This window comes from Oryctolagus cuniculus, chromosome 9, assembly GCF_051225735.1.
Source record: "Oryctolagus cuniculus isolate XC-2025 breed Fujian yellow rabbit chromosome 9, ASM5122573v1, whole genome shotgun sequence".
NCBI lineage: Eukaryota > Metazoa > Chordata > Mammalia > Lagomorpha > Leporidae > Oryctolagus > Oryctolagus cuniculus.
The window spans coordinates 48,384,024-48,528,202 of NC_142875.1; the positions used below are offsets into that span (position 1 = coordinate 48,384,024).

At 35.8% G+C, this 144,179-nt stretch overlaps 1 long non-coding RNA gene across 1 annotated transcript; it reads right to left on the reverse strand.

The window, feature by feature from the left end:
* Positions 1–44,729: 44,729 nt before the first annotated feature.
* Positions 44,730–105,292, reverse strand: LOC149124558 (uncharacterized). Its single transcript, XR_016212850.1, has 5 exons — positions 105,190–105,292; positions 102,925–103,023; positions 87,842–87,920; positions 80,350–80,452; positions 44,730–50,327 (listed from the first exon to the last, which is right to left on the reverse strand). It is a non-coding gene; the product is annotated as an uncharacterized LOC149124558 (long non-coding RNA).
* Positions 105,293–144,179: the final 38,887 nt, after the last annotated feature.

Here is a 144,179-nt window from a genome sequence, read left to right on the forward strand (position 1 = left end):
TTGCGATGCTTGGGAAATACAAAAGATTTGAGAAATTTGCAATTATAACATAGAAAACATACCATCAGCAGAGTTAGTGTAAGTGGAAAATATCATGGAACAGAAAGGTTAATCATAAAAGACACGTTCTCTTCAGCACATTTCACTCCACCTTTTGACAAATCTGTATCCAAAAAGCACTAAAGAGGAAATAATTGTATGTGTGAATGAAGGAAATTTAAGAGTTGGGTGAAATGTTTCAGCAAGTACCTAAGTCATTTTAAGGTTTACAATGAAGGTGATAGAGCTGTGAAGTTGGATGTAAGCCTGTACAGTGTGAAATTTAACCATTTTTTTTCTCATTGTAAATGCATTTTAATCACTCTTGTAGTTTCATCTGAACATAAAACAAACAAAACCTAATTTTATGTTCCCCATATCTATTTTAAATCCCTATGTAGGTGACAGAGACCAACAAACTGTCTAAATAATCCTCTACTGTTAACTTTCTATAATACGCCAAATCAGTTTAATTACAGTTTCTATAAATAATCTATGCAAAATACTCCCCTGAACAGAATGCACTTTTCCTTCTGTGTGTGGCACATTTTAATACTTAAAAGCATTAGAACAGATGTTAGGTGCCTGCTAAACTTGTTTTCAGTTTTCTTTTATTTATATGTTAATGAGAATTTAATTACTTCATGAATACTTAAACAACCTGAGGGTGCCTGATATCATTAGCTTGAACATGACAAGCACCTCAAGTGACCACATGGGAAGACAAAAATTGCTTTTAGTTTACTTGAAGACAGAAAGATGAATTCATTTCACCCCCTGCTATGTTTTACCTGACACACTAAACTGGAAAAGCACAGACTCAATCTTGCTTCAGCACGACTGAAAGAATTTCAGCAAAGCACTCAGGAACATAAATTCTTCCTATTTGGTTTTGCTTCGATGTCTTTTAATAACTATTCTAGCTGTACTCTGCTTTAAAATCTTATTTCACTTGAAAATGTTCTGCTAAAGTAAGTCACTCTATTTTATATAACATTTCTATGGCAATCTTAGCAGAACTGTGAACAATTTAAGTGTTATTTATGGCATCAAGAAATTTCTCCATTTAAGCTCAATCGAAAGGTTTTATTTCGGGGCCAGTGCTGTGGCCCAGTGGGTTAAAGCCCTGGCCTGTAGCGCCAGCATCCCATGTGGGCCTCGGTTTGTGTCCTGGCTGCTACATTTCTGATCTGGCTCTCTACTATGGCCTGGGGAAGCAGTAGAAGATGGTCCAAGTTCAGGCCTCTGAATGTGTGTGGGAGATCTGGTTGAAGCTCTTGGCTCCTGACTTCAGATTGGTTCAGCTCTGGCTGTTGTGGTCATTTGGTGACTGAACCAGTGGATGGAGGATTCTCTCTCTCTCTCTCTCTCTGTTTATGTCTCTCTGTAACTCTTTCAAATAAATAAAATAAATCTTTAAAAAATGTTTTATTTGGTGCAACTATAGGAAAGTATGAAATGCTATAACATTCATACTTTTTTTAAGGATTCATTTTATTTATTTGAAATACAAAGTTACAAAGAGAGGTAGAGATATAGACATAGACATCTGCTGCTTAACTCTCCAAATGATCGTAATGGCCAGAGCTGAGCTGATCCCAAACCAGGAGCCAGGAAGCTTTTCAGGGTCTACTAAGTGTGTGCAGGGGCCCAAGAACTTAAGCTATCCTCTACTCCTTTCCCAGGACACAACAAGGAGGTGGATCATAAATGGAGCAGCCGGGACTTGTACCGGTACCCATATGGGATGCTGGCACTGCAGGTCGGGACTTTAACCCACTGTACCACAGTGTTGGCTCCCTTTTGCACACTTTTAAACATTATTTTTTTACTCCAATGGTGGCAAGATAAATATTATTATACTAATATAATTTATGACAAAATTATATATTTAAATAAAGAAGAAATTATTATATAAAGTTATCATATATTCATTTTAAAATCTATAAATAGACATTAGATATTTTCTCTGGAAGTTGAATAGTAATCAGCACAAAAATATCCATTTTATCAGCTACATAACATCCGAAATACATGGGGAATCATGATGGGGTATAAAGAGAATGCAGAAGAAGAACATGTAGTATTCAAATAGGAAGAAACATGGAAGAATTTATCAATTAAGAATGGTTTCTAAAACTATATTGAAATCATTGCTTGCTGCAGTTGACCCAATGCCACTTGTAGATTTCAATAACTACCAGAATTCATGATTTTGGACTATTTTTGTAGATTTGAAGATATGTTCATAAAATCTTATTTAGGATATCTTTTATTTCCATTTTTTATGAAAGAAATCGTAACTTGTAGAAAAACACAATTACTTTTAGAATGACATTTTCAAAATATTTTTCAGAGTAGGTTTCATTTACACAAATGCACACAAACATACTTATAAGACTTTAAATGTAAACTTCAATTTTAAATACAAAATTAACAACAGAGAGAATTGCAAGTTGCACTGAGAGCTGGAATTTATCAGAGTATTTCATAGATTGTTATCAAATTTAAATATCAATAATCTGCAAAACAATTTAAAAAACTTAGGTGTAGAGTATGAGGAGGTAGGTTAAATCCTGGGCCTTTTAACCTGGAGCTGTCATTATGTATCTGCACACGAGTTGAGTTTCAAATTTCATTTACCTGAAGGTACTGCGACATACAACTGCAGCTGATACAAACAGTGCCATTCTCAGCATGTGCTCTATCTAGGTAACTTTGGGTTTCACTGATTTTAACTGGTCAAAAATCCTTCTTGGAATTAACGTGCCAAAAACAACTTAGAAGGAGTAGCTAAGAACAATTTATTTTGTGTTATTTATCTTAAGTGTGGAAAGGTAAAGACATTTATACTTCATTGTTCTATATCTATTCCATCTATTTATTTATATTATACCTCACAATGAAATAACATCATATATAAATGTGTGGTGTTCCAAAAGTTTATGAAAAATGCATATTATAAAAATACGCTTATTTCAAAAGTTTTGTACCCAAATAAATATATTTTCATTGAAATTTTGATGTTCTCTCACATATATTCAAGTACATATGACTTGAAATTTACAAAATGTAAACATAGAAATACCTCAGTGAACAAAAGTCAAGAACAGCACTGTTAGCATCTTCTAAATCTGTTCAAAACTGTTAATTTTTATCCTTTTTTTTCTTTTAAAATGGATTTTTTTATTTAAAAATAGATAACCTTGTATCATATATCGCCAAAGCAATATTTGCATGGGGCACTTGTTAAAAACAACAAAGAGGAATTTATTTAAAACAAACTATTTCAACAATGTAAATACTATTGTGAGAGTGAGAATAGCTTAAATTAACTGAAACAAGAGGAGAAAGAGATTTTTTTAGAATATTTATTTATTTATTTGAAAAGTACAATGTCTGAACGGAGAGAGGGAGAGACAAAATGATCTCCCAGGGCCAGGTTCACTTCGCAAAAGGACACAACGTCTAGGTCTGGACCAGGCCAAAGCCAGCGGTCTGGAATTCCATCCTGGCCTGCCATGTGGATGCCATCTTCCACTGCTTTTCAACTGTTTAAGCAGGAAACTGGACTGTGAGCTGAGTAGATGAAACTGGAACTCATATTTTGATAGGGGCTGCCAGTGTTGCAAGCAGCTGCTTCCCCCACTGCCCCAGGATGTCTGTCCCAGGTAGAAGAGTTTTAGCCACTGTGTTGGATCTGTGGAAAAGACTGGAAGGCATTATGGGAAACTTGGAGTATGTGGTTACTTCATTAGGTTTGTTAACCTGTGTTTATTCAGTTTAGGTTCCCATTCTCTTATAGAGACTCCTAGATAAGAGACTATGTTTACATTTCAAAGGGATGGCTTTCATACCCTTGAAAAAGAGATGCTTAGGCTGTAGAAGATTTTCTGCCTCAAACAGGAAAGGTAAGAATTTACAAAAGTGAGTTTCCTAAGAAATGAAAATAGAGGCCTATTAATCAGGAAGAAGAATGTCTAAGATTTAGCAAGTTGAATTCTGTTTTGTTCAATCTCGATTAATCATTGAATATCACCAGATAAAATGTTGATTAAAATTATCTAGCAAGAAATAGAGAAATGGAAGCTTCTCAATTTGATGAAATCCCATTTGTGAATTTGGCTTTGATTGCTTGTGTCTCTGGGGACTTTTCCAAGAGCGCTTTGCCTATGCCAATGTCTTGCAGGGTTTTCCCAATGTTCTATAATAAATTGTTGCTATCAGGTTATAGATTTAGGTCTTTAGTCCATTTTGAGTAGATTTTTGTGTAAGGTATAAGGTAGGGGTCCTGCTTCAAACTTCTGCATGTGGAAATCCAGTTTTCCCAGCACCATTTGTTGAAGAGATTGTCCTTGTCCCAGGGATTGGTTTTAGTTCCTTTGTCAAGTATGAGTTGGTCGTTGATGGTTGGATTGATTTCTGGATTTCTATTCTATTCCGTTGGTCTACCCATCTGTATTTGTACCAGTACCAGGCTGTTTTGATTATAACTGCCCTGTAGTATGTCTTAAAATCTGGTATTGTGATGCCTCTAGCTTTGTTTTTGGTGTATAAGATTGCTTTAGCTATTCGGGTTATTCTGTGTTTTCTTGTGAATTTCAGCATCATTTTTTATATATCTGAGAAATGAAAAGAAGCAACACTTTATAAGCAAATTCCTTTCATTTCATGGAAATTTGTTTGAAGATATTGTACAAATTTAGAAGCTCTGATACAATGAAAATCAATCAACCCTCTGTTTCCATGATTCTCCATCTATGGATTCAAATAATTGCATATTGATAATATTTTTTAAAAACTTAGCTTTTTAGTTTAGGGTTTAGTTTTTTTTAGTTTAGTATCTGTACTAAACATGTAAAAATTTTGTATCTAAACAGGATAAACAACAACTTTGTAAACAGAATTTACACTACATGATATATATTATCTAGGAAGCTAGCCCTTACTAAATACACAACTTTTAGGACAGAGGTCTTGGTCTTTGATTTCGAGTCTCCAGAAGTAAGAAATAAATGTTCTTAAACCACTTAGGACATGGAATTTCTGTTAGGTTTCTCAGACTAAGAAAGAGATATTTACTTACCTATACATTATTATGTTATTTTATATTTTTATGACTTCTTCATTTATTAATTGATTTAGAGACAATGGATGTCATGAATTCCATAGATAGAATTCCAAGAATACAAGTTTGTAATGATTTGGGGAAAAGTAGAAACACATTTAATTATTAGTAATAAAGTAAATGTGAAATAGTCTATAGGTTTAAAGGGTGAGGCAGATGAAGTAAATTATATTTCACTTATCTGCTAAATATTACCTATATGTAAAAACCCTTAGATCTTGGACAATATTTAAAGGTAATAGAATTTTTGATTACTCATATTTTAAGGCACAATACTATTGCATTAAAGCAAATGATCTTGTTGTGACTACATGATAATGACTTTGATGAGATCAAATACTGAAATATTCATTAGCTGAGAATTTTTGTTCTGTCATAAATTTTTTTTTTGACAGGCAGAGTGGACAGTGATAGAGAGAGACAGAGAGAAAGGTCTTCCTTTTGCCGTTGGTTCACCCTCCAATGGCTGCTGCAGCCGGTGCACTGCAGCCAGCGCACCGCGCTGATCCAATGGCAGGAGCCAGGTACTTTTCCTGGTCTCCCATGGGGTGCAGGGCCCAAGGACTTGGGCCATCCTCCACTGCACTCCCGGGCCACAAAGAGGGCTGGCCTGGAAGAGGGGCAACCGGGACAGAACCCGGCAACCCGACTGGGACTAGAACCCGGTGTGCCGGTGCCACGAGGCGGAGGATTAGCCTAGTGAGCTGCGGCACCGGCCTCTGTCATAAATTTTGTTTTCATGTTATTTTTGTGGATTTTCCAAATTTGCTAGTACAGTTATCAGCATGTGTGTGCATTTTTGTACATATATATTTTAATTGTAATTAAAAGCATATGACATTTAAAAATTGGTAGGCTTTTCGTTGTTTCAAAATAGTTTAGACATGTATTAAATTTGTGTATAAGCATAAGTACAGAAAATAATAAATTGTATCTTACCTTAATTTAGTACCTGAACTTAAGCTATGAATTTACCACACAAATTTTTCTAATTTTAATTTGTTTCAAATTAATTTTTAGGAACAGAAGAAAAATGTTGATTTGCAGAGATTGTCAAACATAATAAGAAACTTTCTTATTTGTTATTTTTTTCAAACAAAACAGTGTCAGTAACTCATTTGAATAGTAATTTTATGTTGTAAGAAATAATACACTATGAAAAACAGTGATTTGATCAGCCCTTGTCCTGACTGTTGATGAACAACTTAATACTTTATCCCTTTTTACTATTTTTTGTTCTACTTAACCTATTGGCTGAACACTTTAATCAGCACACAATTATTCTTAAGTGTTTAAATTTAACTAAAAAGTGATCACTGTTAAATATAAGAGTGGGAATAAGAGAGGGAGGAGATGTACAATTTGGACATGCTCAAGTTGTCTTGCCCCAAATGGTAGAGTTAGAAACATGCCAGGGGATTCCAATTCAATCCCATTAAGGTGGCATGTACCAATGCCATCTCACTAGTCAAAAGTGATCAGTTTCAGTTCACAATTGATCATAATGATAGGATTAAGAGTCAAAGGGATCACATAGACAAGACTAGTGTCTGCTATTACTAACTGATAGAATTAAAAAGGAGAGAATGATCCAACATGCGAAGGGGGATACAGCAGACTCATAGAATGGCAGATGTTCTAAACAGCACTCTGGCCTCAGAATCAGCCCTTAAGGCATTCGGATCTGGCTGAAGAGCCCATGAGATTATTTTAGGCATGGATGGAAAGCCAAGACACTCTGGCAAAAAAAAAAAAAAAAAAAAAAAAAAAAAAACCACAAAACCTAAATGAAAGATCTCTGTGAGTGACATCCCAGTAGAAAGAACGGGGCCATCAACGAAGGAGGTACCTTTCTCTGAAGGGAGGAGAGAACTTCCACTTTGACTATGACTCTGTCAGAATAAGATAGAAGTTGGTGAACTTGAAAGGCTTCCACAGCCTTGGCAACTCATGACTAGAGCCTAGGGAGATTACTGATGCCATAAACAAGAGTGTCAAATTTTTAATTCAACAACAGGAGTCACTGTACACTTACTCCCCATGTAGGATCTCTGTCCTTAATGTTTTGTCCAATGTGAATTAATGCTATAACTAGTACTCAAACAGTATTTTACACTTTGTGTTTCTGTGTGGGTGCAAACTGATGAAATATTTACTTAATATATACTAAATCGATCTTCTGTATATAAAGATAATTGAAGATAAAAAAAGAAATACTCAATAATAGACACATAGACCAATGGAACAAAATAGAATCCCCAGAAATCAATCTATACAACCAACTGATCTTTGACATAGGAGCTAAAATAGACCCTGGAGAAAGGACAGTCTCTTCAGCAAATGGGTCTGGGAAAATTGTATCTCTATACACAGAAGTATGAAACAAGATACCTACCTTACACCTTACACAAATATTAATTCAAAATGGATCAAGGGACTAAATCTACAATCTGATACCATAAAATTACTAGAGGAGAACATTGAAGAAACTCTGTAAGACGTTGGCATAGGCAAATATTTCTTGGAAAAGATCCCAGAAGCACAAGCAGTCAAAGACAAAATAGGCAAATGGGATTATACCAACTTGAGAAGCTTCTGCACCACAAAAGAAATATCCCACTAAATGAAGAGGCATCTGAGAGAATGAGAGAAAATATTTACAAACTATGCAACTGATAAGGCATTAATATCCAGAATCTATAAAGAGCTCAAGGAACTCAGCAACAACAAAACAAACAGTCCAGTTAAGAAATGGGCAATTGACTTGAACTGGAATTTTTCAAATGAAGAAATTCAAATGACCAATACACATGAAAAAATGCTCAGGATCATTAACCATCAGGAAAATGCAAATCAAAACCACAATGAAGTATCACCTCACCCCAGTTAAAATGATTCTCCTACAGAAATCAAAAAATAATAAATGCTGGTGAAGATGTGGGGAAAAAGGTATACTGATACACTGTTGCTGGGGTTGTTAAATGGTACAACCATTGTGGAATATGGTATGGAGTTTCTTCAGAAATCTGTAAATAGATCTACCATATGACCTAGCCATCCCACTTCTAGGAGTTACCCAAGGGAAATGAAATCAGTGCATGAAAGAGTTATCTATTTCCCTGTGTTTATTCCAGCTCAATTCACAATAGCTATATGGAATCAATCCAGATATTCATCAACCAATTACTGAACAAAGAAAACGTGGTATATATACACTATGGAATTTTACTCAGCTGCAAAAAAAGAATGAAATCCTCTTTCACAACAAAATGGGTACTTAGTGAAATTAGGCAGTCCCCAAAAGACAAATACCATGTTTTCCCTGATCTGTTATAACTAATAGAGTACAAAAAATATAATGTGTATGAACAAAATTGGCATTGTGAGAACTGATTATTCATTATAGCCCTTGTCTCTATGGTTTAATTTAACTATTTCATTTACTTAGTAATCAGCATATGTTTTACAACTTTTCCCAATGTCTTATTTCACCAGAAAATATTGTGGTTTTGTCATAATTTGCAAAATACTAAACATATTATGTATGCTTAATAATTTTATAGACTTCCTATTGGTTCTTCTGACTGATTCCCATGTTCAGTAGATCATCAGTTTCTCATCTTGTTATATTGCTCCACCTTATGGCCAGTATAACCAAATTATCAATTCAAAATGCAAATTATGCATACCTTTACTCTTTCAAATCCCACAAAGATAGCAAATCAGATAACAAGTAACTCACTACATTGCTAAAATTTAAAAGTTTTCTTTTTAATTTTGATTATTGGGTTCCTATGTTCACAGTAATCACTTGGAGATAATGCTAGTATGCATTCATCTTTTTTAGTAGCTAATGAATGTGCAACATAGGGTATAAAAACAGTTTAGATGTCTTATTCTGGATTCCAAATTAAGTGAGGCCATGCTAATATGTGGTTTCTGTATTCTGCCAAAATTCATCAAGCTTATTGAGTTCTCAGATTTTCAATATGTCGTCTCATCATATTTTGCTAAATAACTAACATAATCAGAATTGTTAACTTCTTGTATATTGTTCCCAATTATCTATTTTTTACTCAAAATACAACAAATTTTGGAAAATAATTTTTAATTTTAGTTATTCTGTGAATAAAGAACAAAGAATGTTATTTATAGTAAGAGGTGTATTAAGAAAAACTATTTCATGCAATTATAGAGACTGCCAAGTCCATAATCTGCAGTGTGGGCTACCTCATTTGAGATCCAAGATTGCTGGTAGGAAAGTAAGTCTAAAAGGTGATAGACTCCAGAAAAGCCAAAGGTGTCAATGAAATCTGAAGGCAGTTTTTGGGAGAATTCCCTTATGTTTGAGGATGATGGAATTTCTGTGGTATCCAGACCTTCAGCTGATTGGAGGAAGCCCATCTATATTAGGAGAGGCAAGCTGCTTACTTATAGTTCTCCATTTAAATTCTAATCTCATCCAAAAACACTATCCAAGTTGATACATAGAATGAATCATAACGTTCATTTATAGATTGATACACTCAGACAGCATTACTGTATATCTTTTACTATACATACTATCTTTGGTGCTGGAAATTTTCTATGTGAATACTGTTAATCATCTACATTCCTCTTACAACTTCCTCACTTGAAAATATATGAAAAAGATTTCTCTAATTTTAGAAATTACTTTTTAAGTCCAGATCTGTGAAGCATCAGAGATTTTACCTTACAGACTAAAACTTATCCAAGTATCAGGATATTTGCACCAATAATGTGAGCTGTAGGTCTCACAGTATGAAAGAGACAAACAAAAATCCCAAGTGACATCTGTGAATACCACGTGTTGCATTAAAGTCAAATTCTAAACAGAGGAATCGTCAATGTGTTATAATGGAAAGTTAACAAACTTGCCCTTTGTTTTGGAAGCAGATTGTCTTATTGATTGTGGACAATAAGTATACCTGCTCTTTGATATGGAGGGAACCACTATTTTCACATGCTTCAACAAATCTGGCCTTTTGCTGGCTAGAGGATATATTACCTATTTTTTAAGTTTTGTGCCCTTTATTTGATCAACTTTAAAAAAAAATCAGTTCTGTTTTCCATTCCAACATGTAAGTGGTTTAGATGTTATCAATCTAGTTATTATAAGAAAATTGATTTTACAAATAAAATCAATGATTCATTTTTAGATTCATCAGAGAATAGATGTTATAGGGCAAACCTATACTTTGAATACTGAAGTAGAACCACAGCTTACCAGAAACAGGAGTCCTTCAAGCCAGAAACTTGTATGAAAATTTAAGCCTAATTGATGAAATTCTGGAGGCTGACTATAGAATAGTTTTAGATATAAAAACTTCTGGAAGCTCAATCTTAAGGGACCTTTTCTTGTCTTATCTCCAGGAATCTTAATAGGTTTTCACAGAGAATATCAGAGAAAAATCTTTTCATGTAGCCACAGGAGTAGAAGAAATTAAATATTTTGGGATACACTGAGAGTCTCTTCTTATCTAACTACTTCAAAGGGAAAGTACTTTACCTAACTGAAATATAGGAAGGGAAATATCCAAGTCCAGCCTGCTCTAGCTTTCATGTCTCACACAAACAGGAAAAATAAAAGCTAAGAAATATTTGTGAACACATCCAAATTGTAATTTCTGTTGAAAGACTGACTCATAATCGCACAATTACATGATGCTTCTACATCATCACTTTATACCTATAGAAGATTGCGATTGATAGAATTCCAGTGTTCAGACTCTATTTAAGGAAGAGTTTCTAGGGAAAGTATACACATATACAACAGCAAAAGAGAAAAACATAAGGTTTTTATGGAAAATACAAGCTGTGGCCACCTACAAGTACATCAAATGAAAAACACAGTGAAACTCCCATCCAAATAAATATAAATTTTCTATTAAAATCCAATTCAGCTCAACTTCTATTCCCTAATATGTCACATATTCTTTCAACAAAAACAAGATTACAAATCATGCTTATAGGTAAGTGGAAAAAACAGTCAAAAAAGAAAATACCAGAAACAGAATTAGATGCAGTTGACAGTGATTTGGAGTTTAACGGGTCAACAATTTATAGTAATCATGAAGAATATACTAAGACTTCAAGTGGAAAAGGTGTACAGCCTGAAAAAAAAGAGATGGATAAAATAAGTAGAGAGATTGAAAATGTAATAATGAATAAAAACACAATGTTAGCAATCAAAAACATTACGGAAGGAATGAGAAAAGATTTGTTTTTATTTATTTGCGAGAAAGATTTTCCATCTTGTGGTTCAGTTGCCAGATTCTCACAAAGTTGGAGCACAGCCAAAACCGGGAGCTAGGAATTCAATCTGGATCTCCCACTTAGTTGACAGGGATTCAAATTCAAAGAATTTAAGCCATCACCTGCTGCTTCCAAATAAGTGTATGAAGAAGATAGAATCAGAAGTGAAGCTGGGATTGGAACCCAGGTACTTCTATGGAATATGGGCATCCAAAGTTGCTTCTTAACCACAATGCCAAACAACCACCCAACTGAGGGGTGATTTTGATGGATTTGCTGCTATTTTAAGCCCATTCAAGTAATGTATAAATGGCTTTGGAAAAAAATGAAACAGCTATCTAACAATTGTGGGAAATTTTCAAAAGATATCAAACATGAGAAGAAAGAGTAGAAGTGCTATTCTGAGTAATAATAACTGAACATTTTCCCAAATTAGTAGCAAAAAATAAACAACATAGCCAAAAATTTAGATACTTTACTAAGAGAAATAAATATGAAAAAAGTCCATATCTAAGTATGTCATATTTAAACTTCAGAAAACCAAAGTATAAAATCTAGAAAAAAAAAAAACAGATTAAGGAAAACACTTTACTATAGCAGAATAAGAAAATGAATTACATTAAACTTTTCATCAGAAATCATGAAAGGAATAAAGAGAAGACTAATTTTTTATTTTTTATATTTTTATTATTATTTTTTTGACAGACAGAGTGGACAGTGAGAGAGAGAGACAGAGAGAAAGGTCTTCCTTTGCCGTTGGTTCACCCTCCAATGGCCGCCGCGGCCGGCACACCGCACTGATCCAACGGCAGGAGCCAGGTACTTATCCTGGTCTCCCACGGGGTGCAGGGCCCAAGCACTTGGGCCATCCTCCACTGCACTCCCTGGCCACAGCAGAGAGCTGGCCTGGAAGAGGGGCAACCGGGACAGAATCCGGCGCCCCGACCGGGACTAGAACCCAGTGTGCCGGCGCCGCAAGGCGAAGGATTAGCCTAGTGAGCCGCGGCACTGGCCCAAGAAGACTAATTTTATCTCAATATGTTAAAAAAAAAACTACACAAATACAATGTATATAATAATGTGAAGAAAAACATTGTTGGAATATTCATATCCAATTTAGGAACTTATTATATAAACTTCAGTAATCAAGACATTATGTATTTGGTGAAAGAATAAGTATACAGGAATAGAATAGAGAGCCCAGAAATAGATCCATATAAATATAGTCAATTTATCTTTGACAAGGAATCAATTTTAATACAATGGAGAAAGGATCATCTTTTCAAAAAAATTCAGAATAATTGAATAGTCAGATGCAAAAAATAATCTGATACAACTATGCTTTAATCAAATTTCATTGAAAATTGATCACGTACCTAAATTCAAAATATAAATCTATATGCATTCTAGAATGTAAAAAAGGAGAAAATATATGTCAAGTTGAATTTAGCATTAAATTTTTAGAAACAGCACTGAAAGAACAATTCAGGTGGCCAGCGCCACGACTCACTAGGCTAATCCTCCACCTGCAGTGCCGGCATCCCAGGTTCTAGTTCCAGTTGGAGCGCCGGATTCTGTCCCGGTTGCTCCTCTTCCAGTCCAGCTCTCTGCTGTGGCCAGGAAGTGCAGTGGAGGATGGCCCAGGTGCTTGGGCCCTGCATCCCATGGGAGACCAGGAGGAAGCACCTGGCTCCTGGCTTCGGATTGATGCTGCGCGCCAGCCATGGCAGCCATCTGGGGTGTGAACCAATGGAAGGAAGACCTTTCTCTCTGTCTCTCTCTCTCACTGTCTAACTCTGACTGTCAAAAAAAAAAAAAAAAAAGAACAATTCATTAAAGAAAAAATAGATAAAATGTAGTTCATTGAAATTAAAAACTGCTATTCAGTCACACAGCTAAGAACATGGAAAGACAAAAAATATTTGTAAAATACTAGAGGTATGATCAGTGACTTGATCAGCACTTGTCCTGACGGTTGATGTACAATGTAATACTTTATCCATTTTAGTATTTTTTTTTTTTGTTCTAGTACCATTGGTTGAACTCTGTTATTAACACACAATTATTCTTAGGTGTTTAAATTTTAACTGAAAAGTGATCCCTGTTAGGAATTTGGAAAACATTATGCTGAGTGAAATAAGCCAATCCCAAAGGGACAAATACCACTTGTTCTCCCTGATAGGTGACAACTAACTGAGCACCAAAAAGGAAACTTGTTAAAGTGAAATGAACACTATGAGAAACGGTGACTTGATCAGCCCTCAACCTGACTGTTGATGAGCAACTTGATATGTTATCCCTCACAGCTCCTCCATTGCTGATCCAGCTTCCTGACAATGTGCAACTTGAAATGCAGCAGAATGCTCAAGTACATAGCACCTTGCCCACATGTAGGAGACCTGAATTTCATTTCAGGCTTCTGGTTTGGCCTGGCCCAGCTCTAGCTTTTATAACCTTTTGGCGACTGAAGCAGAGTATTGAACAATACGCTCTGTCTCTTACTGATTTTCCCTCTGTCAAACAGAATGAAAAATAATTAATTTTTACTATTAACTAAAATAATGTAGAATAATAAGTTATTATTCCTTATGGTTATGCAAAGTGGTACAAATACTTTGAAAGGCATTATTGAAGTTTCTTATACAGTTGAACATAATCTTACCAAACAAACCATCAACCTCTCACCTTGGAATTTATACAAATGTTGGTGTCAATAGTAAAAAAATCTGCGCACAAGTGTTTTAATCATGATTACGCAAAACTGGATGTAACCAAGAATTGTTTTAAAAGCAAGGCTAAACAAATATTTCTATTCAATAGAAGATTACTCAGCAGTAAAAATATAGGAACTATTAAGCCATGAAAAGCATTGCAGAGCTTAAAATATATATTTCTTAGTGAAATGAGTCAGTCTGAAAAGGCTGCGTGATTCTACTTATATGACATTCAGGAAAGGGGAAAACTATAGATATTGGAAGAGATTAGTGGCTGCAATGTATTAGGAGGGAATTGATGAGTAAGTGGAGCAAAGGGATATTTAAAACACTGAAATTATTTTCCATGATTCTGTGACAGAGTACACATGATACTAGGAGTCAAAAATCAGAATTACACAGCATAAATTGTGAACCCCAATATGAACAATGAAAATCAATTAATGATAATATTCCAAGATTCACCCATCTATTTAAACAAGATAACACACTAATGTAAAATGTCGGCCAGCGCCACGGCTCAGTAGGCTAATCCTCTGCCTTGCAGCGCCAGCACACCGGGTTCTAGTCCTGGTCGGGGCACTGGATTCTGTCCTGGTTGCCCCTCTTCCAGGCCAGCTCTCTGCTGTGGCCCGGGAGTACATTGGAGGATGGCCCAAGTGCTTGGGCCCTGCATCCCATGGGAGACCAGGATAAGTACCTGGCTCCTGCCTTTGGATAGGCGCGGTGCACCGGCCACAGCGCGCCGGCCGCGGCAGCCATTGGAGGGTGAACCAACGGCAAAGGAAGACCTTTCTCTCTGTCTCTCTCTCTCACTGTCCACTCTGCCTGTCAAAAAAAAAAAAAAATGTCAACCATTGGTAATTGAGATTGAGAGGAAACGAAAGTATGTGGGAAATATGTCTATCTGCTTAATTTTCCATAAATCATAAAGTACCATAAATATAAACCTGTTATCATTTAAAGCCCTACAAGTAAAGCAGCATAAATAGCCTTAAAAACATGCTACTTAGACAAGGGCATTTTAAGTCTCTTTCCAGATGCGCAACAATATGAGAAACTTTCAGAGAATTATATTCCAGAATTTGGGATGACAAGGGGAATCCAAAACTTGTATATCCCAGATGTGCATTAAGTGAAATAAGCAATTATTTTCCAAATTAGCTACAACTGAGCTTCAATAAAAGATCCATGTAAATGCTAATCATGAGAGAAAAGTTTGGTGCATGAAATGCATGTGCTTCAAATAAATCTTTAATCTATTCACAAAGGCTTCAAATTTCACACTTCAAGTTATATATTGTTGATGGAGCTCTGTTTCACAAGGACAAATCAGCACAAGGTCTTCTTGAGTAGGAACAAGGTCTCTTTGAGTAGGAATAATATTTATTCATGGGAGAAGGTTTCCCAGTGCTTCTGAGTTTCATTCATTTTGCCACATTCTAAAGTGAGTGAAAATGGTTGTTCTAGGACCTCTTAATACAATTTAGTTAAGTCATAATAATATAAAATATGCATTGAACAACATTAGACATAGGTAACTAGTATTAAAATTGACGGCATGTATTGAATATGTGCACGGAATGTGGACCACATTACAAAAGATCCTCTAACTTGCATTGATTTTATTTTTATTTCTATTTTTTCATAAGATGTGGTTACTTAGACCCCTACAACCTTAGTTATAGGAACACAGCTCTTCCTGTTTTTCATTCACTTGTCTTGAAAACACCTCTCCATGCTCAAAATTCTGGGAGTACAGCTAGGTATACTGGAAAAAAAAAAAGAAAAAAAAAAACAAACCTCATTCAGATTTGTCCCATTAGATTCAATGAGGCACAATTCTCCACCCCCACCCCCTTCTATCCTATCATTATCTCATTCTCTTTATTTATTTTTTTTTTTGGAATTGTTAGAGAAGAAAAAAAAAATCTTTTCTGTAGAAATGTCAATAAAATTCTTAAGTTTGGCTAATAAAAACCCTAGGTACAGAATAATATGTTATACTAAATTTTCCAGCATTACACAGATATCAACAGTGTACTAGGAGAAGATCAGAGCTTAGAAATCTTAATGTGTCAGTGAAAACCTATATGATTTTATTGAAGATGTTTTAGTTGCACCTGGAAAAATCATTTGTCAGACACTCAAGACATGGGGAGCTCTTCAGCTATAGAGATCATGGTGTTCATCTATATGGAGTGGGAAAAAAAAGCATGAAGAACTGTAAGTTCTTCTGGAAGAATAGATTTCATGAGACAGATTTGTCAACAGGGAGCAATGAAGGAGTGAAGCACAGAAAGAGAAAATTGTCTTCCAAGTCATGCTAAAGGGCTTTTTTTTTTTTTTTTTTTTTTTTTTTGACAGGCAGAGTGGACAGTGACAGATAGAAACAGAGAGGAGAATGGTCTTCCTTTTCCGTTGGTTCACCCCTCAATGGCCTCTGCGGCCGGCGCACTGCGCTGATCCAAAGCCAGGAGTCAGGTGCTTCTCCTGGTCTGCCATGCAGGTGCAGGGCCCAAGCACTTGGGCCATCGTCTGCTGCGCTCCCAGGCCATAGCAGAGAGCTGGATAGGAAGAGGAGTGACCGGCACAGAATCTGGTGCCCCGACCGGGACTAGAACCCGGTGCGCTGGTGCTGCAGGCGGAGGATTAGCATATTGAGGGCTTTCAAGCAAAATGACAAGTTAAGATAAAGATATTACCAGCTTATTTTATAAAAATGAGCAAACTTTGAGAATAAGCTTAAAACATACAAATCCAGCTGTTGGAATCATTCTGGTATTAGGTGATGGTTCCCTGAACTCAGAGTTTAGAATTGAAACAAGAGAGAGACTGACCTTCAAATACATGTTGAGAGTGTTTCTCAAAATTGATGGACTTTAGAATTAACGGTGAGATTTTTTTTGTGTGTGTGTGTATTCTTAAACTAGTAGAAACTTACTTTCAGATGATCAAACTATATATTTTAAAACTTTATTTAAATGTTGCACATACCAAATTGTGTGCTTGCCACTCCCACTTCTCATCTAGAGAAAACAAAATGAATATTCAGTTTATCACAAAACAAACACAGCTTGAGTTGACACACATTTTGAGAAATACAATAAACCCCTGTGCACATCGTTCTAGGAACTCTATTTCCTGACAACCATCTTCCCTCCCTTCTTCACATTTATGGTCCTTACATCATTCCTGAGTCACACTCTGAATAAAATAATTTTACTTAAAACGATTTATCCACTTTATAGCATTTTGTGTTGACTTCTTTTGCTTAATGTCATTTTGTAAAGGTCTTCTGTGTTATGGTGTATATTTGTAACAAATTTTATTACAGTATCCTTTATGATTATAGATGTACATATTTTAAACACAATTTTAAAAAGTGGAATCTGAACACAAGTAACAAGTATAATATCACAACAAAGAGTATACTTATTCCAATAATGTGGAATTGATTTTTTAAAATGAATTTAAAATGAGTCAACAAAGGTTATCATATTTATGACCATTTCAAGTAATCGAAAACAATATAGAAATTTCCTGATTATTAACTTATTAATTATTATTAATTTATTCATTCATATTTTTACTTTAAAATATTTTATTTATTTGAAAGGCACAGTGACAGAGAGAGAGAGCCATTTGGCTCAACTCTCCAAAAGGCTGCCATTGGGTTAGGCCAAAATTAGAAGCCTGAAACACCATATGTGTCTCCGACACGGGTGGTAGAGATAAAGTACTCAGATCATTTTTGTTACCTTCCCAAAGATGTTGGCAGGGAGCTTGATAGGAAATGGAGCAACTGGAACTTGAATTGGGGCTTCAGCATAGGATGGCTTAACTTGATATGATAAAATGCAGTCCTTTGCTATTTTATTTTTGAATTCTAGAATTTACAAGTCATTCCCGCCATGATTTCTTTTTTTCTATTGAAACTCTTAATTTTTCTTTAATCGTTTGGTCATTGATCAAAAAATTACTCTGAAATTTCTAATTGTTTCATTTGATACATTACTTTTCTTATGATCGCCTTTAATTGCTTTTTCTTTGTTCTCTGATATTTTTCACTCACATTTTTTGCTTCCTCATATGTGTGATCATTTTTGGTTGTGTGCCAGATATTTTATTTGTGAAATTATATATAGGTATACTTTTTAAAAAAATAATGTTTTTTCTTTCTAAAGGGAAAAATTCTCACTTCTTTTGGCACACAACTTTAAAATAAATCAAGAGTTTCCTAAACATGATGGAATATTGCTATTTGAATGCCAACCTCTATAAAATGATTGCAGAAAAAGGTCTCTAAATGTGTGTGTGTGTATGTGTGTGTGATGATGCAATATCTGAAAAAGTTGATGTGGTTTGGAATATACTGTGCTCTGACTAGTCAACACTGAGACATATATTTGAACCTGAACACAAAATACATACAACCAATCTTTTACTATTATGCAGGTGAATCATCTTAAGGAAAATCATGGGACATCAGGAAAGAATTTATGTGTAATAGGTGTGAATACAAAAGATGTTGACTAACAGGTGTAACTTTCCTTATGTATTTCTATATCTAATAGACTCCTTATCTGGTTTTTGACTTTTTATCCAGCCAATTTCTTTGTCATTTTCCCACTTGAATCTCATGCTTTTCCTTAGTGTAAAACTTATCATTTGGCTCATAAATTATGATATTCCAAATCAGTTTGCTTGTATATCTTCTCTCTCCTCTATCAAATAATCTTTCATTTTGTCCATCTGAAAATACCATATTTGTTCTTCTACCATCTCCAAAATGAGCTTTCTCATGATTCCATTCATTACATAAGAAAGCTTAGGGATATATTCCTACATTCTCATATTACATAACATCATATGTAGTTTACTTGCTTGCCTCTCTTCCTACTACATTTCATCTTTTTGACTGTAACTTGTCATATACTTTTCTTCCAAATTTATGATGAGTGTCAAGCACATTGTTGATTCTAGATAAATGTTTATTGAATAAATAAATGTTGAATGTCCTGAACTGCAGGAATGTGGAACATTTGACTTAAGTGGTGTCAAAACACAAGCTGAAAATATATTTTAAAATTATATTTTTCTATAAAACAATTCCTTGGAGCATAAAATTTGAAGGAAGAAGAAAATTGTCAATATAGGAGCTAGTAGCATATTTTGCAACTCATTCAGGTGAGAAGGTAGGAAAATCTTATTCTGAGAAATGGCAAAGTAAAAAGGAATAAGGAAACTGATATGAGGATGTAAGATTATTTGGTTCCAGAGAAACAGAGTGAGACATTGAGAACATAACTCCTGATTTATTGTGAGAAATGGATGTTTTGCTCCCATTGGACTGTGTAAGATACTTCGGTAAGTAATAGCACATCTCATTTTTGGTCAGATATATTGAATGAAATTATATTATCTGAAACCAAAAGAACATTAACTTACACTGCATTTGGCATGCCCACTCTTTCTAATTAGGAATACTTATTTATTCTTATATTTCATTCATATTCTACTCCAGACATCACCTAAGAGCAAAATAAATTTTAAACAGAAATTTGTACTTGAAGAAATATTGTGATGACTATCATCTACTCATTTAAATGTATCTTAGGAGTAAATAACAGCATTCTTTCTAATAGTAGAAGTAGCTAACTCAATGTCTTAATGACAAGAAATTGAATTACTGCTAGCCTTGAATACAGACTCTGTTTTTCCAGTAAATATCCAGCAAGCTATTTTCTGGATAATTTTGTCATTCAATTCCATTCTAGTGTTCAATTCCAGTGTTCAATTCCATTGCAGTGTTCTAGGATATGGTGTCCAAGTCAGTTGGAACAAAACAACATTATAGAATACTATTACACTGTGCAATTGATTTGCTTGGTCAGACTTTATAGATCAGAAGACTTAAATATAGTATCAAAGATTGTATACTACTAACAAGTGTCATAATTGATTATTATGCCTTTTAAATATGCAGTAAGTCTGTGGAAATAATATGGATTAATAACTAATTCATTACTTACCTTCAAACATCCATGTGTTCTTTATTTACTTTGTCATACAAGCAATATTTCCATTTTTTCTAGCAATAAGCATTTTAGAAAGTAGCAACTTCAGTGATTTTGCAATATCAACATACACACATATATTTGAGAAAGAAGATCTAAATGTTTTGCTCAAAGCTGCCCTTATATTAAATACAAATTTTATGCAAATGCTCAGCTTCATGTTTTCCCTAAGAGATTATTTTATGTAAGTTTTTAATATTCAATATGGGTACATTATGATTATCTATTTAGGTTTTTTTTTTTGTTAGTGGGTTTGCCCTTTGCATTTGATTCATAAGGAGTGCTTTATAAGAATGAGTGTTTTATTGAGTCTCATGAAAAAAACCTTTAGAGATAATGCCTTATTGTTTTTGAAGCAACCTAGACGGTTTATACTTAAACAGTCTGGAGTTTGAAAATAAGTAATCTCTTCTAGTGTTTGAAAATATATAATCTAAACCATATAACTAGAAAAATATTTGCCACTTTAAATGTTTACATATTGAATTCTTTCAAATTTCAAATTCTATTTTTCATTTGAGTACAAGTTTAATTTGTAGGATAGTGAGTGAAGGAACTAAATCAACTAATTGATGATCAAAAATGAAATGAGTTAATTTCATAAGGAATGAAATAGCTGATCAGTTTATTAGAGTACATTCTTAGGCTTAAGGAAGCCCTTGTTATATCAAATAATACTCTCCAATGCACTTGCCATTTAATGAACAAGCTTCTTTGTCTCAGTTTATTTATTTATTATGTGAAAGGCAGAGATAGAGGTAAACACACACACACACAGAGAGAGAGAGCACTAGAGAGAGAGATCCCCAAATCATTGGTTCATTCCCCCAAATGCCTTCAACAGCTGAGCCTGGGCCAGAATGAAGCTAGAGGCTAGGAACTCCATCCTGGTCCTCCACATGGGTGAGAGAGATCCAAGTATTTACATCCTTAGTCTGCTGCTTCTAAGGATGCACATTGGCAGGAAATGGGATCTAAAGCAGAGGCAGAATTCCATCCCAGGAATTCTGATTAGCAGGACAGCCATGAACAGAAGCTTGACCCACTGCAGCACAATGCCTGCTCCCAAACTTAAGTGTTCCAGAGGCTGAGCTTTATTTTTCCTATGAAATGAAAATGTCTATTTTACTCTCAAGAAAAAAATTGAACTAATCTTAAAACCACTGCATGCCACAGGCAAACTTAACTTAAAGGAAAAATACAATAATGGATTTTCAGAAGAGTAGCAATGATTTGCCCATTTTGTAATAGATGAATGAGAAAGTTACATTAGCTGTTTCACAGATTTGAAACATACCTGACTATACACACCTGCCAGTTGCTACATTAAACATTTAATAACAGTAGGATACAACTTTCCCTCACAAGTGATAAAATGAAAATATTGCAGCATTTTCTTTTTCTGTAGTTGTCTATGATTTTTGTCTTACTTACAAAGAAATTTGCTAATTTTTATTTTTCAAAATATATGAAAACAGAAAATAATTTTACCACCCTTTCTAAGCTATATCTTCTCAAATAAAAACACTATAGCTGTTTATAGTTTGTGTATGTAATTTTTATGTTAATTTTGTTTGAGGTCTTAAAGCCAACACATTTTGATGATTTGTAATGGAAAAATTTAGTAGAGTGATTTTTCTTCTTAAAAAATGCACATTTTCATTTCTGAGGAAATGTCTAGAATGTTAGAGTATTGACTAAAAAAAAAGTCAACCATGGATTTGAGCCAAATTCTAATTATCCCTTTTGCACCCAATTAAATAAATGCAATGCAAAATTTTTACAATTGAATGTTAATAATAACTCTGCTTTTTTGGGTTCAATTCATATGTATCTCACACTCTGACACATTGTTCATTGCCCTGAAAAGAAATCAGAAAAGAGACAGCAAGTCAAATAAAAAGGGGCCAAGGAATTACTTCTCTGGCAAGAAAATGTGTTTGGAAAAGATACCTCAGCCACCTCAAATTTCTTTTCATTATATAATGGCGCTGCCATAGAAGGCCAGAATACCAAAAATATAGTGCAGAGTTCTACTAAATATTTTGTGGTCAAACATACTTAAATACCAAATGCTCTTATCATAGTTTTAAATACTTTTAAAGGTTTATTTTATTTATTTGAAAGGAAGAGTTACAGAGAGGCAGAGAGTGAGAAAGAGAGAGTGTGAGAGAGATCTTTCATCCACTGGTTCACTTCCTAATTGGCTGCAACAGCCAGAGCAGTGCCAATCCAAAGCCAGGAGCCAGGAGCTTCCTCCGGGTTTCCTATATCAGTCCAGGGGCCCAAGGGCTTGGATCATCTTCTTCTGCTTTCCCAGGCCATTGCTGAGAGCTGGATGGGAAGTAGAGCAGCTGGGTCTGAAACCGTAGCCCATATGGGATGCAGGCACCACAGGCAGTGGCTTTACCCGCTATGCCACAGTGCTGGCCCAAAAAATAATTTTAATTTTCATAAATTTATGATAACTTTCTCACAAAAAGTGCAATCATAGATGATTTTCTCATCACATCCATATATAAAATCAAGATTATTCAGAATAATCTATTGAGAATATATTATTATCTTTTTCCTAAACTAGTCGAATACAGTTAGCAATTCTTATTGTCATTTCAAAGAATTGTGAATCAAGATTTAATATTCACCCAAGAATCTGATAGAATAATTTCTGGGATTAAGAAGTACAATAGTACTGTGAATTTTTTTTTCAGTTTTTAGTTTTTAAGCATTTTATTTAGTGAGAGAAATATATAGGAGAGTGAGGGATTTAAGGGAGAAGGAAAAGTCTGGAAATTAAGTTGGGGTCCATACCAACCAGAGTGCAGGCCAAGAGCCACGTGCAGCAAGCGTTTGGTTATGAGCATCGGCAAGCAGCTTAGCACAGCAGTGAAACGCAGGCAGAGAGGGCAGGCAGCCTGTGTGTATCATTAACAAGTATATTCTTTCCCCCTTCCCCAACAAAACTTTTTGCTGCTTTTAAAAACAGAGCTTTTTTTAATATTATTGAAATTACTTTGCATTATTGATAATTGACAGATTAGATTTTCTTTTTTTCTTTACTAGCAAACATATATTATAACCCTAAATGCTCTCCTATAGAGTCATATAATCTCTTTGAGTGTATGACAAATTCATCACACAGTCAACAGATTCTACCCTGTGACCTAATTCTTATTGGTGTAATTTGTCGGTAGGGAAAGAGGGAAACAGCAACAAACATTATTTCGTAGACTATCTAAGGCTGCTTTAATTCTGCAAACAGCAAATGTTGGCAGTTGTAAGAAATACCACTGGGCCTGAATTTTTAAAAAAAGAAAATCAGAAATATAACTGCTTTCCCAGTTATATTATCAGGAAGCTGGAGCAGAAGTGGAGCAACCAGGATGTGAACCAACAACATATAGGATGCTGGCATCATAGGCATCGGCTTGACTTGCTATGGAAATTCTAGTTTCAGGCAAATATTTCTAAATTTCTGAAATGTAGAACTTTTTGACAGTGGCATTTACTGCCTAGCCAATTATAAGAAAATAGTTTTATTTATTTATTTACTTACTAATTTACTTACTTATTTAAAAGACAGAGTTACAAAGAGAGAGAGAAGAAAGACACAGAGATCTTCCTTCCACTGGTTCACTTCCAAAATGGCTGCAACAGCCAGGACTGCAACAAACTGAAACCAGGCACTTCGTCTGGGTCTCCCACATTGGTGCAGGTTCCCAAGCACTTAAACCATCTTCCACTGCTTTCCCAGTTGCATTATCCGGGAGCTGGAGCAGAAGTGGAGCAGCCAGGATGTGAACCAACACCATATAGGATGCTGGCATCATAGGCAGCAGCTTGACTCGCTATGGACAATTCTAGTTTCAGGCAAATATTTCTAAATTTCTGAAATGTAAAACTTTTGAAAGTGGCATGGTGTGTCTGAAAATCCCAGCACCAATTCTCTGTAATTCTCTGAAACATATTAAAGTATATAGACAGTTTGAAATCATTGAAATTAAGAATACACCATTAGTTTTTGTTCTTACCATTAATAAAAATTATGTCTAAACAGAAAAGTTACAACTTCTCAGAGGCTTTTTAAAATCATCTGATCTTTCTTAAAGCCTTAGGCACATCTGTGACATGCATTAAATGTTTCGTGATAATATATCATATATAAATACAGCTGCTATTGTTGATATGGAGGTGGTGATTTCAACCTAAACTGTTTGGAGGATGTATTTTTTTTTTTTTTTGACAGGCAGAGTGGACAGTGAGAGGGAGAGACAGAGAGAAAGGTCTTCCTTTTGCCATTGGTTCACCCTCCAATGGCCGCTGCAGCCAGTGCGCTGCAGCCGGCGCACTGCGCTGATCCAATGGCAGGAGCCAGGTACTTTTCCTGGTCTCCCATGGGGTGCAGGGCCCAAGGACTTGGGCCATCCTCCGCTGCACTCCCTAGCCACAGCAGAGAGCTGGCCTGGAAGAGGGGCAACCGGGACAGAATCCGGTGCCCCGACCGGGACTAGAACCCGGTGTGCCGGCGCCGCAAGGCCGAGGATTAGCCTAGTGAGCCGCGACGCTGGCTGGAGGATGTATTTCTGATATATAACTCTTACCTGGCAACACAGAACATCCAAACAGCTAACTAATTGTGGTCTACTCACATGTCCCTTAGGCTTCTCAAATTTCCTAAGTGACTATTTCCCTATTGATGGTTCTTCTTATCCACACCCTAGTTTTGTGAGTTGTACCACCATCTTCAATATTGTTTAGACTATGTTATTGTTTGCCATTTTCAATTTTCACCCACCATACTCTTTATAAAAAAATTGTTATAAAAGCATACTGTCAATCATAGATTCCTAAAATTACTTCAGTATTGTCATGTAATCTACCCTTGATGTGACCCTGTGACCCGTAGGAAAGACTTCACCATTTCATATGTGGGGTCAGCAAAGCATTTTAAATGATCCTCTTGTCTCTTGTTTTGTCTCTTCAGTTCCTCTTTTAACTATCACAAAATTTGATCTTTTAAAAAAGAAAATGTTGGTGTCACAGTTCTATGTAAATTATTCCACTGAGTTCCTCTTTCCTTCAAGGTAAAATCCAATTCTCATAATACAAGGTATAATATCTTTGAGTCTCTTGTTCTGCATCTTTCTCCAGCTACATTTCTTTACACTTCTTTATTTACAGACTTAAGCTCATTTTATGCAAACTGAGCTATATAATCATTTGGTTGAAAAAAGTTCTTGAAGGCCTAAACAACAAAATCTCATGTGCTCTGTGAAATAGCTGCATCAATGTGCCAATAAAATACATTTAACATGGTAAAATATTAAAATTCTCACTTGGGTGTCCCCATATATAACTCAATAAACTTTTTTTTTTTTTTGCTTTATATCTTGTCTGATATTTCTTATTCTTTCACTTAGGCAGTTAATTAGGCTTCAAGATTAGGAAAGAGGAAGAGATAAATGATATATACATACACATGTATAGAAACTCTATAGACATGCATACATATTAAGTATATGTAATATATGACAATTTATTTATAGTAACGTTATATAATGATAAGCCTGGAATCCTTAAATAAATTAATGAGGGAAATAAATTTGGAGTGTAAAGTGATGGCCTTCTTGGGATATCCAGTTAGAACTGATTTATAACCCTATAGAAAGCTAGAATTATAAAGGCTGTCAATGATGATCTAATCTAATTTTATTTTAGACTACTGGGAATAAGAGCATTTACTGGTGAAGGGCTTTGTCTAAGGTCCCAACTAGTCCCTAGAATATGATTCATTTATCAAGCCTTCATTGTGTTTTTCATAAGTCAAGAGTTCAGTGTAAGACGGTATTTCAAAAAGTGTATGGAAAATGGAATTTAAAACTACGCTTATTTTGGTGTAAACTTTTTAAAATATTGATGTAAAAATCTATTCATATTAATCATTTTCTGGAAGTTTTTGATGACCCCTTGAATGCATGTATTTCAATTATCTTTTGCACAAAAAAATTTGTCTTTAAATACATTTTCTACAATATTTTTTAAATACTTTGTTTTTAAAGATTTATTTATTTATTTGAAAGTCAGTGTTACATAGAGAGGAGAAGCAGAGAGAGAGAGAGAGAGAGAGAGAGAGAAAGAGGGAGGTCTTCCATCCGATGGTTCACTCCCCAATTGGCTGCAATGGCCAGAGCTGTGCTGATCTGAAGCCACAAGCCAGGAGCTTCTTCTGGGTCTCCCACACGGTGCAGGGGCCCAAAGACTTGGGCCATCTTCTACTGCTTTCCCAGGCCATAGCAGAGAGCTGAATGGGAAGTGGAGCAGCCAGGTCTCGAACCAGAGCCCATATGGGATGCTGGCGTTTCAGGCCAGGGAATTAACCCGCTGCACCACAGCAACGGCCCCTACTTTGTTATTTTTAAATTTGAGTGGAAAGTGACATGAAAGGGAATATTTGAGGATCTTTGTATATTTGATTGTGAAAATTGAAGAGAATCTCCATTAATTATATAGAATGAAGTTTTGGAAAATTACATTAAGTTTCTTTAAATTCTTTGATGTGAAATTTTAATCAAAGTATATTTGTAATTTTCCTTATATAAAGACTGAAACACCATGTGACAATGAGGAACCATCAGACAGAAAAACAAATAGAGATTAGTGCAGTATCATAGAAGTCACAAGAATAGAGTATGATAATGAAATTTGATCGAAAATGTTCCAGACAGTGAAGTGGAAATAATTGATGAAATGAGGTGTCAATTCAAAATTGTTGAATCAAAAAGCTAATCAGAATCAAATTAATCAGAAAAAAAAGCTGACGATGAAGGAGAAAACCAAACGTCACATTAGTCTGGTCATATGGAACACAGAGCTCTTCAAAAGAATTTCTTGAAGCAGAGCCGGGGCTGGCATTGTGGTGTAGTGGATAAAGCCAAGATGTTGGCAATCCCGTTTGAGTGCTGATGGAGTCCAGGCTCCACTTCCAATCCAGCTCCCTGCTAATGACTTGGGAAAATCAACAGAAGATGGACCCAGTGATTGAGCCTCTGCCATGCATATGGGAGAATCAGATGAAGTCGTGGGCCCTTGGTTTCATCCTGAGCCAGTCATGGTTGTTGCAGCCAACTAGGGAAAAACCAGCAAATTGAAGATCTCTCTCTCTCTCTCAACTGATTTTCTGACTTTCAAATAAATAAATAAAATCTTAAAAAAAAGACTTGTCCTCAATTTGCCAATAATTATTTTATGTAGTTTACTTATATAACACTGTATGTAAATGTAGTGAGTGGGATTCCTACTTCAGAAGCAGTTGTATCCCCAAGAATTTCAAAAAAGATAAGAAAATGTTAAAGAATTAACTCATTGAGAATAGATAATATGATTTAAAGCATTGCCTAGAAAAATGCCTAAATAAATAAATAAATAGAGCCGGCGCTGCGGCTCAATAGGCTAATCCTCCACCTTGCGGCGCCAGAACACCCAGTTCTAGTCCTGGTCGGGGTGCCAGATTCTGTCCCGGTTGCCCCTCTTCCAGGCCAGCTCTCTGCTGTGGCTAGGGAGTGCAGTGGAAGATGGTCCAAGTGCTTGGGCCCTGCACCCCATGGGAGACCATGAGAAGTACCTGGCTCCTGCCATTGGATCAGCGCAGTGCGCCGGCAGCAGCGCGCCGGCCACAGTGGCCATTGGAGGGTGAACCAACGGCAAAGGAAGACCTTTCTCTCTGTCTCTCTCTCTCACTGTCCACTCTGCCTGTCAAAAATAAATAAATAAATAAATAGAAATCCATTGGCCTAAACAATCAATAGCATGATATAAACACTTCAGAAAATTATTACTGCATTTTCATGCACAAGTTCATTTCAAAAGTCACCCATATGAAGAATTTGTAGCCGATCCTTTCAATCTTTTCACAATCATTGGAGAAAATGAGAAAAACATGTTTTAAAATCTTTATTTAATTAAAAAGCATATCTGCATCGAATCTGGGCAATAAAAATTGTAAGATAAGTATGCATCAATACCTTCAACATAACTCAGTTTAAAATATGATGTGATTAAAAGGTGAAGGAAGGTAGCATGGCACTAAATGATAGTTACATGGCTATAATGATCTTAAGAGCAATAAATATTAATTCAGATTATGAAAAAACTCAGTAATTATGATTATAATACTGTATTGGACAACTTAGCTTTGCTCCTATGGCTTATGGAGTTTCTTCTACGAGGAACTTCATTTCTTTAGTGATCAAATATCCCTTAAATCAAAGTTAAAAATTAAACCTGAGGTAACATGGAAGACAAATATTATTGCCCTACAATTATAAACTGTTCTTCTAACAGTGGATTAGAAGTCATAAAACATTTCTGAACAGGAAAATGCTATCCAATATTTATTATTGTGAATTATTATGGTATGCTAACAAATATTATTTTTGAATGGTAAGCAACAATAAAATAAATCTCTCCACATTATATTTTCTCAATAAAGCAGCAATTCTACAACTAAACACAAAATATGCACTGCAGAATGCATTGAAAATAAATTAATGTGATTTGTCTTGCTGTGTACATGATTACATCCATTCCAAATCCCTGTGTATCACTTTTGAGTATGCCATGGTGCTGAGTAGCAAATGATTTGGCTGAACAGAAAGGGGCAAGAGGAAATCAACAGCTTAACTGTAAAATGGTTTGGCAGCAAAATGTAGTTCAACAATTTGTTATAGTCAGATCATTAGGTTAATATGATGTTGTGTGCAGAGGACGGCTAAAGGGTGGTTTATATGTCTAGAAATATTAAAAAGCAATTTGCACCAGGAACACATCCTCACCCTGCACTGCCTTTGAACATGTTCACAATCTCCTAAGAAAATCTGCTGTACTGTTCATTTCAGAACTCAATAGAACAGGTGTTACTGAAGATGTGGAGCCATTATTAAACTTGAAAAGAATGTAGTAGTAAATAAGTTAAACATTAATATAAACTCATGTAATATTTCCTAGACATTTCAAAGTGTATCACTAACTTTCAGATTCTTAAAGAGAAGTGTATTATTTCTTTGTATGGTTTATAAACTTTTTGTCTTTTCTTCCCAGATTTTTAAGAACTGCTTAGAAATAAATAGGATTTAGTATAATTTCTATTTCAATGTATTTCTGGCAAAAGTAGATGAATTGACCTAACCTTAAGCAGAGTGGGTATATGATAGAAAAATTTACCTCTAAAAAGAGCTATATGGACACATGATATCATAAGTCAAGCCACAAATACTAAAAAGCTAGAGAATGGCTGAAAACAATATATGTCTTTTCAGAAATCTCATTAAATGACTCTTTTCTATACATCCCTATTGAGCTTGCATCTGCTGTATTTTCCCATCCTCCTTACAGCCATGGGTTTCCTCCCTATTTGGTTCACCCAAATATTGATCATTTTCCTGTATTTTCTCGGTATTGAGTGTAGATCCAATCCACCTCTGTTCTCTTTTATCCAGATTTTCTGGAAAGAGTACGCATCTAAAATTTGCATACTTTACTTTTCGGTTGTAATCTCGACTAAATGGGTTATCATCAATATCATTGCCAAAAACATCCTACAATTCAAATAACATGCTGCAACATTTTTCTTATGCTCTCTGCTACACTGGTAGCTGTTCATAAAATTTTCCATCCCTTGACTATTGTAATAATGTTACACTATCCTTTTCTCCTTGGATTTCTTTGACTTTTCCACAATTTAATCTTTAAGAGAATCTTTTTTTTTTCTCCTGTGATGCATTGTATACAGTTTATTCTTCAGAACTGCATTTCTTTCCAACAATTATTTGTATGCTCTATGTTTCCCATGGGTGTTCCAACCATCACTTATATTTTACTGATGTCTGAATTTGGAAAATTAAGACAAAGCCATCCCCCTAATATGCCAATTTGATGTATTAATTATTTCAAGCTCAAGGCACTTCAGAAACAATGGATGCAGACAGGCTGTGTGACCTGCTCTAACTACACTTGTAAGCCATAAGCATTCTTTTGTGAAATATGCCCTTCTTGTGCCAGGATAAACGTGTAGCCGTTATCACCAGAGACTGGAACTTAGTGCTACAATATATCTGGACAGATAAACTTATTAAGCTAACTTTTATCTTCTGCTAGTTTCCCATTCCTCTCATTCCATCTGGTGAATTCCACACAATTTACTGCTTCTAGATCTAAAGCTTTTTCTTGTTACTTCTTCACAACTTTGTCTAAAGATATAAAAGCCTCTTTCTTCCATCATTTATTTAGCTATTCATCCTATTATGATACAGCCTATGCGCATGTAAGATTAGTAATTCCTGCTGTCAATCTTGTTATCAGTTTTGTTTCTGGACTTAGCCAAGCACCAAACAAAGAACAAATAAGCTAAAATTGATCTTCAGCCTCCCAACCCAACAGATATCCCACGTGGGTTCAGGGGCCATCTTCTACTGCTTTCCCAGGGTGTATTAGAGAGTTGGATTGGAAATGGAGCAGCCAGGACAGCCAGGACTCGAACCGGCGCCCATATGGGATGCCGGCATTGTAGGCTGTGGCTTTAGCTGCTACACCGCTAATCTTTAGGTTTTTAAGCCAAAAGGAGATGGTGTTAACTCTACACAAAGGACACATCAGCAGCCATATAAACACTCTGAAGACTTGACAACAGCAGGGATAGAGTTGTGTGGCTGAGTTAGTGTCAGTAAAGATGACCACAGCGCTGCCTGCTTCTCAGGCCAGAACAGTGCCCACACTTCTGCTTTCTCACATCACTTTCAGGTACTAATTTGGCTGGGCACTACTTAAACTAAAGAATCACCATGATCGTTCATCTTTGCCTACTGGTACACATAGAAAAACCAACTAAGTGTCTAATGCAGGCCCTGGATCAGACTGTTGCTAAAAATATTGTCAGTGCCTCATTGCAACCAGAGGACTTTAATATGAAAAAGAAATATTACTCACAAAACCAGACTTTTAAAATTTAGATTTACTAAATATTTTTTTTTATTTTTATTTTTTATTTTTTATTTTTTTATTTATTTTTTTTTATTTTTGACAGGCAGAGTGGACAGTGAGAGAGAGAGACAGGGAGAGAAAGGTCTTCCTTTGCCGTTGGTTCACCCTCCAATGGCCGCCGCTGCAGCCGGCGCACCGCGCTGATCCGATGGCAGGAGCCAGGATCCAGGTGCTTTTCCTGGTCTCCCATGGGGTGCAGGGCCCAAGCACCTGGGCCATCCTCCACTGCACTCCCTGGCCATAGCAGAGAGCTGGCCTGGAAGAGGGGCAACCGGGACAGAATCCGGCGCCCAGACCGGGACTAGAACCCGGTGTGCCGGCGCCGCAAGGTGGAGGATTAGCCTATTGAGCCACGGCGCCGGCTAGATTTACTAAAAACACTAAGAAAAAAAGAAACATGAGTGCTCCATGATGCTTTGCTTTTTTATGTTAAATTTATGAATGATTAGTGGATGATAACACAGTAATGGAAGCCTTCATAACTACAGCAGGTAATAAATATACTAGAAATAAAATTAGAACCACCAGAATTTTATTTGAGTGTAAATTCCTCTTCATTTGGTTGAATTAAATTACTTTATCACATGTTTTTTTTTTTTTTTCAAAAACACAAGATCAGGCATTGATTCCACACAATATTTGTTGATTTCTACTAGAGAACATATCATAGGACTATGTGTCATGAGTGTTCAAATGACGAACATGGTCCATTTCTACTAGATATAAAATCGGAATTTTAAAATTCTGAGACTTCTAAGAATTACATTTTTTTGTTTTCTGTGTTACTTTTATTTTGTAAAATGGGAAGTTTAATCTCAGTAAAGAATGCCTCAAAGTAAGCTATTTATATGCTTCTGAAACCAAAATGTGATGAAAAGACAATCAAATGACAGCGATGTTTCCAATTCTGTTTGTTCATTTTTTAAGTGACATTTTCTTGTCTTTAAGTCAAGAGAAAAAAAATACCATATCTGTTTACTTTATTACCATGGACTCAATTACACATCAAGCACAGATTTTTTATTGCTAAAGAAAAATTTACAAGACAATTCTTTATCTTACCAGTATGTGTTTGAAAAGATTAATTAAGTGCTAAGACAAAATTACATGGAGTAAAATGTAAAGACGCTATCTCGTACTCTTGCAACAAATTAATTTTGGCTCTACAGTCAAAGACTAATGAAAAATTAAGCAATGGATTTCATTGACTGTGCTTCTAAGATTCAAATGCTGAGACAAATTGAATTATTTTCACAAACCTCTTTCATGTGAAGGGCAGAATGCCATTTGAGCAAAAATTTCCCCCATCATTGGTGGTGCTTTATGAAGAATTTAATCAAGAGCCTTAAAATCTCTCTTTTAAATTCATAGGATGTTTCCACTGATTCAATTTTCTAGCCAATGGAATGTAATATACCAATTATTTCTAGATAGGATCCAAAAAGAGAGTCCTATTCATTTGAAAAACACTGAATAATATTCATAAAGTAAATGTTTAGGAAAGATTGATTTAAAATTGATATTGAGGGGCCGGCGCTGTGGCACAGTGGGTTAATGCCATGGCCTGAAGCACTGGCATCCCATAAGGGCACCGGTTCAAGTCCCAGCTGTTCCACTTCTGATCCAGCTCTCTCCTATGACCTGGGAAAGCATTAGAGGATAACCCAAATCCTTGGGCCCCTGCACCTGTGTGGGAGATCTGGAAGAAGCTCCTGGATCCTGGCTTCGGATGGGTGCAGTTCCAGCCATTGCAGCCAACTGGGGAGTGAAACATCAGATGGTAGACCTCTCTTCTCTCTCTCTGCCTCTCCTCTCTCTATGTAACTCCGACTTTCAAATAAATAAATAAATCTTTTTTTTTTTTAATTGACAGATAGAGTTAGTGAGAGAGAGAGGGAGAGAGAGACAGAGAGAGACAGGTCTTCCTTCCATTGGTTCACACCCTAAATGGCCGCTACAGCCAGAGCTATGCTGATCTGAATGCAGGAGCCAGGTGCTTCCTCCTGGTCTCCCATGGGGTGCAGGGCCCAAGCACTTGGGCCATCCTCCACTGCCCTCCCGGGCCACAGCAGAGAGATGGACTGGAAGAGGAGCAGCCAGGACTAGAAGCCGGTGCCCATATGTGATGCCGGCACCGTAGGCAGAGGATTAGCCAAGTGAGCCACAGCGCCAGCCCATCAAATAAATAAATAAATCTTTAAAAAATTAAAAAAAATAAAATTGATATTGACCAGTGAGTGTGTTCTCCTACTAAAATTTCACTTTGTATAATATTTCTTTGTTTCCTGACCAATGACATACTTGCCTTTTCTCTCTCAGAACAACTGACACTCTCTTTAGGAAGTGCTCCCAGTCTCATCTTCTTTTTATTTGCATTAGTCATGCCATTAATTTCGTACTCACCACTTCTAGTCATGAATCCTCACAATCAAATGCAGCATTTGTCAATACTGGCCCAAATTCACTTATTTTAATTTGATATTTCCTGTTCCTTTGCAGAGTTTCTACTTTAATTTATTGTTGTTGCTTTGAAGGAATCTATAAGGTTCCTTTTTCAAGTCTGTTTTTCCCCACTGTAAATACTTCCAAGTTAAAGACAGCTTTTAAATTATAAGATAATGTGAAACTTCTCAGAAAAATAAATCCTCTTTCTGTTTCTGTTAATCTTTTCCTTTTCTCTGTATCTCTGCTGTTACTCTGGTTATTTATTCAAGTGCTCAATACCCTCAACCTTTTTACCCTGTTTCTCTCTGTCATTTGTAGAACCAAGCAAAATTGTGTACATGTGGTGGGCATTTGTTGTAGCTGCTAAGACACTAATTAGGACACCTACATATCATATAAGAGTGCTTGAGTACTGTCTCTGGCTCTATTCCTGATTCCAAATTCCTGTTAATGCTCCCTCAGGGAGAAGGCAGATGATGGCTCAAGTAGTCGGATCCATGCCATCAATTAGAGAGACCTGAATTGAGTCCTGGCGTCCAACTTCAGCTTAGTAAAGCCCTGGATGTTGCAGCTACTTGGAGAGTGAATCAAAGTGTGGGAAGTTTTTCTCTTTCTGTGGCTTTCAAATCGAAAAGGAAAAGAAAAAGCCACTTGTATACATAAATACAAGTCACTAGTATTTGTTGATGGCTTATTTTTGTTTGTTCATTGTCTATAACATTGACATATTCTAAGGGCTAGTATATAGCTTTATTGGAATATGATAAACATTGTTGATATATTGTTTCTTTTATGTTAATTTGTTTATATTCATCTGCTGAAAGACCAATGATGGAAGATACAGCTTAAGCTACTGCACTGCAATGCCAACAGCAATATATATATGTACAAATATATAAATATATACACATATATACATACATATATTTATTTATTTATTAGGTTTTATCTCATATTTTTCTTCCTGTTGCCTGACAAAAAAATTCTCCATGTACTTACATGGTCTTTGAAATGTTTGCATCTATATTTCAGACTTAATGAATATTCAAATATCCCCGATTATGGTTAGTAGAAGAATAAGTAAAATATATTTTTTGACTTTTAGTCTGAATAGATGACAGTTTTCAAGAGCCAGTCACATGAATCTAGGAAGCACTTTAGAACTCCATGCTCCCTATTCCCACCCATCATCTACCACCCAACATAGCGTATGAGTTTATTAGCACATCTGAGCCAGTGTACTTATGTCTCACCTCTACTTCTAACCTTATATTCATTTCCCAATATAGAGCATACTCCTTGAGGGGGAGACTTGACATTAAACATTTTGAGAATTATATCACTGACACAACCATCTGTATTATAATAACTCCAAAGCTACAATTTAAAGGTCACCATATCATAGTAATAAAGTGGAAGAGGAGAGGAGGATATCAATTTGTGCTATTTAAAATTGGTTTGTTGTTTATATAAGCATTTACTATTACAGTGAGTTTATTTTAATCTACATAAATGCTTGAGTTTAGCAATTAAAATGTAAAATGTTGAGATTTTAAGGAGACAGCAGGAATAATTAAGAAAAAAATTGATATAATCCAAGAACAAATTTTACCATGCAAATAGGAATTGACTAATAATAGAAAACCTAATTAAGTTAGCTAAGATTAATACCTAATGCAGAAACTCATTTATATGTGACTATTAATATTCTGGAACAATAGTCAAACTTATTTTATCTTCTAACTCCTCTACAAGCCATATGAACATTTTCTATCATACTAGAAAATCATTCCTTATCAAAGCTTTAATGTAAACATAGCTCTAAGCAACACTGAGAAGCAAGTTAAATATTTTAGATACTTTGTTACAATTTGTAATAACAGCTTTCTCTTGGAACCACAGGTTCCTTTATTCTCTAAAGAGTCCCTATACAGTAAGTAGCTGTTAGTTGATTCAAATCAGAGGTGCATTTTAGGGATTATTAAATGTTACTTGCATTTGCTTGTGTTTGGGGCACAGTATTTAAATATCTAATGAGATCCCAGGTGATAGTGAGGCTGTTTGAAGCCATGGTGATGAGTATTTTGGTGGCACAATTAATGAAATAAGAGGATTTGTTATTCATTAAATATTACAGTATGTGAAATATGAAGATGCATATACCATATCTAATTTTGTTCTCATAATATTAAAAAGTGATGGTAACCAGCACTAATCAGATCTTAAACTGATTTTGGAAATGTTTAATTTGCTTATATTTAAACTGATTATAAGAGGCTGCAGTTATTTGAACAATTGATTCTGTTTGTGTTGTTCTGATTTTCACACCTTCCCATACTGTCCACTAAAGAGAATGAAAAACTACTGCTGTGTAGGAAAAACTAATTAAGAAAAGTCATCAAGGTAAATATTGATCTGTTAAGAAATGTGTTCAAGCATCTGCATAACTGTATGCAAGAAAAATAAATGAAAATCCTATCATTAAACTTCATATAAAACAAATTCCATCTGGGTTAAAAAATAAATTAACTGGATAGGGTGGAAGGAACACTATGCTCCTAAATTTGTATTTGTCAAATGCATGAAGCTTGTATACCTTAGATAAAAGGTTAAAAGGTAAAAAAAAAATTAACAAAATATTTTATACAACTATATCATTTAGATATATTGTAATACCTTTGTAAGATTTGAATACATAATGTATTTTTAGTATAACTAAACACAAGGAAACTTAAAAAAAAACTAAACAGAAAAGGTTATAAATTTCTAAGAATAAAACCAAACAACTAACAATTCTCTTCAAAGTATAAAGGGTTTGTGTAAATAAGGAAGACATATTATAAGATATAAAATATTGAGCAAAGGATATGATGAGAAAGCATTACATAGAGAAAATAACAAAATGATTCTTATGTAAAACTACATTCAAATTAATTTATGATAAGATAAATTAAAAGCAAGCCACTTTATTAGATTAGAAAAAAGCAAAATATTTGATTAAATGCTACATTGGCAAGGACTTGAAGAAATTAGTGTGAGGGTAAATTAGTATAAATAACACTCTATTGAGAAAATCTCAATAAAATATAAATGTAAATATGTACTTCCCTTGGCAATTTCACTTCTAAAAATGTTATCACAAATATATTCAGTTTTGTGAAGTAGCATATGGTCAATAATATTAATAGTAACATTATGGGTAGTAGTCTATCAAAATTTCCAACAACATCAGTTGTTTTATATAAATTATAGTACTCACACACAGTGGAATGTGTAGCTGCAATTAGGAGGAGAAAAGGGAGGAGAAAGAAAAGAAGAAAAATAGAAAGGAACCATGAGCAGCATTATTTCTCAGTATTCTCATGAACAAAGTTTCCTTGTCTCCATGAGGCCAAGTCTTTGGATCTAAGGCAGGCTTTATCACTATCAGTTCTCCTAACTGCATTGCCATCCTCTTCAGTACACTTCTTTGTGTAAAAAATTAGATTCTGATGTGAAGTGAAAAAGAGTAGGAATAGGGGTTTTTATCTTATTTATTTATTTTTTTATTTGACAGGTAGAGTTATAGACAGTGAGAGAGAGAGAGAGAGAGAGAGAGAAATGTCTTCCCTCCATTGGTTCACTCCCCAAATGGCAGCTATGGCCAGCATTGTGCCAATCCAAAGCCAGGAGCTGGGTGCTTCCTCCTGGTTTCCCATGGGGTGCAGGAGCCCAAGTACTTGGGCCACCTTCCACTGCCCTCCCGGGCCACAGCAGAGAGCTGGACTGGAAGAAGAACAAACGGGACTAGAACCTGGTGCCCATATGGGATGCTGGTGCCCCAGACGGAGGATTAACCAAGTGAGCCATGGCACCGGCCTGGGAATAGGGGTTTTTGTAAGCAGATTGATCATGTAATTTATTGTCTGAACAACATCGCTTTTGAGAATACAAGATGACCAACAAAACCAATGGAAACTAAGATTCTGAATGCAATGAATAAACATCTCAATGACAAGTGCCCCAGAATTCTGAAAAGGAAAATGTTCCTATAAATCAATGTAGCTGGGAACAGATGATTTTGGAACCTGATTCAATGTTATGAGTTATGTCACAGATATACAAAGAGGGGTGAAACTCAAATAGCAGTTCTCTTAGGTAAGGACTTGTGGACAAGAAATTCTGTTAGGTAAGGACTTGGGGACAAGAAAAAAAATGCTTTATGTTAGTGTCTTACTTGTATTTATGCATAAAAATACATAAAATGTTACAAGTGTGAAATGAGTCATTACAACTGACTCATTTGGTGGTGTACAATTCAACATTTAGAATAATTACTATTTCTATTAAGAGTCTGCTAAAAAAAATCACAGCACCCTAACCTTCCTACCTAGATACTAGGAAATCTTCTGAACTGCATCATACTTTGATCAGCCTTCTTTTTGGATTTTTAAATCAACCTAATACCAACATATATGTATCCATTCCATTTGAACTATTTTTTTTTTTTTTTTTTTTTTTTTTTTTGACAGGCAGAGTGGACAGTGAGAGAGAGACAGAGAGAGAAAGGTCTTCCTTTGCCGTTGGTTCACCCTCCAATGGCCGCCGCTGCAGCCGGCGCACCGCGCTGATCCTGGCAGGAGCCAGGAGCCAGGTGCTTTTCCTGGTCTCCCATGGGGTGCAGGGCCCAAGCACCTGGGCCATCCTCCACTGCACTCCCTGGCCATAGCAGAGAGCTGGCCTGGAAGAGGGGCAACCGGGACAGAATCCGGCGCCCCAACCGGGACTAGAACCCGGTGTGCCGGCGCCGCAAGGTGGAGGATTAGCCTATTGAGCCACGGCGCCGGCTCATTTGAACTATTTTTTTAAAAAAAAGATTTATTTTATTTATTTGAAAAGCAGAGTTACAGAGAAAGAAGTGAAAACAGCGAGAGAGTTCTTCCATCTGTTGATTTACTCCTCAAAGAGCTGCATTGGCCAAGGCTGGGCCAAACTAAAACCAGGAGCCTGGAATTCTATCTGGGTCTCTGACATGAATAACAGGGTCACAGTGCTCAGCCCATCTTCCAGTGCTTCCCCAAAACACATTAGCAGGAACTGTTTCAGAAGTGGGATAACTGGGACTTGAACCTGTGATACTATAGCTCAACCCGCTGTGCCACAATACCAGCACCCATTTATACAATTATTTATTTATTTATTTTTATTTTTATTATTATTATTATTTTTTTTTTTGGCTAGGGGCTGGCACTGTGGTGTAGCGGGTAAAGCCATTGCCTGCAGTGCTGGCATTCCATATGGGTGCTCCTTGGAGACCTGGCTGCTCCACTTCTGATCCAGCTCTTAGCTGTGGCCTGGGAAAGCAATAGAAGATGGCCCAGAGTGGGAGACCCAGAGGAGGCTCCTGGCTCCTGGCTTGGGACTGGCACAGCTCCGGCCGTTGCGTCCATCTGGGTAATGAACCAGCAGATTGAAGACCTCTCTCTCTCTCTCTCTCTCTCTCTCTCTCTCTCTCTGCCTCTCCTCTCTCTGTGTAACTGTGACTTTCAAATAAAATAAATAAATCTTAAAAAAAAAAAGAATGGAAGGCGCTATATCCTTTGTGCTTTGTTTAGCCTCCAACTTTTCTATGCATTTTATTACCAGAATAATGAGTAAAGTCTTTCTTCAACAATAACTAGGAGAATATTTTTAGAATATTTATTTCATACAAAAAATTTTGCTTACAACATAACACTTTTATAAATCTTTTTTTTGTTTTGTTTTAAAAAGAACTTTTCTTTTTTTTTCTTTTTTTTAACTTTTATTTAATGAATATAAATTTCCAAAGTACGATTTATGGATTACAATGGCTTCCCCCCCCCCCCATAAATCTTGAAATTTCTATTTTGTAAGGATTTATGTATATATGTATGTAAGTATGTTTTTCAAAGGCAGAATAACAGAGAGTGAGAGACAGAAATATTCCATCTGCTGGTTCATCTCCCAGATGGCCAAAAAAACAGTTAAGGGCCAGGCTGAAGTCAGGAGTCAGAAACTCCATCCTGGTCTCCAATGTGGGTGGCAGGAGCCCATGTACTTGGCCATCTTCCATTGTCTTCCAGGCTGGTAGCTGAATTGAAGCTGATTATCCAGAGATAGAACTGCCACTCCAATATGAAATGGTAGTGTCACAAGCCACAGTGACAACCCATAAGCCACCACACTGACCAGTGCTGTGGCATAGCTGGTGAGGCCGCCGCCTGCAGTGCTGGCATCCCATTTGAATGCCGGTTCATGTCCCAGCTGCTCCACTTCCAATCCAGCTCTCTGCGTGACCTGGGAAAGCAGTAGAAGATGTCCCAAGTCCTTGAGCCCCTGTACCCACGTGGGAGACCTGGAGGAAGCTCCTGACTCCTGGCTTCAGATCAGCGCAGCTCCAGCTGGTGAGGCCAGTTGGGAAGTGAACTAGCGGATGGAAGACCTCTCTCTTTCTCTGCCTACCTTCTCTCTCTGTGTAACTCTAACTTTCAAATAAATAAATAAATCTTAAAAAAAAAAAGAAAACAAGAAAAATGTTAATATGATAAGTACATTCAAAAAGCTAATTTGCAAAGCAATAGCACCTGCCTGCCTGGCAGGCAGCCAGTACTTTACTCATTGACGTGACTGGATACAAATGGCGTCCTGACTATTCTGTTCATCAAAACCCTCTTATTTAACTTTACTATATTTTCTTAAAATAAATTTAACTCACAGCAAAAATTGCACATATTCAGGATGTTATAATCTGAGGATTTTATATAAATACATATTGTGTAATGATTGCCACAGTCAGATAAAATAGCATCCATCACCCCCTAGTTATTTTATGTGTATATGTGCATTTATGTGTGTGCATGTGTATGTATATGTATTAGTTTGGCTAATATACCTAAAATCTGTTCCCTTATAAAATTTCTTGTAAATGACATTTTATTGAGTTGAGCATTTGGGTCATCTAGGTTTTGAATAAGAAAGCTCTTGTGATATTTGCAAATTACTAAGTTAGAGGTGGTGATAACTGAAGTTGATTTTCCAAATAGAGGTTGGAGTTAAATTGGACAAAGCCTTCAATTCAATATGTCTCTATATTTTATCCTGTAAAAGGTGAAGATAGGTCTTTGGGGAGGAAGTACCATACATAGTACACCCGGTCCTCTCTGACCAATACCCAGAGAGACTGAAGCCTTCCTGATATGTGTGCTCTGTTTATAATAACGAAGTCTAAAATAGCAATAGCTGTCCACGTTGGCATGTCACCGGCTTGGCAGACAAAGCACAGAAAGGAAATAAAGATTCCTGGGCATTGCTTGTTTTGAAACCTGATAATTTTCATAGTTATGTACTTGGTTCAGTGTTGTTTTGTTTAACATAGATTTTTTTTTTTGATTTCATATGTCATCTTTTGATTTTCACTTTTACAAATCTAATTAAGAGTAATTCATTCATCAACATTTCTCACGTGTATCTACTAAGATGCAGACAAAGTTATATTCACTGGTCTTCTGAGATTATAATTTTCTCTTACCCTTCCGAATTTGTGACATTTGTTTTTTCCTTTGACTGAAGTTCAGAGTAGACATTTTCATTCTTTCCAGTCTTGGAACTTATAATATTTGAACTTTCATGCATATTTGTAATTCTAGAAATATCATTTGATAGTTTCAAAGACCAACTCAAAATCTTCTAATTATATTTTCAGGTTGTAATGCTTTAGAGTTCTTTTCAAGGACTTCACACAGTGGCCTTAAAATACCTTCTAGTTTCAGATATGATATTTCAGGTTCAAACTGCTCTGCTTTTCAACTCCTAAATGCATGATTTTCCCCATTTCTGTGTTTTTGATCCTTACACACCTTCCATTTTTAGTTTTTTCTATCTTCTCCTTATTTCTATCGTGGTACATCACACATCAACCTATGAAATTTCTCTTTAAACACCAGAAGTATAAGCAATTTCTCATTGCCTTGAATTATATATGTATTATAAACAATTATGTGTACTTGATATATATAATATTTATATATAATTTATATTCTGATTTTCCTGATTTTCTTTAACATTCAATTGTACACAAAATGATGAGCATATATATCTATATAATTTTTATAAAAAAATTTTAGAATACCTTCACAAATTAAAAACCCTTGAAATAACAAGTTCTTCATGACAAAAATTGAATGCCCAAAACAAGCATAAAGGAAATTTGTAATGTCATATTTAGGACAATGGTCTGGCATGACCTTTGTTCTTTAAAAAGCCATAAGCAATGAAGTGAATTAAATATCTGAGAACATGAAATTTAAAGTGATAAAATTCTGAGGGGCAAGTAAAATATGTAGGACAATATTTTAGTGATTAAATATAGCAAGGTAAAAAATAAGGAATAAGTGAAAATATTAAATCTGTAGATTGGGTATTAGGTACATTTCATGTCCTCTATGATTTATTTTGACAATATCTCTAATATTGTAGAGAACCTTCAATTTGGTAACATTAGAAAAACGTAATCAGAAAAATAATCCTAAAATTCATAAAGAACCAAAAAACATCCAGAATAGTCTAAATGATGCTAGGTAAAAGAAGTAAAATTGGAGGTATCACAATGCCTCGCATCAAAGCTTCACAATACAAAATTATGCTACCAGCATGGTAGATATGGACCAATAGAACGGAATAGAGAACTAGATAATAATCCTTGTACAAAGAACCAGCTGTTTTTTTACATAAGTGTCAAGAACATGCACTGAAAAGAGTAAACTTCTGCATAAAGTGTGCTGGCAACAGAGGATATACCTATGTGAAAAAATGTTAGACATTTAAATCTCATCATTTACAAAAATCAGTTTAAGATGGAGCAAAGACCCCAATACAAGACCTGAAAACATGGAGTGCTGAAGAAAACATAGTGGAAATGGATCAACACAATGGTATAGGCAATTACTTTTTGGATAAACACTGCCTGAAATGCAGATAACAAAAGCAAAACTAGACCAATAGGATTTTATCAAACAGAAGGTTTTTTTTTTTTTTTTTTTTTTCACAGCAAAGGAAATAGGCAATAGAGTGGAAAAACATCTGAAAGAATGGAGAAAATTTTTACAGCTAGTTATCTGACACAGGATTGATTTCCAGAGTATATCAGGCACTCAAAAAAGTCAACAACAACAAACAAACCAATCCATTTCAAAATTGGTGAAGATCCTGGGGTACAGCTGCTGATCTGATTTTATCCAATTTGAAAGGCTCCTTTTTTTCTCCTTTCTTAAGGCACTGTTGCTATGGTACTTTTTCTATAATCTTTTCATTCCTGTATACAGCAGCTTAAATTGAAGTGATTGACCATAACCCACTTATTTGAATAAATTATTGAAATCCATTTGCACTGTGTAAGAATGGACTTAAAAGCACTGTTGGGCATGTGTGTTGAAAGTACAGTTATTGCTCCAATATGAGGAAATGTCCCAATGAACATCCTTGTGTGAAGGGAAAGAGGAAACAAAGCTAGTCAGAGAAACCTGTGCTGTGGTGTAGTGGGTAGACCCACGGCCTGCAGTGCCCGCATCCTGTATAGGCATCAGTTCGAATCCCGGCTGCTCCACTTTTATTTATTTATTTTTTTTATTTGTTTGAAAGTCAGAGTTACACATAGAGAGAAGGAGAGTCAGAGAGAGAGAGAGAAAGAGAGAGAGAAAGAGAAAAGTCTTACATCTACCGGTTCACTCCCCAAATGGCTGCAACGGCAGGACTCAGACAATCCGAAGCCAGGAGCAGGAGCTTCTTCCGGGTCTCCTACCTGGGTGCAGAAGCCCAAGGACTTGATCCATCTTCCACTGCTTTCTCAGGCCTTAGCAGAGAGCTGGATTGGAGGTGGAGCAGCCAGGACTCGAACCGGCACCCATATGAGATGCCAGCACTGCAGGGAGTGGCTTTACCCACTATGCCACAGCTCCGGCTCCGGCTGATCCTGCTCCTGTCCTGCTGTTGTGGCAATCTGGGGCATGAACCTGCAGATGGAAGACCTCTGTCTCTGCCTCTGCCTCTCTGTCACTCTGCCTTACAAACAAATAAATAAGCTAATCAGATGTGAATTTTATCTGTTGTAATAAACATATTGAAACAAAATAAATTAGTGAAGAGACTGAATAGATATCTCTCAAAAGAAACACCAATGGCCAATAAAATATATGAAAAAATGTTCAACATTTTTAGACAACAACAAGTCACCACTATTTGAATGACTTTTTTTTTCTTTTTTTTTTTTAACTTTTATTTAATGAATATAAATTTCCAAAGTACAGCTTATGGATTACAATGGCTTCACCCCCCCCATAACTTCCCTCCCACCCGCAACCCTCCCCTTTCCTACTCCCTCTCCCCTTCCATTCACATCAAGATTCATTTTCGATTCTCTTAATATACAGAAGATCAGTTTAGTATACATTAAATAAAGATTTCAACAGTTTGCTCCCACACAGAAACATAAAGTGAAAAATAATAGATGATTTTTTAAATGATGATGAAATCAGATCAGACCTATTGTCATGTTTAATCCCAGTGAGAGTCAAGTTGGGAATTGATAATTTCTTTCTTTCTTTCTTTCTTTCTTTCTTTCTTTTTTTTTTTACAGAAGATCAATTTAGCATACATTATGTAAAGATTTCAACAGTTTGCACCCCCATAGAAACACAAAGTGAAATATACTGTTTGAGTACTCGTTATAGCATTAAATCTCAATGTACAGCACACTAAGGACAAAGATCCTACATGAGGAGTAAGTGCACAGTGACTCCTGTTGTTGACTTAACAAATTGACACTCTTGTTTATGGCCTCAGTAATCACCCTAGGCTCTTGTCATGAGCTGCCAAGGCTATGGAAGCCCCCTGAGTTCACTGACTGATCATATTTAGACAAGGCCATGGTCAAAGTGGAAGTTCTCTCCTCCCTTCAGAGAAAGGTACCTCCTTCTTTGATGACCTGTTCTTTCCACTGGGATCTCACTCATGGAGATCTTTCATTTAGTTTTTTTTTTTTTTTTTTTTTTTTTTTTTTTTTTTTTTTTTTTTTTCCCCAGAGTGTCTTGGCTTTCCATGCCTGAAATACTCTCATGGGCTTTTCAGCCGGATTCGCATGCCTTAAGGGCTGATTCTGAGGCCAGAGTGCTGTTAAGACATTTGCCATTCTATGGGTCTGCTGTGTATCTCACTTCCCATGTTGGATCATTCTCTCCCTTTTTGATTCTATCAGCTGGTATTTGCAGACACTAGTCTTGTTATGTGATCCCTTTGGTTCTTAGTCCTATCATTGTGATCAATTGTGAACAGAAATTGATCACTGGGACTAGTGAGCTGGCATTGGTACATGCCACCTCGATGGGATTGAATTGGAATCCCCTGGTATGTTTCTAACTCTACCGTTTGAGGTAAGTCAGCTTGAGCATGTCCCGAATTGCACATCTCACTATTTGAATGACTTTTATCAAAAAGACAGAAAGTAGCAAATGCTGGAGAAGGTATGGAAAAAGAGAGCTTCATACAATGTTGGTGGGAATATACACTAGTACACAGTATGGGAATCAATTTGGAGATTCTTAAGATCTTAATATAGAACTGGCATATGATCCAGCAATCCTAGTGTTGGCTATATATCCATAAGACAAGAAATCATTAATTCAAAGAGGTGCATGATCCACCACGTTTATTTCAGCATTATTCACCATAGCTAGCTTATGTAACCAACCAAGGAATTCACCAATATGAGAGCAGTTAAGAAAATAGAACAGAATTCAGCCAGTTAGATGGAACTGGAGTGAATTGTGTTACCTGCAATAAGCCAGCCACAAAAACATATGGCATATTTTTGCTCAAATGTAAAAGCTAGGAAGCTGAATCTGAACAATGAGTGATGGTTATTAGTATCTGGGAAGTGTAGAGAGGAGAGAAGGAGTTTAGATAATGAATGCCAGCTAAGAGTTAGACAAAAGGACTATGTCTTTATTGTTGCACATCTTAGAGAGGTGTTGATAGTTCACAATAACCTATAATATAAAAAAATATTAAGAACAAACAGCAGAAAGGAGTTTTACCACTACAGGTATAAAGCAATGTCAAAGAAGGGAAAATGCTGATTATACTGATTTGACCAGTATACATTTAATACAAGTATTGAAATGGTACATTATAGCTATAAATATGTACTATACAATTTGTTAATTTAAAAATTTATAGAATGGTGTGATAGAATATCATTGGCAACCCTATTATTTTAAGGGACTCCACCCTTTTTGTGATATTTGAACTTGCTTCCTCTTCATTGCTTTTGTAATTTTTTTGCCTGTGTTACACTACCTCTTCTACAACATTTCACCGTCTTCATCATTTTCTGTACCCATTGCATATCCATTTATTTTCCTGTGGCACTTTTCATATTCTAAGAGAGTATGTAATTTATTCATGCCTTCCTTTTATTGTATTGTCTTAGCAATAAGACCTTTGCTTACATGGAAGCATGGTCACTTAATTTGTCTTCATAAGAATTGAACTTTTGATATTTACTTTTTAATTTAAACTGCTACATTTCCATCTTGGGACAACACGTGATTAAATGCAAGTGCTAAAGAAGAAGTGTTTATTATATAATTGAGGTAAGCACTAAAATAAATACGTATGGATCCTTTTTACTTTGTGTTCTTCCAGTCACAGTTAATATGTTATCCTTAATTCTGAACTTTGTGTTATAAGTCATATTCAGAATATTCATGTCAGGATGGTGAAATGTCTTATGTGAAGAATGAATGAAGGTCTGATCACTGTTAGAGAGTTTATTGGATGCAGAGCAATGGAGAGCTATCTTCAAGCAACTAAGATAATGGGAGGAAAAGTTCTATATATCCCCAAAGAGTAAAAGTATGAGTAAAAGTATGACAAATATATTATGCCAACAAGACATGATAACAGCATTTAAACTGGAGATGGTTTATAGTTTGTTACAAATATATCCTATTGAGATGTTAAGAATGGGGGGCTGGGTTTGGGGTACATGAGAACTGTTTTTATTACTTCACCAAATTTGCTTTGTAAATTTAAAACTAATCTGAAATAAAAAGCTTTAAAAGACAATATATGAGTAAAGGGAAGTGAAAAATAATTGCATGTGTCCTCATTGTAATGAAGAATGTCCCAAAATTCAGAGCTGTTTACAAAGAGAAAGAACTACTTTGGAGGCAAACTACTCCTGGCTCCTGGCTTCAGATTGGTGCAACTCTGGCCATTGCATCCATCTGGGGAATGAATCAGCAGATGGAAGACCTCTCTCTCTCTCTGCAACTCTGTATTTCAAATGAAAATATATAATTTTTAAAAAATGTAAATCACAAACATTCAAATTGGCTAACCTGGGAGTGCTAAAAAGTAAATTTTCAAATACTAAACAAGTACTATCTAAATAACTAGAATGTTTACACAGTGACAAGGAAAAAGAATGATGTCTAATTTTTGTGATTTGAAACTTTTAAAATCATTATTAAGGAATTCACTACAACTTCTACTACTATGGTTGCTACAACTACTACCGCTACTACTACTACTACTATCATTACCATTATTATTATTATTATTTATGGAGAAAAATTAAATATAAAATGAAATAAAATTATGTAGTCATTTTGTTATCCTATGTTCAACTCTAGAACGAATATTTAGTGCTATTAAGTTAATTTCTTATTGTGTTTAATTTTTTGCTATGAATTCTTTTCACTATTAATCTATTTCTTTGTATTGAAATTTTTATTGTTTAGTAATTTAACTTCACAAATAAGTAAAATATTTTAAATTAAATCTCATATTCAAATATTAAAATTGTTCTTAGGGCAGTTAAGAAACAGACAATTATTTTATAAAACAACACTTATCAATATAGTTTATGTTCTTAAAAATGATCACCATACTTTTATAATAAAACTTTCAAAATTTGTCTCATCTTCATGCCATTTTCTGTTATGCTTTTGACTGTGTGACTAGTTGAATCAATGGTGCAGAAATTGATCATTTATATTGCAAAAACCAGAATCAATGTAAAAACAACTGACACTATGGCTCTTAGTATTCTGAAGGAACACATATTAGACTAATGTGACTTGTTTTTATAACCTCTGGAAAAAATTCTAACCAATTATCCATGTACTTTGTGGCTTCTTTGCATTTTGTATTCCTGTTAATTTATTTTTTGCTTTGATATAAAGTGATTTTAAACTGGAGGCTTTTGTTTTGGATGATATATGGCTGGATTATTCTTGGGGTGATTTAGTTGGGGGAAAACTGGGTAGTTTAGCAACATCTTTGCTTCCTTGACAGAAACAGACCTTTTCTACTGTAAATCTTATAAAACTCATGAAATTACATCTAGGATAATATGTTGATGCAAGAAATCATTCTCTTTCAATGCCTAAATAGTGAGTAAATGAAAGTTAGCTAATAACATAATGCACTATATGTGTGAGTGTGTGTGTGTGTGTGTGTGTGTGTGTAAGAAGGATTTCAAAAATTTGCAGTAAATTCTTCTCAAAAAACTTGACAAGACTTTCTTAGATAATATTCTATTGGTGGTGCCTATGGTCACTGAATTTACTCATTTGGTTCCTGTGCTGATCTGCAGATATGGGAGTATCTTTATTAACATGCCAAGGGCCTTAGTAGGGATATTTGGAGGGCTACCTCAAGAAGTATAGTTTTTCTGGGCTTTTCTAGGGTCTAGCTAGTAAATATTGTGCTTATATGATGACTCAGTGTACCAAAAAGAAATGCTCCAAAATGTAGAAGGTAGGACCTGACAGTTCTTGTAAAAGCATTGACTCAGACATGATCATTGGCCAGCCAATTTTTTGTGAGAGGAGAAATATAATCCACCTGTTGATTGAAATGATACCAAAAAATTGTGGCTATCATTTCTTCCACAGTGTGCTGAGTTTTAAAACCAGGAACAAATGCTCTTGATTTTTTTTTAGTATATAATCAGAGTGTTTCAGAACTCCTTTTTATTATTTTATAACTTTCTGCAATTCATCATTTTTGTCTCAGCAAATGTCAAAATGAGATTTCATTTTAAATCCAACAGCATGCAAACTCAGCTATTTAGGAACTTGCTTTCAGAAAAGAGTCAAGTTTGTCTAGACCTTGGTTAGCTTTTGAAATGACATGTTCCATTGTTTTAGGATTAGCTGAGACCTAGGTTAACTGTTTCTATTTAGTTGAGCTGTCCAATTTTTATAAAAACTTCTTGAGTATTCATAGGGTTTTGTGATTCCTTGAGTTCATCTCCATGCTTCTTTGCAGAATATGACAATGCTTGTCAAAATCTTGTGAATCCAAGAGAGTTGGCTGAAACACCCATTTTATGTTCAATTTGGAAGCTTGCTTGGCTTGGCTGAACATAAAATGTCAAGCTAAATGTGCTTAGTTTAAAGTGGTAAAAGTGGAAGAAAATACCTTAATATGAATTCATGTAAATTGAATGCAAAGTTACTATTAACTACAATAACAATTCAAATCAAGACCATCAGAAAGCTAGGAACCAAGAAGACAATTTCTAATATAGGTAGAGTTTTCCCTCAAAACCCTACTTACTCTTTCTGAAACATTTATTCCTATTTTAGTATAACTCTAATTTCTTACATTATATTGCATATCTTCTTAGGCATTATAAATTCCCTTACACGGACAGCCTACCCCACAAACTTCTAAATCTCTGGAAGTCTTCTTCACTTCTATTTTACATTCCAGTTACCTGACTTTGATTTATGTATATATAAATACCCCTTGGAGTGGCTGACCAAGTGGCCTAGAGGAGCGATATCACCAATATGTTACTCCATTTTAGTATAAAATTATAACATAACTTTGAATAAATGTACATATTTTATATGTTGACAGTTTTGACAAGCTAATATAATAGCTCATTATATTACTACATTAGGCACTATAATTTAAAAATATCATATCTCACTTGACATGTACTCAGCACTACCATTGTAATGATCTACAGGTAACTGGGAGATTCAAATAAAGAGTATTATTTTTCATTTTCTGAATTTTTTATTACTTATTTGAGAGGTAGAGAGAAAAAAAAGAGAAAGAAAGAGAGGGAGGAGAGATTGATTGAGAGAGATAGACAGAGAGAGAACTATCTGATTCACACCTCATGCCTCCAATATTCCAGACTGGACCAAATTGAAACTGGGAGCTGAGAATACAAAGCTAGCTTCTCACTTAAGTGGCAGAAACTTAATTACTTGACTGATTACCACTCTCTCCCAAGGTTGGCATTAGCAGGAAGAAGTGACTAAGAATCCCAATCACTTTATATAGACGACTAGGTCAATTGCCCACTCCAAGAATGTTGTTTCTGAATATCTCACAAGGTTGCAATTAGATTGGGTAGATATTGAAAGAGAAGGAGATTGAGCAAGTTGTGAGTAGCTAAGTGTCTCTTCCTCTTCATGAATTCTCAGGTCCTCTCCATGGGATCTCTTTTCAAGAGCTCATTTAAGTTTCTTCACAGAATGATGAGATTTGAACAGCAAACTCCTTTGCTCAGGGCTCCAAATCCAAGCTGTTCTAACAAGAGAGAAGACACATTCCTTTACTGGCCTCAACTTCCAAGTCATACAGCACCATTTCTGCAACACTATGTGGTATGACAGTGAATCACGAACTTGTTCAGATTCAAGAAGAGGAGCATAGAAGTATAAATCATTCAGCACATAAATACAGAAGCAACCAAGGCCAATTTTCAAAGAACTTCTATAATGGAAAGTTTAGTTTTACACAATCTTGAAACAGGTATGATGGAAAGTAAAAGAAGTAAATGCTTACCCTTAATATGTAGTAGGAGGAATACATAAATAACTCTCTGCTGCTCAGAACCAAATATGACTAAAAACAGAACAATGCTCAAAAACCTCTGAGTCAATTGGAAATACCTTGCTGTTTACTAAAGTTGGTTATCTTAATTGCTCTTTTTTGTTAATATTTTATTTCATAATTTTTTTAACTTTTATTTAGTAAGTATAAATTTCCAAAGTACAGTTTATGGATTACAATGGCTTTCCCCCTCCCCATAATTTCCCTCCCACTCGTACCCCTCCCATTTCCCGCTCCCTCTCCCATTCCATTCACATCAAGATTCATTTTCAATTATCTTTATATATAGAAGATTGATTTAGTAGATATTAAGTAAAGATTTCATCAGTTTGCTCCCACACAGAAACACAAAGTGTAAAATGCTGTTTCAGTACTAGTTATAGCATTACTTCACATTGGACAACACATTAAGGACAGATCCCACATGAGGAGTAAGTACACAGTGACTTCTGTTGTTGACTTAACAATTTGACACTCTGGTTTATGGCATCAGTAATCTCCCTAGGCTCTTGTCATGAGTTGCCAAGGCTATGGAAGCCTTCTGAGTTCGCCAACTTTGATCTTATTTAGACAAGCTCATAGTCAAAGTGGAACTTCTCTCCTCCCTTCAGAGAAAGGTTCCTCCTTCTTTGATGTCCTGTTCTTTCCACTGGAATCTCACTCGCAGAGATCTTTCATTTAGGTCTTCTTCTTCTTCTTCTTTTTTTTTTTCCAGAGTGTCTTGGCTTTCCATGCCTAAAATAGTCTCATGGGCTCTTCAGCCAGATCTGAATGCCTTAAGGGTTGATTCTGAGGCCAGAGTGCTATTTAGGACATCTGTCATTCTATGAGTCTGCTGTGTATTTCATAATTGTTTTAAAATTACAGAAAAAAAAAAACTATGAGGCATAAATACAGAGTTCTTATGTACCACTCACCCTCTTTCCCTACTAACATCTCATATTAGTATTTTCCTCACAAGTAGTGAACCACACACTGCTTCCGCCATTTGTTTTATTCAAATTCTTTTAATCCTTCCCATTCTTCCCAGCCTCTAGTAATCAACATCCTGTATTCATATAGTATTTTTTTCCTCTAAATCATGCCATGTTTCTTCTAAATGAACTCATTCTGATTCTCTAACTTTCTATTAAAAATATTCTCACAGCTTGTCCAATAGAATGCATTCTTTGTGAAAGTATGACCTTGTCTATGGTCATACCACCCTGAATGCACCCGATCTCTTCTGAAAGTATGACCTTGCTTTTATGAACTAATAAATCCATTGGTCTTCTTCTAGGCTCTAAAGCATAGTACTGTCTCTGTAGATCATTTTATTTATTTGAGTATTGACGCCTGCAGCGTCAGCATCCCATGTGGGTGCCGGGTTCTAATCCCGGTTGCTCCTCTTCCAGTCCATCTCTCTGCTATGGCCCAGGAGGGCAGAGGAGGATGGCCCAAGTGCTTGGGTCTCTGCACCCGCGTGGGAGACCAGGGAGAAGCACCTAGCTCCTGGCTTTGGATCGGCACAGCGCTGTCCGTGGCGGCCATCTGGGGCATGAACCTACGGAAGGAAGACCTTTCTCTCTGTCTGTCTCTCTCTCTCACTGTCTATAACTCTACCTGTCAAATAAATAATAAGAATAAAAAAAGAATACACATAATTACTTAGCTACTTTGAGGGGAAAAAAAGCAGAATGAAGACTCAGATTATTTTTATATACAACTATTATGAACACATTTTGTTCATCTTTTTTGCATTCTATAGGTGAAAATTGTAATAAATTTTATTTTTCCACATAATCCCAAAAGTGTAAATATTTTAAAGTGAATATATAATTTCATATTTAAAAATTTGATATTTATAAACACTGCTAAAATGCAGTGTTTATGGGAAAGATGAAAAAATACCAATAAGAAACAAGATAATATTATCCACCACTCTGCCATTCAAATACAAATTTTATGGAAACATTGCTTGGAAAGGTGCAGTTTGTTTCTGATTACTGCCTGCTAGCACAGACTGTGTGCTTCTGAGCAAGGTTGAAGAATTTCTTCCACTACTAATCTTTCATACTAGAACAGACAACCATCTGTTTTGGAAAGTTTAGGAGGAAGAACTTATTCTAGTCTTGGAAAACAAAACAAATGAAAAACCTGTTTCTTAAAATGTTCCCTGTGTTTGCTGTGTAATTCCAGTATTCTTTCACATCTAAAGTCACCAGGACAAGGTTATAGATGCAACCTAAAGGTTGGGTTCAGGTCTTTGTGAATTAGGCAGATATACCCTAGTAGGCCAGACCTTCAAGATGAGCCCCTGGAAAATCCAGATGCTGAATGCTTTACTGATGGCAGCAGCTATCTGAAGGAAGGAGTTAGAAAGGCAAAAGATAGGAGCCCAAGCACTACCACACAATACTTTAGCCCAAAAGGCAGAGCTTACTGCATTGACTAGGGCTTTACAACTGGGAAGAGGCCAGTGAGTTTATATATATATATATATATATATATACACACACATATATATATATATATATATACAGATAGATAGATAGATAGATAGATTCCAGATATGCTTTCCTTGTGTTGCATGCACACGCAGCAATCTGGAAAGAGAGGGGCTTACTGACTGCAAAGAGTTCCCCTGTTAAATATGGAAAAGAGATACTGGCTCTACTTCAGGCAGTACTGGAGCCTTTAGAAGTGGCCGTCATCCACTGCAAGGGACATCAGAAGGGAGATAATTATATTAACCAGGGAAATGTGTTAACAGATAGAGCAGCTACACAGGAAAGTTTGGAAATGGCCCTTATACACCAATCTATGGAAGCAGCTAAGGAATCTCACTATATGGAGCCTGAGAATGAATGGGCCCAACAGCGAGGTTATACTAAAAATGCAAATGGATAGTGGATGCTAAATCACAGAATTATGCTACCAATGGCCACTTAATGGAAAATTACACAACTCTACCCACTTGGGAAGAGATGCCTTAGTACAACTGGTCTCCTGAGCTTGTAGAGGAAAGGGACCAAATATCGTCATAAAGGAAATGACTCGCTCTTGGCCTCTATGTTTACAGAATAACCCTCACCATGTAAGGTAACCTCCCCTGTTGACTCCTGTGCAGAGGAGGGGAACATAAACAGCTGAAGACTGGCAGGCTGATTTTACCAATATGCTCCCTACAAGTAATTATAGGTACCTTCTAGTCTAGGATGGATGCCCATCAACATCCCCTTAAGATTAACATCTGGAGTCTCTGAGCGGGGAATGAAGTAGGCAGGCATACAGGTTAAAATTGGTCAGATTTGTGAACTGGAAGACCACGCCCCTGTGTGACCTCATGCTCTTACCTGATGCCTTTGCCACGCCCCTGTGTGGCCTCATTCCCCTACCTGGCCACTCCGGAGTGCCCACCAGCCAATCAGGTTAATTAACCACTCCCCTTTGGAAGTGGGTTAAAAGCCTAGGGCACAGTGTGCCCGGGCCTGCTCTTCTTCCCTGGCCTCTGGCCAGGACAGGGCTTGCTGTAGCCCTGCGCCTCCAGAGGGCATGGCCTTCAGGCCATGTGCTCTAGGCTTCCTGGCCTAGATGCTCATCCATGTGGCTGGTTCCTGGTGCTCGGTATGAACCCCCATTCACTTCTCTCTCCTAAATAAAGCTCTCACTCTCTTATGCACCTTACTTACTAAATAAAAGCTTAAAACGTACCATGCTGCCTCGTTTATCTATGCCGGTATTTAGAATTCTCTAAATATTAGGTAAGAACCCTCTCAGGCTTATTAATATCGGGAATTTAGTAATAAGCCCGTGGTGAAATCGTAAGGCACCCCAAATTCCAGTAGCACATGTGGCACCCCAGATAGCATTTCTATGGAACTTTAAGAGACCACATTTCAGGGTAAATTTTAGGGGGTCTTTTCCGATTTCATTTGGAGTTCTAAATTTGTGAAAATATCAAAAAATTTGGAATAGCTCTTGTTAAGGTATTTTTTTTCCTCCATTCTCTGTTACTCGTGCTTTTAGTATTAAATCAATGATCATCCATCAGTCTTTCCTCTAGCCTGGATTATATGATGCAGAAGAATGTTCACTCTACTCTTATCTTCAGGAACAAGCATTGAGATAGGATTGCCTTCCCCACTGACCCATAAAACACAGCTTCCATTATTATCTCTATATGGGCATTTGAATGTGAGGTATGCCATTTTCTTTCTGTTTTATTCATAAGCACATTTCAAAATGCCAGTCAAAATCAGGGAAGAAACTGTTCCTATTTGGGGTGAAAATGATGGTACTTGACAGTCTTTCAATTTTTTGTTTTTACTCTTCAGCAATATATTTTTATTTCTATTTAGTCAGAACAATAATTTGTGGAATCAGTATTTTGAACAAAAATTAGGCTTTGTTCTGAAATACATTAGAGTTTATATTTTAAAAACCCCATTAAGCATTTTACCTGTTGTGTTTATCTCTATACCGATTCAAAATACCTTTGAAATGTTTAAAATTGTAGCTTTTTTGTTTTTTCTTATCTTGTAAATTACTTCAAATATGCCCTTAATAATGGTTGTTTTATAGAGTGTTAATCTTTCCTCTTTCCAAGATAATTTCCAATTATTTGAAGTACAGGAATAAAATTAAAATTGCGTGTGTTTCTGAAATCCAGTGTCACTTGGGAGAAGAAACAGAGAATATGGGCTCTTAAAGCCTTACCCCAGTGAAACCAAGTTCACTTAATTATTTGATTTGTGCCCCTGGGCAAGTCTTTTGACTTTCACTGCTTTGGTTTTCTAATGCATAGAAGAGAACAATACCACTCCTGTGACTAACTCATGCCAGCAATGACAGCCCTGTCACCCAAGCTCTTAGCTCCTTTTCATTTACTTCCTCACCTTTAGCGTAACTATGCAGATCTAGGGGAATGACAGAGAAGAGTGCTTTATACTATTAGGAACTATACAAATTAAAATAACTTCATTCAATCAAAACTTTTGCATTAAAGAACTTGTTCTAGCCACTGGAGACATTGAATTAATTTTCAGCTTACTGGTATCAGATTTAAAAGTTATTCCATTAACTTTATTTAATGAAAAACAAACAGTTTTTCCTGTGTAGTATGGAAGACATTTTCTTTTCATCTTCAACATTTGCTATATTAGAATGGTTTTAATATTTGCTCTCATTCTGCTTAAATTTTGATATTTAATGTTAAGAAAAGTTATCAAATAGAAACTACTATTTAGGAAGTGCATTATCACTTCCAGGTAAACTCACATTATACTGTGACTGGCTTAACTCATGTAACTCACTTTTTAGATAAAGAAACCAAGTGTAAGATTTTCAAGAAGAGATGTGGATTTCTGCATTTGGAATAAAACTATCAGGGATATCTTTTTTTCCCAATTATTCAGCTAGTGATGAGCTGAACTAGGTCTACAATCCCGCTTTTTCATAATTAATATTGCTTTCTTTTCTTCCCTTCAGGCAATAATTTACATCTTGCACACCAAATGTCACATACACTTTGAAATGAAAGGTACTCAAAATCAATGCACAGCAAAATGTCATATATTTACTCCACTTGGATTAGTAACCCTATAATGTGTATTTTAAGTTTTTATGTTGGCATGTGTGATATAACTAAGATGGAGAGGCACATTACAAAGCAAGCTAGGACTGATGAATTTGGCTTAAATACCTTACAGTTTTATATCTAGCCAGCATTCGGTGGACTTGGAGTTAAGCCTTATTCGGAAATTTTTTTTGCAAATTTTTCTACTTGGGAATTTTATGTGTAGAACAATAATACAATGTTTTATAAATGTTTGTCCAAGGAAATGGAACAGTAAGATTTCTGCTAGAGATTATTTTTGTGAAAACAGAAAAGTTTTACATCTCTTAGAGTATATTTTCAGGCAATTTCTTCACTAGAAATGGTAATTATTTGCAATAGGGTTATTGAAAATAATCATAATGACTTATTTTCTATATGTATGAATATTCTCCCACAGAGATTTTATAGTCAGGCCTCTCACAGTCCACTTGGCCTCCAATATAGAGCTTAAAAAGCTCCTGTGCAAGGAACAGATCAATGCAGAAGACCTGGCAACTGGGTCGGTTACTGCTATTTTCTTCGTTCCGGTGCATACCCTCCCCATCCTTGAAAGTGGCACGATAGAATCATTATGGCTGTGGATATCACAGAGGGCACATGGGAAAACTATTATGAGAGGCCTTGAAATATATGATAAATGTTTAAAATGGGGCTGGGAACAAGGATCTTTCAAGCAGAAAGAATACTGTGAGAAATGTCAGGGAGGTGTGAAAATACATAACTGTCTGGAAAGTGGCAAGCAAGGCAGTATTCTTTTCATTATTTGACAGGAGAACTCCAGAGGTTAAATAATTGGTTCTCGATTTCCCAGATTATCAACTGACAGCTAAGACTAAACTGTGTTTTCCTAATTTCTTATCTATGTTCAAAGTATTTCATACCCTAAGAAATGACTGCATCAAAATATTTGTGTATGATTTCAGAAAAATATTTTAGGCCTGGTTTCATTTCATTTAGGATTCTTTCCCAAAATTTGTGATGCAAAATCTCTTCTTTCATTCTTCTATTAATCGCTTTGCTATTGTTTACTTATTTTTATGTATGTGCTCAGATGCATAAAATGAAATTTATTCCTTTGAATTTTTAAATGTGCAATAGGATGTCATTCAGCATGTTCACACTGGGATGTTGAAGATTTCTATAAAATTTGCCACCGTATGAATGAAACTCTAATCACTGGTCAGCAATTCCCCATTTCTCCCTCCTTCCAAACTCTGCTTCTGTGATTTGACTACTTCAGATATGTGATGTAAATGGAATGATGCAGTATTTCCCCTTCTGATAGGATGTCCTCAGGTTTCATCTCTTCTTGCAGAGGATTTCATTCTTATTGCACTTAAATATTTTCAGACTCTTGGCTGTTATAACTGCAATTATTTCTTTCAGATCCTGTTTTCGTCTCTTAGATATATATATACCCAGGATCAGAATTGCTAAATCCTATAGTAGCTCCATTTTTAATTTTTTGAGGAATTTCTGTACTTAATTCCATAGAGGCTGGTTGAGCCATTTTACTTTCTCACCAACAGTGCACAGGAGTTTCTATTTCTACATATCCTAGACAACACTCAAAAGCATTTTATGCTATTCAAAAGAATGAGGTGATATCTCTTTGAGGTTTTGATTGAATTTCCCAGATCATTGGTGATGCTGATCACCTTTTCGTACAGCAGTAGTATATCTTTTTTTGAAGAATAAAGTCTATTCAATTATTTTTCATTAAAATGTATTTTCCTATTAACTTGTATCAGTTAATTATATATTTTGGAAATAAACCATTTGTCCAAATACAGTTTGTAGATATTTTATCCCATTCCATAGGCTTCCTCTGCACTCTGTTGACAGTTTCCTTTGTTGTACAGAAGCTTTTTAGATTGATACATTCCCACTTGTATAGTTTAGCTTTTATTACTTGTGTATTTTGTTTCATATCCAAGAAATCATTGCCAAAACGAATGTCAAATAGCTTTCCTCTTTTGTTTCCCACTAGGATTTTCATGGCTTCAAGTCTTACATTTAAGTCTGTAATCCAATTTCAGTCCTTTCTCGGTGTGATGTAAAATTAGTGTTCAATTTCATTATTTTGCATGTATATTTCTGTGACTATTTTGCAAGTAAGTGCATACTGTTATTGTGATACTATCTGGAGTCTTTCTAATTAAGTAAAATGTACAAATTTTACAAGGTCCTTTTCCATTGCATTACTCAAAAAAAAAAAAAAAAATAAAACCATGTTCAAGAATTACATACATTTCTGTAGTATAAGATATGTTACTTTTTTTAATGTATGTGCTTTATAGTGAAAACAATAACAATTAAATATGAGGAAAACAGTATTAGTAGATGAGATTGTGAAAAAGCCTTGAATACATTCGGTAGTTTACTAGTTATGGATGAAGTACAATGAAGCTGCTAAAAAATATACTATTAATAGTATTATCATATCCAGAGTGAGTTATTGAGAACTCATCTGAATTCTTTGGCACTATATGTTAAAAGAGATTTAGACAAACTAGGATATGGGCAGTAAATGATCAGAATGATTGAAAAAAGATAGAATAAAGAGTGATCTAAAAATTGAGTTTTTTTTTCTACTGTGGGAAATTGAAAAAAATATAGTATCAGGTTTTATTACTAGAAATGTTGCTGTAGTAAAAGATATTTGGAGAAACCTTTTTTTGTATGTAAAAGCAAGACTTGTTTAAGTAAAAGACTTAGAGTCAGAGTGACATGGAGAGGGGCTCCAAGAGATAAAACCCAAAGGGGCTGGTGATAGTGGGGTTTTTAAGCACAATTTTTTTGGGGAAAACTGTCAATCAGTACAAGGTGGGGACAAAAACCATCAAAAGACCTGATTTATAATCTTACTTACCCTGTCTGGTTTACTCATGACAAAAGAAAAGAGCCATCAGAAGGGTGGGATACATAACTTGTTTTACAATAAACTGGTAGCTTAAAAGTATGATGTCATTGCTCTCTTGCTATGCTCAGGTTATGACTGTAAGCTCACAAGGAGTGGGCAGGTGCTTTTGACCTGATTAAAGATAACAGTTAGGAAAGCAAGCATCTTGCACCTTTAATTTCCACTGGGACCAACCTGGCTGCCTATTAACCTGCCTGACTCACCACATTCTCTCCTCCAGAAAAATGGACCCTAGCTTCTGTTAGAGGTAATGGAATGATGCTCTGGCTACTTCAAGTTGAGCAGGGGCACAGTAGGGAACAGCAGTCAAGAAAGGGTTCCAGCAGAAGGTGGTCTCTCAAGTGGAACACAGTGCCTGCTCACAGAAACTGCTTCCATCCAAGGCTTCTGTGGATGGCCACCTAGAATTTCACTGTTTCAAGTCTGGAGAAAATGAATCTAATGAGCAGTGAATGCACAGGGTCTAAAACAAAGGAACGAGTCATTATTAGAGGACCTAAGAAAGGTGCTGTCCAAATGATAAGGAAGTTTTTCCATTGAGAGGCAAATAGAAATTGACAGAAGGGGCTTGACAATAATGAGATAGGCATTAAGGCCTGACCAGGTATGAGGCACAGACCTACCTATTGCTTCACATGGAGTACCAGAAGAACATCATAAGGGAGGTGAGAACCTCCTTAAGGAAGGGACCCTGTTGACTTCCATTACCTACCTTGCCTGGAAAGAGAGCTGGCCTGAATAGAGATAGGTGCCATTTCTAAAAGGAAATTTACAGTTCTGCCTGCAATGTTACTAACACTTCTTGGCTGTCCCCTCAACAGTGGTGGTTACTTTGGGAGCTGGGCTAAGTGAAGGGCTTTCTTCAGCTTGGAGTCAACAGGGTTTGCTGCTCTGCCCTGGGAGTCCTTCAATTCCAAGGCAGTTCCATTTCTATTGACCCAACTCTTGGCTGGTAGAGCTGCCAGGGATCTTCAGAAACTGACTTCTGTGTCCATATGAAGCCTTGACTTTCCACATCAAAAACCAATGTCATTTGGGGTGGACAGGCCTTTTGGGTCTCCTTGATGGCAGATCATTGTGTAAAGCCTGCCACTCATACTTACATTGCTCCTGTTGCCTAGCTTGCTCCTTCTCCTCTTGGTTTCTGATCCAGTAGACCACAGAGGCAGCCCTTAATGACAGCCAAGAGGGTGCTCAGTCACCTTCTTAATCATTGGTGACTGTGGGGAGCAACCCGGACTATACTAAGTTACTGGAATTAAGACTTTTTCTATGCATCTGCTCTCCCACAATATGGTGCTGGGAGAGGAGAAAACAGCTTCTATGCAGCTGCCTCTTGCCAACTTGAGTGATGACCTCCAGGAGCTGATCCTGCTCCTGATTGGAGGAGAGCAGCGTACTCAGCATGTGGGCAGCCGAGTTGGGATTGGCGGAAGAGGACTATAAGGGAGGAGAGAGACAGCATGCACCAGGAACATCTAACGGGAACATCTATCTGAAGGAACACCTGTGCAGCCCCCGAAAGAGCCGGCCGGCGGTGTGCCGCTCCCCCGCGGAAGTGGGGAAAGTGGCCAGGGGGAACCGCCCTTCCACGGAGGTGGAAGGGTCGGTAGCCAACCCGGGAAGAACCAGCAGCAAACCCGGGGAGGGCCGAGCAGACGAAAGAACAGCGCAGGGTCCTGTGTCGTTCCTCCACGAAGAGGGGGAGCGACAGTGACCTGAACTAGAAATCTTTTTCTGTGCAGTAGACAGTGCACATGAGGAAAGCTATGTACTCATTTTGAGATCAAACATGACGACCACCTTATCTATACATTTTGAAGTCATTAGTAAAACTTTCTTTCCCTTCATTTAGTTTGAAAAGAGAGGTTTTGTCTGTTTACTGTGCCTATGGCTAGGTAAAATCTAGCTGTGAAATCATAGTAAGCTCTGATATAGGCTATTTGGTCTTTTATCGGCCAAGCTATTATTACAAAAAGATATTGCCCATCCTTTTTATATGGTCTAAAGATCGAATGCACATCTCAATGCAGAGTACTTAGTAATAGAATCAATTTTCCATCTTGAAAAGAATAGAGAAATGAGGGGAAAAGTCAGTCTTCCCAGATTGCTTACATTTAGTAACTTAATAGAGAGTGAAAACTTAATAATTTTAACTGTTAAACAATAACTTTCAAAACCATTTATCTAAAGGTCCAATGTATTCTATAAGTTTCTCTTTTATAATATTTAGAGGTTGAATTAAATCTATCCTATAAAATGTATGAAAAAAAATGAATTGATATATTGGGCACACAGTCTTTATGAGTGTATATTAATAGACTGTTTACAAAGGAATAATCATACCTTTATATTTGAGAGCATGTTGTTCACATCTGTGGTCATTTTCATAATCAGTCATTAAATTAGTTCATGGTTGTTTGTGGTAGGGTTCATGTTAATTGCCAATTAATTACTACTCAATGAATCATATTGACCATGTGGCAAACTGAATTGGCCATTTAGCTAAAAGAAATCTCTTGAACAGATGTCTTGTGTTCCAGTTGTTTATATTATCTAGAATGAACTATGTATAATGAACAACACACACATACGATGTACTTATTAATAACAATCTAATATAAAATTTCCTAATAATAGAAGCATGATTTCTACTTTAGTAGAAGTCAAATACAAATCAGAGGCTGCTACATTTAATCCAAGGTACAAATAAATGAGCCTCAGTAGTTTAATGTGTAATGTTGTGATGATTTCCATTTTGTGCTTATGCAGTTTTTTTTTTATAAAACTTCTAAATGGGTACTGCTTCTAAAATTTAGACTATTCTAACTCCAACATAGCAATCTATCTCAGAAAAATGAAGTAGAGAGTTGGGTCAATAACAAATGCAGTATCTCTGTTATTCATATAAATGATTCAAAATACTCTGTTTTATATGGACCTTGTTTAAAAAAAGGACAGGTTGCACATGGAAGATATTTCTTTTCAAGATTACTTTTTCTTATTTTTCTTATTAATTTTTCAAAGATTTGAATTATTCTTAAATTTTATTAGCATAAAAGCACAAAAAAATCGCCACAATGACATTGTGGGGAAAAAGTTAATTAATTTGCTCTTTTCTCCTCTTCCATTACATTTTTTCCTTCCAACAAACTCTTTTTCCCCACGTAAGCTAGTTTGTATTTGTTTTTCTCCCACTTACAACCCAGAGTATTAGTAACACAATAATAAATAGTAAGTTCAAAATGATTTTAAGAGAGGAGTGATAAGGCTATCAAGTGTGCATCAGCAGAAATATGTCTCTCTTTAATTCCCCTCCAAGGAATTATTGGAATTGTCCCATCCTACATTGGAACAATTCATGAAAACTAACAAACATAGGGGGATCAAAATTCTCATTATTATGCAAGTGTTATGTTGAGGAGATAACAGATTCATATAACCATTTAAATTCATTAAAATTCTATTGAGCTTGCGTTGTGATTGTCCAGCCAACATGATGCCAAATAATGACTTTGGCTGAGTTTTTAATCTTTGCATATGTTGTTTTGTTGCTGGGTAGATATAAGATACAGAATCTCCTTTATTGAAAAATTTTCTAAAGAACTAAATTGTAAAGTTACTAAACATCTCCTAGTGGTATGATTGTGTTATTTTAACTGTGGTTGCTAATTTTGAGCTTGTGGTATTTATTTTGAAAACATTCCTAATAAAAAAAAAAGTGAACAATGAACTAGATCGCTCAACAGTCAGAACTTTTATTTAATCCACCAGTCGATAAATGCTTTTCATTAAGGCAAGATAATATATGCTCTGGTGGATATGTGGTCCTTAATTGTCAAGCTACAGACAATGTTTAAATGAGCTTGTCCCAAGAAAACTCTATTTATAGACAGTGAAATCTATATTTCCTGTAATTTTTATGTGCCTCAAGATAACTAAAATTGCTTATTTAAAACCAAAATCAACCACATAAAAAAGCATTCTTACCTTATGTGCGAAAAAAAAAAAAAAGAGGCAGCAGGCAGGATTTGATTTACAGAACTTGGTTTATCAATGATTAACAATTGAAAAAACAAACAAACAAAAAACCCAGACTAGCTGTTTTACATCTATTCATTTATAGCTCCAGTTTTATTTCTAAGATATTTTGAAGGATTTGAAGTTGACTCATAAATAAATAACTCATTTTGGTAAATTTGGCATCAAATTTTTGGTAATATGGCATCATGCAGATGTCAAAAAGGAATAAAAATTATTTTGGGAAATATCAATTCTGAATTTGCTAAAAAATTTATCTCTCTCTTTGCAGTAGTTGTTTCTCTAATCTTAATAAAGGTAATTCTCAAACTCTTTTGTCATGAGCTTAATCACCTAACTTTTCTGGCCTAAAGTAAAAGTTTTAATACTTTTTGAAATCAATTTATTTGGCTTTAGTACCCTTTTTTGTTTTGAAACTGTTGCTCTCCTTTTCCTTTTATTTTAGTATTAACATGTCTGGCTGCAATGCAGGTACTTAGAGCACCATCTAGAGATGAAAAGTTAAAGTTATTATTAAAAAAAAAAAGGAATGAGAAGCAGTTTAACTGGGAGATGACTTTGCAATTTACATTAGAGCACAGATTATATTTTCAAATGATTGACTCTAAGACAGTCACACATTTCTAATTGAAAGCAAATACTTGTTTAATGTTGATTCTCTGCATGAGTTTTCCAAAAATACATTGATTGAATAGCTTCAGACTGTAATTTGCATTCCATGCAAATAATTAGGGTAATGAATAGATTACTGTGTATTTAATCACATTCAAAAAAACTCTTAAGTTGAGTAGATATATTGGAAAAATCTCCCAAATGCTATTCATATAAACACGAAAATACAGTGCAATTGAAATTGTCAAGAATTTCTGAAGTTTGAAATAATTTATTCTTTATATGTTTTATATACATATTTTGGCACCTTAAATACAGAAATATGTTCTAGATTTGTGAATATTGCAATCAAGTTAAGGAGTTTAATCTAACATTCCTCTTAAACAAACATACAAGTTCACAATTATTGTTCCACAGATTTTGGCAGTAAAGAAGGGATTGGTTCTATTTCTTCAATTAAGCAAAGAAATGAAAATAATACACTGTTATTTAAAAATAGTATCTATGAGATAACAAACCTTTTACTTTAATATTAGAATTCACTATTTTCTTGGAAAAACAATTTTGTTCCATGAAATTGTTAAAGTACTGAGAGGTAGTTTTTAGGAAAGAACAGAGATGGCAGTTTGAGTCTACTCCTTTTGCCACTAGTTTCTAATATTTATAGCATCTGTGATGTCTTAGTTATCATCAATTTAATTTTCTATGTGTCTCATCAATTCTTCTCACTGTTCTTCTACTTAAAGATCTTCAAAGTAAAAGATAAGCTCTATTTCATAAATATGAAAATTAAATTATTGAAATAGCATGTACAGAACAACACACATGCAAAGATAAATAGACTTCAAGGGGTCTGTAACACAAACTGAGGGAAGATTACCAGAGTTCTGAGTCCAGAAGACTCTTTCCATTGGCAAAATTAATTCAGGAGGGTGGCTAAATTTTTCTAACTTATACTTTACTCATCTACAAAAAGTAAATGGCAATGTGATAGTTATATGAGAATTCGTATCTTAATAATGTTTTAATAGTTATGTGAAAAATCTATGTAAAATATTTGGTCTAATACCAAGAGTGGAAGTACATTAATATAATTTAAACTGTTATTGTAGGTAAATAAACAGAGAAAGTGTCCTCATTATGAGTGCTATAAATCAAGGTTTGTATTTGAGAATGTAACTCATCTGATTGCATGAATATTGATAAAAATTGACAAAAAATTAGTTCAAACAAGGAATAGACTGTATCCCAAATATCTGCTCCTGTAGTAGATTAGAAAACTGAGACTCAGAGTGGAGAAATGACTTTTCTAAATTTTTACAACAGGCCAGAGTAAGAGGCATATTTATATTTTGACATTTCACCAAGTTTTCTTCAATTTGTGATCTCATTTTCTAACAGTCATTTAGCACAAACGAATACCAAAAGTATGCTTGTTCAAGTCTACAGTAAATTCTGAATTTTTTTCTCATATTAAATATGTACCAAAGGTATTTGTGTTATCATTCTGATATTTTTCAAAGGCAGTCCAGCATTTGAGGTAATTCCTTTTATGCCTTCACACCCTGGTAACCAAATGCTCAGGATCCAGCAAATAAATTCCTAGGAGCCTTCACTTTCTAGCATTAGGTCTGTTGCCTTCCAGGTTCATATTTCTAAATATATAAATCACATGAATAGTAGGTGTGTCTCTTCTGAATTGTACTTTTATCTGAATATCATTGTTTATAAAATTAGTTTGGAATGTATTGTTTAAACAGTTGTTTAATGTTCTGAATCAGTATTTTCATTTATATGTTGAATCTATTTGATCTACTTAAGTGTCATATCAAAATAGTTATAGAAATATTAGTTTAGAAAATAAGTGACATTTTATGTCTTAAAATTATGTATTTATTTAAATCCTTCCGCTCCCCTATATTTGATTCAGAGATAAAAAATCTTGTTTATAGAAAGCGGAGAACAATGAGATGCTCTGTGTAAAAGATACAGTCAGTGGAGATCCAGCATTTCACCTTGAATCCCTGTCAGCAGACAATAAACCAGGGTCCCAACAGCAGTAAGAGATCGTGTATGTTTATGTAGAAGAGTTCAGAAAGGGAGAATCTGATGTGCAATCCTTCGAGACTGTGTTTTAAATTAGAACTTTGGGCAATTAGACACAATTTCAGACAAGGTCAAATTTTTCTTTGTTAATTGCAAAATTAAAAGACTTCAAGCAGAATTTCCCTTAGAGGATATAATAATGAGTAAGGCTGAAACTATAGTTGTTTACCATTTTGGTTTAACTATCACTGTAGAATATAGAAAAGAAGAAATCTGACAAGGAAGAAATATTCTTCTATACATTTTCCTATGCCCTTAATGTGGACAAAGAGAAAAAGACTTTTCATGTTCATCTCTTCTTTTAAAAACTTTTAAAGAGATTTTGACTTAAGAGTTACCAGGATAATTCCACAAAGTTTTTTTTTCCTTTCAATAATTCACAATGTATGAAACTCTTTGAGAATTAAAATTAAAAAAGCACTGAGACATGAATCAAAGAATAGATATATATGTCACCATAAAGTGTCTCTTAAGCCTTTAATATTGACATCACTATAAGTTGATTATAGTATTTAAATTTCCAGAAAGAATGTATCTATTATGGACATTTAGAAAATGGAGAGGTATTGTCTCTAAAGTTTATAGTACGTACTGAATAATTCTCTAAACATAAAGGAGATCTGATCAAGAGTTTGGACTCCTGTGGTTTCAAATATATCTATAATATGGTGAATTCAATATCAAACTAGATTAGGAATTTGAGAATGAAACTGTCAAATTATACTTCCTTTTAAGAAAGACAGTGTAACAAGTTGCATAAAAGCCCCAATTCCTGAGTCTGATTGTTTGAACTCAAATTCTGGCTTCTCCAGTTATCCAGTTCTCTTACTCAGAATTACTTAAGCTGTTTTTTTCTCTTCTGTGAAATGAGGTTACCAGGAATATCTTCCTTAAAAGACTACTAGGAAGGTTAAATAGGTAATGCAGGCAAAGCATTTAAAAATGCTTTACATGTAAATATGCTTACATATCAGAGGCAATTAGACTTGCCTGCAGAATTTTTAAAGGAAAAAGATGAGCTTAATGACAGAACATCCTTCTGGTTCTTATGTCAGCCATATTTGTCCTAGCAAAGAAAACCTTCTCACTTTTTCTGAGATTAGCAAATACGAAAACAGCCCTCAGAGACATGTCTGCACTGTAGGGCCAATTGCTGGCAAAGCAGGTTTCTTAGCATTTAACCAGGAACTGGTTGGAACTGTGCTGAACCAAACAAGGCAATGCAGTTTCTGGGAGACCAGCCAGGTTTCCCTGTGAAGTTCTTTATTTCAAATGCAAGCTTTCTTTGAACTACATTAGCTCACCAGAGTCTTCTAGTTGGTGGGAAATGGATTCTTAAGTCAGTTTATTTTTTTTCCTGTTGATATGGATAATATTTAGGATAAAAAAATCCTTCAGAATTAGAAGTGAACATGAGAAATACTCAATTCAAAAATATGTTTGACAATATAAGGCTTTGTGTTTCATAATCCCTTGTTTCTACTGTTGCTTTATTCCCAGATAACGTATTTAAGTTTACAAAGGCTTTGACAATTTTAATAAGTGATTTGTATAAAATGAAAATTCTTCCTGCATTATTAGAAATTTATTATTGGAGATTTTTAAAAAAATGTATAGTGATTTCAATATTACTAGCAAGCAAATATTTTACTGTTTTTTCTTACCAACTACCAAACTGGATTTATTAATAGTGAGTCTAATATGTATTCATTATGTTTTTGTCTATGTATCCATCTATCACTGCTTTTTCTATTTTTTTTCTTTTTAATTATCTATCTACTACCAATGTAGTCTGGTGATTTAATTGTAAGGAAAATTACAAAAAAGGAAATGTTATGTTTATACTTGTTACTATTTAATAAAAGTAAAATTAGACTTCTTGAGATACTAAAAAAAAAAAAAAAATACCTTGCTAGTTTTCAAGAGGACCAAGGGGCCGGCTCTGTGGCTCACTTGGTTAATCCTACGCCTGTGGTGCCGGCATCTCATATGGGTGCCGGTTCTAGTCCTGGTTGCTCCTCTTCCAATCCAGCTCTCTGCTAGGGCAGTGGAGGATGGCCCAAGTGCTTGGGCTCCTGCACCCACATGGGAGACCAGGAAAAAGCACCTGGCTCCTGGCTTCGGCACAGCGCTGGCCGTAGCAAGCCATTTGGGGAGTGAACCATTGAACCAGTGAAAGGAAGACCTTTCTCTCTGTCTCTCTCTCTCTCACTGTCTATATCTCTACCTATCAAATGAAAAAAGAGGACCAAGGACTTCAGAATCTGGAAAATACTGTCAAAATTATGATTTTTTCTTTCCATTTTTCAGAAATAATTTATTCTTAAATATTTTAAAGGTGATTTCAATTATTTGTTAGTTGAAGTAAAGAGAGATGGAGAGAAGGAGATATTCCATCTCCTAGTTCACTACTCCTAATGCCTACAAAAGCCAAGGATGGGTCAGATCAAACCAAGGAGCCAGGAAGTCCACCTATGTCTCTTGCATTGTGGCAGGGACCCAAATACTTGTGCTGTCATTTGGACTGGAGCAAGCAATGTGATATGGTATTTTCAAATCTCTTGTGGTAGCTTAACCCACTGTTCCACACATCTGCCCCAAATGTTATTATAAAAAACTGAGGTTTAAAATGTTATTTCTACATGTTTTAAAATTTCTTCAACTAAAATCCATTCATATGTCCCCTCATATTCTCTCACCCAAATCATGGTGCACGTTTTCTCTTTGCAGCTTATTGTTGCTCTGCTCATTTGCTAAAGGTGCCCTCTTTTCCTCACTTTTTTCTAATGTTGCCTACCTTCATGACTGGTGTAGGTTCCAGATCCTTATTTCTCCGTATCTGTGCAAAGCACAACAGAGAAGCCTGACTCTCCTTGAAAAATGAGGTGACTTCTTTCCCAGGACTAGCCTTACCCAGCAAACCTCTCCTTATGCCTCATTTTTCTAAACTAATCTGTTTGCAAGGAAAATGCTGCAAACAACTGTCCAGGCCTGTGTACAGAGTGAGTGATTGCATCATTAGGTTAAGGTAGCCATGGTTCCTTTCAGCAGTTGCATGGATGCGTACTCCACACAGACCTGCAATATCGGAAGCAATGTCAGAGATATCGACCACAGAAGTGAATTAGGATAGGTTTGGTGTGCTCCATTGCTTAATGGTAACTGATAATTCTCCAGTGACTTCACAGAACAGTTTCTGAAGAGCTGTGTGTGCTGGGAGATTTAAAAGGAAAGGAAGATAAGAAATTAGAATAATTTATTGCCTGATGTTCAGCCAGTAAAGAGGAGAGAAAAAATAGTAAACAAACATCAAATAAATGCTAAGTAAAAAAGATGAGTTAGCAAAATATTTCTTTGTTAAGTAAATAAATAGAAATAATTCAGGGCAAAAATTCAATACCAACATGAAATAGCAGTACATGAATAATCATATTTTAATTCTAAATTCAATATGTGATTTGATAACACTTATTTTAATAGTTATTTAGAAATATCTGCAATCTGTATTCCTGAATTAAGCCATGTTCATTCAATAGCTGTGAAAATTTTTAAGCTAGTTTTGAACTCTTCTCCTGACCTTGTCATTGTACAGAATTGTTCCTTTGACCAGCGTTTGAAACGAATAGAAACATAGCAAGATAAAGTGAATATTAAGGAGATTACTTCATTTTATTATATAATGAACAGCCACTCTAAGCCAACTTTTGTAAAGGATAGTGATGGACAAGTTAGATAAGGCCCCTCCTCACATGAAACTCATTTCATTTAACGATGACTTGCTTCTGAAAATATTCACTGAATGTAGAGATAAATTTCAGGCTATCTTCAGACTACAATGAGCCCTAATGCATTGGCATTTAAAATGTGAAAGCTTGCATAGACCTCAGGAAAGAACTTAAGCACATACCAATTATTACTAAGATGTATTGTCATACAATTGCATATACATGTGTTTTTAAAATGCACTAATGACTGGTGTTCATACAAACACACACACACACACACACACACACATATCAAAAATTAGTATATACCCTAAAACAAGGCCTACTTAATCAATGTTGTGGAAAATGATTAAGGTTAATCCAACACTGCATTTAACAATTTTAATTGTTAACATCATTTTCAGGCATTGATTTTAATTTTTTTTCCATTATGGCAGTCAAATGTATAAAATAAGCATTAGTGAGTATAATTATGAAGTGTAAAATGTATATTCTGTAATAACCAACCTTATGATTCTTAAGGAGCAAGTGAAACAAAGAAGATAAATCATACTTCTTGACCTCCCTAGAGATAATAGAAATGTTATGTAACAAAGATATCAGCATGCAAGTAGAATAGGCCTCATTAGTTTGCCATCTGCCATAGTATATAGATGCTAAAATGTTTCTATTGTGAGGTTCGTTGAGTGGTAAAATTATAATTAAAAACCATAAATACATTTAAAGTAAAAAAATAATAAACCAGCTGCCAACTGAATACATAGATTTAGTGTCACTTGAAAAATGAGAAATGCATTTCCGTGTGTATAAATATACATTCATATATATAAATGACATATATATGTATGATATATATAGATATATACATATCTATCTGTCTATATATGATTGACAGGGAAACTATACACACAAAGACAATCATAACTACAAATTAAGCTTAGCATGGCTTGTCATTGGTCTGAATTAAAATGTTTTGGGTTGGGACTGGTGCTGTGGCATAGCAGGTAAAGCCGCCGCCTTAGTGCTGGCATCCCATATGCGTGTCAGTTCAAGTCTGGGCTGCTCCACTTCCAATCCAGATCTCTGCTGTTGCCTGGGAGGGCAGTGGAAAATGGCCCAAGTCCTTGGACTCCTGCAGCCGCGTGGGAGACCTGGAGGAAGATCCTGCTTCCTGGCTTTGGATCAGCTCAGCTCCAGCAGTTGCGGCCAGTTGGGGAATGAATCAGCAGATGGACGACCTCTTTCTCTCTGCCTCTGCCTCTCGGTAACTCTATCTTCAAATAAATAAATAACTCTAAAAAAATGTTTTGGGGGTGGATATTGTGGTATAGTAGGGTTGTCCTACTGTTTTGAACACCCAAATTCCATATTGGAATTTTGGTTCAAGTCCTCGCTGCTCTGAATCAGCTTATTACTAATATCTCCCGTGAGATGATGGATAATGACCAGAGTATTTGGGTCCCTGCTACCCAAGTGGCAAACCTAGATGGAGTTCTGCCTCCTATCTACTACCTTGTCCAGCTCTGGCTGCAGACTTTCAGGGACTGAATTAATGGATTAAAAATCTCTTTCTGTCTCACTCACTCTCTCTCTTTTTGTAAGATGTATTTAAGAAAAAGTTACAGGTAAAGAGAGGGAGAAGCAGAGAGAGAAGTCTTCTATCCTCTTGTTCACTCCCCAGATGCCTGCAAATAGACAATTCTGTGCTGTCTGAAGCTGGGAGCCATGAGCTTCTTTCTGGACTCCCACATATGTGCAGTGGCCCAAGCACTACAGCCATCTTTAACTGCTTTCCCAGGGCAACAGCAGGGAGCTGGATTGGAAGTGGAGCAACCTGGACTGAAACTGGTGCCCATATGGGATGCCAGCACTGTAGGCGGGCTCTTAACATAGTATGCCATAGTGCTGGCCACCTCTCTATCGTTCTTGCTTTTACTCTCACTTTGCCTTTCGAGTAGACATAAAGATAATTATATATTTTTGGGGTCGGCACTGTGTGCAATGGCTCCCTGTTAATGTACCTGGGAAAGCAACAGAGAATGGCTCTGTTTAAAATTTCCAGAACTATATTGAATAGCAATGATAAGAGTGGGCATCCTTGTCTGGTTCTGGATCTTAGTGGGCATGACTCCAACTTCTCCCCCATAAGATGCAGACGGTGAGTATGCCATAGATTGTCTTGATTGTTTTAAGAAATGTTCCTTCTGGCCTGTGCCATGCCTCAATATGCTAATACTCTCCCTGAAGCGCCGGCACACGGGGTTCTAGTCCCGATTGGGGCACCAGATTCTGTCCTGGTTGCCCCTCTTCCAGGCCAGCTCTCTGCTGTGGCCAGGGAGTGCAGTGGAGGATGGCCCAAGTCCTTGGGCCCTGCACCAGAATGGGAGATCAGGAGAAGCACCTGGCTCCTGGCTTCAGATCAGCGCGATGCGCCGGCCACAGCGTGCTGGCCATGGCAGCCATTGGAAGGTGAACCAACAGAAAAGGAAGACCTTTCTCTCTCCCTCTCTCTCTCTCTCTCACTCTCCACTCTGCCTGTCAAAAAAAAAAAAAAAAGAAGAAGTGTTCCTTCTTTACATAATTTGTTTAAGGTTTTCATCATGAAATGTTGCTTAATTTTTTCCACTGCTTTCTCTGCATCTATTGAAATAATCATATGGCTTTTATTCTTCAGTTTATTAATGCAATGTATCACGTTTATTGATTTGTGATGTGTTTTTTTGGATTCCATTAGCTAGTATTTCATTGAGGGTTTTTGCATCTGTGTTCAGCAAGGATATTGGTCTATAGTCTTCTTTGTTTCATCTTTCTCTAGTTTAGGAATTAAGATTATGCAGGAGTCATATAAGGAGGTAAGAAGGATTCAATTGCTCTGAATAGCTTGAGAAGAATTGGAATTAGTTCTTTAAATGTCTGGTAGAATTCATTAGTGAAGCCATGTGGTCCTGGGCTTTTCTTTGTTGGGAGGGTCTTTAATACTGATTTTTTAAGAATATTCATTTGTTTCATTTGAAAGGCAGAGTTAGCGAGAGAAACAGACAGAGGGATAGTGTGAGAGAGAATATCCATCCTCTTGTTCTCTCCCCTAGATGGCTGCAATGGCTGGAGCTGGGATGAACTAAAGGCAGAAGCCAGGAATTTCTTCCGGATCTCCCACGTGGGTGCAGGGGCCCAAGCACTTCAGCTAATCTCTGCTGCTTTTGAAAATGCATTAGCAGGGAGCTAGGTTGAAAAAGGAGCATCCAGGGCTTGAACTGGCACCCATATGGGATGTCAGCTAGGCCACAGTACTGTCCCCTGTTTTACGTTTTCTAACTTCATGGCTCAATTTTAGTAAACTGTATGTGTCCAGGAATCTATCCATTTCTTCTAGATTTTCTGATATGTTGGTGTATAGCTCTTTGGTAGTAATTTCTGAAGTTTCTTTTTATTTCTCTAGTATCTTATACATTTCCTTTTTCATCTTTGATTGTATTGATTTGGGTTTTCTCTTTTATTTGTTTATTTGGTTAATTGGGTCATGGTGTATCAACTTTATTTTTTCAAAATAACATTTTAGTTCACTGATTTTTGTATTTTTATTTTGAATTTTTTGTTTATTTCTTCCCTAATTGTAATTATTTCTTTCCTCCTGATAATTTTGGGTTTGGTTTGTGGTTGTTTTTCTAGATTCTTGAGATTCATTGATGGAGAGCAAAAGGATATATATTGGAGAAGGAAGTAAAACTGTGCCTATCTGCAGATGACAGGATTCTGAATATATAGGGAAACCCAGTAAGAGACTATTGTAACAAGTTTGATAAAGTGGCAGTATATAAAATTAGCACAACGAATAGCATTTGTATACACAGGTAATGCCATGGTTGAGAAAGAACTTCTAAAGCCAATCCCATTCACAATAGCTGTAAAAAAACACCTTGGAATAAATTTTATCACAGAGGTCAAAGATCTCTATGATGAAATTACAAAATATCAAAGAAAGAAGTAGAAGATGACACAAAAATGGAAAAAATCTTCAATATATGTGGATTAGAAAATTTAATCTCAAAATGTCAACACTACCAAAAGCACTTTATAGATTCAATGCAATCTCAATCAAAATGCCAAGGACATTCTTTACAGATCAAGAAAAATAGTACTAAAACTAATACAGAAACACAAGAGACCAGAAATAGCAGAGCAATATTATAACAAAACCAGAGGTATCACAATACCAGATTTGAAAACATATTACAGAGCAGTTCTAATTAAAGCAACCCAGTACTGAGATGAAAAAGAAGACATGTAGACCCATGGAACAGAAATCAATCTGTGCATCTTGTGCATCTATATTCAAATACCCAACAGACACACATAAAATTCTCAAGATCATTATACAAAAGGGAAATGAAAATCATAAAATCAAAGAGGTTGGCCATTTGGATTTCCTCTTTTGAAAAATGTCTGCTTACATCTTTAGCCCATCTCTTAATTGCGTTGTTTTTTGTTGTTGTTGTGGAGTTTCTTGATGTCTCGTAGATTCTGGTTAGTTAAATTTATTCCAAGGTATCTGATTTTTTTTTTTTTTAGCTATTGTGAATAGGATTGATCTTAGGAGTTCTTTCTCAGCCATGGCATTGTTTGTGTATACACAGGCTGTTTATTTTTGTGTATTGATTCTATATCCTGTTACTTTACCAAGTCTTCTATGAGTACCAATAGTCTCTTAGTAGGGTTTTTGGATCGCCTATGTATAGAATCATTTCATCTGCAAATAGGGATAGTTTGACATCTTCCTGTCGAGTTTGTATTCCTTTGATTTCTTTTTGTGGAATAATGGCTCTGGCTAAAACTTCCAGGACTATATTGAATAGCAATGGTGAGAGTGAGCACTGGATCTCAGTGGGAATGCTTCCAACTTTCCCCCATTCGGTATGATACTGGCCGTGGGTTTGTCATAAATTGCCTAGATTGTGTTGAGGAATGTTCCTTCTATACCCAATTTGCTTAGAGTTTTCATCCTGAAAAGATATTGTCTTTTATCAAATGCTTTTTCTGCATCTATTGAGATAATCATATGGTTTTCATTCAGCAGTTTGTTAATGTGATATATCACCTTGAATCTGTAAATTACTTTGGGTAGCCAGGGCATTTTGATGCTTCTTCTAAACCATAATGATTGTAATTTTAACTGTAAAGATCTTTCACATCTTTAGTATCTATTGTGGATGGGACATATCTTATAAGTTCTTTCTCAGCCACATCATTATTGGTACGTAAAAATGTTATTGATTTTTGTATGTTGATTTTATATCCTGAATCTTTGCCAAACTATCTTGTGAGTTCCAATATTCTCTTAGTAGAATCATTTGGTTCTTTTACATAAAGGATCATGTAATCTGCAGATAGAAATGATTTGAGTTCTTCTTTCTAGTTTATATCCCTTTGATTTCTTTTTCTTGCAAATGGCTTTGACTAAAACTTCCAGAAATATTTTCAATAATTAATGGTGACAATGGGAATCCTTGTCTAGTTCCAGATCTTAGTGGAAATGCTCCTAGCTTTTCTCCATCAGTATGATACTGGCAGTGGGCCTGTCATATATTGCTTTGTGTTGAAGTATATTCTTTCTATACCAAGTTATTTTAATTTTTTGAATTTGAATGTTTGAAATTTGAACTTTGTTTTGAAGTTTTAATGTTTGAAATTTGAAATATGTTGTATGCTATTGAATGCTTTTTCAGCATCTGTTGAGACAGTCATATGTATTTTAATCCTTCATTTTGTTGAAGTGATATGCCATATTTTTTGATTTGCATAAGCTAAACCATCCCTGATGTAGGTGGATGATCTTTGTGATGTATCATTGGATTTCTTTTTTTTTTATTTGACAGATGAGTTAGACAGTGAGAGAGAGTGAGAGAGATAGATAGAAAGGTCTTCCTTCCATTGGTTCACTCCCCAAATGGCCGCTACAGCTGGTGCTGCGCCTATCTGAAGCTAGGAGCCAGGTGCTTCCTCCTGGTCTCCCATGTGGGTGCAGGAGCCCAGGCACTTGGGCCATCCTCCACTGCCCTCCCGGGCCACAGCAGAGAGCTGGATTGGAAGAGGAGCAATTAGGACTAGAACCTGGCTCCCATATGGGATGCCGGCACCACAGGCGAAAGAGACTGGATTTCATTTTCTAGTATTTGTTAACAATTTTTGTATCATGTTCATCAGGAATATTGGTGTGCAATTCTCCTTCTTGCTGTATCTTTTTGGTTTCGAAATTGAAGTAATTCTGACCTCATGGAATGACTTTGGAAGAGTTCTATTCTATTGTTTCAAATAATTTAAGAAGAATTGGGATTATTTCTTCCTTAAATGTTTGATAGAAAGGCTGGCATTGTGTTGTAATTGGCAACAAATACTAGAAAATGAAATCCAATCTCTTTCGCCTGCGGTGCCGGCATCCCATATGGGATGGATTCCAGGTTCCTGTTGAGGTGCACTGTGAGGAGCATCAGATTATGGTTTTGTGGGATTAATGTGTTTTGGACACAGTTTTTAGGTGTGGTAAGAGTCCAGAATGCACCCAAATTATTGTGGTTAATGTGGTGTAGCGCTTCAGTGTGCAGTCAGTTGGGCAAAGGCATGTTGGAGCTGATTGGTGTGTTCACAGTCCCAACCCTTCCCCGTGCCAAGGTGAACCAGCTGATTCAAGGCCTAGAGTGAGCTCGTGGTGTCTGTGCACCTCAACCACCCAGGTGTTTGTACCAACAGAACACAGACTGTGTTCCCAAAGTGTCCCCAAAGCACTTTATGCAATCTGTCACCAGCACATCAGATCACATGCATGAATCCAGGCACAACCCATATCCTTCACTGATTCATGGCACGTACCCATAATTCTCAATGTCAGAGGGTGCAGGGGATCTAATCTTTGCCCTGTGAGCTATCCAATCTTTGATACAAGCTACCTGTTTTCCCCATGTCAGGACAGATATGGCTGTAGTTGCTTGTCAGCAAATATAGCCAGATACCTTGGTGGGGTGAGGGATAGAAGCAATGTCGTCTCCCTTCGTGTAGTAAAATAGTCATTCAGTCTCCCACCAGTTCCCTAGATTTGACATATATCCAGTGAGGACCATGGATAGCTCCTTCAGTCAAAGCCACCAATGGCATAGGCTGAGGCAGTGTCCTGTCTTCTTGCCTGGGAAACCCATACTTCCCAGGGGGTACCAGCTATGCATATGCAGGAGTCCCTGGAGCCACACACCCAAGGCTGTGTGTCTGCATCCTCTGCTCACCACTCCTCGGAATCTCTATTACATTCAGTCCATTCTCCACTGAAAATTTATCTCAATTAGGCTCCTAGAACCAGTCTTCCCTTTGATTTCCTGTTACCTGTCTGTGTCTTAAGTCAATGGAATTTCTCCCTATTCAGTCATCTTAGATGTCTGAGGATATTAACATGTAAAAGTATAGTTGGAGCTGGTGTTGTGGCACAGCAGGCTCAGATGCCACTTGCAATGTCAGGATCCTGTATCTGATAGCCACTTCATGTCCTGGGCGTGTTGATATGAAAGCAGTGCAGAATGGCTCAGGTACCTGTCCCCCTGTGACTCAAGGATGGAGATCAGTGTTCCTGGCTCTTGACTTCAGCATGGCTTAGCTCTGGCTGATGCAGCATTTTGGGGAATGAATAAAAAGATGGAAAAATTTTCTCTGACTCTTCTTATCTTTCTGACACTCTAGCTTTCAAATAACTCAGTAAACAGAGATTTATTTAAAAATCAAAATTATAATTATAAAAATAGCATGCTGTCATTTGGCAATATATTTTCTCATTAAACTTGGAGAACATAGTCCTTAGTTCGTCCACTATATAAAAATAAGACTATTTTTTTAATTTTGTGTATATTTAGTTTCATAGATGGCAGATGTAGTTATGCTAAAGTAATGATTATGTGGTAACCATAAACTTTCATAGTAGCTGTAATTATTTTAAATTTATTATTTTCCCACCATTGTTCTGTACATTTAATATATAGTACCATATTTAGTCTTCATAGTAAACATATTAGGTACTCTCTTTACTAACATTTTAAGTTGAGAAAACTGAGGTACAAATTTTTTTTAGCATTTCAATAAATTTGAAGGTTTGTAAAGCCTATTTTCACTGTAACATTTCTATATCTATTTTTGTTCCACCTGGCTTCTCTACCCAAAATATATCATGTCTTCTGTTGACTATGTCAACTTACATTTTAAGTTTCAGCTTAAGTGTCTGCAGGCTTCTAAGGAAACTCTTTTCCTGATCACCAAACCTAAATAGGAAATCGCTAAATATTATTTGAAACAATGATGCAATATTTTGTGTTTTGTAAAATTTAGGAATATACATACAAATAAGAAAGTTATGATTCGGAGTAAATGTAATTATCCTGACATTTATAGTGCTCTATTATTTTCTAAAATATTACATAGAAATGTGGTATTTCTGTGAACATTTTTCAGTGCTTTTATACCTCTGAGACAGCATTCACAGAAACTTCATTTCTTTTTCAAAGGCGAAGCTGGCCAAATGAGAGCTGAGGAAACAAATGTTACAACATTGAGAAAACTAATAGAGGGCACAGGAACAGTAAACAATATGGTGTATAGCTAAACTAAATACAATTTGGGAAATTGAAATAGTGAAATTAAAAACTACTGAGGCATAAAAAAGGAATTTCCACAGACCGTCAGTCAGAAAAGCTCTGTAATATTATATATTTCCATATTCCATGATCAAAGTAGAGAAACACTGACTGAAGTATGCAAGATAGGATAAAATTTTTTCCTAAAGAATATTATGTAAACTTCCAATTAAAAACTAAATTAAACCGTAACTAAGAGGTCTAAAGCTAGTTTGAATTAAAAAGCCATTTTTTTATTTTTAGAAAATTTTTGCACTACTAAATCTCTAAAATAAAATTAGAAAGGCATTATTTCTATCAGAATATAAATGTGGGTGTGGATTTTGAAGTGCTATATACAATGGAAAAGATAACAGAGTTTTCATTTAAAAATCTTTGTTTTAATTCCAGGTCTTAATCTCCCCATGACCTTGGGCAGAACACTTGAAAATTGTTGTTCTAAACTCTCCCCTTCATCAATTGAGAAGGACACCCTTCTTGACATTTCCCTACAGTGAGGATTAAGTGAATGTCACTTTGTAAGTGAAAAAGCACTCCACTGAGGTCAGAAATTGCTATTGGTAACACACTTTCCCCCAGGTCTCTTTTGCACATTATGCACACATCATTTTACAGCTTCAAACTCAGGTATCCAGGATTTTATTTTTTATTGTGAAAGCAATCTCTTGTTATTTGAAGTCAGCTCCTTGCCTCTGGTGTGCTGCTAGGTGAAAAAGTGAGGAACCCTTCCTGTGAAATACAAGCAAGCTAGATTCAAATGACTTGTGGCAATTCAAAGATTTTATTATTTACAAAATACAAAGACTGTTAGACTACAGTTTAAATAAAATTTTAAACTAATTTCATAAATATTCTTATGGGTTTTTAAATTTTTAATTATTTTTGATGAAAAGCCTCTTGGTGTCTTTGGTATTTTTTTTTTGATGTAAATGCTGATGCTTCTTGTTTCTTTTCTTATATCATTGTTGACAAACTAGTTAGCATTCATTGTTTTAAAATACTTTACTTGTTCATGATCTAATACCTTACTTATTGTCTCCAAAGAATAATCATACTTAACTATTTTTTTCCTGAAGCCTTATTTATTTTCCTGCTGAAAGAGAATTTATTTTTCAAGTTGTATTTGCAAAGTTCTTGGAGATATTTATATCATTGTTTTCAATTCAAAGTCAAACCTTAAATCCAGAGCAATGTTGGGATATATTAAAAATTAAAATACACACAGCACACAGCATGGCACAACTTAGGAGTAAATAACACTGTCTAACCAAAATGTAGTATAAATGCCTGCTAACACTCAGGACATTAGTAATTTATTCATTTTGTGCATTATAGTGTTTGCTTTATTTTTCTTACTATAGTCCCTGGATGTTGACTAAAACATCCATGTATTAGAACTTATGTTTTAGATCTCCATTAACGAGGTTATTCATTACACTTTTTCTGTGGAAATGAAATATAAATAATATTAATAACTATTATTGGTAGATATTAATAACTACCGAAAAATCATAGTCTTTTTTCATGAAAAGATATTTCCTGTGGGATACTAATTATAAAAGTTTGAAGTAAATATAAATTTTAAAAGTTACAAATCTTGTTAGCCTAATTTCCCAAAAGTATTGCAATTTAATTTCATGAATTCCATACTTTAGGCACCCAGAGTAATAAAGTGTAAGAAAAATTATGGAAATGAGATAAATATATGACACCTTGTACTCAACATACTTTACTCAGTGACAGAATGGCACAGCATATGGAAATCTAAGTATAAAGCAGTATGAGTATAAATTTGTAATTAAATAAACAAGCAGTTCTGGGCAAGCAACTGAACTTGAAAAATCTGACTACAGATGTCATTCTAGAAACAAATCCGGCCTGGAGCTGTAGAAATCATCAGTTGACAACTCCAACTTAATATCTATGTGAATATATGCATATACTTATCTAACGCTTGTACATTGTCAAACACAAGCCTAGCAAAGCCAATCAGGAATTATGCAGCAGAGCACATTAGTTGGCCTGAAGGACTACATTTTTAAGATACCTTTAGTTTCTGTGTTAAGTAGAAACCATGACAAATTCAATGTGTTCTGTTTTCCTTCCCTCATTCTCCAAAATCACCTCACTGCATCAGCACGTATGATTTTCTGAAACAAATTTGAGAGAAATCTGTGATCAGCCATAATCCTCATTCTCACACCATCACTGTTCAAAATTTTTATTGCAATATGGAGATAATGAAAGGACATTTAGAGAAATTGGTTTAGTTGGTGTTTGTTTATGGGAGGAATGAATTTTTTATGGAAGAAAATTTTAAAGGAAATTAAGAAAAATTATATTCTCAGCAGAAAGAATAAGAGATAGAAACAAAATTGTGAAAACATTTAAAAAAGCTCAATAAATGCTAATTCCTTATAAATGAAACAAATTTTCATGTAGGATGAATACGACATAATGCTAGAAGAGTAAGACACGAGGTTTCAGCAATAAATTGAGTTTCGACTAAAAACATTCAAATACCATAAAGGGAAATTTATATTTGATTTGATAAATACATTAACTCAATTGACATATGTTATATTTAGATTTACATACATATATTAAATCAAGCATCATTACATACTTCGGATTAAAGAAGAGAAAAACACACAATAAAAAACATACAATACTTGCTGAAAAGATCATTACATACTGATAGGATAAATTGATAATTTTTATTAAGACACATACGACAGTAATAAAAGAGATTTCTCAACAAATGGTGCAGAAAAGGAGTCTAAAAAGACCTGGATATCTTTTCAATTCAAGAGAGAACAACCTATAGATAAAAGCTGAGGTCTCTAATACAGACATCTAAGTAATCCTACATTAAGTCAGCTTCACTCACAGAGCCAACACCATGAGTAGCATTTCACCTCAGCATTGTCAATACTGAGATAACTGTCATTAGTTGTATTAAGTTGTGGAATCCAGCTCTTTCTTCTCTGCCCAAAATCTAGGCTCTGACAATGCTACCCTGTTTCTTTCCATGTTTACTGTCTCTTATGTTCTTGTTCTGGTTGGAGTCTCTGAGTATTCCCTGCCCTGAAGCTGCCTGTTGGAATATCCTGCCTGCTAGAATCCTTCTGGACTCTAAAGTACATACTGTTACCACACTGAGTATGGTATGCTGGCCAACTGGCCTAGGTTTATCACCTGTCTATTAACTGTATCATTTGAGCATGCTAAAGGCTTTAACACTCACTACCTGCACCTTTCAAAGTTCTGTTCTCATTAGAACTGCCCTGCTCCATATTTACTCCCAGACCTATCTGGAAAGTAAAGAGAGAGAGGAATCCAGGAAATCAAAAGCCAAAGCAGTAAAAAAATGAATCCACAATCTAATTTTGGTAACTGAATGAAACAAATAGAAACAGGAAGTCAGAAGGAGAAGCACCTTTTAGGGAGTTCTATGGGAGAGGGACTTATAATCTTAAAATAAAATTTTGGTGTTGAAATACTGTGACTTGATTGTTTTTACACAAATTTCTGCATTGTCTTACTAAAATAATTATTTTAAAAAGGAGGTCTTCTCAGTCTCACTTCTTTTCAAAGGTACTATTCTAAATAAATGCCTATTTGTGGATTATATGTCAGCATAAAATTCTAAAATCATGGTCAGTCTATGGTAATTGTGGGGAGCAACTCGGACTAGACTAAGTTACTGGAATTAAGACTTATTCTATGCATCTGCTCTCCCACAATATGGCGCTGAGAAGGGAGAAACAGCTTCTACACAGCTGCCTCCAGTTCAACCAACAAACTGTAGGACCTGCTCCTGATTGGAGGAGAGCAGCATACTCGGCGTGTGGGTAGCAGAGTTGGGATTGGTGGAAGAGGACTATAAAGGAGGAGAGAGACAACATGCACCAGGAACATCTATCTGAAGGAACACCTGTGCAGCCCCCGAGAGAGCCAGCCGGCGGTGTGCCGCTCCCCCGCGGAAGTGGGGAAAGTGCCTAGGGGAACCGCCCTTCCACGGAGGTGGAAGGGTTGGTAGCCAACCCGGGGAAGAACCAGCAGCAAACCCGGGGAGGGCCGAGCAGACAAAAGAACAGCGCAGGGTCCTGTGTCGTTCCTCCACGAAGAGGGGGAGCGACATAATGGTGCCGTGACTCGGATAGGAAACCTAGGAGGGAAGAAACGGGAAGAAGTGGGAAAATACCGGAGAGAGAGACTAGCAAAGAGCCTAGGGAAAAGCCGGACGGAAAAGGTGCCGGAAGAAGCTATCAAAAGCCTAGGCATAGACTCAGATACGGACTACGGGTGGAAGCTGGGAGAAATCTCTAAGGTCGAAAGCGAAAGTGAAAGCTAGAACAAACAGACTCGGATACGGACTGTGGGGAGAAGCCAGGAGAAATGAGGGAGGAATTTTGTTGGAAGAAAACTTAGGGAAACATACCGGGTAGAGAAAAATGTTAGGGAAATTGAAGCTGCGGGGGCAGGCCGAGGCGGACACGTAAGTCAGGTTGGAATTCTTTAAGTCAGCAAAAGGCGAAAAGCTAAAACCAGAGGCGGAGACGTAAGCCAGGTTGGAATCCGTCAGATTAGCCCGGGGAGCAAAAGACGGGAAGCAAAACCGGGAACGGAGACGTAAGCTATAGGTTGCATTTCGTCAGGTTAGCCCGGGGAACTTAGACTGAAAACTAAACCAACCGGTGGCGGAAACGTGAGCTAGGCTGTGTGATTCGCGGAAGCTGCCGCGTGCAGAGAGAGCACAGGGCGTGAATAGATAGGGAATGTGGGGCTAGTGCGAGGCTGTGGTGCGGGCGCGAAGGGGCGCGGAGACCGCGGAGTGCGCGCGCGAAGCCGGTAAGCCGCGCAGATGAGAGAAGTGCGGGCTGAAGCGGCGCAGAGCCGGGAAGCAGCCTCGGGGCGGGCGCCGGGATGCCGCAGGGATAAGAGAAACAGAAGTATAGAAGAAAAATGAGAGAAATAGGAATGCTGGAAGATAGAAGTAAAATGGGAGAGATAGGAATGCCCGGAGATAGAGAAATAGAGAAAAATAAGGCCTCCCCTCAACATGGCAATGAGAGAGCTTGGATTCGGTCTGCCTGATTAGGGAGGTGGTGAGCACCTGCGGGCGGCTAGCAGCTTATGCACCGCAGGTCACCGAAGACAGGCACGAATTAACATCAATAAGTCTCCCCACAATACCGCAATGAGAAGGCTTGGATTCGGTCTGCCTGATTAGTAAGGCGATAAGCACCAGTAGGCAGCTCGACCAGAGTATGAGCTGCAGGTCACCGAAGATAGGCACGAATCAACACCAATAAGTCTCCCCACAATACGGCAATGAGAAGGCTTGGATTCGGTTTGCCTGATTGGTAGGGCTTGTAAGCACCTGCAGGCAGTTCTAGCAGAGAAGAGCATGCGCTGCAGGGCACCAAACACAGGCACGCATCAGCGCCTAAAAACCTCCTCACAGTATGGCGAAGAGAGGACCCGGATTCGGTTTGCCTGATTGATAGGGCTTGTAAGCACCTGTGGGCAACTCCAGCAAGCAGAGCAGAGTGTGTGCCGCGGGGCACAGAAGACAGGCGCGTATCAACACCAAAAAATAAAAAGAAAGGGGGATCTGTGGGGAGCAACTCGGACTAGACTAAGTTACTGGAATTAAGACTTATTCTATGCATCTGCTCTCCCACAATATGGCACTTAGAAAGGAGAAACAGCTTCTACACAGCTGCCTCCAGTTCAACCAACAAACTGTAGGACCTGCTCCTGATTGGAGGAGAGCAGCATACTCGGCGTGTGGGTAGCAGAGTTGGGATTGGTGGAAGAGGACTATAAAGGAGGAGAGAGACAACATGCACCAGGAACATCTATCTGAAGGAACACCTGTGCAGCCCCCGAGAGAGCCGGCCAGCGGTGTGCCACTCCCCCGCGGAAGTGGGGAAAGTGGCTAGGGGGAACCTCCCTTCCACGGAGGTGGAAGGGTCGGTAGCCAACCCGGGGAAGAACCAGCAGCAAACCCGGGGAGGGCCAAGCAGACAAAAGAACAGCGCAGGGTCCTGTGTCGTTCCTCCACGAAGATGGGGAGCGACAGTAATAATGTGGGCCTCATGAAGCTACTGCCCCAATTGCTATTAGCATTAAAGATAAATATAAAAATATTAAATAATAAAAAAGTGATTAGAAATAATCTAGTTACTTTTGCCATACTCTAAATAATTGATAAATTAATCACCATGTCTTATTTACATATGTAGATAATTATTTTACTGTATTATTTCAGGGAAGTCACATTTCAATATATTTCAATTCACCAGGCTGTATTTAAATTCTACCCCATAATGGAAAGGACTTATTTGACATATTTTTTTTTTAAATTCTTTATTTAATTGAAAAAAGAATTACAGAGAGAAAAGAGGAGAGACAGATATCTTCCATTGGCTGACTCACTGCCCAGCTGGCTGCAATAGCTGGGGCATGATCACTCTGAAGCCAGAAGCCAAGAGCTTCTCCAGGTCTCCACATGAGTGCAAGGGCCCAAGTGTGTAGGCCATCTTACACTGCTTTCTGGAACAGAAGTGGAGCAGTCCGTACATGAACCCATATGGGAAGCCAGCATTTCAGGCGATGTCTTTACCTGCTATGACAGCACTAGCTCCATTTGAAACTTTCTAAAATATCCCATATTACCAGAATGATGCAATTTTTAATGAAGTAGATTGAAATGACTGAAAAAATATGCAAATTCTGTATATGACATGCTTATTTTTTCAGTAAGATAATAAAATGTCTTTCTATTGTTACAGTAGTTCAAAACTGAACAGAGGCTATAATCATTTGAAGGAGTACTCACAGCTGATCACAGAAAATATCCTTAATTTTTTATATTTTCCTGTGAAAAATATTTGCTAAAGTTATCTAAAGCCTAGCTACTAAACAATAACTGGATCTGCTCTACTGTGTACCTTTTTCAGTTCTGTCCCAACTTTATGTAATCACAGACCATGTTTAAGCACCCACAAATCCAAGTAACGATTTTCTCCAAAAGCACAAGGCGTGACAGAATTGTAATTTTGGACACAATTTTTTAGGCACCAGATAAATACAAACATGATCATGATAGTTGTCGCTCCCCCACTTGCAGAGGAACGACACCGGACTGGACGCTGTTTTCTTTCCTGGGCCCTTCCCGGATTTGCTGCCGCTCCCCAGCCTCTGCGGAGGAACGGCACCCCCACCGCTCCCCCGCTTTTGCGGAGGAGCGGCACCAAGGAGCGACTCTCTCAGGGGGCCCTGCATGTTGTCTCTCTCCCCCTTTTATAGTCCTCTCCCACCAATCCGTGCTCCGCTGCCCACGTGCTGAGCATGCCGCTTTCTTCCAATTAGAGGTTGGGTCTGGAATCAGCTAATTAACGAAACAGCTGTGTAAGATTTGTTTACACCCTCTCAGCGCCATATGGTGGGAGATCAGACGCATAGAGTTAGTTTCAGTCCACAGTCTCAGTACTTATTTGTCTCCCGGGCGCCCCGCCATGTTGTGGAGACGGACCCTGCTCCCCACAATAGCTATATCATGGCATTTGTCTGTTGTTATTTTTATCAAATTCAGACAAGCTTTTCTGAAAATCTTTTCAATTCTAATTGAATGATGTACTGCCTAAGCCCTCTATTGGAGACCTCATGCCTGTGTTGTATCCAAACAGAAGAATCCTTCACATCCATTCTTTATATAACATATGCATATTCTATATAGTAGGAACAATATATTTATTTATATTTCAAAGATTATTTCATGATGTGTATTCTAATCATTGAAAGACTGTATGGTGCAATAGTGGAAATGATCACTAACAACTGTAATTTCCAAGAAGAAGAGGAACAAACATAGTCAATATCTGAAGTTCCAAAGAAGTTCTTAGAGAAATGAAAACAATTGAAAGGCATATAAAATTTTTAGGAGAATTCCTCTCAGACATAGAACTATTGCATATATTTATTTTTATATTTCATATTTTAGAATTTTGTTATTATCACATCGAGTCTTAAAGACAAAGAGCATTTCACCTTCCATAGGTATTGGAATTAATATATTGGTAGAAAAACCCTATGAGAATTAAAATCTAAAGATATAAAACCATTTACTAGATTTTAACAAAACAATAAACAATACATTTTCACATGTGCATTAAAATCCTTAGATTTGACCTTTCTTTGAAGTAGTTTCTGTAATAAAAATGTGCATAACTAATGAAAGCTATGGGCAAGTTTCAAAGGGATTAATCTGAAATATATTTCTATAGTCAGAGATGATTTTCTGGTATCCTGTTTCCAAACATCTAAAAGATGATCAAATGAAATAAGATACCACCAAGATGGGGTTATGTGTTACATCTTAGTTTAGAAATAGAGCATTCTAGACTCTAGGCAGATGTCCTAAATAGCACTCGGGCCTCAGAATCAGCCCTTAAGGCAGTCAGATATGGCTGAAGAGCCCAGAGAGGATTTTAGGCATGGGAAGCCATGACACTCTGGCTAAAAAAAAAAAGAGGACCTAAATGAAAGATTTCTGTAAGTGAGATCCCAGTAGAAAGAATGGGCCATCAAAGAGGGAGGTACCTTTCTCTGAAGGGAGGAGAGAACTTCCACTTTGACTATGACCTTGTCTAAATAAGATCAAAGTTGGCGAACTCAGAAGGCTTCCATAGCCTTGGCAACTCATGACTAGAGCCTAGGGAGATTAATGAGGCCATAAGCAAGAGTGTCAAATTGTTAAATCAACAACAGGAGTCACTGTGTACTTACTCCTCATGTAGGATCTCTGTCCTTAATGTGTTGTTCAATGTGAAGTAATGCTATAACTAGTACTGAAACAGTATTTTACACTTTATATTCTGTGTGGGTGCAAACTGATGAAATCTTTACTTAATATATACTAAATTGATCTTCTGTGTATAAAGATAATTGAAAATGAATCTTGATGTGAATGGAATGGGAGTGGGAGCGGGAGATGGGAGGGGTGCGGGTGGGAGGGAAGTTATGGGGGGAAAAGCCATTGTAATCAATAAACTGTACTTTGGAAATTTCTATTTACTAAACAAACGTTTAAAAAAATAAAAAAAAAGAGCATTCTATATTCCTTATTGTACAATACTAAGAATCTTATAACTCAAGAAGATTTACCATGTTAAAGTAAACTAGAAAAATGTGTGTAATAGCACATTAGTTATTGTCTGGCTTAGTTATGTACATATCTACTTGGACAGCTATACTGTGTGTACACATGGGCACATGTGTGTTTTACTTTCTACTTCAATAACGAAAACCAAAGATACAAATTGCAATAAAAATAACACAATTTATCAATTTAATTAATTTTATAATTAATATAACTTTAAAATGTTATGTATCTTGACCCCATGATTCAGCTATTCAAACTTCATTATGTTTTGACATTTATAACTTGTTGTAAATATCGCAATTATAATGTATCTATAACATCAATCAAGACATTTTTACAAAAGCAACATAATACCCACCCTTACCTGTATGATCAAGAGTTATGAGGGTACTTCTGGATTTTGGTAATTTTCCATATTTCCTTATATTTGGTATACAATAACTCTGCAAAATTTAATTTTATAGAGTATCTTAAATAAATTTCCTTAAGCAAGAGAACATCAATGAAGGTAACTTACAGATTCTCAGACTGCAAAAGCTAATACAAGTGTGTGAGTGTATGTCTGTATATTTTGAAGAAACAACTTTCTCGTAATTTAAACCTCTTTCTATTCACAAATCTTCCTTCTTCATATTTTCTCATTATAATTTTGTATGCTTAATGTAATCATTGTTTTCTAGCTTTTCCAACCTGTCTCTTCATATGTGAATCTTCTTTATATGTAAACCTGAGACAAATAATTTAAACTCTTTAAGGCTTACTCAACACACCAAATTACTTTGACAACTGATATTACAGTGTCAAGTATATGAGCATATTTTGACACTGTAAGTTGTGCACACTGGAATACTAGTAATGGTAATAAAACACAACAAATAACACAAGTCACTAGAATTCTTTTGCTGGCATCTGTATTCCTCAACAATTTCTATCTGCCCAGTATACCAAGTTTTATCTCTTATTTACTGAAAAAAAATTATGAAAAAATCTTTTGTCATTATCTGTAAATAAACCGCTATTAGATTTATTTGAAGTATATTCTTCTCCTTGCATAGAACAATCTCAAATCCCACTGTATCTATTTAAATCATAACTGACTCAATTACAATGCAAGTAAGATGCCCCTGGCCTTCATGTTCCACAGTGATTCTTCCCTCAACTAAACAAATCTTATGAATAACTCATGTAGCCTTAATCAGTTATCCTCTTGTAACATAATATCTATGTTATTAAGCTATTACATACAATAACTTTAGGCATTTTAATCAACCGCCATCTGTTAATCTGGAACTTTTTGTTTTAATAGTGCAAAACAAAGTGTTGATTTACTAGTACCATTTGAATATTATGTTACAAATGCACTTCACATTCATAATTATTTACTTGATTCTTGACATTTTGGAAAAATTTCTCTACTTTATTACCTTAAACATGCCCGCTAAGCATCCACATTTTTCTAGTCTTATGGATAACTATGCACTTCACACATGTTGGTGTAGTTTCTGTCTTTGCCTGATTTTTGAATCCTTTAAATGCTATTTTCAACCAGTTTCTGAGATCTGGGAATGCAAATACTATGTGCTATGGATTAATTGTTTTTATTTCCTATGCTACACTGTGCAAGTGGTATAAGGATTATATTCCCCAAATGTCCATGGGACAATAAAATTTAGAAATGCAAAGTTTTCTGAACCATTAGACTGCACTGAGACTTGAAGTCAATTCATAAGTTGTATAAATATGTAAAATGATAAATATAGCTTGCTAGGGATAAATAGGCTCCTTTTAGTAAGATGGATATCATTACACTATTTATTAATTAATATTAAGCCACCCCACTATTGCATTGTATATTTTCTGGTGCCACCAATAATATATTGTGTCCTTGATTTTAATTCTTTTTATAAAACCAAGAAATGCCATTTTGATTTTATGATCATGAGTTGTTTATTTTTATAATCTGAATTCTTTCAAGGCTTCAGAGCAAATAATTAAAAGCTACGTGTAACTCAGTGAAGGGATCTTAGATCCTCTCACAAAGTTATGGGCATTTAAATATCTCTTGTCCAAAAAAAGCCATCTATTTTATTTCTGTCCTTTCTCCCATTGTCCCTCCCTTCATTTGGAAGTATATAGACTTTAAACTCTTTATTTTCATTTTTTTCCCTCCTGGACAGGTTATACTGAAATATCTACTTTTACCCTGTTGTGTGTCTAAATTTTTAAATGCTATTTCCCTCCTTAATATCATTATAAAGGATGTTTTAAGCATTACTTAAACAAACAAAAGAAAATCAGAACACAATAAACAGATTCCTAAATGTAAAAACATAAAGGTACATCTACTTTATACACATTAGCCAAATTAGGAAGAATAATGCTATGTTTTCAAATGATGTTAACTGTGAAAAGAATGTTGCACTAATGGAAAATGTAAATGGACACAAAATTATGAAAAATGGTCAGCACAATTAGCCATCAGGCCATCGTAAATCAAGACAATGAATTGCCATTTTTTTTTTATTTTTCAAAGAAATTTACTAACACATTAGAGTCTCAGGTTGACAGTGAATGCAAGATAATTACTACAACCTAATTCTCATGTTAATATGATATTAATGCAGATTCCATATAGTTCACAGAATGGCTATTATGGAAAAAGACAAAAAATGCAAAATGCTGGCCATGATATGGAGAAAAGAGAACATTTATACACTGTGGGTAGGAATGTATATTAGAACAACAGTTATAGAAAACAATATGGAATTTTCTTAAAAAATAGATCGCCATATAACCCAGCTATCCCACTTCTAGGTATATATCCAAAGGAAATGAAGTAAGTATGTTAAAAAGATACCGGTACTCCCATGGTTGTCGCTACATTGTTTTCAATAGCCAAGATATTGAATCAACCTAGATACCAACATATGAATAGATAAAGAAATGTGGCATAGGAACATGTGTTTTCAGGCAGGGGTTTAAGCTACTGCTTAGGACATCCATGCATCATACCAGGATCAAATCCTGGCTCCTTCACTACTGACAAAAATTTTTATTGATGTACCTGTAAAGGCAGTAGATGAAACCCCAAGTACTTGGTTCCTGCAAACCAAGATGGAGACCTGAATGGATTTCTTACCTCCTGGCTTTGAACTTGCCTAACCCTGGCTGTTGTGGGCATTTGAGGAGCTAACCAGTGGATGAAAGTCTCTTTCTCTCTCTCTCACATTTTCTCTCTTTTTATGTCTCTCTCTATCCTTCTCTGTCATTCTGTCTTTAAAATAAATCTTTTTTAGAAAAAAAGGCACAATATTACACACAATGGAAATTTAACGATATTTAAAAGAAGGATATTCTGGCATGTACAGCACACGGATATAACTGGAGGACACTATATGTTAAGTGAACTAAGCTAGATACAAACAATACCATTTGCTTTCTCATATAGGAAAGCTAAAAAGTGTTGACGTGAGTATACAATAGGAATGTTAGAGACTGGGAAGAAAAGGGGACTAGGGATAGAGAAAGGTTGGATAATTTATCTATAAATAGAGTGCATTAAATAAAATGTGTTCCACAGCACAATAGGGATACCACAGTTCACATTACCTGTTTTTTTTTTTTCAATAATTAGAAGAGATCAAAGCGCCCAAAATATTTTAATAAATAATATTTAATAAAATAATTTTAATTGCCCATATTTGACCATTATATAATTTATATGTTTTAAATATCTCATGTAACTACCAAAATATATACAATTACTACATTTTAATAAAATTTTAAAACTGCTTTAAATGAGTAAGCTAGCCACTCTGATTTGATCATTGCAAACTGTATATATGTATTCAAGTACAATGTGCCCTATTAAAACTGCAGAAAAGCTAAAATAGTACAGAAGCTCAAACAATTATAAATCAATTAAATTTTGAGAAATTAGTTGAAAGGTTTGAAGGCATATAAGTTATGCAGGCTTTCTAAAGATACTGAATTCTTTTTTTAATATTTATTTATTTATTTTTAAAGAATTATTTTATTTTATTCGAAAGTCAGAGTTAAACAGAGAGAGAAGAGGCAGAGAGAGAGAGGACTTCCATCTGCTGGTTCACTCCCCAATTGGCCACAACGGCCAGAGCAGTGCAAATATGAAACCAGGAGACAGGAGCTTATTCCAGGTCTCCCACGTGGGTGCAGGGACCCAAGGACTTAGACCATCTTCTACTGCTTTCCCAAACCATAGCATAGAGCTGGATCGGAAAAAGAGCAGCTGAGACTGGAACCGGCACCTATTTGGAATGCCAGCGCTGCAGGCTAGGGCTTTAGCCCACTGAGCCACAGCACCGGCCCCTAAAATATTTAATTATTTTATTTGAAGGACAGAGTTACACAAAGGCAGAGGCAGATCCGCTACTTAACTCCCCAGATGGCCACGAAGGCCCAGCTGCACTGATCCTAAGCCAGGAGCCAGCAGCTTCTCTGGGATCTCTCAAGTGGGTGCAGGGGACCAAGGTGTTGGGCCACCTTCTACTGCTTTCCCAGGCCATAGCAGAGAGCTGGATTGAAAGTGTAGCAGCCAGGACTTGAACTGGCATCCATATGGTAAGCCAGCACTGCAGGCGGCGGCTTTACTCATTATGCCATATTGCCAGCCCCAGATACTGAATTCTTAAATGATAGATATGTGTCACAGTAAGTAAGCGTATTTCTGTAGTGCTGCATGATGTATCTATAACATGAGGAACATGATGGTGATTGTGAGAATTTAGTTCTCCTAATTTATCTAATTCAGACCCTCTTATCTAAATTATTTCATTTGTAAGACAAAAACTATAGCCTATTTTCATAAATATCACTTTCTAGCTCTAATGTAACAAAGTAACTATTACTTAAATCAAGCCATTGCCAAATTTGAATGGATATGTTAATATTTATTCCATCATTATTAATTTTCTTATTTTAAACACACATACACAGCAAACAATACATGCCCATAAATACAATAAAGAGCAAACCTATGTGAGATAAAGGAGGAGGAATCCACTAAGTACTTGTTGAAACAGTAGGAAATACTTGAGTCATGTGTTGAGGAACAGAATGGAGGAAGATACTTCAGGTTTGTCAGAGTAAAGAACATTTAGTACAAGCAAACCACTGTGAATAGAGATTTTTTGGAAGAATGCTTGTGTTAAATATTAATCTTGAGTAGATGTTTGCTGTTGGTTTTCATTGTTAAAGTAAGCGTATTTCTGTAGTGCTGCATGATGTATCTATAATATGAGGAACATGATGGTGATTGTGAGAATTTAGTTCTCCTAATTTATCTAATTCAGACCCTCTTATCTAAATTATTTCATTTGTAAGACAAAAACTATAGCCTATTTTCATAAATATCACTTTCTAGCTCTAATGTAACAAAGTAACTATTACTTAAATCAAGCCATTGCCAAATTTGAATGGATATGTTAATATTTATTCCATCATTATTAATTTTCTTATTTTAAACACACATACACAGCAAACAATACATGCCCATAAATACAATAAAGAGCAAACCTATGTGAGATAAAGGAGGAGGAATCCACTAAGTACTTGTTGAAACAGTAGGAAATACTTGAGTCATGTGTTGAGGAACAGAATGGAGGAAGATACTTCAGGTTTGTCAGAGTAAAGAACATTTAGTACAAGCAAACCACTGTGAATAGAGATTTTTTGGAAGAATGCTTGTGTTAAATATTAATCTTGAGTAGATGTTTGCTGTTGGTTTTCATTGTTAAAGTAGATTGCTGTTCTATGAACTCATTTTTAGAGCATTACTTCTGACAGCCTTAAGATAAATAGAAAATGATGATACTAGGATTCCTAGTTTTTTTTTTTTTGTAAATATATTTTTAAGTTTGTATTTATTTATTTAAAAGGCCAAGTTACAGAGAAGGAGAGAGAGACAGACGGACAGAGACAGAGAGGAAAAAAAAGTTGTTAAGTATACTAAAAATAAGTACACTAAAACAATACTTTTTAATATTTTAAAGAGACCTACATATAAGAATATTAATAAACCACATATATAAAACAAAATATCATGAAAAATTCTTATCTCTACTGTATTTGATGCGATCTGTTAATTTTTCTAGTCTTTTATATTTTCCTCATAATAGATAGTGCAATCATTACATAATTAATTGATTTCACAATCAATTAATGAGCAATAGTCCACAGTTTAACCATTGCAGACTGATGATGAGGGTTGTAAGTTAAATATGGAGGTAGGAAAGGAAGATGTCTAAATACAATCGATACAATAATAGCTAACAGTCATTCAGTACTCATGAGTTGTCAAGCATATTTCATAAATTATATTATTCAAAGTTGTATAACCCCCAGGGGAGGAATGCTATTATTATCTCAATTTACAGTATAAGAACAGAGACAGAGAGAAAGAATCAACTTCTCAAAATCACGCTTTAAAATGTTGGAGCAGAGATACAAACTTCGATACCCTAGCAACACATTTTAAAACTAAATTATACTGAAGGAAAAACCTAATTAAAATAGTCATGTAAGACAAGATTAAGTAGTGATATTTGGAGAATTATAAGTTATTTAAATATAGCTTTTACAAAATTGATATTTTGAGAATAAATAAATATAATATTGGAAATATTTAAAGCCATTACTAAAGGATTAGACTAAGTGGGTAGATATGGAGAATATATAAACCAGAATATCTGTTTATAAGAAAATTACGTATATTTTTGTTAACAAAATTATACATGTAAATTGCCATAATAGAGGACTGATCTTCCATCTATCTCTTTATCCTTTTTAATAGAAGCACAAACATATTGAAAAAGTGAAATGATGTCATAAGAAGCTCAAAGAAATATATGAAATTCAAAAGTCCTTGGTAAGTTTTTCTCAGCCTTTTAAAATTAATTAGTCATAAATGCAACTATTGGCAGAAACAGATTTTGTTAATAGGTAAAATTTATATATATATGATCTGGCCAGCACTGTGGCATAGTGGATAAAGTCGCTGCCCACAGTGCCCATATCCTATATGGGCGCCCCTTAATGTCCTGGCTGCTCCACTTTCAATCCAGCTTTCTGCTGTGGCCTGGGAAAGCAGTAGAAGATGGCCTGAGTGCTTGGGCCCTTGCGCCTCCATGGGAGACCCAGAGGAAGCTCCTGGTTCCTGGCTTCAATCAGCACAAGTCCCGCTATTGTGGCTAATCAGGGAGTGAACCAGCGGATGGAAGACCCCTCTCTCTCTCTTTCTCTCTCGCTCTCTCTCTGTCTCTCCTTCTCTCTGTGTAACTCTGACTTTCAAAGAAATAAATAAACCTTTAAAAGAATAAATAAAAAATTATATATGTAATTAAATAAGAGTCAACATGAATTTCTGTAGACATTTAAAACTACATTTTTCTTCTTATACTAAAAATAATTTATTTCCAGACTCCTCCCAAAAAAAGTCAAAAATGAAACCAAAATGTGATTTTATTATTGAATACTTATAATGCTTCATTTACTTTAAAATAACAAAGTAACAAAGTGCAATAATATTTCTTGTTTAATAAGTCAGTTTATTGAATTATGTTAAGAAATTTATATACAACACTCATTATAAATCCTAATTAGCTACATAATAAGCCATTGTAATGAAACAAGAAGAAATTTCATTTGTAATGGTGAATATCAGTAGTACTTCACCATGTTGTTATATTCAAAGTGTACCATATCATTCTAACACTTCTTATACTGATAACATAAAGATAAAAATCTACCAAAGACCAAAAGAAATTCCATGTCATCCATGAAATGGTTTCTGAATATTATAGCTTTTTATCTTTTTTTTCCAAATCCCTTAATGCTTTAACTTATAATATCAAAATGAAATATACGGTTTATCTCTTAAGTGTGTGTATGTGGCTCACAATACCATACGATTATAGATTGACCGATTTAATATTTTTAAAACTTTTTTTAATAATTTATTTGAAAATTGGGCAGAAAGACAGAGAAAGAGGGGAGAGAGAGAAAGGAGATAGAGAGAGAATCAATCTTCCATCTGCTGGTTTATTCCCCAAATTCCAGAATAAGCAGGCAGCCAGTGCTGGACCACACCAAAGCCTGGAGCCAGGAACTCAAACCAGAACTCCCATGTGGTTGGCAGGGAGTCAAGTACTTGAGCCATCACATTTTGTATTTCAGAGGGAGAATTAGTAGGAATCTGGGTTTGAAGCTGAGGCAGGATTGGCTAAATACATTTTTAAAATTCTATAAACTAGGGGCCAGCATTGTGGTGCAGCAGGTTAAAGCCCTGGCCTGCAATGTCAGCAACCCATATGGGTGCCAGTTCGAGTCCTGGATGCTAAACTTTCAATCTAGCTCTCCTCTGTGGCTTGGGAAAGCAGTAAAAGATGGCCCAAGTCCTTGGGTCCTGCGCGTGCATGGGAGACCCAGAAGAAGCTCCTGGATCCTGGCTTCAGATGGGCTCAACTCCAGCCCTTGCAGGCATTTGGGGAGTGAACCAGTGGATGCAAGACCTTTCTCTTTCTCTGTGTGTGTCTTTCTCTCTCTGTAACTGTATCAAATAAATAGAATAAATCTTAAAAAAAATCTATATACTAGATGTCTAACTGATATTTGCAGCTAATGAATTCAATATTCTCTGACGATAATTTGATGGTCAGAATTTTGAAAAAAAATATTTTCAACGTGCAAATTAAGCGCAAGCCAAATATACTTGTTCTTTTGTATTCACAAGTTCTATATCCATTTTCTAAAGATTTATTTATTTATTTATTTAAAAATTAGAGTTATAGAGAGGGAGAGATAAGATGAGAGAAAGAGTAAAAATCTTCCATCTGCTGCTTCACTTGCCAGATAGCCTTAATGGTCAGGGCTGGGCCAAGGCTGAGCCAGAGCCAGGAGCTTCATTTGGGTCTCCCATATGGGTGGCAGCTACCAAACACTTGAGCCATCCTCAGTTACACTTTCCAGGCCATTAGTACAGATCTGGGTAGGAAGTGGAGTAGCTGGGACTCCAACCAGCACCCACATAGGATGTCGGTTATGCAGGCTGCATCTTTATCTGTTATGTCACTAGGCCCACCCCAGGTTCTATAGTATAACTCAAGTAGTCATAGATAGAAAATTTAGAGAAAAATCCCATTGTACTGAATATACACAGAATTTTAATTCTTGTCATTATTTTGCAGCAAAATAGTTTGGCAACAATCTCACAACTGGGAATTTACCCAAGGGAAATGAAATCAACATATGAAAGAGTTATCTGTACCCCCATGTTTACTGCAGCTCAATTCACAATAGCTAAGATATAGGATAAACTCTGATGTTTATCAGTTGATGACTGGATCAAGAAATAATGTCAGGGTCGGCGCTGTGGCACAGGGGGTTAACGCCCTGGCCAAAAGCACCAGCATTCCATATGGTCACCAGTTCGAGACCCGGCTGCTCCAGTTCCAATCCAGCTCTCTGCTATGGCCTGGAAAAACAGTAGAAGATGTCCCAAATCCTTGGGCCCCTGCACCCACATGGGAGACACGGAAGAAGCTCCTAGCTCCTGGCTTCAGATCAGTGCTGCTCTGGCTGTTGCAGCCAATTGGAAAGTGAACCAACGGATCGAAGACCTCTCTCTCTCTCTCTCTCTCTCTTTCTCTCTTTGCCTTTCCTCTCTCTCTGTGTAACTCTTTCAAATAAATAAATAAATCATTTTAAAAAAGAAATTATGATATATATATATATACACACACACTATAGAATAATACTCAACAGTAAGAAAAAAAGCTGAAATTCTGTGTTTTGCAACAAAATGGATGGAACTGAAAAACTTTAGTGAAATAAGCTAGTCCTAAAAAGTCAAAAATTGTTTTCCTTGATCTGTAGTAACTAATAGAGTACTAAAATGTATAGGAGTGAAGTGATGTATAGGAGTGAAGTTGACCACTTGAAATTTGATGATTGTTTACTCTCTTTTTAAGTGTAGGGTTAATCTTCTGAGTATAAAATAAACTGAAAGTAGATCAATGCAAAAATTAAGAAAGGGGATAAGAGAGAAAGAAGAAGAGGTATCACTATCACTATGTTCTTGATTCCGTATGTATGACATACATGAAATTTGTTTACCTTAAATAAAATAAAAACTTTAAAAAAATTTTAAAAGGAGAAAAAAATCCCCAACTTTTTGCATAGCATTTATGCTGCATTAGGTTTTATAAATGATAATACAGATGATTTAAAGTGTACTCATATAAGAGGATATGCTTTTTAAATTATGTGTAAAAGGCCGGCTCAATAGGCTAATCTTCCGCCTGCAGCGCTGGCACCCTGGGTTCTAGTCCTGGTTGGGGCGCCGGATTCTGTCCCAATTGCCCCTCTTCCAGGCCAGCTCTCTGCTATGGCCCGGGAGTGCAGTGGAGGATGGCCCAAGTGCTTGGGCCCTGCACCCGCATGGGAGACCAGGAGAAGCACCTGGCTCCTGGCTTCGGATCAGCGTGATATGCCAGCCACAGCGCGCAGGCTGCTGCGGCCATTGGAGGGTGAACCAATGGCAAAAAGGAAGATCTTTCTCTCTGTCTCTCTCTCACACTGTCCACTCTGCTTGTCAAATAAATAAATAAATAAATAAATTATGTGTAAAAACTATGCAAGTATATGTAAGGGACTTAGCATCTCTGGATGTGAGCCTGTTGGTGGCTCCTGGAACCAGTCCCCTGAGGATACTGCCCTTATAGGGCACACAGAGAATGCTGTCTGGAGAGGAATGAGAAATATCAACATCCTGGAAAGGTATTTATTCTAAACTAAAGCGACCACTGTCCCATAACAAAGAATTTCTCATTAGTGAAATGACTTATATATCCACCAGAATTTATAATATTCCTGTCACGATTCTAACTCCACCATTTGGGGCAAGTCCGATTGAGCATGTCCCAAATTGTACATCTCCTCCCTCTCTTATTCCCACTGTTATATTTAACAGGGATCACTTTTCAGTTAAAATTTAAACACCTAAGAATAATTGTGTGTTAATTACAGAGTTCAACCAATAGTACTAGAACAAAATAAAGAAAAAATACTAAAATGGATAAAGTATTAGAATCATGCCAGGGGATTCCAATACAATCCCATCAAGGTGGCATGTGCCAATGCCATCTCACTAGTCCAAGTGATCAATTTCAGTTCAAAATTGATCACACTGATAGGTCTAAGAGTCAAAGGGCTCACACAAACAAGATTAGTGTCTGCTAATACTAACTGATAGAATCAAAAAGGGAGAGAATGATCAAACATGGGAAGCGGGATACACAGCAGACTCACAGAATGGCAGATGTCCTAAATAGCACTCAGGCCTCAGAATCAGCCCTTAAGGCAGTCAGATATGGCTGAAGAGCCATGAGACTATTTTAGGCATGGAAAGCCAAGACACTCTGGCTAAAAAAAAAAAGAGGACCTAAATGAAAGATTTCTTTAAGTGAGATCCCAGTAGAAAGAACGGGTCCATCAAAGAAGGAGGTACCTTTCTCTGAAGGGAGGAGAGAACTTCCACTTTGACTATGACCTTGTCTAAATAAGATCAGAGTCGGTGAACTCAAAAGGCTTCCATAACCATGGCACTTCATTACTAGAGCCTAGGAAGATTACTGATGCCATAAACAAGAGTGTCAAATTGTTAAGTCAACAACAGGAGTCACTGTATACTTACTTCTCATGTGGGATCTGTCCTTAATGTGTTGTTCAATGTGAAGTAATGCTATAACTAGTACTGAAACAGTATTTTACACTTTTTGTTTCTGTGTGGGTGCAAACTGTTGAAATCCTTACTTAATATATACTAAATCGATCTTCTGTATATAAAGATAATTGAAAATGAATCTTGATGTGAATGGAATGGGAGAGGGAGCGGGAGATGTGAGGGGTACGAGTGGCTGGAAATTATGGTGGGGAGAAAGCCATTGTATTGCATAAGCTGTACTTTGGAAATTTATATTTATTAAATAAAAAATACAAAATAATATACCACTAAAATAAATAAATAAATTATATTCTTTTTATTGGGTACAGAGCAACAGATTCTCCACTGCCTTCTCACCTGACAAATGTGTGCTTTATCAGTTTTACTTCACCTTGCCTTCAATCTTTGCTTCCCAGTCTTTCTGTATAGGCAAGATTTTCTGTCTGAAATTATATTATATGCACATAAGCTCACCAAAATATTTTTATTTTGTTTTGCCTTATCTACCCTATATGTATTTGTTGCTTTTTCCTTCCTCTTTCTTTAGTGGAGGAGTGTTATTTTGTTCTCTTTTGGGGAAATATCCTGAGTTTGCATGTCTGTATTTGAGTTATATATTTTATATACAAATTGTTAAAATGTTTTATTTTGCTTTGAATGATGATTGAGCTAATTTGCATATCTCTGCTTGAGTGGAGACAATGACGAAGAGTTAAATGTCACAGCATAAAGATAAAGAAACTTTGTGGCTCCTTTTATATTTAGCCTTCTCTGTGATTACAGTTTTTATTAGAAGTGTATATTATCTTGTAAATTTAGCGTAAGTATAGTTGGAAAAAAAATAACAAATGACTTTTCAAGTCTAACACGAATGTTAGACTTATTTTCTTACAGATTATTTTCTTACATATTTTTTTTATTTTCTAACATATTATTGATCTATGTTTCTTTCCTGGTAGAATAAAAAAGCATATGTAATTACATATTTGAAATCATTAAAACACAAGAAAGGCAAAATATATTAAAATAAAGCATGCATTTATTACAAAAATTTACATGAATCTACCCTATAAGAATCAGGAAAAGATGATTCACAAGAGACCAGATAAGATGTCGCCGACAGCTGGTTTCATCTACTGCTGACTTGAATTTCAGTGAGCCTCAAATTCCTAAATGTACCCAATTGCTTCTGACAATTAAGGTTTCAAAGACTACCAACCTCCCTGCTATATGCAAACTTAGTTTCAAGGAACCATTTTACTGAAAGTATTCTTTCCAGCATTGCTTTTATTAATCCCTGTGGGTCTTAAAAAGAGAAGTCACTTTTGATATCATTTCAATGTATTAATATTAGCAAAGCGAAAATCACAATAATCTTTAAATGCCTGGACTTTGCTGTGCTCATTGCAGTACCCACAGGAAGACTCAGAAAATTATGTAATCGACAGTGGATAGCTTAAAAGTTTCTTCCTGGGTGATTCTGTATTGGTATAATGTGTTCACTCTTTATGTTTGCTTAAAATAAATTTTCATACATATGCATATAATATATATTATATTTGGAATAGATATGAAGAATACTATTCTTTTAATTTTAAATTAATAATAGCTTCAAAATAAAAGACTTGGGAAGTACATTATCAAGCATATTTTACTGAAATTTATTCCAGTACAACATTATATGGTGGCTATCAAAAGGAGGACTGTATTAAAATGCATAGATGTTATTAGAGGAACATATTGAGCTTTCAAAAAAATAGCACCTAGTAAGGCCCACTAGGATTAGTTTCAGACCCTTAGCTATTTAACATATTTATTAACAATCTGGAGAGAGTGCTGAGAAGCAGATGATTCAAAATTGAGAGAAAAAGCAAATACTATGCTTGAAGATTTAAGATTCAGTAAGATACAGAGAGATTAAAAGAATGGGCAAAAGGGGTGCTTTAGTCAGCTTTAGCACATGCATTAGTAAAAGAAGCAGCAATCATTTAAAATTAGAACTTCAAGAACATTCATCTTTTGCATCGGAAAGGTTTGCAATCATGTGTTTTAGCTGAACAACATCCAATATGTATATAATTAAATCATGCAACTATGCACATTGTTATTTAAGATGCATGCATACACTGTGCCAAAAAGAGACACTAGGTGTTCAGATTAAAGCAATGACTGAATCCCTGCCACTGAAGAACTATGGACACAGGGTAAATTTTATCATAAGCTGATAAAATATTCAAGGGTTCGATATACAAAGAGAGGTATGAACTTAAATCATAATGCAAGATTAAACCACTGCTGTTTCTTGTTCTTCGAAAAGAGCATAGTGACAATCTAGAAAACATATAGAGAACACCCAAATAGATGAACAATCATAAAGTAAATCATATCATGAAATATTTAAATGAGAGATGTGAACACAGAAATGCTGAATCCAAAAAAGGAAATGTTTACTATGAAAAAAAACTCCGTTCATTATATGCATAATTATTTGAAACACTCATAAACAAGTAAACCACAGAATTACTGAAATATTTAAAAAAACAAAATAATAGATTGTACCTTTTAATAAAGACTAATTGATCAGAGTTTCAATGAAAGCTTTATGTACTTGTTCAGGAACATTATTTTCCTATTGATTTTCATATATTTTATCTTGTGTTCTGTTAAGTAACAGGTAGGTTGCTCCAACTAACTCACTGTAAAAGTATTAATTTTCAAATTTCCTTTTAATTAGCCTTCTCAATATAGTTTATTTGCATTTTTTCATGATTTGCCTATATTTGCAAATGATTCAATTTTATTAAATAGATGTTAGAAAAATATAGGAAAATACAAAGCAAGGACAGTTAGGACCATTCATTCTAATGTCATAAGAATCATCATGCATAAAATGATGTGTACAGTGAAAATGCAGATACAGGTTTCAGAAGTATATTGATATCTAATAGTGTCTAATAGCAGTGGTTAAAATCAGCTAGTTATTAGAAATTGTATACATATAAGCAGGCATTGAGAATCTTCAGGATTAATTAAGTGTATAAATATTTGGGAGTGATTAGGAAATTAATGTGAGGTGTCTAACTGTACAAAATGAAGACAGCTGCAAATTGTTATTTCTTGAGCATGGAAAATCAAGACAAGCATAGACCTATTCAGGCGTTGTTGCCTTCTAACTCCATATTATTTTTCATGTTTCCTACATTATCTAAAGAAAACTGGAAGGGGAATCATGTTTTGAATATTTTTATTAATGCTTATTTTCAAAAGAAAATGCGTTGATCAGAATATCTAATAACTTTAACTATAAAAAATTAAGTTAATGTTCTGTACATTGTGATTTAATGCTATAACTAGTACTCAAACAGTATTTTTCACTTTGTGTTTCTATGTGCATACAAACTGTTGAAATCTTTACTTAATATATGCTAAACTGATCTTCTGTATATAAAGAGAATTGAAAATGAATCTTGATGTGAATGGAAGGGGGGAGGGAGAGGGAAAGGGGAGGGTTGCGGGTGGGAGGGAAGTTATTGGGGGGGGGAGCCATTGTAATCCATAAGCTGTACTTTGGAAATTTATATTCATTAAATAAAAGTTAAAAAAAATTAAGTTAAAGAAAAAATCTCATTTGTGCACAAATGGAATCAGGATAGCGTTAACAAAAAACCGAACAGTGGCTTAGTAATTACCAAAAAGTTTCTGTTTTCATGTTGGTGACAGATAGTGGTCTCCAGTTTCACTGGGTTAGTGGTTTTGAGTAATGCTTCCTTGGAAAGTCTTTGATAAACCTGAGAAAATGACAAGTGAAACACATTATGATAGCTACAATTGGCAAAAGGTGACATAAAGGCAAGCGTTTTCAGTTGAAAATCAATGTAATGGGTTTAAAAATTGCCTTAAATATATTTGCAGCATTCTACTACAGTAATCATCTAACAATAAAGAGAGGAATAACTTTAAAGATAACTGGTATCACATCATATTCTTTCTTGAGAAAATGATCTTTTTTAAAACCAGAAACCTTTTACTTAAGTTATACGAACTTCATGCATTCCATAAATACAATTTAGGAACATAGTGATTCTTCCCACATTACCCATCCTCCCACCCACACTCCCACCCTTCTCCCTGCTCCCTCTACTATTCCCAAGTACAGTTTTTATGACTTACATTGGAAGATCTAATGTTTGAAATGTTTACTAATGTAAAGAGAACAGAGTCCATGTATTTCATAATACAATCCTAAGAAGATAACCATACTTCCCTCCCTCCTTTCTCAATCCCCTTTCCTTTATTTCCTTTATTTTTACTATTTTCCAGAGTTTTCTAAAATATTTTCTATCACTTTGTGACAAGTATAATTCATTGAAATCTAATCAGTTATAACTTTCTGTCAGAATACACTATTTTTTCTTTTAGCAGTAGTTTTCCTTCCCTCTCTGGTTGCTAGTTAGCATTAATGCATCAGCGCATAATTAGTTTAAAAATACCCATTAAATTTATTCTGCTAAAGATATTATTCGCCTATTAAACTTGAGACACATCTCATTATTTAGTACATGAAACTCTACCATTTTCATGATACATGATAAAAATGAATGTATGCTTTTCATAAATATTATTGAAATAGATTTTTAGAAAATATATTTTTCTATTCTAATTAAAATCTACTTTTTGTTTTTCTAAGGGAATAATTTAGTGGCATTCTCTGTTTTCATGTTACCTTTAGTTCCTGATAAATGAAGTAAGACTTGGTTTTAATGTTGTTTTTGTTGCTTAAGTAAAAAGCTAACTTTAGCATGAATTGTATTATTCAAACTAGGTGAAAACTGCTTTTGGAATAGATATGTATGTTTTATGCACATGTGTTTAATTTTCAAGCAAATTCAAACTTTATATAGCTATATTGCTATGGCAATAATACTAAATTTCTCAAAATCCCAAATATATCAGATACTTAATAGCAATAATAAACTATTTTTGAGTAATTTTTTGGTTTTAAGGTTATGTCATTCTTCATTTTAATGTTATTATGCTAAAACATACACATTTTAAATGAATGGGATTTTCAGAAATACAGTAAGAAATTCTAATTTAAAAAAGCCACAAAGAACAAACACCAAAAAAGCACATGCAACAAAGACTTATGATCTACACATTCTCTGTGTATACGTGTGTGTGTGTGTGTGTGTGTGAGAGAGAGAGAGAGAGAGAGAGATAGGAAGAGAGAGAGAGAGAAACTGACAATTATGTTCAAGTGTATAAAATGCTTTTTTATTTTCCTTTGTTGTTTTATATGCTCAATCTAATTTTTTAAAATGGTGCCTGAATTTTTTAATCCAAAGCAAAAAGATATTGTATTTAGCTTAGTTGCACTAATTTGGAGAACATATGAAATGTGTAACTGGACTTAGTTACCTATTTCCCCCTCAGACGTTTCAAACTGAATCAACTAGTGAATAGATACTGAACAATGGTAATAGATACTGAACAATGGTAAAAATCTTCCATTCACCACTCTCCTTTTTGTATTATTCTATGTGTTATTTGATAAAAATTAGATGTCATTTCTACATGTTTCTATTTTGCACGATTTTCTGATTTTTTTTTAAATTGATTCTGTTCATTGTAAATAGAAATTAAATATACCATGAACTATGAAATCCCCCTAGAATTTGTCAAATAGTATAAGATTTTCTTCACAATAACAATCAAATTGTTACCAACATAATACACTCAATGGAAGTTGTGCTTGCAATATTTTTCAAAAACTGGATAATGCTTAACAAATTTCAGTAGTGATGGGGGAAAGAGCTTTTTTTATTCTAATAGCATACAAAAATTTTCATTGAAAATCTTTATTCCACTTCTTTTTCTGATTCTTTCAAAACTTAATATTGTAAGATAATGCTTGCAGATTTCGAAATGCAAAATTTACTCAGAGACTTACTCACCAAGGTCATACGTCTTGCAGTTCTGCAAGATGCTGTTTTTGGCACATAGGAACTAGGCCTCTGGTACCAGCGCCTCATTAGCTTCCTCCACAAAGGGATGAATGCCCTTTCAGAAGAATTAAATGAAAAGTCAGATAAAACTAGGGCAGAAATTGCTGCCATGGATACAAAGCTGGACTCAGTACTATAGTTGCATGTCTGAAACAAGTTGTTGTACAAAACTGCAGGAAGAGCTGAAGAAAAAAAGGACAATGTGCTGCTGCCAAAAGAAGAGTATTCCAAGGACAGAGTGGTAGCATGACTTGGGTTTGATTTAGATCTCTCCCAAAGTCACTCTCACAGCAAGAACAAGAAGACACTGGTGATGAAGGATGTGTGGGGGTGGGGAGTGCATCAGAATCACTCTTGAGACAATCGATAGTAATTTTTACAATATTTAAATAAGGATAGAAATCGATAAACCTTAAAAAGATATTCAAGCTCCTATGTAGCAAAAAGAATGGGATGACAAAACTGATAAAAATTAAATACAAAGTGTCAAGTTTAAAAGATGAAGATAAAATAGTAAAGGTTTTTGCAGCAAAAGGAGCAAGATAAATTCCAGTAACAGATTGGCCTCTTCTAATATAAGCCTTTCTTAAATAAGAAAAGAGGACAAGCTATGCTTACTCAAAAAGTAAAATAAAACAAAGACAAGTAAATTAGTAGTTTAAGAGAAATACCTTATATATTTGAATATAGAACATGTTATATAGAACATAAACAGTTATGAAGATAGCATAACTGTTCAAAAATTTCTCAATAGGTTTTTAAAATTACTGAAATGCCACATAAATAAGTAAGATATTTAATTAAAATGGAACATAAAAAAATCTAACAGGAGACCTTTAATGGAAATTATACATTGCATAGATTTCTATTTTGTCAGTCATTGAATTGCATCACATATATTAAGTGTCAGCATTATGAGATCATCATTTTTAACATCTAAAATGTCATAAAAATTCCCTAAAAATATTGGTATCAAGAACATCCACCTGAAAGAAAAGTAAGAAATTCCAAAATAGAAACAGAAAAGGCATAGAGTGTTGTTTGTCCTGGCTGTTAAGATGTCACTTGGGATCTCTCCAATCCCAAACACCGTGTCTGGGTTCAAGTCCTATCATCCCTCCTGAATCCAGCTTCCTGTGAATGTGCACCCTATGATATAGCTGGTGATGGCTCAAGTAGTTGGGTCCCTGTCACCCACATGTGAAACCTATATTGAGTTGCAGGTTCCCTACTTTGACCAAGGCTTCCAATCATGGCTGCAGACAATTGAGGAGTAAACTAGTAGATGAGAGCACTCTATTTCCATGTTTGTCTATCTGTCTTTCAAATAAATAAAGGATAATTAACAAAAAGGAAAAAGCATAATTGCTGTCATTTATTTAGTGGAATTATGTGCTTCAAGCCATAGAGCAGCAGAGTATTCTAGAGAAAACATCATATATTTAAATAATAGTTCCAGTGTTTCCTCGAAACATGTTTAAGGAATGACAATTGAGCTGTGTTTTGATAGATAAATGTGTTTACCAGGCAGCCAAGGGTGGAATGGCATTCCTAGAGGATGTGTGTTAGCAAACTCTTTGAGGTGTGAAACAGCATAGTGAGTTCAGGGAACTCTCAGTAGTTCTTACATCCCAAGTATAAATGCATACACTGTTAGAAAAAGCATGGAGGGAGGATTAAACTCACCTATAACTGCAGTCGCTTCCACCTTTTGAGACATGCCAAATGAACACAACATGTATAAAAAGATATTTGTTGTTTAAAAACAAAAATCCATTTGCTATAAATAATATTCTACCAAATAAAGCTAATAGATCTGTACTGTTTAATATGCTAGCTCCTGGTCACATGCAATGATTTACATTGAAATAAAATAGAATAAAGCACAGAGTTTCTGTGTTAATCTAGCCAAAGTCCACATGCTGAATGGTCCAATTAGAAACTAATAATTGCCACACTGGATAGTGCAGATATAGAACATATCTTCTGTCTCAGGACTTTCTGTTGGACTGTGTTGCTTCAGAGGATAAGCATTAGAAAAGAAGGATGGAATGAGAGGGAAAGTTGAAGATTTATTCATGGGTTGAGATAATGGAGGGCTTTTCACAGCATACTCGACTTTGAATCATTCTTTCTTTAGCAATCAAAGATAACTAAAGTGGGGCCCGCACTGTGGCTCATTTGGTTAATCCTCTGCCTGTGGCGCCGGCATCCCATATGGCCGCCAGTTCTAGTCACGGTTGCTCCGCTTCCAGTCCAGCTCTCTGCTGTGGCCCGGGAGGGCAGTGGAGGATGGCCCATGTGCCTGGGCTCCTGCACTCGCATGGGAGGCCAGGAAGAAGCACCTGGCTCCTGGTTTTGGATCAGCACATTGCTGGTTGTGGTGGCCATTTGGGGAGTGAACCAACAGAAGGAAGACCTTTCTCTCTGTCTCTCTCTTGCTCACTGTCTATAACTTTACCTGTCAAATAAAAAATAAAAGATAACTAAGGAAATTAAAACAGGGAGGCATAACTAGGATTTGTACAGGAGAAAGGTAAAAGATATGCTATAATGTACTGAACATGTGCTGTGAGGCATATGGACCCAGTCTTTGTTCTCTGCGTGGCTCACCCTGACTGTGGTGCAGGCATTCAAAACTACTTTCAAGCCCATGAAATGGGCATACTCTCTCATGCCTCTGACATAAAATTTCCCTCTTTAACCCTAGCCTTCAACTCGATTATCAGAAAAGACTTTGTGTTTGAAAGTTTCTCTGTCACATAAGTGACATTAGAGGTCTTCCTTTGTTCTCTTATATTCTACAGCTTCCCTCACACTGTATTTATTATTTCCTTGTCTTTATCTCCTTTAAGAATGAATTATACATAACAGCATAAGCCACAGACTGTTTACTATTTTATTCATACCACATTGCACAGTGACTGATTAAAAAAAAAAAGTGCACATTTTAAAACTGAAGTTTATTTAGTCTTAATAAATGGTCACAAACTATGTAACACTTTGCTTCATATTGCGTGCCAGCAATCTAAATCTAAATCTAATCTAAGTTATTTACTGAGGTGTAATCAGGTTACAGGTTGAACACTAAAATTTGAAATTACATAGATTATATTTAACTGTTGTTACACTGTGAAGATTTTGATAGTGTATAAGAGACCTTGAGAAGCTATTAAGAAACTGTTCCGAAATAATGAATAATGATAAAAATTTGACTAAAGCAGAGATGTGGAAGAGAGAAGATAAAGTGTCATATAAGATATTAAGGAGACAATTGCAATGAGATTTTTTTTCACCTGTGGAATAAGCAGCTGATAGTGAAAAAAAATCAACTATTATTCCTGGGTTTCTAGTTTGTATGAGTCAGGAAATAAACCTTTGATTCATGAGTACAATGATAATGAAACAGAGTATCTGGATGAAGAATTATTGGTGAGCCGGCACTGTGGCACAGTGGGTTAAAGCCCTCGCTTGCAGCGTCTGCATCCCATATGGGTGCTGGTTTGAGTCCTGGCTGCTCCACTTCCAATCCAGCTCCTGCTAATGAGCCTAGGAAAGCAACAGAAAATGGCCCAAATTCTTGGGCCCTGGCACCCATTTGGGAAACAGAGAAGAGGCTCCTGGCTTTGTATAGGTTCAACTTCAGATGTTCTGGCCATTTGGGGAATGAACCAGTGGATAGAAGACCTTCCTCTCTCTACCATTCTCTGTAGCTCTGTCTTTAAAATAAATAAAATAAATCTTTAAAAAAAGAATTATTGGTATTTTAAATTTGAGTTTTTTTCATATATTCTTATGGAAAAACTTAGTAACAAGATAATGACAGAGAAAGAAGAGAAAGAGAGAGATAGGAGGGGAATGAGAGTCAATAAAGAGGGAAGAGAAGGCTAGGGAGATAAAGGCACAGACCCCACAGAGGAGGATTCCAGTACCTTTGAAACAGTGCAAGTAACCATAAGAAGATGGTGCTATCTCACAGAATGAACATTTGGAGTAGGAAGCAAAAGTAATTGAGAACACAACAGACAACACTGAATAAGGAGCAACACCAGCATTTCAGTTTAAGACAAACCAAAATGAACTCAAACCAAAATCTGAGAATTAGTTGCCATAAACGTAGGAGGAGAAACAGTCAGGATAGAAAAATTCAAAGAAGGGGGACAATTAACTTTGTCATGACAGAAAATATCTTAGTAAGTTAATACCTTAAGAATCAAATGTAGCTATGAAATAACTACATAGCATATGTAGAGCAATATCACATATGTGTTGGTACTGATTTTTATGCAGTGAACTGATTTTTTTTTTTTTTTTTTGACAGGCAGAGTTATAAACAGTGAGAGAGAGAGAGCGAAAGGTCTTCCTTCCGTTGGTTCACTCCCCAAAATGTCCGCCAGGGACGGTGCACTGAGCCAATCTGAAGCCAGGAGCCAGGCGTTTCTTCCTGGTCCTATGCGAGTGCAGGGGCCCAAGCACTGGGCCATCCTCCATTGCCCTCCCAGGCTACAGCAGAAAGCTGGATTGGAAGAGGAGCAACTGGGACTAGAACTGGCGCCCATATGGGATGCCAGCACCGCAGGCAGAGGATTAACCAAGTGAGCCATGGCGCTGGCCCCACAGTCAGTGAACTGATTTTTAAGGCATGTGAGATTACTTTTGCACATTTTATAGCTTTAGTATAGATTTTTAAACCATGGAAAGGAAATATATACACACATGTACACAAGCACATATAAATAATAAACTATGGTGAGAAAAGTTGAGTGTGGTTTTCATTCTTTTGCAATAGTATATATTTCTTGATGTATTTGAAAATTTTACATTTCATTACATTTTACATTTCTTTTTGAGAAATCATTTAACATGCTAAAATCTCTGACAAATGAAAGAAAATGTAAGCAGCAAAAATTTAGGAGAAATGAAATAGAACAAATGAATAATTGTTTTAAAAGTCTAATTTTAACATGATAAACATGTTATTGTTTTTTTCCAAAGAAATTTAATGACAATAAGCAAAATATGAATGCAGATTTTGCCTATTTCATTTCTGCTTCATTTTGTTTGCTTCTTCGGAATCATTGTCATGCATTAGTTAACAGCTCATCCTTGTTCATTGTCTTCAGCTGCCATTATATTTATTTCTATAAAAGTTTAGTGCTGACATGAGAACTCACAATACTTCAAATGTCCCCAAGGTTGTCATTATCTAAAAGTTTCTCCAGGTTTGAGATTTATGCAAAAGAGCAATATGATATATTATAGGGAGATACAGATATAAACATAAAAATAGATATGTAGAAGTAGAGATAGATATAGGCAGAGATAAAGGCATGGACCAGGATGATCATACATAGCATAAGCTTCTTCATTTAGCAGTTCTCTTTCTCCATAGTTCAAGGAAGTTTCTGATCCACCTCTTAGGCCTTTTGTTTCATCAAATTCATTCCAGGAACTATGTGGTAGGTAAATGAGGGAATCTAACTCTGAGACTTTTTTTTTTTATAAAATATACATCATATTGGTTTTTAGATCTGTTTATATTATTCTGCAGAGGAGAAACATTAAAATTTGATCATGACAAGTTATTTAATTACCATATATCACTGCATTTCAATCTGTTAAAAATAAAGTAAGCTATTTTTACAGAAATTTGTCTTTTGACGAAAGTCTAAATAATAATAAATACATTAGTACCACAACTCTTTTATTGACAATAGTGGTTCTCTATGATAAAATAAAGGGAATCTTTGGCAAAGACTAAATATCTTAAGAACAGCAATATGTCACTCTTAATTTGATATTTTATGGAGTAATATCTCAAGTTTTTGCTGATGAAAGCTAAACTGTCCAACAACATTGATTTCTAAAATAGATAAATAAAATAGAATGATAGAATGTCATTGTCTAAAGCTTTACACAATAGTGGTTCAAGGTGAGATAATTTTTCATTACCTTGAAAAACTATTTGTTATTGTATTATTTTTGAATACAAACACACCATGATAAAATTGATGATATAGTTTTTTTTTTCCTTCTTCAGAACACATTAAGCAAATGTAGTATTTATGTCACATAGTCCAAGCAAAACTATTACATGCTCATGGAACTTAGATTCTTATTATATGTTTTGCTGAAAAAAAGTAGCTTTATTGTAGCCAAAATTATTCTTATACTATGAATATGCTACCTCATAGCAAGAAAAAAGTCATTTTTTTCAATTATTTATTCAACAATTTGCTTTTGTACACCTGCTAATTACTATGACCTGCATTAGAAAATGGTAATATAGGGTTTAAACACATGTATAATCTGTGGTATCCTAAACATCATATGCTTATGTTAGATATAAACATAAAGCAAATGATTACTTGGATATTTATAACACTGACTATTTGAAATAGAATTGATGAATAACTTGCATGGTTGGTCAAACTTATTGTGCTATTTAATGTCCCTTTGAGTAAGGATGTAGCTGAGTTCCATAAGATTGGTGGATATTAGCACCTGGTAATGCGAAGGGGCAGGTTTTCAGAGAGCAAAATATGGCATTAATATAATCATAAAGACATACAATCTCCCGATGCCAGCACAGTTGGCACTCCCTGCAGTGCTGACATTTATATGGGCAGGGGTTTGAGTCCTGGTTGGTCCACTTCTGATTCGGATTCCTGCTACTGTACCTGAGACAGCAGTGGAAGATTGCACAAGTACTTGGGCCCTTGTACCTACCTGGGAAACCCAAGTGATGTTCCTGGCTCCTGACTTCAGCTTGGCCCATCCCTGCAGCCCTTTGGGGAGTGATCTCTCTCTTTCTCTCTCTCTCTCTCTCTTTTTCTCTTCCCTCTTTCTCTCTCCACCTCTCTGCCTTTTAAATGGATAAATATTTTAAAAGACATATGTTCTATCCTTTAGATTCAGAGGAGACATTGACTAATACTGATAATAATTTTATCTTTCAAGTAGAGAATAATGAAATTTCAAGGATTTTAAATGATGATGTATACTTTTAATCAGATTATTCTGAGTATTCTTGAAGAATAGCTTGTCATGGTGTCCATGATTGGAGTAAGAAAAAGATATTAGTTCAAAGACCAATGAAAGATTAGGAAGGAAAATGGTCACAAACTGATATTTCCAATTTATATATTGGATTATTGCTGGGCTATATTTGAATGAGGAAGACTGAATCATGACTGTTGGTTTCCATTTTAAGAATTGAGGAATAGGGGCTGGCGCTGTGGCTCACTTAATCCTCTGCCTGTGGCGCCGGCATCCCATAAGGACGCTGGTTCTAGTCCTGGCTGCTCTTCTTCCAGTCCATGTCTCTGCTGTGGCCTGGAAAGGCAGTGGAGGATGGCCCAAGTGCTTGGGCCCCTGCACCTGCATGGGAGACCAGGAGGAAGCACCTGACTCCTGGCTTCAGATCAGCTCAGCGCTGGCCCTAGTGGCCATTTGGGGAGTGAACCAATGGAAGGAAAACCTCTCTCTCTCTCTCTCTCTCTCACTGTCTATAACTCTACCTGTGAAATTAAAAAAAAAAATGAATTGAGGAATCAACCAGGTAAATAATAGTGTTCTTCACAAAGATGGAACATAAGGAAGACATGTATTTTTGTTGTCAATAGTTTTTGATTACATTTGAGATACAGTACAATACCAATTGGGAATACATGTCAGGTATTCATACAGATATATCTAAATTTTAAGACATATCTGAACTGTTGAGTATAAATGTGGAAGATGTTGATGCTTTTTAAAGTTATGAGAATTAAAGAAGTAAGTATGAATAAAACACAGAATCATTAGTGAAGAAAAGATAAAGGGAAAAAAAGCTAGGTTAATCTCACAATTAAAGACACCAAGTAAGAGAATTAATTAACATTGATGTCTAAGATGGGATACCAGAGAAATGTGCAGAACAGAATCTTAGATATAAGGGAAGAATGATTGGAATTAATACATTTATGTAGGTGGAGAATTTGAATTTAATCGTCATCACAATGAATATTTCAACAATGCATGAGATGTGTAGTGTTGTTTTCATGTTGAGATTGAGAATACTGTCGCAAGCACAAGGGGAACTTGCCTATTGTCAACAACTACTACTAAGATGAAAGGTCTGTAAAAAATATCTATTCATCCTAAAAGTCCAAGCTCAACAAATGTTAGATGTTATACTCTTGTATAGTATGAGAACCTGACTATATATAAATGTATTTATATACTTTACTGGAACCCTCAATTTTAATTTGTATATGACTTAAAAATATTCCAGATCTCCTTAAGACTTTGTATGTGCTGCATCTTTTAAAGGAGGCATTCTCCTTTCTCTTTCATGTCTGTCACTGAAAATTCAACTGAAGCATCATCTCTCTGGGAATGACTTACTATTATTTTGCTCTCCACTATAATTACAGCATCCTTCTGCCTTCTTACAGCATCTCATATATATCTTTTGAGTAGTCAGCAATATGAATATTTCCTTCATGCACCATCTTCCTCTTCTATTACATATTTTTGTGCTCAGAAGCTGTATTTTATTTTCACTGTTTTTTTCTAGTACCTGACACAAAATGTTCATTAACAAATGAATGCGTGAAGAAGTACTGAAATTAACTTTTAGTAATTTTAATGTTCACTTGACGCATTGTCTGTCATCTTTGTATTCATGTACTTATCTTGGTTTCAAATAGAAACCGTTAGAAAAACTGATTTTCTTACCAAAAGTTAATGGTATTGGGAGAAGGAAAATGCTTGGAAGACAAAATTGAAAATGAATAAATATATGTTGCATAATACTGATATTTTCATATTTTGCATTCCAGATATAATTCTCAGAATATAAAATATTTGAGGTCTGATTTTCTTGCTTTACATTGACAAATTATAGAATAGGAAAGTAGGGTGGTTTTCCCCTATTTACTAGAGAGTAAGATTCTTTCTTTTCTTCCTATTTTTTCTTTTTTTCATCCTATTTTTTCTATTTGAAATTACTTAAATAAAATACAATGTAAACAAGGTAGAAAATGTTGAATAAAAAGTATTATTTTTTTTAAAATTTAGATTGCTTTTCAACACAAAAGCTGTTATAAATTTTGTGAATGGAGTCTCATTTAGGCTAGTTGTTAAGGTGCCTGCTAAAACAGATTGTAGCAACTGGATTTGATTCCTAGATCTGGATTCTAACATCACATCTTGTCAATGCACAGCCTTGGAGGCAGCAGTGATGGTACATGAATTTGGTTCTTCCTACCGATGAGGGAAATTTGGTTGAGTTCCTGGTTCCCAGAGGTGACCTCAGTCCATTCTCAATCATTGCAGGTATTTGGGGAGTGAACCAACAAATTGGAATTCTCTCTCTCTGTCTTTCTCTGGGATTGTCTCTCCCCCCTCTTCTCAAAAAAATAGCTATTGCTTTTGGGAAATACAATATATTCCATTTTAATTATATTGACATATCTAGCCATAAATTCTCCAGTTGTGATGAAACTCCATCCTGAGGATACTTAATGTGAGATTTTATCTGTCACATAAAAGACTTATCTACTATGTATTCAGTCAGGAGGTCTGGTTTTGGTCACAATGTTGATGTCACCAAACTTATCATAACTATTTTCAGAGATTTAGTTTTCATTCTTTTTATATTATAAAAAATGAGATTTTTGCTAGAACATCTGGTAATCTCCCACAGCTGTAAAATGACACAGTTCTTCATAGTAGAGGGGAAGCTGCCTCCAGTGTAGCAACTATCCTTGTTCCCTAATTTCGTGGTATTACCCAATTTCGCTTGATATATATTTACAGTAGTGTATTTTTATACGAATGAATATTTAATGTCTCTAATTAAGAAATACATTATGTTAATTAATTTGGGTTTAGGCAAGTGAATCAAGTTTAGTGAATTATTTCTACTTTGTTTCCTTCTCTGTTACTTAAAAAACATGATGAATGATCTCTTTTGCACCAAAGCTGCATCCACAATTAAACTGAATCCAAAATATACTTGAAAAGGAGATTTTCAAACACACACACACACAATTATTGCACTGTATATTGTATATCCATTTTCTCAACCTCAGATTTGTTTTATGTTAAGAAATGAATGACTTAAATGCAGTTTTCAGACCTATAGTAGTAGCATGAAGATTAAATTATAAAATTCAAGAAATGTTAAATTTACTCATAAATAATGCATCTGTGTTTTCAAATGGATAATCATTGAAATTTTAAAAAAGAAGTCCTAATTGAGATCTGCCTTCTGTCATTTGACAGATAGAATTTTAGAGCCCCCTACTGGCCGAGACCTGACACTGCCTGTGTCATTTTGCCATAATTTTTAATTCTAATAAAATAAATGAGAAAGTAATAAACAAAAGAAAGTGCAAATTGTCACTATGACAATGTAAAGGTAGACATAGAAACATAGGTGGGAATCAGAACCTGACTGAAGGTGTTAATGAAGTATATCGAACTACTGTAGAAGTTGTATGTATGTCTGTACACTAATTTGTAGAGTTATCAAACTCTTTGGAGGTACAGCTATATCAAAGGAATGTTAATTTTTTACAAATGAAATGATGCAATTAACAAAATCTATATGTAGAATAAGACTATTCAATGGAGGGAACACCTTATCTCATTAATGTGTAATTAGACTCCCTCCAAATAACGTAAAAAATAATTTAAGGTGTAATAAAACTTGTAACTCATGAAATACACCTACATACATATACATATAGAGATATGTATTGTTTTGAATAATTTTCACTGTTAATCTTTTATATCTGTATTTATAAATTTCATATTACATGTGCTTTGTCATGTGAACTCAAAATCATTACAATATGCTAACAATTATTACACAGTAATTTGCATATGATAAAATATATTCCTAGAAGTGGCTTAAAAATTAGTGAAATATTCAGGAACACTCAATTTGACTGACCATTGATGTGCAGAATTCTCCCTATACAAGAGGACTCCATTTCCTGATTTTTTTTTTTTTTTAATTTTTATTGAGAGGGAGAGTTACAGATAGTGAAAATGAGAGACAGAAAGAAAGGTCTTCTGTTGGTTCACTCCCCAAGTGGCTGCAATGGTGAGAGCTGTGCAGATCCGAAGCCAGAAGCTAGGCACTTCTCAGTCTCCCACGAGGGTGCAGGGGCCCAAGGACTTGGGCCATCTTCTACTGCTTTCCCAGGCCACATCAGAGAGCTTAATCAGAAGAGGAGCAGCCAGGACTAGAACCTGCTCCCATATGGGATGCCGATGCCACAGGCGGATTTTTAAGCTACTGCACCAAGCTTCCAGCCCCTCCATTCACTAAATTTTTAAGGCCTTTATTTAATGAATGCAAATTTCATAGGTACAACTTTAGGAATACAGTGTTTTTTCTGCCCACACCCACCCTCCCACCTCCAATCCCATCACACAACCTACTCCCTCTCCTATCCCATTCTTCATTAAGATTCATTTTTAATTAACTTTATATACAGAAGACCAGCTTGCAAAGGTCACACTTCCTAATATTGTTTTATAGGGAATAATTATTTCACCATGAATTTGAGAGAGGGCACAATCACTGAAATTATAGCTTCACATTTTTCTTCTTTCAAAATTCGTGGTGCTTCTATTCTTTTTTTTTTTTTTTTTTCAGGCAAAGTGGACAGTGAGAGAGAGAGACAGAGAGAAAGGTTTTCCTTTGCCGTTGTTTCACCCTCCAATGGCCGCTGGGGCCGGCGCACTTCAGCTGGCACACCACACTGATCTGAAGCCAGGAGCCAGGTGCTTCTCCTGGTCTCCCATGCGGGTGCAGGGCCCAAGCACTTGGGCCATCCTCCACTGCACTCCCTGGCCACAGCAGAGAGCTGGCCTGGAAGAGGGGCAACCGGGACAGAATCCGGTGCCCCAACTGGGACTAGAACCCAGTGTACCGGCGCCGCAAGGTGGAGGATTAGCCTAGTGAGCCGCAGCGCCGACCCCATTCTTTTTTTAAAAAAAATTTCATTTAAGTTAAACAAATATCATGTATTTCATATATTCAGATTTAGGAACACATTGATACTTCCTGCCCTACCCTATCTCCTGCCCATGCTCCCACTCTTCTTCTTCCCTCTCCTATTTCCATTCTTAATTTTTACAAAGCTCTATTTTCAGTTTAATTTATATTCATAAGATTAACCCTACAATAAACAAAGAGTTCAACAAATAATAAGAAGAAAAAAGCACTGTTCCTCAACAGTAGAGACAAGGGCTGTAAACAATTATCGAATCTCAAAATGTCAATTTCACTCTTATACATAACACTTTAAGTTCTCTAGTACCACAGATCAGGAAAAGCACACTGTACTTGTCTTTTAGGGACAGGCTTACTTCTTTTTTTTATTTTTTTATTTAGTAAATGTAAATTTCCAAAGTACCGTTTATGGATTACAATGGCTTTCTCCCCATCATAATTTCCAGCCACTCGTACCCCTCACATCTCCTGCTCCCTCTCCCATTCCATTCACATCAAGATTCATTTTCAATTATCTTTAGATACAGAAGATCGATTTAGTATATATTAAGTAAAGATTTCATCAGTTTGCACCCACAAAGAAACACAAAGTGCAAAATACTGTTTCAGTACTAGTTATAGCATTACTTCACATTGGACAACACATTAACGACAGATCCCACATGAGAAGTAAGTACACAGTGACTCCTGTTGTTGACTTAACAATTTGACACTCTTGTTTATGGCGTCAGTCATCTCCCTAGGCTCTAGTCATGAGTTGCCAAGGCTATGGAAGCCTTTTGAGTTCACCGACTTTGATCTTATTCAGACAGGGTCATAGTCAAAGTGGAAGTTCTCTCCTCCCTTCAGAGAAAGGTACCTCCTTCTTCTTTCCACTGGGATCTCACTTGCAGAGATCTTTCATTTAGGTCTTCTTTTTTTTTTTTTTTTCCAGAGTGTCTTGGCTTTCCATGCCTAAAATACTATCATGGGCTCTTCAGCCATATCCGAATGCCTTAAGGGCTGATTCTGAGGCCAGAGTGCTATTTAGGACACCTGCCATTCTATGAGTCTGCTGTGTATCCCACTTCCCATGATGGATTGTTATCTCCCTTTTTGATTCTATCAGTTAGTATTAGCAGACACTAGGGGCTGGCTTATTTCACTAAGTATAGTGGTTTCCAGTTGCATCTATTTTGTTGCAAATTCAAGATTTCATCTTTAATCACTGAGTAGTGTTCTATAGTGAATATATACCATGATTTCTTTAACTAAAATCAGTTGATGTACATTTGGGTTGATTTCATATCTTGGCTATTATGGATTGAGCTGCAACAAATTGGGGATACAGATAACTCTATCATAGGCTGATTTAATTTTGTTTGCATAAATTTCTAGAAGTAAGATTGCTGGGTCATAAGGTAAATCTATTTTCAGCTTTCTGAGATATCTCCATGCTATCTTATACAATGGCTGTACTAGTTTACATTCCCACCAACAGTGGATTAAGGTACCTTTCCCCCCACTTCCTTGCCAGCATTTATTGTTTGTTGATTTCTGTATGAAAGTCATTCTAACTGGGGTGAGGTGAAACAATATTGTTGTTTTGATTTGCATTTCCTTGATATGCATCTATCTTCTTTGCAGTTAAATTTATTCAAAAGTAGAATCAATTCATAACAGCAAATTTTGAGTTGTTGTTTTTTCTGCAGTTTTAAGAATCCAAGAGAATTGAAAATGAATCCTCATGTGAATGGAAGGGGAGAGGGAATGGGAAAGGGGAGGGTTGCGGGTGGGAGGGACGTTATGGGGGGGAAGCCATTGTAATCCATAAGCCATACTTTGGAAATTTATATTCATTAAATAAAAGTTAAAAAAAAGAATCCAAGTTATTGTATTACAATACTTCCTTTCATTGACATTTTTGTTTTTCTACCAAAAATATGTACTGTTTGAGCCCACTATGAAATTTAGAGAAGCAATCACTTGTTTTGACTTGTCCTTAAACTTTGAATATAAAATAGGATTTTATCATGCACATGGAACAATATTTTATTGAAATTTATGTTTTTGGACCCCTACTCATTCTCAGGAACTAATGAGATGATGAGGATGGAGTGGTAACTAGCTTTCTATGTTCCTTGCTCTGGGGAGCTTAGTTCGCTATGATTGCTGGTAGTTAACTAAGTTTTCTAGCTACATACTCTAATAACTGCAGAAATGAGGACCTCTTCCCATAGAGAAAACTCTGGAATTGTCATACAAATTGGAATGAGTAGAGCAAGTATTTGTTTTCGTTGCAAAGCTCAAACAATTTTAAGGGAAATCTCGGTTAGAATATAATGTATGAAATAACAGTAAAGGGTATCAATGCAGGTCCATATTATTGTGAAATACAGTAAATAAAGACAGTTTAATTCACATTAAAACACACATTCAAACTTGGTAAGATATACTTTACACAGCTGACCAGAATGAAAATGAAAAATTCCAAATGCTTATAAAGGAGATATATGCATTTTAATTATAAGATTATTTTCCCTACTCACCCAAAACTACATGAATGTGAAGAACCTCTGTTAGACCCAATTCAAGAATGAGAGACTGAGCTGGAGAGAAGCCCTTAGTTTACATTATGAAAGTAAGAATTGTTTTATAGTCTTAGTGTGTTCAGAAAAAAAAAATAGATCACCAATTGGAACAGAATTGAATTTTCCTTAAATGTGTTTATACAAATAGGCAAGAGTTATCTGCACTAATAAACAGATGAAAAGCACAATGGGAAAAGCTTTGTAAGTCATTTTAAATTTAGGTTGTAATTTGTTAAAAATGAAAAAGAAAAGTATCTTTGAAAAATGTTTGTTAATATTTAATTCTCAAGAGATTTTTAAACTCAACAAAATTTTATGACTGATAGTCCCAGAAAGATATAGTGATTATTGAGATTCACATCAGAATAATTCTAATAAGTAAAAATTGCTTGAATAGTTTGAAGATACTGATTTCATACAAGATGATTTTCTAGAAACACAATATAAAAGGACAAATATACTTTTATAAAAGGAATAATTTGGAATAATTTCTATATTTCTAATACTATATTTAATAGAGTATATATCTATATCTAGATGCACACACATATCCATAACTTCAATGTAAATACTTCAAAAATGAATAAATTCCACCAAAAGTAGTTTATGCAACTCCTCCTAGGAAGGTTTATAAGGCACTGTCCTTACATAGTCTTGAATTACATAAACCTCAGCACTTTCTCAGTGTTTAAATTAGATTACACATTTATTGTACACTAAAAACATGATATTGTAATAAACTTAAATGAATAAGAGGGACTTAATTTAGTTGCCATATAATTATCTAAACAAGGGAAACAATAAGTGTGTTTTATTGACCTAATTAATACATTAAACTTGCAAAGAATTTGAACATTTAACTGGTCTTTAACAAAATAACTATAATGAGTTGATTGGATATAAATTAATTGCCAAAATTAGCATGTTAATTAGTATTAATTTTGCTATAATGGTAACTATCTTAAAGATTGTTCATTGAAATACTTGAAGCTTCACTTTTCAGACAACAGAACTGTGTTGATACCTTTACTTGAGAGTATCTTTATAGTAAGAAAATATATATATTTTATAGACTCAAACTAAGGTACTGATTAATATACAACTCCTTGAATTTATTAAACCTACTTAAACACATGCCATATGATAATGAATGGATTAGATCTCCATTTATTGTTTCTGTGACAAGATATTTAAATCTGGTCAGTTTTTCTAAGCTTGAACACTACTTTATAAAATGTAATTATTTGCGAAAGAGAGCTAGGAGATAATTTTGCTGCTTGTTTTTATCTAGCTAGGATAACTAGCTCTACAGTGCTGATACATTTTCCAAATTAATCTTAAAATCCAAGTTATACAAATTGTTCTTGTCTGTAATTATTAACTAAATCTCTCTCCCTCTCACTTTTTCTCTCTCTCACATACACACACAGCCACAAACACACACAATGATATGCCAAAATATAGGAAAGTCTTCATAAGTCATAGGAAAACATCAATCTTTGCTCCTTTTGCTTGCCTGATTAGAAGGAACTTTTGAATTTATGAGTCTTTATGACCACAGATCTTTCTTTCTCTAATCATATTTTTCAATAAAACTTCACTTTCCTCCATTGTCTTATTTAGATTTCACAGACCTGTTCATTTAAGACTCCTTTACTTTGGCCAGAAGTCTTAAGATTTGGATAGATCAAGAAATGAAATACACAATACTCAACACATACACACATGCACACACACACATTCTTAAAGCTACTACAAAACAAAGCATGCTGTTTAAAATTATGAACCATTGGGGCCGGTGCTTGTGGGGTAGCACCCGCTTGAAGTGTCAGCATCCCATATGGGCACCAGTTCGAGTCCCAGCTGCTCTACTTCAGATCCAGCCGTCTGCTAAAGCCTGGGAAAGCAGTGGAGGATAGCCCAAGTACTTGGGCACCTGCACCCATGTGGGAGACTCAGAGGAAACTCCTGGCTCCTGGCTTCAAATTGGTGCAGCTCTGGCTGTTGCAGCCATCTGGGCAGTAACCTAGCAGATGAAAGACCTCTCTCTCTCTCTCTCTCTCTATTTCTCTCTCTCTGTCTTTCCCCCTCTCCTTCTTTCTCTGTGTAACTCTGACTTTCAAGTAAATAAATAAATATTAAAAAATAAAAAGAAAAGAAAAGAAAAGAAAAGAAAAGAAAAAAGAAAATTATGAGCCATTAAAGATACACTTTGTCTCTCTGATGTACCTAGATTATATGGTTCTCTGGACATCCTATGTTACAGGCTCTCAGCCCCCAGTTGGAGAAGATATAAGGTTGAATATATAGTCATTATATTGATGTAATTAATATATTTGAGAAGGAATTTGCATATACCAAGGTTCTAAAATTTTCTTCTATGTTATAATAATTACTGTTTTAATTTACCTTCATTTATTTTGATAAGGAAATCTCTCTGGTATCTGCTGAATTATTTCTATTTTTTGAAATAAAATTTTTGTATCTCAGAGTAGTTAAGTGACTTGTCCAATCTTTGTATATATTAATTGGAAGAGTCCGGATTTGAACTTGGTATGCTTTGTTCCAGCACTTATGATTTTTTACACTGACATTTGTTGTTCCCTGTTACTTACCAAAAATCCTTGAACAATGTTTCAATAGATATTTACTATCTCCTACTATCTCTGGTTTGATTATTCATCAGAGAAAAACTATATAATCAACAATATCATCAAAAACAAATAACATAGATATATCTCAGGGAATATTAATGATTAAGTGACACATAATTTTATCCTCTATATGGTGTCTTAATGAAAGAAGCTCCTATCTGAAATATTGTCTAATTTCTTATTTCTAAAATGAATGTAGGGCCTGCACTGTGGAGCAGTAGGTTAATCTCCACCTGTGGTGACAACATTCCATATAGGCGCCAGTTCAAGTACCAGCTGCTCCACTTCTGATCCAGCTCTCTGATGTGTCCTGGGAATGTAGTAGAATATGGCCCGAGTCCTTGGGCCCCTGCACCAGCATGGGAGTCCCAGAAGAAACTCCTGGCTCCTTGCTTTGGATTGGCTCAGCTTCGGGTGTTGTGGCCATTTGGGGAGTGAATCAGAGGATGGAAGACCTCTCTCTTTCTGTCTCTCCCTCTCACTGTCTGTAACTCTGCCTGTCAAATATTATATATAAATAAAATGTTTAAAAAAAATAACATGAATCTAGTAAATTCTATTGACTACAGTAGACTAACCAGAATAATATTAAAACTAACAGAATGATATTTAAATTCTCCACTAGATAGTATGAGGGATAGAAAGAGGATACACTATCCTTCTAAGTATCATTTTGTGTAACTTTCTTCCATGCTAATTTCCAGCCAAACAAGGGATCTCAGTTTTACAAAGCATTAAGTAGCTATACACAGTGCCAATTCTTTCCATTTATATTTTACTTGCTATGTCTCAAATTGGCAGATTATAAAATATTAAATAAGTAAACATCATAACTTTCTAAATATGATCCAATCAGTATATTCCTAACTTGCTCATGACAATTTATTTATCTCCAAAATGTTAAAATTTATGAAGACAGAGAATTTTTATAATAATGTCACTGACCTATTTTATAATCAACAAAACTACATTTAGAGAAACTGTTGTTTTGGGGGGCTGGCACTGTGGCACAGTAGGTTAATTCTCCTCCTGCAGTGCCGGAATCCCATATGGGCACCGGTTCTAGTCCCAGCTGCTCTCTGCTATGACATGGGAAACAGTAAAAGATGGCCAAGTGCTTGGGCCCCTGTACTCACATGGGGGATTGGGAAGAAGCACCTGGCTCCTGGCTTAGGATCGGCACAGCTCCAGCCATTGCAGCCATTTTAGGAATAAACCAACGGAAGGAAGACCTTTCTCTCTGTCTTTCCCTCTCACTGTCTGTAACTCTACTTCTCAAATAAATAAATAAAATCTTAAAAAAAAGAAATTGTTGTTTTGGAAACTTAAATTACATTGCTACGCAGCTCACACACACTTTGCCATCACGATGAAATCTGTCATTTGTTCTTGACTCAAGGTACTCTTTTAGGGTCTATAGGGTTTAGTTATGCCAGTTTTAGCTAATTCAGTGATGCTTAGATGTTTAATGATCGTATAGCTGGAACTAGCTTTCAGCACCTTGTCATTTTGTCTAGCTTACAAGGTTGAGATAGGCCAACAAATTTGCTCTTCTATGATTGTAAAGTAGGTAACAAACCAAACTCATTTGAGACCATGGCCCCGCCCCTTCTCTACTCCAAATTAAAGATAGAATTTTAACATTGTGTTTATAAACATTTTAAATATTTTAGGACTTATTCTAAATCTTATGGCCATTGAAAATTATTTAACTGAATTTTTGCAATGCTTACTATGGATTTTGCTTCAGTATGATGGCAACATCCTTTTAGTATGCCAGTGAGGCTAGAAAGTTAAAGTTGAGGTTTCCCAGATGCTCTTAGGCCTTGGAAGACATTAAATTTGGTTAACTGTAAAGGAAAGGCAAAGTAAAAGAAAGACCACTTCTCTAGTGCTGTCTCTTTTTGCTGATACACATGTTCCCAAAGGAGGACATTATTCTAAGTGGAATAAGATAGACAGATAAAGAAAAATATTGTGTGGTTTCACTCCTATGTGGAATGTAAAAATAAAATAATCAGAGAAAGAAACAGTGGTTACTAGGGTTGAGGTAGAAGAGAGAAAATGAGAGGATGTAAGTCAAAGGATGAACAAATTGAAAAATATAATATACAATGGAAGGACTATATTTAGCAATAACATATTGTGTACAAGATTTTTGTTAAATGAGTAGATGATTGCTGCTCTTGTCATGCAGGAGAAGAGGATGGTGGGTAGCTATATGACAAGGTGGATCTGTTAATTTTTTCACTATAGTAATCATGTTGTTGCTGTATCTCATATCATGTTGTACTCTATAAAATAAACAGAACAATTTTATTTAAAAAAAAAGGAATTGAGAGGCCTTAGAGAAAAGTGTTCAACCTCTTGCTCTGAGGGTGCTGACAGTTGCTATGATAGTAGTTGCCAGAACAAACCTATGTGGATAAGGAAGCAGCTACTAAACAGTGACAGTAGTGTTTGCTTTATCTTGGATCCTGGCTACAGTAGTAAATTTTACAATGGTCATCTCATGTATCAAAATTCTTTTTTATATTCAGTTCCACGAATTCATATAAATATACTGGTTTGGGGCCAGCATTGTGGTGTTGTGGGTAAAACTGCTGCTTGCAATGCCAGCACCCCATATTGGTGCCGGTGTGTTTCCTGGCTGTTCTACTTCTGATCCAGCTGCCTGCTAATGGGCTGGGAAAGCAGCAGAAGACAGCTCCAGCCATTGCAGTCATTTGGGGAGTGAAACAACATATGGAAGATCATTTCTCTCTCTCTCTCTCTCTGTGTGTGTGTATGTATGTATGTATGTATGAGTCCCTCTCTCTCTCTGCTACTCTGCCTTTCAAATAAATCAATAAATATTTTAAAAATTTTGCAGGGCTTTATAGCATCACTGCAGAGTCAGTCTAGATAATGGTTCCATGTATGCATTTTCAATTAATGCTGTAACCAATTACAATGGAGTTAGTGATTTAAAGCTCCACCCATTTTTTTTCTACCACTGTTTTATAGGTCATGAGTTAGTACTCAGTTAGGTATTTTGTTTAAGGTCCTACAAAACTGAGGTCATGGTGATATGATGGACAGAGCTCTAATCTGGTAGTTGTGGAGAAGAATCTACTTCTCCAGGCTCATTTCAAGAGTTGGCAGAATTCAGTTCTCTGTAGTGTTTGAACTGGGTTTTCCATGCTGGCTGTTATCCATGGGTCACCCTCTGTTCAGAGGCTGCCACATTCTGTAACTTGTGGTCACCTCTCTCTTCAAGCCAGTCAATCAGCGTATTGAACCCTGATCATTTATTTTGATCTCCTTAACTTTTTCATAGTCAAGGCTTCATGTGATTACATTGGACCATGAGAATAATATATTATAATCTCTTCATGGAAAGTCTGCAGATTAATACCTTCAAGCATGTCAATAAAATCCCTCTTGCCTTGTATCATAACATATCCAGTGTCACCGAAAAGTAGACAATGTAACTGGGGTTAAAATTCTGCTTATCACACATCTCCACTCAAGAAATACCTCATCTTGTTCTCATTATTTCCATTATGCATTTCATTAGCTAAAATTTCTCATACAATGTTAGATAATAATAAGGATAATAGATGTCTGTCTTATTATCAGAAATATATTTCTTACTTTTGTGCAAGATATGCATTATCAGATAGAAAAATTATTGATAAATTAATATTTGTGTTCTTGCAGACATCAGGATTTATGAGTCTGATGCATTAGAATCATAGTAGATTTGTATTATCATTATTTGTACTACTATTATTTGTCCATAGTCTCCCATCTATCATGGCAGTAATTGTAATGATCATGAGAGTAAACATGGAAAGTAATAGTATAAGTGATATTTGAAACTCTCAACCAATGTCTAGCCTATAGTAAGCACTCAATATATATTAAGAATAAGCATATTTTAATTGACATAGCATTAAGAATTATTAGTGGGGTCGATGCTGTGGTGTAGCAGGTGAAGCAACTGCCTATAGTACCAGCATTCCATATGGGCACCAGTTTGAGTCCTGGCTGCTCCACTTCCAATTCAGCTCTCTGCTATGGCCTGGGAAAGCAATGGAAGATGGTCCAAGTCCTTGGGCCCCTGCACCCAAGTGGGAGACCTACAAAAAGTTCTTGGCTCCTGGCTTAGGATCGGTGAACTCCAGCTGGTGTGGCCAATTGGGGAGTGAACCAGTGGATGAAAGACTCCCTCTCTTTCTCTCTCTTTCTCTCTACCCATGGATGAAACATTCTCTCCCTCCCTCCCTCTCCCTCCCTCTCTCTTCCTCTGCCTCTCTGTAACTCTACATTTCAAATAAATAATCTTTAAAATTTATTAGCATTATTTGCAAAATTAAGTGATTATTTTGAGGCTAAACAATTTTAAATATTCTGCTGAATACATCATCTTCTAGTATTTTCATATAAAAAGCTTTTAATTTTACATGGTCTTCTTTATAATTTGAAGTTTTAAATACACCCTAATCATATTACATTCTGTATCAGAATATTTATTAATGTGCAAAATTTCATTTTAAAATATCCTAAATGAACACCATAACTAGGTCTGAAACGATCTTTAATTGATTGATAGTTAATTGACTTTTATCTTTCTATGCTATCAACAACATTGATGACCTTTTGGAGAAATAACAAAACTGTCAAACATAACCTTGATGTCCTTAACAGTTTATGTGTTTTGCAAGTAATAGGTTTTGGTGAAAAGCCAAGTAAAATTCTGTAGTTAATTGGAGGATTGATTTACTAGGTATTTTCTTAGTCCTTGAATACCATTATTTTTATGACTTGCAGGCATGCATGTTACATTTTTATCCTTTCTGAAAATCTAGTAAATTAACAGTTTGTTGTGCTTTGTGACCTGAAATTAATTTGTGTGTCATCCAACAATTATTACCTAGTGACTTTCCGAAAAGTGAGTAATTGTTTATTTGGCTGCCTATCCAATAATTATATCGTTAGCAAGACTTTAAAAAGATGTTCTGTTTTCTTCTATTCTTTATCTTCTAAAGGGAAATAACACTTAAAGAAAAACTTTCACTGGATCTATGTTGTGAAAACAGGTTTAGATAATTTTTCTGGTCACAGATCATTGACCGAATACATTGAAATCATTACGTTAATTGGAGTCTATTAGATGCTGGATATCCATGGTAATGGCTCAATTCAATCCTTACTGTAAAGACTCAGATAGTCAGTTTACTTGCAAAAATTGGATGCACTGGGGGTTGAAGCAAAATAAGTGAGAATTTGAAAATCAAGATGCAATTCATCAACTTTGAGATAATATACTGACTCACCTTAAATGGAACTCCACATTGCATCTGTATTCTAACTTCATCCTTCTTCTAATCTACTAGCACATTCTTTTGAGCCTAGTCATTGTAGAAAACTTTTTGTTATAAATAGAAGAGAATATTATTTTACTCATGACCGTGGCCAAAGTTGTGCATGCACCTGCACTATCATGAAATGGCTTAAGTGACATAGAAATATATGGTAAAACAAGGTTAATGTCTCCACTCTGAATCCTATCAAGAGAACTTCTTGAAGATTTTTCTGTCTACAAATAAACGTACGATTCTACAAGCCATAGTAGTCTGAAGATGCCTGGATGTGCAAAGCAGGTCATACTGAGTCACAATAGCATTCTTTCTTATTTTACTTTTACTCAACATATTATGGGACCTCATTTTCCCCTTCAAATTCCTTTTCACTACAACAGAAATGTCCTAAAAAGTATATGTTGCTTATTGTCCTTCCTAATGTGATCTATCCCACATTAAGCAGCTTGTAATGAAGTTTTCCTCCTTGGGACATTATTTGCAGGGATTGAAGATTATTATACAATAGTTCTTGTTTCTATTTCTGTACTATGTTCCAAAATATTCTTGATTTCTCACACTTTGTCTTTTGAAGGCAGGGATATAAATAATGAATTATCATATCCTAAATTTCAAGCACAATACTATAACGGATTATTAATTAAACTGTATTTAAAAGTTTTTTTTAGATTTTAACTGCCAAAATCATCATCTATTTATCATGCATAAATTGACCTGTTTCTGTTAAAGATTCAATTTATTTATTTGAAAGGAAAAGTTACAGAGAAACAGGGAGAGACAGAGGGAAAAAGAAATCTTTTATCTGCTGGTTCTGTCTTCAAATGGCTACAAAGGACATGGCTAGACCAAACCCAAGAAAAAGCCAGGAGCCTGTAGTTACATCTGGATCTTCTGCTTGAGTGCTGGGGCTCAAGAACTTGGGTCATCTTCTACTTTCACAAGCACTTTATCATGGAGCTGGATTAGAAATGGCACATCAATACTCACACTAGTGTTCATATCACAGGCGATGGGTTAAACCACTCTACCACAATGCCAGCTTCCCAACATGATGTTTTAATGTGTGTTTATTTTTTGGAATGGATGAATCGAGCCAATTAATATATTAAATTACCTCATACAGGTGCCATATTTTGGTTTCAAGATTTAAGTTACTGTCAGCATTTTTTCAAGTATACTGTATATTCATATTAACAGTCATTGTGATGTTCAATAGATTATTAAGACTCAATATTGTACATATTTTGTTACTGTCAATACTGCCACATTTCATGTACTTTATTAAAGCAGTTCTAGTAAATTGAGGAACTTGAATTAAACCATACTTTAGATTCCATGATAATGGTAAATACTTAAGAGCTATAATTTTTTTAACTTTTATTTAATGAATATAAATTTCCAAAGTACGATTTATGGATTACCATGGCTTCCCCCCCATACCGTCCCTCCCACCCACAACCCTCCCCTTTCCCACTCCCTCTCCCCTTCCATTCACATCAAGATTCATTTTCGATTATCTTAATATACAGAAGATCAGCTTAGTATACATTAAGTAAGGATTTCAACAGTTTGCTCCCACACAGAAACATAAAGTGAAAAATAATAGATGATTTTTTTAAATGATGATGAAATCAGATCAGACCTATTGTCTTGTTTAATCCCAGTGAGAGTCAAGTTGGGAGTTGATAATTTCTTTTTTTTTTTTTTTTTTTTTTTTTACAGAGGATCAGTTTAGTATGCATTAAGTAAAGATTTCAACAGTTTGCACCCCCATAGAAACACAAAGTGAAATATATTGTTTGAGTACTCATTATAGCATTAAATCGCAATGCACAGCACATTAAGGACAGAGATCCTACATGAGGAGTAAGTGCACAGTGACTCCTGTTGTTGACTTTGCCAATTGACACTCCTGTCTATGGCATCAGTAATCTCCCTATGCACCAGTCATGAGTTTCCAAGGCTATGGAAGCCCTCTGAGTTCTCCGATTCTTATCTTGTTTAGACAAGGTCATAGTCAAAGTGGAGGTTCTCTCCTCCCTTCAGAGAAAGGTACCTCCTTCTTTGATGACCTGTTCTTTCCACTGGGATCTCACCCACAGAGATCTTTTGCCAGAGTGTCTTGGCTTTCCATGCCTGAAATACTCTCATGAGCTTTTCAGCCAGATCCGAATGCCTTTAGGGCTGATTCTGAGGCCAGAGTGCTATTTAGGACATCTGCCATTCTATGAGTCTGCTGAGTATCTCACTTCCCATGTTGGATCACTCTCCCCTTTATTTATTCTATCGGTTAGTATTAGCAGGTACTAGACTTGTTTATGTGCTCCCTTTGACTCTTAGTCCTTTCATTATGATCAATTGTGAACTGAAATTGATCACTTGGACTAGTGAGATGTCATTGGTACATGCCACCTCGATGGGATTGAATTGGAATCCCCTGGTATGTTTCTAACTCTACCATTTGGGGCAAGTCAGCTTGAGCATGTCCCAAATTATACATCTTTTCCCTCTCTTATTCCCACTCTTATGTTTAACAAGGATCACATTTCAGTTAATTTTCAACACTTAAGAATAACTGTGTATTAATTACAGAATTAAACCAGTCATATTAAGTAGAACAGACAAAAAAACTACTAAGAGGGATAATGTATTAAGTTGTTCATTAACAGTCAGGGCTATGCTGATCAAGTCACCATTTCCCATAGTGTCCATTTCACTTCAACAGGTTTCCTTTTTGGTGTTCAGTCAGTTGTCACCAATCAGGGAGAACATATGGTATTTGTCCCTTTGGGACTGGCTTATTTCACTCAGCATGATGTGTTCCAGATTCCTCCATTTTGTTGCAAATGACTGGATTTCGTTGTTTGTTACTGCGGTATAGTATTCTAAAGAGTACATATGCCATAATTTCTTTATCCAGTCTACCGTTGATGGGCATTTAGGTTGGCTCCAGGTCTTAGCTATTGTGAACTGAGCTGCAGTAAACATTAGGGTGCAGACCGCTTTTTTGTTTGCCAATTTAAATTCCTTTGGGTAAATTCCAAGGAGTGGGATGGCTGGGTCGAATGGTAGGGTTATCTTCAGGTTTCCGAGGAATCTCCAGACTGACTTCCATAGTGGCTTGACCAGTTTGCATTCCCACCAACAGTGGGTTAGTGTCCCTTTTTCCCCACATCCTCACCAGCATCTGTTGTTGGTAGATTTCTGCATGTGAGCCATTCTAACCGGGGTGAGGTGAAACCTCATTGTGGTTTTGATTTGCATTTCCCTGATTGCTAATGACCTTGAACATTTTTTCATGTGCCTGTTGGCCATTTGGATTTCCTCTTTTGAAAAATGCCTATTGAGGTCCTTGGCCCATCTCTTAAGTGGGTTGTTGGTTTTGTTTTTGTGGAGTTTCTTGATCTCTTTGTAGATTCTGGTTATCAACCCTTTGTCTGTTGCATAGTTTGCGAATATTTTTTTCCCATTCTGTCGGTTGTCTCTTCACTCTCCTGACTGTTTCTTTTGCAGTACAGAAACTTCTCAATTTGATGCAATCCTAATAGTTCATTTTGGCTTTGACTGCCTGTGCCTCCCGGGTCTTTTCCAGAAATTCTTTGCCTGTGCCAATATCTTGAGGGGTTTCTCCAATGTTCTCTAGTAACTTGATGGTATCAGGTCATAGATTTAGGTCTTTAATCCATGTTGAGTGGATTTTTGTGTAAGGTGTAAAGTAAGGTTCTTGTTTCATGATTCTGCACGTGGAAATCCAATTTTCCCAGCACCATTTAAATAAACAAAATTGACACCCCATTGGCCAACTAACTAAAAAAAGAAGAGAAAAGACTCAAATCAATAAAATCAGAGATGAAAAAGAAAATGTAACAACAGACACCACAGAAATAAAAAGAATCATCAGAAATTACTACAAGGACTTGTATGCCAGCAAACAGGGAAACCTATCAGAAATGGATAGATTCCTGGACACATGCAACCTACCTAAATTGAACCAGGAAGACAGAGAAAACCTGAATAGACCCATAACTGAGACAGAAATTGAAACAGTAATAAAGGCCCTCCCAACAAAGAAAAGCCCAGGACCAGATAGATTCACTGCTGAATTCTACCAGACATTTAAAGAAGAACTAACTCCACCTCTTCTCAAACTATTCAGGACAATCGAAGAAGAGGGAATCCTCCCAAATTCTTTCTATGAAGCCAGCATCACCTTAATTCCTAAGCCGGAAAAAGATGCAGCACTGAAAGAGAATTACAGACCAATATCCCTGATGAACATAGGTGCAAAAATCCTCAATAAAATTCTGGCCAATAGAATGCAACAACACATCAGAAAGATCATCCACCCAGACCAAGTGGGATTTATCCCTGGTATGCAGGGATGGTTTAATGTGCGCAAGACAATCAATGTGATACACCACATTAACAGACTGCAGAAGAAAAACCATATGATTATCTCAATAGATGCCGAGAAAGCATTTGATAAAATACAACACCCGTTCATGATGAAAACTCTAAGCAAACTGGGTATGGAAGGAACATTCCTCAATACAATCAAAGCAATCTATGAAAAACCCACAGCCAACATCCTATTGAATGGGGAAAAGTTGGAAGCATTTCCACTGAGATCTGGTACCAGACAGGGATGTCCACTCTCACCACTGCTATTCAATATAGTTCTGGAAGTTTTAGCCAGAGATATTAGGCAAGAAAAAGAAATTAAAGGAATACAAATTGGGAAGGAAGAACTCAAACTATCCCTCTTTGCAAGATGACATGATTCTGTATTTAGGGGACCCACAGAACTCTACTAAGAGACTATTGGAACTCATAGAAGAGTTTGGCAAAGTAGCAGGGTATAAAATCAATGCACAAAAATCAACAGCATTGTATACACAGGCAATGCTACGGCAGAGGAAGAACTGCTAAGATCAACCCTATTCACAATAGCTACAAAAACAATCAAATACCTTGGAATAAACTTAACCAAGGATGTTAAAGATCTCTACAATGAGAATTACAAAACCTTAAAGAAAGAAATAGAAGAGGATACCAAGAAATGGAAAAATCTTCCATGCTCATGGATTGGAAGAATCAATATCATCAAAATGTCCATTCTCCCAAAAGCAATTTATACATTCAATGCAATACCAATCAAGATACCGAAAACCTTCTTCTCAGATCTGGAAAAAATGATGCTGAAATTTATATGGAGGCACAAGAGACCTCGAATAGCTAAAGCAATCTTGTACAACAAAAACAAAGCCAGAAGCATGACAATACCAGATTTCAGGACATACTACAGGGCAGTTGTAATCAAAACAGCATGGTACTGGTACAGAAACAGATGGATAGACCAATGGAACAGAATTGAAACACCATAAATCAACACAAACATCTACAGCCAACTTATATTTGATCAAGGATCTAAAACTAATTCCTGGAGCAAGAGCTATAATTTTTATATTATTTTTTCAGTTTTCCCTTTTAAGGATATTGACATGAATACCATATATTTTGTTTTACCTGAAACATTTATTTTATGAGTACATGACGAATAAATTGTTTTTAAGCGTGGCAATGAAAGTCAGGATGCAAATATTGCATATTTCCAGAAATAGCACCCTATTTCCTTCACATAAGTAAAGAGAGCAAAATAAAAGTAAAGTAGAGACAATCTACATTTATAGAGTATAAACTTATCTTTGATTAAAATTTCATAAAAATCCTTGGACTCTAAAAATACCAAGGTCATTAAGCCAAGAAGTTCTACTGCATTTTGGTTTCGGGTCTCTTAAAATATTAAATTACACCCTTATTGTGTAATTATTTAACAGTTGTTATATTCCAGAAAATAGAATAAGGTAATAACTTAGAAAATGTTGAGCTATATTTCTCATCAGTTTACACTTATATAGGATGCTAGTTAGCATCTTTTTACATCATTTTTTCTCTTTTAGATTTTATTTTATTTATTTGAAAGTGTTACAGAGAGAAAAGGAGAGAGAGAGACAGAAGAGAGAGAGAGAGAGATCTTCCATAAACTTGTTCACGTTCCAAATGGATGTAAAAGCCAGGACTGAGCCAGGCACAAGCCAGGAACCAGGAGATTCTTCCAAGCCTCCCACGTGGATGCAGAGGCACAAGGACTTGGGCCATCCTCCATTGCACATTAGAAGGGAGCTGTATGGGAAGTGGAGCAGCAAGGACTCAAATGGATGCGTACATGTGTGTTGCATTGTAGAAGGCAGCTTTACCCACTATGACACAATGCTGGCCCCTGCATCATTTTAATTTACATAGAGACAGGAGTGGATGGTGACAGAACAATTGAAAAGTATGATGCTTTTGTAGTTCTCTTAACAAGGTACAAAAGAAATGCTTGTACTGAAAATCATGAGATATTTACGTAGGCATTGGGAGATTGAAAGGAACAGAATTATTTTCTAATTTTCTTATTCAACTTCTATTCAAATTAATTCAATTTATTGTGAGTCTCACAATTCTAGTATGTGTTATTTATTCATTACATCTTTATTTTTTATTATTTTATTTTTGCATTTATAAAGCAATTTACAGAATGATTATTCATTCCTCATGTAACCTCCAATGATGACCAATGAACCTATTTTTGTTGTACTTGAATGTTATTATGGAAAGATCATTTTTTATAGATTTAACACATTTCAATTAAAGTATTAACAATTTTGTTTTTATTTTATTTATTTCAGGTGCAGAAAGGAGAGAAGGAAATAGAGAAAGATAGACAGCAAAGTTCCACCCACTTCTCAGATGCCCACAATGACTAGGACTGGCCAGGGTAAGAGCCAGAAAAGCAACCCAGGTCCCCAGTATAGGTTGGAGAAACCCATTTACTTAAGGCATCACAATTGCTTCTCTAGATTCACATTAGCCAGAAGCTGTAGTCAGGAGATGGACTTGTGAATCACACACAGGTGCTCTAATATGGGATGCAAGTGTATTAATGATTATGACATCTAAAGTATTCCATCTTTCATGGCATGGGAGCCACTCCTGGGAGAGCTCCTCTGCTCTGTTGATGCAATCTCATTAATTTTGTTTGACATTCATTTTGAAATTTTTCTTATCCAAATCAAGAATCCAGTATTGTTTTTAGTAAACAATGATGCTCAGAGATCCTTGAGATTCCAGGGTTTATCATTTCTTTTAGTCATAACATGTAAGATTTTTCAATACCAATTTAAATAATATATAATTTTAATTTTCTGTACTCAAAGTTTAACAATATTGAATTCAGTTAACTTTTTAAATTTTATAATTCAGTATCTTCCTCATACTTAGATTATTAGGTTCTGATGAGTTCAACAGAATAAGTCATTTGTTTTATTTTCTTTTATAAACATAATAGTTCCAAGTAAGAATATAAAATAGTACTTCTAAAATAATTTTAATAATTTAAATGTAATATATCTTTTTATTTCCTGATTTTGAAATTCACAGGCATATTTATAGACACACCCTGCCAACTGCTGCCTTCTGCAAAATGTTGGAAAGGTCCTTGATTCCTAATATGTTCCCAATAGACTATATCAATTATCAATGACATTCTTTCAATTAAAATATTTGAGTACAGAAAATTAAAATTATATATTATTTAAATGGGTATTGAAAAATCTTACATGTTATGACCAAAAGAGATGATAAACCCTAAAATCTCAAGGCACCAGTTTATTTAAAAGATTTGTTGAGGGACTTGAAGAGAGACTTAGACTCCAATACAATATTACTAGGGGACTTCAATACCCCACTCTCAGAAATAGACAGATCAACAGGACAGAAGATCAACAAGGATACAGTAGATTTAAATGACACTATAGCCCAAATGGATCTAACAGATATCTACAGAACTTTTCATCCTACACAGAAAGAATTTGCATTTTTCTCAGAAGTACATGGAACCTTCTCTAGGATTGACCACATACTAGGCCATAAAGCAAGTCTCAGCAAATTCAAAAGAATTGGAATCATACCATGCAGCTTCTCAGACCATAAAGGAATGAAGTTGGAAATTAGCAACTCAGGAATACCTACAGCATATGCAAACACATGGAGATTGAACAACATGCTCCTGAATGAACAATGGGTCATAGAAGAAATCAAAAGAGAAATCAAAAATTTCCTGGAAGTAAATGAGGATAACAGCACAACATACCAAAACTTATGGGACGCAGCAAAAGCAGTGTTAAGAGGAAAGTTTGTATCAATAGGTGCCTACATCAAGAAATTGGAAAGGCACCAAATAGATGAGCTTTCAATTCACCTCAAGGATCTAGAAAACCTACAGCAAACCAGACCCAAATCTAGTAGGAGAAGAGAAATAATTAAAATCAGAGAAGAAATCAACAGGATTGAATCAAGAAAAACATTACAAAAAATCAGCCAAACGAGGAGCTGGTTTTTTGAAAAAATAAACAAAATTGACACCCCATTGGCCAACTAACTAAAAAAAGAAGAGAAAAGACTCAGATCAATGAAATCATAGATGAAAAAGGAAATGTAACAACAGACACCACAGAAATAAAAAGAATCATCAGAAAGTACTACAAGGACTTGTGTGCCAGTGAACATGGAAATCTATCAGAAATGGATAGATTCCTGGACACATGCAACCTACCTAAATTGAACCAGGAAGACAGAGAAAACCTAAACAGACCCATAACTGAGACAGAAATTGAAACAGTAATAAAGGCCCTCCCAACAAAGAAAAGCCCAGGACCAGATGGATTCACTGCTGAAATCTACCAGACATTTAAAGAAGAACTAACTCCACCTCTTCTCAAACTATTCAGAAAAATCGAAAAGGAGGGAATCCTCGCAAATTCTTTTTATGAAGTCAGCATCACCTTAATTCCTAAGCCAGAAAAAGATGCAGCATTGAAAGAGAATTACAGACCAATATCCCTGATGAACATAGATGCAAAAATCCTCAATAAAATTCTCGCCAATAGAATGCAACAACACATCAGAAAGATCATCCACCCAGACCAAGTGGGATTTATCCCTGGTATGCAAGGATGGTTCATTGTTCGCAAAACAATCAAAGTGATACACCACATTAACAGACTGCAGAAGAAAAACCATATGATTATCTCAATAGATGCCGAGAAAGCATTTGATAAAATACAACACCCTTTCATGATGAAAACTCTAAGCAAACTGGGTATGGAAGGAACATTCCTCAATACAATCAAAGCAATTTATGAAAAACCCACAGCCAGCATCCTGTTGAATGGGGAAAAGTTGGAAGTATTTCCACTGAGATCAGGTACCAGACAGGGATGCCCATTCTCACCACTGCTATTCAATATAGTTGAAGTTTTAGCCAGAGCTATTAGGCAAGAAAAAGAAAATAAAGGGATACAAATTGGGAAAGAACTCAAACTATCCCTCTTTGCAGATGATATGATACTTTATTTAGGGGACCCACAGAACTCTACTAAGAGACTATTGGAACTCATAGAAGAGTTTGGCAAAGTAGCAGGATATAATATCAATGCACAAAAATCAACAGCATTTGTATACACAGGCAATGCCACGGCTGAGGAAGAACTGCTAAGATCAATCCTATTCACAACAGCTACAAAAACAATCAAATACCTTGGAATAAACTTTTTTTTTTTGACAGACAGAGTGGACAGTGAGAAAGAGAGAGACAGAAACAGAGATAAAGGTCTTCCTTTGCCATTGGTTTACCCTCCAATGGCCGCTGCGGCGGAGCGCTGTGGCCGGCGCACTGCGCTGATCCGATGGCAGGAGCCAGGTACTTATCCTGGTCTCCCATGGGGTGCAGGGCCCAAGTACTTGGGCCATCCTCCACTGCACTCCCTGGCCACAGCAGAGAGCTGGCCTGGAAGAGGGGCAACCGGGACAGAATCCAGCGCCCCAGGCAGGACTAGAACACTGTGTGCTGGCGCTGCAAGGCAGAGGATTAGCCTAGTGAGCCGCGGTGCCGGCCCCTTGGAATAAACTTAACCAAGGATGTTAAAGATCTCTACGATGAGAATTACAAAACCTTAAAGAAAGAAATAGAAGAGGATGCCAAAAAATGGAAAAATCTTCCATGCTCATGGATTGGAAGAATCAACATCATCAAAATGTCCATTCTCCCGAAAGCAATTTATACATTCAATGCAATACCAATCAAAATACCGAAGACATTCTCCTCAGATCTGGAAAAAATGATGCTGAAATTCATATGGAGACACAGGAGACCTCGAATAGCTAAAGCAGTTTTGTACAACAAAAACAAAGCCGGAGGCATCACAATACCAGATTTCAGGACATACTACAGGGCAGTTGTTATCAAAACAGCATGGTACTGGTACAGAAACAAATGGATAGACCAATGGAGCAGAATCTAAACACCAGAAATCAATCCAAACATCTACAGCCAACTTATATTTGATCAAGGATCCAAAACCAATCCCTGGAGTAAGGACAGTCTATTCAATAAATGGTGTTGGGAAAATTGGACTTCCCCCTGCAGAAGCATGACGCAAGAAAGAGTCAGAAAGGGGAAAAGGCAACATACAGAATGGGAAAAATATTTGCAAACTATGCAACAGAATCTACAGAAGAAATCAAGAAACTCCATAAAAACAAAACAAACCACCCACTTAAGAGATGGGCCTAGGACCTCAATAGACATTTTTCAAAAGAGGAAAACAAATGGCCAACAGACACATGAAAAAATGTTCAGCATCACTATCAGTCAGGGAATAGCAAATCAAAACCACAATGAGGTTTCACCTCACCCCAGTTAGAATGGCTCACATACAGAAATCTACCAACAATAGATGCTGGCGAGGATGTGGGGAAAAAGGGACACTAACCCACTGTTGGTGGGAATTCAAACTGGTAAAGCCACTATGGAAGTCAGTCTGGAGATTCCTCAGAAACCTGAATATAACCCTACCATTCAACCCAGCCATCCCACTCCTTGGAATTTACCCAAAGGAAATGAAATTGGCAAACAAAAAAGCAATCTGCACATTAATGTTTATTGCAGCTCAATTCACAATAGCTAAGACCTGGAACCAACCTGAATGCCCATCAACAGTAGACTGGATAAAGAAATTATGGGACATGTACTCTATAGAATTCTATACAGCAGTCAAAAGCAATGAAATCCAGTCATTTGCAACAAGATGGAGGAATCTAGAAAACATTATGTTGAGTGAATTAAGCCAGTCCCAAAGGGACAAATATCATATGTTCTCCCTGATCAGCGACAATTAACTGAGCATCAAAGGGGAAACCTGTTGAAGTGAGATGGACACTATGAGAAACAGAGACCTGATCAGTCCTTGTCCTGACTGTTGATGTACAACGTAACACTTTATTCCTTTTAGTATTTTGTTTTTGTTCTAGTACTATTGGTTGAACTCTGTAATTAACACACAATTATTCTTAGGTGTTTAAATTTTAACTGAAAAGTGATCCCTGTTAAATATAAGAGTGGGAATAAGAGAGGGAGGAGATGTACAATTTGGGAAAGGATCAATCGGACTTGCCCCAAATGGTGGCGTTAGAAATGTGCCAGGGGATTCTAATACAATCCCATCAAGGTGGCATATACCAATGCCATCTCACTAGTCCAAGTGATCAATTTCAGTTCACAGTTGATCACACTGATAGGTCTAATAGTCAAAGGGATCACACAAAGAAGACTAGTGTCTGTGAATACTAACTGATAGAATCAAAAAGGGAGAGAACGATCCATCATGGGAAGTGAGATACACAGCAGACCCATAGAATGGCAGATGTCCTAAATAGCACTCTAGCATCAGAATCAGCCCTTAAGGCAGTCGATATGGCTGAAGAGCCCATGAGAGTATTTTAGGCATGGAAAGCCAAGACACTCTGGAAAAAAAAAAAAAAGAAGACCTAAATGAAAGATCTCTGCGAGTGAGATCCCAGTGGAAAGAACGGGGCCATCAACTAGGGTAGGAACCTTTCTCTGAAGGGAAGAGAGAACTACCACTTTGACTATGACCCTGTCAGAATAAGATCAAAGTTGGTGAACTCAAAAGGCTTCCATAGCCTTGGCAACTCATGACTAGAGCCTAGGGGGATTACTGATGCCATAAACAAGAGTGTCAAATTGGTAAGTCAACAACAGGAGTCACTGTGTACTTACTTCTCATGTGGGATCTGTCCTTAATGTGTTGTCCAATGTGAAATAATGCTATAACTAGTGCTGAAACAGTATTTTACACTTTGTGTTTCTGTGTGGGTGCAAACTGGTGAAATCTTTACTTAATATATACTAAATCGATCTTATGTATCTAAAGATAATTGAAAATGGATCTTGATGTGAATGGAATGGGAGAGGGAGTGGGAGATGGGAGGCGTGTGAGTGGGAGGGAAATTATGTGGGCGGAAAACCATTGTAATCCATAAACTGTACCTTGGGAATTTATATTTACCAAATAAAAGTTTAAAAAAATTTGACTAAACATTTAGGAATCTTTCATTTATATTCTTAGTCCTGTTGAACTAAAAAATTATGCACAGACATATTCTTGATTACATTTAAATTAAATGGTAGAACTTAAGAGCTATGTTGTACAGATAAACAAGCAGAGTGTCAATAGTAGTAACTACAATGCTGCCAGTAATCTGCTTCTGATCCAGTTTCCTGCTCATGTGCCTGGGATAGTAGTATATGAATATAAGTACTAGGGCCCCTATTATCAAAAGGGAAAACTCAGACGGAATTTTGGGCTCCTGACTTTGGCCTGGCTCAGACCTGTATGATGTGACCAGTTTGGGGAGAGAACCACTGGATTGGGTATCTCTTGGAGAATTTCTTTCTCTCTGACTCTCTTTGATATTTTACCTTCCATATTCATATTTCAAAAATAAAATAAAAAACAAAAATTATTTATTTAAAAGGCAGATAGGATAGATCATATAGATGATAGATAGATATCTCCCATTTTCTGGTTCAGTCTCCAGATGTCTGTACCAGCTCAAGCTGGAGCAGGCTAAAGACAAGCCACAAATTCAGTCAAAATCTCCCTCATAGATGGAAGGAGCCTAATTATCTGAGTCACCACTGCTGTCTCTCAACATTAGAATTTAGCAGGAAGCTGGAACCAGGAGCGGGGCTGGGTTGCAAACTCATGAACTCCAACATGAAATTTGGGAATATCGAATTGCATCTTTATTGCTACGCCAGTGTCCAATCCACTAGCCATGATTTTTTTCATCTCTCTTGAATCATATTTGAAATTTTATAAAATGTTTTATATAAATGAAAATTTTATAAGATGTTTTATATAAATGCAAATGAGAATATAAGAACATTGTCTGAAAATTACATTGTAATTGCAAAGTAATGAAGGCACCAATTACCATGGTGTATACTAGGATAATATTCATGAATAGTAAACAAGAAGTTATGTAGACAGTATGTAACAATGTGGTAAACAGTGTAAAAACAATACCTACTCAGCTGATATAGAAATATGGTGAAATAATTAGTAGAATAGTGAAAGAATGAGATTGGTCGTGACTTCTCTTTTTAACTCTGTCGATCCAGCTTCAAGAAATGACCTCCCTTAACGTAGAAGACAGAGATTGTGGAGGAAACTTGAGTCAGCAGAGAAGTTGATATTGAAAGGCAGCTGACATGGTTAGTGGATCATGAGTCCTGTCATGCTCCTCCACATCAAAGTGACAGAGGGTACACCATAGTTGACACTGAGGCAGAAGTATATAATTCTCACTTACAAAACTTTATTGATGAAAGAGAAAATACCAATAAGCGTTTCTATGTTGTTGAAATAAAATGGATTTGAAATCCACTTCCATGCTATTTGTTTATCTTACAGAAGAAATGCTTGGTTTCAAAGTCTCCAATGACAGTGTAACTTTTGTGTGGTAGAGTTAATTAAAAAACACTAAGTTAAGAATCTTATTAGTACAACATTATAAAAGCCTCCAGGCTGTCAGATAAATGACCAAAAGAAAATTATCAATTATTTGGAGGTTGAATTACAAAGCTTGGGTGAGGTCAAATATTTTTTGTTTCCTTGAAACAGCTATCAGAAAGAAGGCATTTGTCACCGTTGAAATGCTCCTAAACACATGACAAATCTTATTCAGCATAGTTAAAACTTCCAAAATATTATTTTGTTCTAAATAAAGAATTCCATTTCATGAACCAGAGGGTTGGGAATGCTTTCAAAATATGTTGCTTTTTTATTAAGATGCCATCTTTCAGTGTGTGCCTACTAATCAAAAACTTCACTGTATGTCCTTGGAAAAGTGTTGATTGAAATTTGTAAAGTACTTTGGAAATGCTGAGCAGAGATTTTCTCCATAACTAGTTAATGCTATATCAATTAAATAATTCCTGTACTCTATTTCCATTTATAAGACTCTAAAAAGATGAGTAAAATGTGGAATAAAAGCCTGATTGAAAAGAAGCCTCAGTGGAAGAAGCTGATGTAAAAGATATAGATAAGTTCTTGAATGTTGTCTCTAAGAAACAAGCAACTGAATGTCCTTCTTTTAGGACATACCCATGTATGTATCAGACTATAAACTCTCTTCAGCAACATTTTTATTCCTAACTTACATACATGTTATGAAAACTGTATCAAAACAGAATTTAAGATCTTCCTCAATCCTCTTTGTATATATCTGCCTAGTATTCTCTTGAGTAGATGTATCTTAATTTGGTTAATCAATTTTCTATATAAGCATATGTCTAGTATTGTTATGAGAATAATTTAGGATTGAATTTCAACATTATATTATATTTTCAGCTTTCTGCTGGCCTGGTGCTGTATCTGGATCTGTAGATGACTGAAAGGTCTTCCATAGTGAAGACAGGAACTGCCTTACTCAGTCCACTGATTCAAATGCCTATATCTTCCTGAAATCCTTTGCAGATATACCTATAAATAGTGCTTTACCAGCTGTCTGCATATTCCTTAATCCAAGTAAATGAACACAAAAATCAACCATCACACAACACTACTTCAATTAAGTGCATTGCTCTTAAGTTAGATTTCCTTTTATATCTTCACAAATCATTTATTTTTCCCCAGCCCTTATTAATTTGTATTGTTAGTATTGTTCTAGTCACCTTAAGTTTATGTTTTTCTTCCTTAAATCCCAACAATTATCTTACTCTATATGGTAGCACATATTCATTAACTAACGCATTTAAAATATCTAATAAATGTTCAATATGAAATATTACATTGCTATCATTTGCATGAAAGATAGGATTTTTCATCACAAAACTTATCTAATGTAGAAAATAAATACATGAAATTTAATTAAAGAACCTTAACATGAGTCAGTTATGGCTAGATTTAGTGGAATGAAACAAAGATTTTAAAATAAGAATAGGATCAATGTAAAAGGCAAAGAATGTGTATGACCATAGTTTTATGAAACTTTGCTTTATACTTTGTCCCTTTTACAACCCAGTTAGTATGGGTTCCACGGTAAATTCAAAGTTATGGAAATGCAGGACAGTGTTGTCACTCCCCCTCTTCGTGGAGGAACGACACAGGACCCTGCGCTGTTCTTTTGTCTGCTCGGCCCTTCCCGGGTTTGCTGCAGGTCCTTCCTGGGTTGGCTGCCGACCCCTCCACTCCGTGGAGGGGCGGCTCCCCCTGCCACTTTCCCCACTTCCGTGGGGGAGCGGCACACCGCCGGCCGGCTCTCTCGGGGGCTGCTCAGATGTTTTCCGGATGTTCCCTTTAGATGTTCCTGGTGCATGTTGTCTCTCTCCTCCTTTATAGTCCTCTTCCACCAATCCCAACTCTGCTACCCACACGCAGAATACGCTGCTCTCCTCCAATCAGGAGCAGGATCAGCTCCTACAGGTTATTGGTCAAACTGGAGGCAGCTGTGTAAAAGTTGTTTACTCCTCTCCCAGCGCCATATTGTGGGAGAGCAGATGCATAGAATAAGTCTTAATTCCAGTAACTTAGTCTAGTCCGAGTTACTCCCCACACAGTGTTGCCCAAATAGGCTATGAGGAAAGAAGCCTTTTAGGGAAAGGAGAGATTCAATTTTAATTTGAGAACTGAAAGGTTAGTAGCATTTTAACCCAGTGAAGAATGAGGAAAAAAAATTGTGCCAAGTGAGAAAATGTCTTATAAATGTGCAGAGTCACTAAAGTACTTGGTAATGTTGACAAAAAGTGAGATAAGTTTCATGGCTGGTTAGAAGAAGGCAACAATAGAAAATGTCACATAGTATCCATTGAATATGGACAAGAAATGTGAAATGATAGAAGGAAAAGCAATGACACACAAAGGAG